This window comes from Malaya genurostris, chromosome 3 (assembly GCF_030247185.1).
Source record: "Malaya genurostris strain Urasoe2022 chromosome 3, Malgen_1.1, whole genome shotgun sequence".
NCBI lineage: Eukaryota > Metazoa > Arthropoda > Insecta > Diptera > Culicidae > Malaya > Malaya genurostris.
Window position 1 is genome coordinate 162,146,098 of NC_080572.1, and position 144,179 is coordinate 162,290,276.

Here is a 144,179-nt window from a genome sequence, read left to right on the forward strand (position 1 = left end):
CATGAACTCATTAACCACCTCGCTATTGTCACCGTCCGTATTTCTTCTATAGAGCCTCTTCCTCTCATGTATTTTGTTTTTCACGCATTTATAACCAGTGCGATACGCCTAGGCCTTCGGCTTTCAGTCCGATGTCCGATGATCCTATTATCTTAAGTTTTATAAGTTTTTATTTAGACGCAGTTTTAACCTAATTATGGTCTTATCGCTCCTATCATCTTCTCAAAGTCACATGTCACCATATCAACGTCGTCAGCGATGCCAAAAAACTGTACGGACTTTCGGAAGTTCATAACATTTGTCTCGATCCTCGCTCTTGAGAATGTAGATAGTTGATTTTCTTCGTATGTGTATTATCTTGCTGGGTCTTTGATATAATCCACCCTTCGTTTTATTTATACCATAGGAAATTAACAATTTTAACAATGGTTGAATATACACAGCGATTTCAAAAATTACAATTTTTGTTGTTTTGATGTGGACACATCTTTATTTTCTATATAAGGGTGCAAATTAGAAACTCAAGGAAAAATACACGTAGAAATGTGGTCTGGTTTTAAACACTCACAGTTCAGTATACTTTGTATAAATTATTATTACTATTTCATTATTCGATTGGAAATATTTCTACGATTTGATTTGAATGTATCAAGCCACGTATTTTCAATCATAAATGATTGAAATTTTGATTAGTAGCGAGCAGTGTCCTATTTTGTCTGCTAAAAATCTCCGGCATATCGGATTTCCCTACCATAGACGACGGTTTTGAAGGAGTAATCGATATATCTAGGGGGAAGCATCGCTCTGATTGGTCAATCGATGCAAAAGCGAAGCTGTTGGAAACACGCGAATCTATAAATAGAAGCAAAATTATAGCTAACGTTTCAGTCCTACGCGTAGCATGCTAGAGGTAGGTTGTTGCTAGACAGCAAGAATAAAAGTAACATAAAACGATTTGAAGCTTTAATTGGTAAGCTCTGATCTTGTGTCATGCAAGCTCGGATGAAATTCCATGTTATGTCGTTTCGCCTGAGAAATTGACATCTACCCCAGGGTAAATTTTGAGTGCTTAAGATTAATTTCTAATTTATATAAGATGAACTCGATTGATGATGAGAAAAAGTTTATCGCTTCAACCGAAATTGCAGAATGGCAGAGAAACAACGCTATGAAAATAACTTCTTGCATACAAAACTTGAACACAAGCTAGAAGAAGAGAAGCTTTAATATCAAAACCGTATCGCAGGTATGTACAAAAATAAAAATATGTCTGCGAGATCCCGTTCCCGGAAACTCTATATGAAGTTGGTCATTTAAACGTGTTGCCAAGTAACAGTTTTATGTTTCGGAGTATTTTTGTGGCAGTCTTGGACCATAGAGGGTCTAATGAGCTTTTTAAAGAAGGTCAATTCCTTGAGGTGGCATACTTCACTCGATCGAAAGTTTTATCTGAGTTCAAATTACGCATTACAAATTTCCTGCCTACACACGCTTATGAACTTTTCTGCTGCTATCAATATCGGCGGTCACCAATGAACCCAAATACATGAACTCATTAACCACCTCGCTATTGTCACCGTCCGTATTTCTTCTATAGAGCCTCTTCCTCTCATGTATTTTGTTTTTCACGCATTTATAACCAGTGCGATACGCCTAGGCCTTCGGCTTTCAGTCCGATGTCCGATGATCCTATTATCTTAAGTTTTATAAGTTTTTATTTAGACGCAGTTTTAACCTAATTATGGTCTTATCGCTCCTATCATCTTCTCAAAGTCACATGTCACCATATCAACGTCGTCAGCGATGCCAAAAAACTGTACGGACTTTCGGAAGTTCATAACATTTGTCTCGATCCTCGCTCTTGAGAATGTAGATAGTTGATTTTCTTCGTATGTGTATTATCTTGCTGGGTCTTTGATATAATCCACCCTTCGTTTTATTTATACCATAGGAAATTAACAATTTTAACAATGGTTGAATATACACAGCGATTTCAAAAATTACAATTTTTGTTGTTTTGATGTGGACACATCTTTATTTTCTATATAAGGGTGCAAATTAGAAACTCAAGGAAAAATACACGTAGAAATGTGGTCTGGTTTTAAACACTCACAGTTCAGTATACTTTGTATAAATTATTATTACTATTTCATTATTCGATTGGAAATATTTCTACGATTTGATTTGAATGTATCAAGCCACGTATTTTCAATCATAAATGATTGAAATTTTGATTAGTAGCGAGCAGTGTCCTATTTTGTCTGCTAAAAATCTCCGGCATATCGGATTTCCCTACCATAGACGACGGTTTTGAAGGAGTAATCGATATATCTAGGGGGAAGCATCGCTCTGATTGGTCAATCGATGCAAAAGCGAAGCTGTTGGAAACACGCGAATCTATAAATAGAAGCAAAATTATAGCTAACGTTTCAGTCCTACGCGTAGCATGCTAGAGGTAGGTTGTTGCTAGACAGCAAGAATAAAAGTAACATAAAACGATTTGAAGCTTTAATTGGTAAGCTCTGATCTTGTGTCATGCAAGCTCGGATGAAATTCCATGTTATGTCGTTTCGCCTGAGAAATTGACATCTACCCCAGGGTAAATTTTGAGTGCTTAAGATTAATTTCTAATTTATATAAGATGAACTCGATTGATGATGAGAAAAAGTTTATCGCTTCAACCGAAATTGCAGAATGGCAGAGAAACAACGCTATGAAAATAACTTCTTGCATACAAAACTTGAACACAAGCTAGAAGAAGAGAAGCTTTAATATCAAAACCGTATCGCAGGTATGTACAAAGATATAATTGCATACATTTGGGATATTAGTGTAATTTCGTCGGCAATAAAACAAACAATGTTCGGTGTTGGTTCCTAATCAAGATCAATCTAGGCAGACTATCATGCAATAGCGGATTCAAAAGCGTGACGATTGATTGAACTGTTTGAATGTAGAAATTTTGGTTACCTTGTTCCACATTAATGGTTCGAATAACCCCATGGGGCTGATCCTTGTAGTTTTGATTTGATTTTTTTAAATCGACTTCCTGGAACTGGAATTTTTCCAGAAAGTCGATTTTTATCAACAAAAATATATTTTAGAGATAACACTAAATCTCGACGTTTCATGCAATGGTGCTATGGTGCTTTTTAAAGATCGAAAATTTTCAAACTTCAACCGCTGGGCAGCACCCCTTACCCATGTCCGATTTAGCTCAAATTTTGCATGAGGACTTTTGTCGAGTTACCTAAACTTTTGAACAATAGCGCTTTACGAAACTAGAGGTGATCCCAAAAGATTGGCACCCTTATATACATTAGAGCGGTAAAAAACAACGTGTTTTGTCGGTTACGTCACTTATACCACTATATCTCCGGAACCAAAAGTCACAGCTATTTGATCTTCGAACTTGATCAATGGCCTAACAATATCTTTCAAACATGCCTAAGTTTGTTTAAATCGGTTCAGCCATCTCCGAGAAACTTGCGCGGTAAAAATACAACACGTTTTGTCGGTAAGTACACACACATACACACAGACATTTTCCTATCTCGTCGAACTGAGTCGAATGGTATATAACACTATGGGTCTCCGAGGCTACGTTCGAAAGTTGTTTTTTTCAGCAATTCTAATACCTTTCTATAGAGAAAGGCAAAAACGATTGCATTACTGCTTGTTTATTTACGCTGCAATCATTTGATTTTTGCCGTTCCGATTTTTGTCTCATCTAGATGGCGCCGCAACAGAGGGCCGGTTTCCACAAAATCTATTTTTCGTGTGTACCTGGCAAAGTTTCATGACATTGTGATATTTGGTCTACGAGTGGCAGTAATCTTAATATTCTCAATGTAATAAAAAACAAAAGTACATACAGTTCTTTCGAAAATAAAACTATTTAAAGGGTTCTTGCATTGAAAATAATAGGCTTCGGTGTCAGTAGATTCTATTTACTTTACTCTGTCTGTATAGTGCACTATATATATATATATATATATATATATATATATATATATATATATATATATATATATATATATATATATATATATATATATATATATATATATATATATATATATATATATATATATATATATATATATATATATATATATATATATATATATATATATATATATATATATATATATATATATATATATATATATATATATATATATATATATATATATATATATATATATATATTTCTGGGGTATTCTATTCAAAATGCTTCTCTTTGATTCTTGGGGGGATTGTCTGTGTATTAACTAGTATAACATTCAGAATGAAACCCTAGGAAAAGAATTGAGTTCCACTATTGTAAATACTTCCGGTACCGGAACCCGAGAACTGGTATAATCGATGTCGGTTCGTATGGCCATCAACAAACATGACGTACGAACTTTGCTAGTTTTTATTCAAATTTTGGTAGGACTATTGGGACCTAAGATTGGGAATATTTGTTTTACAATCTCTAAATATGAAGTGAGTAAGATCCACTTTTGGACATACGATTATTATTTCCCGTCGTTAATCAAAAACCGGGAACCAGGATAGCCGGAATCGGTTTGTTTAGCTTCCTACTGATGGCTATCGATTTTTGTAGTTTTTATTCCAGTTTAGAAAAAATTTAACGGTTTTGGTTTCTCCGCTTGAAGTGATGGCGTACAATATTTAAAACACTTTACACAATAACTCCGGAACCGGAAGTCGGATCCGGATAAAATTCAGGGATTACATATGAAAGAAAAGGAGTTTCGTGAGAAAGACAAACAAGAGAAAGAAACAGCAATGACCCTGTGCCATTTCGGACAAAAAACGTAAGAAGTCCTCAACACCTTAAAGGAACCTCAGTAAAAAACGCTAAGTGAATGTTTTGCATCAAGTGTAGAAACCGATATCGTTTCAAATATTTGTTTGTTATTTTTACTTGCATGATGCATGATACTTCATAATTTACGATATTACTACTAGTAAAAATATGCAGCTAGAAAAATTGTCAAGTGAAAAATGGATCAAGGCTGCCGAAATGCATGTATAACTGTATCTTGTGTCATAAGAATCTTCTAGGAGCATCTGAGTGCCTGAAGGAACGGGTAAAGGGAGTGGTCGAAAAAGTGTTCTAATGAACAGCAAAATGATCAGGAAAGTGACGTAAAAGCTCAAGCATCGTTCAAACATGTCAGTTCGAGATGTTGATAAGATGTTTAATGTGTGCTGAAAAACCATAGAGTGCGATGGTTTAATAAATAAAAATATGTCTGCGAGATCCCGTTCCCGGAAACTCTATATGAAGTTGGTCATTTAAACGTGTTGCCAAGTAACAGTTTTATGTTTCGGAGTATTTTTGTGGCAGTCTTGGACCATAGAGGGTGTAATGAGCTTTTTAAAGAAGGTCAATTCCTTGAGGTGGCATACTTCACTCGATCGAAAGTTTTATCTGAGTTCAAATTACGCATTACAAATTTCCTGCCTACACACGCTTATGAACTTTTCTGCTGCTATCAATATCGGCGGTCACCAATGAACCCAAATACATGAACTCATTAACCACCTCGCTATTGTCACCGTCCGTATTTCTTCTATAGAGCCTCTTCCTCTCATGTATTTTGTTTTTCACGCATTTATAACCAGTGCGATACGCCTAGGCCTTCGGCTTTCAGTCCGATGTCCGATGATCCTATTATCTTAAGTTTTATAAGTTTTTATTTAGACGCAGTTTTAACCTAATTATGGTCTTATCGCTCCTATCATCTTCTCAAAGTCACATGTCACCATATCAACGTCGTCAGCGATGCCAAAAAACTGTACGGACTTTCGGAAGTTCATAACATTTGTCTCGATCCTCGCTCTTGAGAATGTAGATAGTTGATTTTCTTCGTATGTGTATTATCTTGCTGGGTCTTTGATATAATCCACCCTTCGTTTTATTTATACCATAGGAAATTAACAATTTTAACAATGGTTGAATATACACAGCGATTTCAAAAATTACAATTTTTGTTGTTTTGATGTGGACACATCTTTATTTTCTATATAAGGGTGCAAATTAGAAACTCAAGGAAAAATACACGTAGAAATGTGGTCTGGTTTTAAACACTCACAGTTCAGTATACTTTGTATAAATTATTATTACTATTTCATTATTCGATTGGAAATATTTCTACGATTTGATTTGAATGTATCAAGCCACGTATTTTCAATCATAAATGATTGAAATTTTGATTAGTAGCGAGCAGTGTCCTATTTTGTCTGCTAAAAATCTCCGGCATATCGGATTTCCCTACCATAGACGACGGTTTTGAAGGAGTAATCGATATATCTAGGGGGAAGCATCGCTCTGATTGGTCAATCGATGCAAAAGCGAAGCTGTTGGAAACACGCGAATCTATAAATAGAAGCAAAATTATAGCTAACGTTTCAGTCCTACGCGTAGCATGCTAGAGGTAGGTTGTTGCTAGACAGCAAGAATAAAAGTAACATAAAACGATTTGAAGCTTTAATTGGTAAGCTCTGATCTTGTGTCATGCAAGCTCGGATGAAATTCCATGTTATGTCGTTTCGCCTGAGAAATTGACATCTACCCCAGGGTAAATTTTGAGTGCTTAAGATTAATTTCTAATTTATATAAGATGAACTCGATTGATGATGAGAAAAAGTTTATCGCTTCAACCGAAATTGCAGAATGGCAGAGAAACAACGCTATGAAAATAACTTCTTGCATACAAAACTTGAACACAAGCTAGAAGAAGAGAAGCTTTAATATCAAAACCGTATCGCAGGTATGTACAAAGATATAATTGCATACATTTGGGATATTAGTGTAATTTCGTCGGCAATAAAACAAACAATGTTCGGTGTTGGTTCCTAATCAAGATCAATCTAGGCAGACTATCATGCAATTGCGGATTCAAAAGCGTGACGATTGATTGAACTGTTTGAATGTAGAAATTTTGGTTACCTTGTTCCACATTAATGGTTCGAATAACCCCATGGGGCTGATCCTTGTAGTTTTGATTTGATTTTTTTAAATCGACTTCCTGGAACTGGAATTTTTCCAGAAAGTCGATTTTTATCAACAAAAATATATTTTAGAGATAACACTAAATCTCGACGTTTCATGCAATGGTGCTATGGTGCTTTTTAAAGATCGAAAATTTTCAAACTTCAACCGCTGGGCAGCACCCCTTACCCATGTCCGATTTAGCTCAAATTTTGCATGAGGACTTTTGTCGAGTTACCTAAACTTTTGAACAATAGCGCTTTACGAAACTAGAGGTGATCCCAAAAGATTGGCACCCTTATATACATTAGAGCGGTAAAAAACAACGTGTTTTGTCGGTTACGTCACTTATACCACTATATCTCCGGAACCAAAAGTCACAGCTATTTGATCTTCGAACTTGATCAATGGCCTAACAATATCTTTCAAACATGCCTAAGTTTGTTTAAATCGGTTCAGCCATCTCCGAGAAACTTGCGCGGTAAAAATACAACACGTTTTGTCGGTAAGTACACACACATACACACAGACATTTTCCTATCTCGTCGAACTGAGTCGAATGGTATATAACACTATGGGTCTCCGAGGCTACGTTCGAAAGTTGTTTTTTTCAGCAATTCTAATACCTTTCTATAGAGAAAGGCAAAAACGATTGCATTACTGCTTGTTTATTTACGCTGCAATCATTTGATTTTTGCCGTTCCGATTTTTGTCTCATCTAGATGGCGCCGCAACAGAGGGCCGGTTTCCACAAAATCTATTTTTCGTGTGTACCTGGCAAAGTTTCATGACATTGTGATATTTGGTCTACGAGTGGCAGTAATCTTAATATTCTCAATGTAATAAAAAACAAAAGTACATACAGTTCTTTCGAAAATAAAACTATTTAAAGGGTTCTTGCATTGAAAATAATAGGCTTCGGTGTCAGTAGATTCTATTTACTTTACTCTGTCTGTATAGTGCACTATATTAGCCCAACTGCCATTCTTAGGTTAACTTCGACAACTCCGTGATAAACAATTCGTTTTCAAAAAAACAACAAATTTTTTTTGCTGCAAGAGATTTAACTTCGGGCACCTGGTACCTGGTATATTTTCCAGCGGGAAAAATTATTTTTTTGAACAATGTGTTTTGAAAATGACTTGACCTTTAGTCACGAACACGAAAAATAGAATATTACTAGTATTCTATGGATTATTTTGGTTGGTCAATAGGTTTGAAGACAGCTAGTAAATCATAGACACTGCACGACATTACCCCGTACTACTATTTGCAAAAAATTTTCAAAATCCGACAAGATTTGCAGTCATATCGCTCATCACTATCATTGATGATATAACGAAGTGGTCTGACCACCCAGGATACGAGATGATCAATTTACAAATATTTACAAATATAGTCTATCGGCATTTTTCTAATACTACTAGCCTGGATTAGCACTTGAACGAAATCCTAACTCAAATCTGTTTGTAAACCATGGTTTTGATTTTGATGACTTTATCAAAAATCATTCGACAAATATTTAATAAACCTCCGTGGTACGGATCTCAGACACAGCTACGGAGTGTTCGTTTATGAAAGGCACTCAACGATTAGATATATTGATGAGCGGAGATCAAAGAAAAACATCCTTCGTTCGCGACTGGCTATCGTCAGAAACCCGCTTCGCCGTCATGTCGTCATTGGAGTGCTCGGAACTGTTTTTCCATGCGGTAGGTTGAACATCGATAGACATTGTATTTGTACACAGAGCGTAACAAAAGCAAACATAAGATGCTCGGACATTGAATCGCGCAAGGAATGAATTCAGTCTCAAGTTTAATGCAAACACACAATACCTACAACCGGCAAATAAAAATCGTTTTCGATTATTTAACTCTTGTTTTCCCCTTCGTCAGATTCCGGTCTTGTGACTGTAGGACTCTGTCTGATATATTTTTGCAGTGGCAGCAAAGCGAAAAGCCCACCATCATACTTAGCCGAGCTCAGCAGCAGCAGGCAACACTAAAGTAGTTAGATACTGGCACTGGTGGACGATGCTTTTTCCGGTGTCGTTTCAAATATATGTATACAAAACGTTCAAAGCTTGGCAACTGCAGGAAGATCCGTTCCCATATCCATTACCCTCATCCTTTAGCACGACTTTGCGATATATCGAGTTGCCAGCAGTTGGTAGCGTATAGTAGTCAATGGATTATCTTCCTTCCGATCAGCAAAAATTGAACGATGCTGATGTAAAGATAAGGATCACTTTTTCTCCCATTTCAATGGTGGCAAAGTCGTAAACGTCGTCGGTGATCGTGCCCGATTGAAAAGCAGATTTATTCCATTTTCATTTACGCGATAATTGGCAAATCAGTGGCGCCATGTTCCACGATCCGGCCTGGTAAACCATCGCGATCATCATTGAGATCAAATGGTTATGTATGTACGAAATGATGGTATTTTGTGGTTGGCCCTTATATTTTTGCAGCACAATGCGGGATAAAGTGAACTGGAAAAGTTGATCTCGCTACCACAGCAGCAGTGTCGTAAAATTCCGATCCCATTAGACTGAATGAGGGTCATCCATCAGGTTGTTTCCGAAGATAAGTGGTACGTCAATCCTTCCATCCGCCGCCGGTTCAATCAAATCTAACAATGGAATTGTTTATCTTTTAAGGTAGCAATAAAGTCGAAATAGTTTAAATTACATGCTTTGGATTTATGATCCTTTCCAAGTTATGAAAAAAGGTCGTTTACTCCCAGCAGCTTAGCCGTGTAAAAATCCAATTCACACTTTCATTAAAAACTCAAATATTTGGACTGCCTACCAAAAGGGAACGAGAAACAACAATGTCCAATGATGTTTGACCGAAAGTAACAACAATAAAAAAGGCTAAAAATTGATAATGAAACGGGAAGGTGCAATCGAGAATAGCAGAAGCGACACGATGGCTCCTTCCCTATCTCACGTCTAGAGAAATGACCAGGTTCACCGAAAGCTGGCTGGCTGGTAGATAATGATCCTAACCTAAATGACTGGCGCCATTGGGAGATACTCTCTTTATTGATTTACGATCGATTTCCTCCTGTTGTTATGCTTTCTTTGGGAAAATACTACATGTTCTCTTGACCAAGATCAAGTGTGACCAATGGTAATGGTTCAAGAAAAATCCCAGGATTTCGACTAGTAGACGAAACACGTATCTTTCCGAGAAGCGTGACATAAATAGTAAAATTAACAAGAAGGATATTTCGATCTTTGCATACTAAAGCTTTTTATTAGGACGCTCAATCGAGCAACATATTCGACCAATCAGTTTTCATTAGATTTTGGAATGGTTAAACTGATAGAATTTAATGTATGTTTGGTGTCTATGTCGCATTGATATAGTAAACTATCCCGATCAACAGAGCATAACAGGATTCTATCAAAATTACACGGAGAACTCTTCGATCATAAAATTGCGATATCGCAGTTTTTGATTTTTGCGATAGTTGATTTAACTAATTTCTTTTTGATTCAACCAAAATGGTTTTTGATTTGTATATATTCAAGTAGTTGAAAAATATGTTGTTTTGAATGCTGTCAAATGCCGGAGACAGTTGAAAGCAAAACAATAATCGCAATGCCAAATCAACAACTTTTTTAGTTGAAATCTGTTCGCGTCGCTTCAAAATGTCAATGAAAACAGCTTCGATGGTTAAAGCGTTTGGTGAAATTGTGTTCATTCGATTTGAGAATTTTATGATAACAAGTGTTTATCTAACAGCGGTGTTGTGATGAAGTTAACCTCGTTTGAGATGAAAAAGATTTGGTGACAAATTAGAAAATGTTAATGAATGATCATCTCGTAATCTTTCAGGTATGCGCAAAAATTTTATACTTCAAATTCGATCATTGATTTACTTCCAGCAGACTGTTTTACTTCCAACTATTTGATACCGATGATGATGTTCATGCATTAGCAATAAAACGCTTTTTGACATGAATTTAATTTACGAAAGTAACAGGAGCGAAGGGTTCCAAACACACAGAACGCGCTGCGATTGAATGGCGTGTTTGAATTGCTGTCGCAAAATTCCAATTCATAGCGGTTGATGCACCCAAGCTCATATAAATTGACTAAAATTTTCGCAAATCAATAACATTGTTCGAATTGATTCAACTATTTCTAAATGTCTAAAACAAATAAAACCGATTTATTTTTCAACTAACAGAATTTGGTTTCAATAACAACATCAGTTATTTCAACTAAAATATTTGTTGAAATTGAAAGGTATGTGTCCTCACTGATTGACAGCATTTTTTTTTCAAACAGTTAAATTAGTTGTTCCAACCATCGTTTCTGCTAATCGAAAAATAAAAATGACAGTTTAGTTAAAACAACAATCGATTAGTTGTACCAAATTTTAACCAATCGAATTCAGAAAATCAACTAATATTCTGATTGAAATGGGATCGCGGGTGGTTCCGTGTATATGTGATCTTAATATTTATATCTCATTATGTTATAAATATGATTCCAATTCAAAAGCAAATATTCAGATTTGATTAAGATTATAGCAAGTCCAGATATTATATTAAGGGCCGTTACATTTCAGGTAAAACTATACTAGAGAATTTAAAAAAAAAAGAGTTCAAACACTTTTGTCGATCAGGTTTTTGACTTTCAACCCGAAAAATGCAATGCTTCAATAAAGAGCAGTAACAAACATTTGATTAGAAATATTTCTACGTATTGATTTGAATGTTCATAGCAATGTATTTTCAATTGTATATCATTGAAATGTTGATTAATAGCTAGCAGTGTTCTATTTTGTCTGCAAAAAATCTCCGGCATACCAGATTTCCCTGCCATAGTTTTGTTTCCTTGCCACGGTTTTGAATGAGTAAGCGATATATCAAAGGGAAAGGTCAATCGATGCAAAAGCGAAACTGTTGGAATCACACGAATCTATAAATATAAGCAAAATTATAGCTAACATTTCAGTCCTACGCGTAGCATGCTAGAGGTAGGTTGTTGCTAGACAGCAAGACAAAAAGTGCCATAAAACGATTTGAAGCTTTAATTGCGGTATGCTTTGATCTTTGATCATGCAAGATCGGATGATTTTCCATGTTATGCCGTTCCGCCAGAGAAACTGACAACTACCCCAGGGAAAATTTTGAGTGCATATGATTAGTTTCTAATTTATATAAGATGAACTCGAATGATAATGAGAAAACGTTTATCGTTTCAATGAAATCGCAGAATGGTAGTAATGGTAGAGAAACGCTATAAAAATAACTGCTTGCATACAAAGTTTGAACTCAAGCTTGGCGAAGAGAAGCTTAAATATCGATATCTGATCCGCAAGCATGTACAAACATATAATTGCATACATTTGGGCTACAAAACAAATACAAATCACGACAAATATAGTCTATATTCTGGATTTCTAATAAAGATCAATTTAAGCAGACTCTCGTGTCTTTGCGGATTCAAAAGTGTGACGATTAATTGAAAATGTCGATCATTAGAAATTTTGGTTACCTTGTTCCACATCAATGGCTCGAACAACCCCATTGGGCTGATCCTTGTAGTTTTTTTGTACACATTCAAATCCATTAAGGGGTTATATTTTTCTCGGTATGAGAATATTTCGATTGATCTAGGAAATGTGAAAATGAATTAATATTCCAATTAATTGCAATGAATTGAATGGTACATGTTTTAGCACATCTGTGATTTTTTTTAGTGTAACGTTTGGAAAATTATAATAAATCCAAGCAGTGCGTTATGTTGCTGTCCTGTAATTTTGTGCTGATCGTGCAACTTATCAACTGAGTTTATGTTACACTGCTGGTAACGCTTGTTATGGAGAAAGCGCACTTTTTTCAACTTGTGCAACACGTAATTAAGCTCTTCAGTTGTTACAAATAACAATAGTACTTTACCTTACGCTCCCATCTGACTCGGTGGGTGCTCGTCGCCAGCCACTCAAGGCATGGATATTTTGTAGACCGCCCTCCACTTGATCAATCCACCTATCGCACAGTGGTTCGAATCAATAAAAACGTGGACATAAATTAGTAGCTGCCAAACAGTTCTTTTAATGCATATAGTTGCTTTTAGGATTTTTTTTACAATTATATACCGCGTAATTTGATTCTATCCCTAATTGTTCATGGCCTACTTTGACAAAAAACATAACCATAACTTTTTTTTCTGAAGAGATAGAATTTTTTTTCTTCTACAAAGTTTTAGAACTATTGAAAATAATTTACTTTGTGAAATATACCAAAAGCCTAGGTCGCACAAAATTTATTGGAAAAGATATGCTTAATACTAAGAAATAAAACCTAAGTGGAACTCGATGGAACTTTTTTAGACCTTTTCAAAGATAGTTTTAGTTATTGAATTATGACAACCCCTTTAAAACTAGTTTTCTAATCATAACTTGTTTCAAGTTAGTTTTTTATACATACTTTATTTGGAATAATAGAAAATATAATATCCCATAATTTTGTAGAAGGTAATGCATAGGTTTATTCTTTTCTGGAAAAGTTATACATCATTTTACCTATTTTTACATAGGAAACCTTGTACTGAAGCGAAATATGCCACTTAATGCAGCAAACTTTTACAATAATTTTAGGATAATATATTCCTAATCCAATTTATATTCCAATGGGAATATCCTCAGTATTATTCGTGTGACTCATTTTCACTATGTCCAAGCTGAAACCATGAATGGTTAAGAAACGGAGGGCGTCACGCGTCTGCTATGTCTGTAACTCACTTTTGCAGTGAGCGTAGAGATGTGAAATTCGCTCCTGAGCTATTCCAGTGAATCGAATCTTTAAAGTGAGCTGATAGCTCACAGCTCTTTTTAAAAGAACGGCAGCTCACCAGTTCACCGCACTGGTAAGCTGGGATGCCAGGTTCAGAGATTATTCTGTGTTTCACAGATTTTCAACCTATTGCACAGATTTTCACAGGTTTCTGAAAATGGTTACAGATTTACACAGATTCTGAAATCGATCACAGATTTTAAAAATTGATCACAATTTAGCATGAAAATTACAGAGCAGTAGAAAATAGTGAAACCTTTTTTTTGCTTACCAAAATGATTCCGATCAGCTATTATGGAAACGGGGAAACGTGCACAGATTTTGCACCGACAGGTTTTTGCCTTGATCACAGATTTTTGAAAAAATGACCTGGCATCCCTGCTGGTAAGGTGAAAACAAGCTACGAGCTGAACGGATCTTCGGCTCTTGAAGAGCGAGTTATAAATGAGAAGAAATGTGTGCATGAGCTTTTGTTCGTTCTTCCAAATGTGTATCTATCCTTCTTTACCAGATTGAATGAGCCATTGTCGATAAGAAATCTTACCTCTCACTCTGTAGGCTAAGGTACATTCAGGGATGCCACTTTTGCAGATATTCTCAAATGTGACATAACAATGATTCGCTGACAAGTTAGTTCGCATAGCATTGTTTTTTGTGCATCGATGATTTCGATCATGCATATGAAAGAAAAACGAAGTAAGAAAAACGGCTCAAAAAAAAACGGCGCTCGAAACAAACCTTCAGTTCAATCTTAATGAGCCGATGAGCTGATACATTGAATCAATTCCCTTTAGTGAGCTGATCGGTTCGGAGCTGCTCACCGGTATGAGCTGCTTCGCACATCTGTAAGTGAGCATTGCACGATCAACATATCGTCTTAAAAAACGTGTTGATTCTCGATAACTCAATTTATTTACATGTTTAAAAATGAAATCTCTTCGTAAAGGTTTGTACTTTTACAACACTTTTTCATATTTTGTTTGGAAAACATTTTTCCATTTTTTTAATATGTTGTACTTCTGATAATTTTTCGGATTTTCAATCTTCAACAAAAATACTTTAAATGTTTTTTTCTTCAAAATAAGATAGAAAAAACATTTTTTTTTTCGAAATTGGTAGTACTCTCTTAACAAAAATTTAGGTGCTACTTTCAAAAGAAGCGTAATATAATCTTGTAAAACTTCTTCGAAGACTTCGAAGCTCTTAAAAATCAGTGAAAGTCAGTACAGACTTTTGACCGTCTTTTTCCAGTTTTGGACCACTGTGTGTCGTCCGGCATCATAATGATAGCCTAGCCCATTGTAGCCGTCCGATTTTAGCTATCCATACGATGGGTGGTTCTCCTAGCAGCTGTTGCAATGCGTAGTTTATACGCTGTCTCCACGTTCAATCTTCCATTCGCACTCCGCTATAGATGATCCGCAGTACCGAATAAAAACAGAGCAACTTGTCTTAACAAATCTCGTATGTTCGACAAACAGTGATATTAACTTGAGAGAAATTGAATAAAACTCGCCATTTAAAATATGATTGTGCAACTGCAAAATAACGTAAAACAATTGAAGAGCTTATCGAAATGATTACCTTATATAAAATCGAATTTACATGATATTTACGAAATCACAATTTCATACGAGTCTAAGTTTATTAAAACTTGTTTAGTCTTCTCCGAGGAAATGGAGCGTATAGAAAAAGGACATTTTGTCGGTTAAGTCACTTATGCCATAAGATCCCCGGAACCAAAAATGACTTGGTTAACAACCTATAAGTATTTTACAAACGAGCCTAAGCTTGTCGGAATCGGTTCAGCCATCTCTGAGAAAATTGAGCGGTAAAAAATTCGTTGAATGTACGATTCCTCGTGCATCTGATAAGTTCGAACTTCATTATTGTTTTGCATCTGATCTAATAAATAGTTAGAGCCTATATTAGATCCAGCTGTTCTATGGTTTGGACAATGCTAACAATTAATTTTGGAATTGTTTGTCATTTGTCGTTAATGTCTCGAAAGTATCTCAATATTGAACATTTACTGAAAAACAACAGAGTTATTATCCTGTGAATTTTCAATTTTCATTCGGAAACTTATGGCCTAGTCCTACTGAAACTCCGTATTATTTTAAGCTGTTTTATCATACTGCTCAAGGACAATTTGCTGTCCTGCAACAAATATAAACTAAACAAATATAAACATTTAGAGTCAATTAGGATGATAGCAGTAATTATGAGAACTACTTTGCGAGGAGCAACATGACAATTAAAGAAAAATTTATGCTCAGCATCGCGGTAGACTATTGACGTTTTTTGTTACCAAAGCAAAACTGAAAAAATCTGCGGTTTGGTTGACAGAATTATGATCACAGTATAATTTATGATGACGAACCATCTTAGTCTCATCATGTCCGCATGACGGTTTCGACAAGGTTTCGTTATTGAGTTGCTCTCATTGGCGGTGCGCCCGGCGATACCAGAAGAATGAAAAAAGAGAGTTGTTTGGCGGTCAGGAAGTATGTCAAAGATGCTGTTGTCACTTTATGTGGAAAATGTTTAAGCAATAATTTCAAAATTTATTGCTGATTTACTCAACTGTGAGGTACACTCAAAATACATTCGTCAGTATCATGGAACTTGAGGGGAAACACAACTTTATAGAAACATGAAATAATTTTTCACTTTTGAATTCAATTGAAAAATTTCCATTGAAATAAATATATACATTTTATTTTATCGACGCAAAACTATTCATTTATCGGTGAGTTTGTCAAGTAATATTTATCAAGTGACTGCCCTCGAATGTAGATCGCAACTTTGCCTAACCGAAATCGATATCCCGAGTGTATCAGTTTGCAATGAGATGGAAACCGTTGACTTGCAACACTTGTTTATCCAGTCAGACTTTTTGTTTGTGGTCTTTGATGTCATCAGAACGTCGCTTGCGTGTACAATCAAGCAGATACCTACCAATAAAATCACCGTTTTTTCAGTGATAAAAATCATTGATCGGCTTCGCTTTACCACAGAATCAAGTAATAATGCATTGTAAAATAATGTAAATTGTGATTTTATTAGAGACAAACTTCAGCCGACGAGAGCCATTTCGACAGAAAGCCGTGCACATTCATTGTCCTACATGGAGAGACGACGACAAGATATTAATAACGTTGTTATGACGAAATTATGAATAAATGATCGCGGCAGAATATTGAATTCCATTAAAATATCGATTCCGTTGCTTGTCCAACCGATGAAGATTCTTCGTTTGTTCGTGAAAGGTAAAGTCAATTCACATAGGACGAGTGCAGATCGGCAGGATTGAATTCGGGACTGATTGAAAAATCAACCAAGTCGGGGACAAAAAAAATGATGACACAGAATCTACAGAAATGATATGATGAGAAAACATAAATTTCGAGTAGTTTTTTTCCTCGCAGTAGAATATCAATCAGATATTGAGTCGGGACGAAAAACATGACATATGTTATGTTGGATGGATGTTCCTTGATTGTACCGCTGACTGTCTTTAGTTTGTTTACAGAATTCGTTGTTGGGAGCTGGAAAAATTGAGATTTCAATATTCCATAATTTATTCATTGAATAACAATAACAATAACTAATGGAATTATTGAATGCATTCTTGTTGGTTGTTCACTGGAGACGGTTTAACCTGCAGAAGATTTATGAATTGAATTTATTTCTAACTTCCTCTCAGATGGCGACTGCCGGGACTTGTTTCAAGAAATGCAATGGAAACTTAATTTTATATGAGACAGTGAGTTTTTTTTTTTTCCATAAATACGTTTATTTCTTAAGGCAGTTTACATAAGTTTTTCTTCGCCGTAGCATCACTTTTACATAATATTCTTATCCTAATTTAATTCTAACATAGTCACAACGTTTTGCATTTATTAAAACATATTCTCTTATTACTTAAATATCATCTTAGGTAACTCGTCATTAATTATGAAATCTACTCGGAAATATTATTTGAACCAAACGATTAGCTTCTATAAATTATAAAATAAGCTGTTATTTTCAGACATTTTGTTAATAATTTCATAAACTGTTTCGAGTTTGTTTGTATCATTACATTATTTTTATTCTAATTTAGCTATTGGTTGAACTCATGGACGCAGCTGGGATCAGAACTAAGTCTTGAAAGGGGCCTTTATTAAATTGAAACTCCAGTTTTCTTTATGAAATGATAAATAAGTTTCATGTATGAAAGGTCACGACAAGCAAGAATGTCTCGAACTGGGATATTGGATAGTCTACCTTGGGTACGCAAAGAATTTATTAGTTGAGATCTGACATCACGATACTCCACGCATGTCCAAACGACATGATCAATATCTCGATAACCTTCGCCACAAGCACAATGATTAGTCTCGGAGAGCCCAATTCGAAGGAGATGTGCATCTAACGTGTAGTGATTGGACATGAGTCTGGACATCACACGAATGAAATCTCTACTCACATCCAGTCCCCTGAACCATGCCTTTGTCGATATTTTCGGAATAATTGAGTGCATCCACCGACCCAGATCATCTTTATCCCAAGAAGCTTGCCAGCTGGCAAGTGTTCTTTGGCGAGACGAGCTATAGAATTCGTTGAAAGCAATTGGTCTCTCATAAATTTCACCCTCAATAGCACCACGTTTGGCTAATAGTGATTAGATAATTATTGTTCAATATGTCGTTCAGGCACTGTTTTATTTTGCCCAGGAAAAACGGTTCAGTCTTGCCAGACATGTTTGAGCGAATGGCTTCAATTGCACTCAGACTATCTGTGAAGAGGAAATAATGGTTTGGAATTAATGTGACGATTACACTCAAACTATAATGAACTGCTGCTAGCTCTGCTATATAAACAGATGCAGGTTCTTGAAGCCTAAATGAGGCCGAAACATTATTGTTGAACATACCAAACCCTGTCGCTTCTTCAATTCGCGATCCGTCCGTGTAAAACATTTTCTCAGAGTCAATATGCCTGAACTTACTTGAAAATATTTTTGGGATTTCCGTCGAACGTAGATGATCCGGGATTCCACGCACTTCGCGCTGCATGGATGTATCGAAAAATAAAGTTGAGTCAGGGACATTTAGGAGGCTGACACGGATAGGAATATATCTTAAAGGGTTGATTTCCTGTGACATATGGTTAAAATATACTGTCATGAATTTTGTTTGAGATCGAAGCTCGACTAGTCGTTCGAAATTATGAATTACCATGGGATTCAGCACCTCACATCTTATTAGCAGGCGTGATGAAAGCTCCCAAAATCGATCTTTTAATGGAAAAACTCCCGCCAGAACTTCAAGACTCATTGTATGTGTCGAATGCATGCACCCTAAAGCAATTCGCAAACAACGATACTGAATTCGCTCCAGTTTGATAATATGAGAGTTTGCAGCGGAACGAAAGCAAACGCATCCATATTCCATCACTGAAAGTATCGTTGTCTGATACAATTTTATTAGATCTTCCGGATGAGCACCCCACCAAGATCCTGTTATTGTTCGAAGAAAATTTACTCTTTGTTGGCATTTTGTTATCAGAAACCTAATGTGTCCTCCCCACGTGCATTTGGAATCAAACCACACCCCAAGGTATTTGAAAGTCAAAACCTGTTGGATCATTCTTCCCATCGTATGAAGCTGAAGCTGCGCGGGATCATGCTTTCTTGAAAAGACGACCAGCTCTGTTTTTTCCGCAGAGAATTCGATACCAAGATGAACAGCCCAATCGGACAAGTTATCTAAGGTATCTTGCAATGGTTTATGCAGATCAATAGCTTTGGGTCCAGTAACTGAAACCACGCCATCATCTGCCAATTGTCTTAGTGTACATGGGGTTACTAGACAGCTGTCAATGTCATTTACGTAAAAATTATAGAGGAGCGGACTGAGGCATGAGCCTTGCGGGAGACCCATGTAACTATTTCTGAGTGTTGCCAAATCGCCATGTGAAAAATGCATGTGTTTCTCTGACAAAAGGTTGTGCAAATAATTATTTATAACCGCTGGGAGTCCATTTTGGTGAAGCTTGTCTGAAAGAACATCAATGGAAACTGAATCAAATGCTCCTTTAATGTCTAAAAATACAGATGCCATTTGTTGCTTTTGAGCGAAGGCAATTTGGATGTCAGACGAAAGTAATGCAAGGCAATCATTCGTCCCTTTATTTCTACGGAAGCCAAACTGAGTATCTGACAACAAACCGTTCGTCTCGACCCAAGTGTCGAGACGTCGTAGAATAATTTTTTCGAACAATTTTCTGATGCAGGACAACATTGCAATGGGTCTATATGAGTTGTGATTGGAAGCTGGTTTCCCCGGTTTTTGAATGGCGATAACTTTCACTTGTCTCCAGTCAGGTGGAACAATATTTTGCTCAAGAAACTTGTTGAACAATTCCAACAAACGTCTTTTTGCGAGGTTGGGCAGATTCTTCACCAAGTTGAATTTAATTCTGTCCAACCCTGGAGCGTTATTGTTACAAGACAAGAGTGCTATAGAAAATTCCATCATTGAAAATGGGTTATTAATAAAACCATTATTTGGAGGAGATTCCCGTATAATGCTCTGCGTAGGAACAGAATCTGGGCAAACTTTCCTAGCAAAGTCAAATATCCATCGGTTCGAGTATTCATCACTCTCATTGCCCACGTTACGATTCCTCATTCGTCTGGCCGTGTTCCAAAGAGTGCTCATTGAGGTATCTCTTGACAAACCTTCGACAAAATGTCTCCAATAGCTACATTTTTTGGCTCGAAGTATGCTCTTGTACTTGGTTTCTAAAACCATAAGTTTTTCAAAATTCTGAGGAGTTCCTCCTCCCCGTTTTAGAAACGTCTTGCAAGCATTTTGTTTTGCGAGTTTAGCCTCTGAGCACTCTTTGTCCCACCAGGGGTTGGGAGGCCTTCTGTTAGTCGTTGGCCCAGGAAAGCGTTTAGTTTGGGATTGTTCTGCTGCCTCCAGAATCGAACAAATGAGGAAGTCATATTCTTCAAGTGGAGGGAGCTCTTCCATTGAGTTCAAAATACTAGAGATACTACTTTGGTATTTAATCCAGTCGATATTTTTTGTCAAATCATATGGAATACTAGCGGAAGTAGCAATGCAATTGCTACTGCTAATTGAGATGATGATTGGTAAATGATCGCTACCGTGTAAATCAGGCAGTATTTTCCAGGTGCAATCTAGTCGAATTGATGTTGAGCAAAGAGATAGATCTAATGCACTTGGGCGTGCCGGAGGTCTTGGGATCCGTGTCATGCTACCCATATTTAATACCGTCATGCTAAAATTGTCACAAATGTTTTGTATTAAAAATGATCTGCTATCATTGTAAACGGAACCCCACATAATACCGTGCGAATTTAAATCCCCCAGAATCAATCGTGGTGCAGGAAGGGCTTCAACCATTTCATTAAGCTGTTGCTGTCCAACTTGTGCTTTTGGAGGAATATAAACCGAAGCTATGCAAATATCTTTGCCTTTAATGTTTATTTGGCAAGCAACAACTTTTATACTAGAAGTTGAAGGGATGTTTAATCTATAAAAGGAATAGCATTTCTTAATTCCCAAAAGCACTCCACCATACGGAGAGTCTCTATCGAGACGTATAATGTTAAAATCATTAAAATTTAAAGCTATGTTTGAAGTAAGCCATGTTTCGCATAAAGCAAATACATCACATTTTTGACTATGCAATAATATTTTAAATGAATCAAGTTTTGGCATGATGCTTCGACAATTCCACTGCAGGACAGTGATTGTATCATTTGCGACGGGTGATAAATTATCCATCAAAAGATACAAAACCTGAGACAATTGGCCATTGAGCTGATAACTGCTTCAAAAAGGTTCTAGCTATTGGAAGGAATGCCATTATGAGGGTCTTTAAGGGTTCAGATATATTGAATGCTGAGAAAATCCATTCAACAATTTCCGAAAACTTCAGTAATCCTGTTGGTGGCTGTGAAATGGAGCCCACTGGATTATTAACTTTTTCTGTACTAGATCCTGGATTGGTTTGTGAATTTGACAAACCAGGAGGCACAGTCTTTGGTTTTGACTTTTTTTGTTTAACACGGGGATCTTTTTTTGAAGATGAAATTTTAGGTGTCTTTTTTGGTAATTTGGAGGAAGACTTCTTTCTCTTAACTGACCCTTGGGTAGTGATAAACGAATTACCTTCACTATTTTCGTCAGAATCAGAGTCCTCTGGTTCCTCTAGATTTGAAAACCCGTTTTCGGTTTCCAAAGGGGGGACATCAATGACCGTTTTAAGCATTTCTGCATATGTGCGCTTAGACCGTGCTTTTAAAGAAAGCTTAATTTTGTCTTTGTGCACTTTAAATGCAGTGCATACTGAAATATCATCATGAGGACTATTCCCACAATAAATACATTTTTCAATTTCCTTGTTGCAATCATTATCTTTATGAGGCCCTTCACACTTAATACATTTTGGTTTATTACTACAGTAAGTAGCTGTGTGGCCGAATTTTTTGCAGTTCGTACAATTCATTACATTTGGAACAAAAAGCCGAACAGGGAGGCGAATTTTATCGACATAGACATGGGACGGCAACGCAGACCCGGCAAATGTCACTCGAAACGAGTCTGATGGGCGATAAACTTTTTTTTCCTCTTCATGAACTACTGAGTACAGTTGTTTGCACTCCAGTATTTTCACACCCTCAAGCATAGAGTTCTTGAAACGACCAACACCATGCTTGAGTAAATCATCTACCGAAAGACTCGCTTCGGTAACAACACCGTCAATTTCGACATCTTTGGAGGGTATGTAAACTTTATACTCTTTATTGAAATGTTCCGAAGAGACAATATCATTCGCGTGTTTCAAATTATTTACCACAACACGAATTTTATCGTTATTTACTTTTATGATCTCTTTGATTGAAGAGTATCGTGATGTCAAACCTTTATTAATTTGAAAAATGTTTAATGGCTTTGATATACGTCTAAAAAAGACTATCCAAGGCCCAGAAGAGCTCTCCTGATATTTTTTCGGTCGTGGGGGTATCGGATTCATGCTAGGATTTACGTCCATGGATTCATCCATTACATTAAAATTTTTAACTAAACTTTAAAATAAAATTTGAAACCAACACTACACAGTACTCAATCAAAAGGAAAAGAAAAAACTTCTACCTTGAAATTGTTGTCTATCTCCGTTGCACTGCCGTGTAGATCCTCGTTGCTCTAGATGTTCTTGTTGGATGCTGATTGTTGGATGTGATGCTACTGCTACCTGACATCCAGCACCACTCGAATTCCGATTTGCTTTCGTCTTCGCCAGCTGTAACCAGCGCAGGTCACCGGTGTATACCTGCGTGTTGTATGGCAGTGGAAAGACCGAGTTGTCTTGTCTCCTTCTTCCTAGTGCTCCGCACCGATATGCTTCTGCACCGAAGTGCCTTCGCACCGGTGTGCCTTTGCACTCTCCTGCTTCTATGTGCCTTTGCACTCTTCCTCTTCGATGTGCCTTTGCACTCTCCTGCTCAGCACTTGTGGCTGTATATTGCGGCCTGGGTAGAGTTTGGGAAACGCCCTTTGTTGTTTCCTTCACCAGCTTGGCCCAGCTCTAGGGCTCTCTTATGCAGCACGACTATACGTTTTAACGGCTGCTGCCAACAGGTCTCTACCTGTAGTTCAACCGTTGTCGTATTTAACGCGTGTAAACCAACCAGCGTTATTAAACTGTACGCTTCTATACACAACCTTCTCGGTTGAACGGCTATTACTGAATGAGACAGTGATTTGTTTTATCAATTTATTTGATTTTTTATCAGCATTCAACCAAAAACAGACAGAAAAGAGACTGATTAATGAAATAGCAGAGATGAAATTGCACTTAAAAAATAATCCGAAATGTAACCCGAACCCATAACTTTTGATGTGGAACACATCTTTATATTCTATATAGAGGTAAAAGACATCATATTAACAAGATATCCAGCTCTCACATTTCCCGAACAAATCTTTGGCAACAAACTTTTTTGCGACCATGGCGCCCTCAGGCGAGTCCGCATCGAATCACGTACACAGAAGTAGGGGAGAGAAATGTCAATTTCGTTCGCGCCAAAATAGCAGCACTGCGCACCCATACAATTGACATGACATGTTGAATGAGACGCCGTGCGATGGCGTTGCTGAACTGAAGATTGAGATCGCTCCAAGCTGACAGGGTCTGATAGAGGTGCAAACCAGAAATTCATGGAAAAATATGGAATCTTGTATTTTTAATTTTCTGAATAAATGAAAATTAAAAATACAAGATTATTCATCAAAACCGATATTGTCCCTTTTAAAGTACTCCCCATCGACTGCGACACACTTAGCGTTTGATCCAATCCTCGAAAAAATTTTTTATTCAGTTTTCGGTATGGCCATCAGAGTCATCTGCGATTTTTTCTTAATCTAATTTCGGGTGCTGAAACGCGTTCCATGGAGCGGTTTCTTGAGTCGACCAAATAGGAAAAAGTCACAGGGAGCCAAATCATGTGAATTCGGTGGTTGCTGAATGGTATTCGTTTTGTTTTTAGCCATATGTTTACGGATAACGATGACATTGTGTGATGGTGCGAGATCAATGAGTTGTTTGCCAACAAATCTGGTCTTTTTCGTCGAATTGCTGCACGCAAACGTCTCATAATTTCTCAGCCATCCCTCTAATAGTCAATTTGTGATTTTGTTGATGTTTTCGATGTCGATAGCCTACTGCTTCTCTCATCATCATTCACAGACTCACGGTCACTTCTGAGATGTTAGTGTCACTGATGAATGATTGTTTTCTTTAGAGTATCGCTGCCAAAACACTCTTCTAACATTTGCTATGTCGTTGCTCCATTGAAACCGGTTTTAAGGCAAAATTCAATGCAAATTCGTTGTTGCCAATTCAATTCTATTTTGAAAATTGTACAAAATCGAGGACAAGCACAATCGCAGATGTACTCAATATAGCGTAACTTTTATAAATGTCCAGGTATCAAACTGAAAATTTTAATGGAATATCAATGACAGATGCGGCAACCTATTTTTCAAGTGACCCCCTTGGACATATATATATGCTGAAAAAGCTGAAAATTTCTTAAAGAAAAAAAAATATGAGCGGTATTATGCCCTCCACAAGGTAAAAAATGAAAAAAAGTAAAAAAGGATTGGGAAGCATTCGACTACAAATTGTTAGATCTGGGAAGCTCAGTTTAACCACCGTCAGGTGATCTCTTGAAGTAACAAAATATCTCTTTCAATAGTGTGAGAGCGGCCTTCAAATGAGGTTCAAGTAAACATTCGAATTGGTTCAAGATAATAGATGAAAAGGCAAACCAGTCATGATAGCTGAAATATCAATTACAGAATAAACACAAAATTACTGTTTCCTCCTTCATTTTTCATTTCTATTACTTTGGAGCACATCTCATTACATTTCAAACAGTTGAAAAAATAAATGAATTTAAACCTGCTGGTGATAATCCGAAACTCACATGTGAACCACCAGCTATTTATAATTCTGGGCGGAGAGAATTTCTGATTTTGAGTTGATGTTCATGCCTATTCATTCGAACTTGCTCACTACCAACAGTGAAGACAATGAAGTAGATAGACTACTTGGCACTTGAAACTGAGAAAGGAAAACTGCAAATGACTAGGTGCGGTTATTCAATTGATGGTGAATTCTTGGAGCTTCACTTGAGTTTTGGAACACAAGTGAAATGAATGAGAAGGGATATGCTCAGTGTCCAAAAATTTCATTTTCATCTTATATTATTGGATTAAAAATAAAATTTTACCTCATTTGGACAAATATTACAGTTAGAAAACGCACAATAGATAATGTTCGGAAGCTCCGAAATAATACTATTGTTTTCTCAGTGTTGAGTCATTTTTTCACAAATACGGTTTTAAGTGGAAGGCATATCCTGTTTTGAAATTTTCCCTGGGTATAAGTGTGTGCAGTGACAGTGAAGACATAAATAGAACGTGCTTTACCCACCTAGCAGTGATATGATACCATTTTTTATTCAGTGATTTTGATTTTCATGAAATTGTTTTATTGAGCGTCGTTTCAAATGTCAGCTTGAAATTTCAATCACTCACTGACCATTTATTTTGGAACTGCAAGTCAGATCGAAAAGAGAAATTGTATGCAATCTTAAAATTATTCCTTTTACGATTTTTTGGCATCGTCACCTTCTATGACGGTTTCAATTTTAAAGGCTGATCACCCTTCAACTCTAGTATCGGATAAAATTCATCAATTTTGTATGGGACCATAAGACTTTTAATTTGAATTTTTGTTTATGAAATTCGTTTTGGCCTTCTTTGAGAAAACGATTGAGCTCTTCTTTTCCTAATACTTTCGGAACCGGAATTCGAAAATCGGTGTAGCCGAAGTTAGTTAAATTCACCTAAAAGAATGTAAACCATTGCATTTGATCCCAAATTTTCATAAATCAGTGTAGCCATCTTTGAAAAATATTTATTTGGAAACCTTCCGAATTGGATTCCGGTAAAACTGAAATAAGTTTACTTGGTCATCGACTATGGAAATCTGGTTTTTCTGGACCGAAGTCAAAGTTTTTTTGCTCGAAGGGACAAATGACCTTATTACCTTAATGTTAAAACCTCTATAATCGAAAAAAAAAAGAGTTGTGGAAAAATCGAAACGAGGCCAAATGTCATGAAAAAGCTGCTGTACACAGTCTATAACACAAGATATTAACTATAACCGTGTGAAATATTATTCTCAAAGCACATTATAAGGACAATTGTGACAGAAATTGTCAAAAAATTAAAAATTTCAACATAAAACTTCTTATAACTCGAAAAGTGAATATCCGATCTCAAACACATTCAATAGCGTTCAGCCCGTATAGGAAACTTTTCATTACTGATTTGACCAAAATCAGTTGAGTCATCTCTGAGATCTTTGTTAATAGCACACATACAGACACATACACATAACCACACACACAAACACACTCGGATATTTGCTCAGTTCATCGAGCTGAGTCGAATGCTATCCTCCAGGATTCGGATTTTTTTCTAAAGTTTGAGCGGATTATGCACCGGTTTTTACTATTTATAAAAAAAAATGTCGTTGAAATTTAATTTTTTTATCTTTATCAGCCTGTAATCCCGGAGATATATCCAAATCAAATTTGATGGGGTTCTTTGGAATTGTAAGATCTTTCATTTGAACCTGAAGCTTATAAAAATTGGTCGAGCGGTCCTTGAGAAAATTGGGTTTACTTTTTACATTATTTGCGCAAATTGCTCCTTTACTTCAGAACCGCAAGTCGGATCCGGATAAAATTCAATAGCAGCATATGGAATTCTTATTTGAATCTAATCGGTTAGGCTTTCTCTGAGAAAATTGAGAAGTTTGATGCAGGTGAAATTCGATAGCAGACTATTGCACCAAGAGATCTTCTATTTGAATCTAAAGTTGGGGAAATTCGTTGAGTCAACTCCGAAAAAGCAAATACATATTTTTTGTAACATACACACATATCTACAAACTGACATTTGTTAATCTTGAAGAACTGATTTGAATAGTATATTACTATCGACTCGAAAGTTGATTTTCTCAGTGATTGCATAACCTTTATATATAAGAGATAAAAAAGGATTTCATCTTACTGCACAAAACGTCATGAAAAGGAATGCTGTACAGAGTCTTTTAAATGCTGTACACCGTTTTCCAAGTGCATACGAAAAATCGTGTTTCACTTTGCTTCCAAACATCGCTTCATCATGAACCGTTCAAAATTCCTTTTACTTTAATTGAGAGGAAAAAACACTTTCACAAAAATGTCAACATATTTGTTAAAAATGGACGGATTGCAACAAACTATGGCTTGTTTGATAGGTATCAAATTTTTTGGAATGCATTTTTTTTAGATCAATCGAGGCAGATATTGTAAAACTTTGTATAACCCAAAAAGGAAACAACGGTTCAAAGAATGATTCAATAGTGTTATCACTGCCAGAAAGACCTCCTTTCATTTGCAACTAGTCCGATAAAAAACGACCCAGCCATATCTGAGTTCTACGGTTTCTTGTTATGCACACACATACATACACACATACGCAGATATTTGCTCATTTCATCGAGTAAAATAAATTGGTATATGACACCCGATCCTCCGGGCCTCGGAAAAATTTTCCAAAGTTTGAAAAAGTTCTATACCTAATTTTTATATTTGAAAAAAAAAATAGTAATAAAACATTGTAATTCCACTTATATGTAAAAAGTTTTAAATCAGTCACAACGACAGATTTGTATCTCATTTTCAAAAACCGAATTTATTGGGATCTCTGCAGATTAAGAATGGAAATTTCTTAATTAATTCTTACTTTCTTCTCTCGCTCTCTTGGATGATTGTCGGATTATTTCTTTCGTTAAATAAATTCTTTTAGGAAGTACAGAAATGATCAATGTATTTCATTGGGATTACTTACCGGTCAACCATAAATTTCGCCAAGACTGAGTTATTTTCTTTCACGGGAAATAATTTCAACAATTTTTTTTTCTATAATGTTGACTTTTTTCTGTCGTCATTCTCTTTATTGCAACTAGTAACATTACGATTGGTTTTCTGTTCTTGTTTCTTGCTTTTTTGTTCGGTATGATAATTTACAGTACAATTACTTTAATTCATTACCTCAATAATATATAAAGTTTAATTTTTATATATACGATTTACACTTTGTTTTAGTTAGTCAAATTCATTTAAATGTTCTCATTTTACAGGGTGTTGTAATTTTCCTGCACTTGAACACTCAACGCTTATTTCTTAATAAAAATAAATAGGATGGTTAAATAATTCACTAACGTTAATTTTATACAGCTTTACATAGGTTGTTGTTCTCAAACTTGCTTTTGTTTGTTTTTCTTCTGCTTTGAACTTGTTTAATTTTCACAAGTCTATTCAGTAGTCTACATCTTGAATGATTGTTAAATTATACAAAATACTTTACCTCTTCTCGTCACTTGGGCTTTCCACACTTTGCTACCACTTGAACCGTTTGGGCGCACTTTGCTTTCTCTATCAGTGTAAGCCTCGAGAAGATGCAAACGTTATTTTTGAACTAGTGAAATGGCTTTAAGTGAGTTCCCATGATATGTTCTCATTTTACACAGTTTCTCCGATACAAAAAAAAAACAAAAAAAACTGACCGCAACGGTTATCTACCAGAAAGTGAGGAAATTAAGTGATACCGTAAATTGACTAAGAGTAGAAGGAACGAATTCTCGAAAAAATGCGCCCAATAAAAAACGATACAAGATCGAAAAAAAGGAATAAAACCGTTAATTCCTTGCGCTGCGTGTTACTTCTTATCTATAATTATTTAATACATTTTAATATCACATACACTATTTCCTTTATCTATATTTCAATATTTACAACATTTATTCTTTGCATTTATACAAACATTGCATTAGAATGTACAAAAAATGTTTTCTTTCTATTGAAAAAAATCCAAGTTTATTGCATCCGAGCGCGTTTTATAGATACAATAAACTTAAATTTGGGCGATACATTTTCCAGCGTTCTCCTTTTCCAGCCAAAACTCATTATGCTTGAACGTCTCTTTTATCTCCTCCGATTTTTTATGACTAATTCGTTGCACTTCAGTATTTATTTTAGCCATTATTTAACTTTTTGTAACTTATCAAAAGCAAGAGGCATCCGCCTGCTTTGATCAACTCTCGCCGGCAGTGGCACGGTATATGTTTGTCTCACTCTCTATCAGCCAACTCCCCTTTGTTACTGGTCGAATTTGCCGTCGGCTTTTGGATTTTGCGCAGCTGCCCGCGGCAATCACAACTAAATGAGGTGTTAGAGCTAGAGAATGGTTTTGTTTTGCTAAACGCTCTTCTAAATTTGAGACACGAAAATTGTTGGACTTTAAGAACAACTTGTGTATATTGATTGCATTATAGTATATCCGATTACAAATCGGATGATGTTTTGCGCACTGAAAAAGAGGATTTTTCGTTTCATTGTCCATTGAAAAGCGGCAAAGATTTGCTGGTCGGTTACGACAGTTCAGAACGGTACAAAACTCATAATCACATTCATTATTATTGTCTGATTGTTTTTCTTTATTTGGGAATTTCAGAACTATGACTTTTACAGTTTCGCAATAGTTACGATTAGTTCTCTTATTTTATTTCTAAATGTCATGGCTTAGTTACTGATATTAGCTTTTCGGTATGAGGTGAGGAAGGGGTAAGGTTTTCTGGGCCAGAAGAGGTGCTCGAGGCAGGTGATGCTCCAGGTAAGGGAGCTGTGTTGGGATTGCTAGTAGTAGTAAGACTGAGTGGTGTAAAAGGAGGCCCACTACTGGACGCTTTGGTTATCAGAGGATTGATACCGACGGGGATTCCATTATGGGCTAGTGTTGCCCCAAACGTGCGTTGATAGGATTCCAACAGTGATACTTCCGGTGAGCCTGATGTCAGATGTGGGCCGTAAAGATTGCGGTAAAATTCTGGCCTCATATAGGGATGATGATGCAATGGATTCAGACCCCGGCCGGCCAACGGAGTTACTATCTTTCCCGGTGAATATCCGGTTGCTGTTGGTGATGACGAATCGGAGTCTTTGTTCTCCTTGCTGGCCATATCGGCTAAGGACCATATTCTTGGCTTGCTGGGATTTGTACTACCACTAGGTGTGTGATTGATCTCCGGGGGTGTTCCTATGGATGCTCGCAAGTGCGGTGGGAAATGAGAGGGATGAAGCAATGGGTGTCCGGGCATGGGCCTATCGTAAATATCTGGTGAGTTCGGCCCACTACCGTTACGAGACCCATTCCAATCACTGTTGCTTGGTCGATCCAGCATGTCCAATCGCGAAGGCCTGTCGCCATCTTCACTCGATCCAGTACCGGAATCTTTGGAATCTGTAATAATAACACAACGTATGCGAATTTACCCCATTGTCTCTATTGGAACACGCGGATTTGCGGCGAAAACTACATACCTAAAATCTCTTTATCGTCCTTCAAGCTCTTGTTGTCATCGTCGTCATCGTCCAGGTTAACATCGTCGTCTTCTACTCTATTCCGAGGCTCCCAGGTCATTTTGTTCTCCTTCTTCAGCCGCCGCCTCGCGTTTGCGAACCACGTGGACACTTGCGTGAGGGTCATTTTCGTGATTATCGCTAGCATAATCTTTTCGCCTTTGGTCGGATACGGATTCTTTTTGTGCTCGTTCAGCCACGCTTTCAGTGTACTCGTGGTCTCGCGGGTGGCGTTTTTCCTTCGCGCTCCATTCAGATCCATTCCGTAGCTGTATGTTCGAATAGTGTATAAAAAAGAAAGAAGAGGGCGGGGAATATGATTAATTTTCAAGCTAGAACCACTAATTGCACAGTATTATATTAGGGAAACGGTTCCGAAGGAGAGGCGAGCAGTGAAAAATTGAGAAATGACCATGTGGTACGAAAATTCATATTCAATTCCGTGGTCTGGTTGGATTCATGCCGATGGAGAGAAGAAGCGAGTGAAAAACTTTCTATAATTTCCAACAGCCGCTACCGGCAGTTTTCGGTCATTCTGTGGTGTTTCACCATCAGAGGAAACCGTAATATTGTGGTTTTGTTTATTCGTTCGGACTTTTCGACTTGCTGTCGGTATTAAAGTGGGCAAAATTTTGCTACACAAAAGCCAATAGAACACGGAGATCTCTATGTAAAACACGTAGATAGCCCATTCCGCGGAAACATAATTGTTCGAGGAAGGACGAGACGTGGTTTTATATCAGCAATAGATGATATGAACTCATCTATGTTTTCATCGTTGGAAAGATGGTCATCCGTGATGATAAAGCCAAGTTGTATAATCCAAGCATATGACAGTCGTATTCGTTTTTCATATCGGGCGACTGTCGGTTCACGGCTGAGATTTCAATCAAATTGACATTGGAAAATGTGATTACCTTCGTGGTAGGTCGAAAATTTTCGCTACCGGCTTTTTGACATCGTTCAGTGTTCAATTCATACGACCTGCTTCGAACGGCTGGTGAACTATGATGTGCTGTGGCGATGTCACGCCTCGGGCGCCATTCCGTTTTTTCTTGTGGTTTGTCGTGATATCCATGGCTTGATACGGAAAAACAACGAACTAAAAGAACATCATATTTTCTCCAGGCGTAACAAGCTTGTTTTCTGTTTTCACCGAGTTATCGCAAAAGTTTTATCAGTCTTCGTTTTTGCTTGCTAAGTTGGAGCATCGCAATTTGATTGTGACTGAAGTAAAGAGCAAAAATTCACACATTTTCATGGCAGCGGTCGGGAAGTGCCCTTTCAAATTGACTGCGTTTTCTTTTTCATTTTACCATCCTTAACAAATTCAAGGTAAGAAACATTCTGTTGGAGCCAAGACAAACAAGACAATCGAGATTTGGACCGCCACCACCACCGCACATAAGACGCCATGTTTAATGTTCCACTTCGACTGTTATCATCTTGATTGTATACTTACGACGAGGACAACAGCAGCGAGGTAAAACGGAACCGAATCCAAAGGATAGATGGAGAGAACCAGAGACTCGATTTGATTCCCAATTGAATAAACATTAAAGCAATTATCAAGCCAGGCATGAATCGGCTCTACGTGGTGTGGCAAAGAAAAACCACAAACATGAATAGAGTAAATGAAGAATTTGCTGCTCTGGTTTCAACAGAATACAAAGACAAATGAATGATGTATGGAAAATCTTTAAAATAATTCCTTTTTGAACTGTTTTCTCATGGTCGAAGTGTTTAGCACTTCAATTTTGTTATCTCCAACAATAGCTATAGAAATCTTGGAGCAACTATTTTAATTCACTGCAAAACTACAGTTTGAAGTACTAATATCTGATGACCATGGCATCATGTCTTGCCCCGTACGATACACATGCGAAGAAGCATTGGTAATAGAATAAAATTCCTTGCCCGAAGCATGACATTTACATACCAAATAATTAAATGTTTAAGGGTACTCAATTCGCCAAGCACTGTTGTAGTACGTCATCTCAAATGGTAATAATGAATGTTTTCCATATTATTTATATTTTCGAAAACCTCATTCATGTTTTCGATTCTGTTAAGATTATTTTTTTAAACTTGACTACCATTATGGTATAAACTACCATTATGGTATAAACTACCATAACCTTTTCAACTTGTAAACAGTTATGTCAAGTTAAAATATAGATTTAAATAAGGCAATGATGCAAGCTATACAATTTTGAACAAAGCACGCTGTGTGCTGGGCGGTGGTGTTTTATTCTTTATTTATTTATTAATTAATTTATTTATTTTTCTCTAATTTATCCAACAAGAGATGTTCAACAGTCCCAAATGTTCTGATACATGCTGTTATCGGTTCATAGAATCCAAACGTCGTTCGGTGGAATCTCGGTTGAAGTAAACTAGTAGAACGTAGCGACCCTTGTAATGCACGGAAATCAAGACTAGATAAAAGCTTCGAAGAATCAATATCGCCGTTTAATACTTTTGCAACAATAATTGCTTGCTGAATTTTTCTGCGCCGTTCCAGTGTGTCCAAACCAATCAGACGGCAGCGATCGCGATACGGTGGAAGATCTAGCGGATTTTGCCAGGGAAGATTCCTTAGAGCGAATCGAACAAATCGTTTCTGCACTCGTTCAATTCGTAAACTTAAAACTAGTTGATACGGACTGCAAACTATGCTAGCATTTTCAAGTATAAGCCAAACTAGCGAGCAGTATAATGCCTTCAAGCAACGTGGATGTATGTGCACGTCCAATTTTAGCAATAAAACCTAATTGTCGAGTCGCTTTTGTAATTAATGTGGAACGATGTAAATTTAAAGTGAGTTTTGAATCCAACATAACGCCAAGGTCATTAACACGATCAACTCTTTGAAGCGTTTGTCCGTCAATTTTATAGTAAAAAAGTAATGGGTTCAAAATTCGACGGAATGTTATGACCTGACATTTTGCTATGTTGACGATAAGCCAGTTCCTTCGACACCAGGCAACGAATTCATCCAGAAGCTGTTGAAGACGCACGCATTCATCAATAGAGCGTACCTCAAGGTAAAGTTTCAAATCGTAATCGGCGTAAACTAATTTGCAGCCACTATCGAGCAGCAAAATAACAACATTAAAAAACAGCGAGAACAGAAGTGGACCCATGTTGCTGCCTTGAGGAACCCCTGATATGTTCGATAACGAGCTTAACTCGTAAGACTCTACCACTTAAGTAAGAGCAAAGCCAGTCAATGAACTTTTGTGTTGCGCCCAGACGCGAAAAGAATTCGGTGATCAATTCGGTCGAACGCCGCCTTTAGATCAGTATATACGGCATCAATTTGTACTTTTTCCTCCAAACGCGAAATACAAGTCGAGGTAAAATCCAGACGATTAGTGCTGGATAAATCCGTGTTGATCCACTGAGATGTAGTGTTTTGTACGAGAGAACAACTCATTACTCACTATTATTTCGAAGAGTTTTGAAGCAGCAGACAAATTCGTTATACCACGATAGTTCCTTACATTGTTACGATCACCGGTTTTGTACACGGGAAACATATATGTTAAGACTGCTTCCAAATAATCGAGAAGATTCCTTCCTCAAATGATCTGTTGAATATCATGCAGAGAGGAACTGTTAAAACAGTTGCACAGTGGCTGTAGACTGCTGCTAATATACCATCTGGCCCGATCGAGAATGAACGTTTCAATTTATTTGCCGCTGCAACAACCAATTCAGGAGTAATATCGTAGGTGTCGATGTGCACTAAGTTCTCAGGAACATCCAACGCTGCAACCTTAGCTTCGATGTCTGAGGCAGTATTTCCAGCAAATACCGAAGCAAAGAACTTTGCAAAAAAGTCGCAAAACTCCAATGTTGATTTGGATACAACACCATCGTAGCAAACAGAATCGGAATTCATTTTTCGTCAGTGCATGAAATGTTCAATATAAGACCGTGCGATGGCGTTTGCTGAACTGAAAACTGATTTCGCTCTAAGCTGACAGGGTCAGGCTAGACTCAATTGGAAATAAATGAATCATTTCACTTCGGGTGTCAGTTAAAGCGCAAGAATTCAACCCCCACACCATTTTTACGGAGCCAATAGATCAAAGGCGCAACCCTAGCTCGTAGCGTGCTATTAATTTGTTAAACCAATAATGGTTAACATATGGCTGGTCACTTTCTACAAGCATATATTTACTTCATAATGAAGCCATAACATGCCCATTGTTCGCCTAATAGAATCACCTTCTTTTGTTTCCAACAATATCATGCAGACACGAAATTGTTAAAGTGCGACCGATTGACGTGCTGCGCACACCTTAAAAACGTTTCTTTAAAAAAAATTATAAATGGTCATCTTCCTGTCACACTACCACACTTATTACAACTAATCAATAATTTATTCCATTTCTGATGCGCGTTGGTGTTCGGTTTTCGCCTCGGTCTTAATCGGGCGGTGTTTTCCATAGTGTCTCAAATTTACTCCCGTTTGCTAGAAAGCGTCATATTTGGTAGAAAATCGAGCTAAAAATATATTCACGGGCGTGAACATTTATGTAGATGTAAACTTATTTGAGTGGAACAACGATACCGAAAAACGGAACACCAGAATCAAAGTTTGGTTAATGGTATGCAAAATCGATCGAAGCATTCTTTATGGTTATTCGATTTTTTATAGTTATAATAAGGTTTTATGAATGTTTTCCTATAGCCGTTCATGTTTTATTCCTTACGGTTGTGTGATTTACCGTTGGTAATGCAACGCTGATGGGAAGAAAAGTATTGTATGCACCTGTTCTTCTTGACCAGTTTGACGGTTGCCTGAACCTTTTAGGGAGCTTGAATTCCGCTCCTATATTTGATTTATGCCCTGTCCGGTCAAAGTGCTGTAGTTCTGTTACTGCGTGGCTTCATTAATATTCACAACCAATTTATGCGCCTATTTTCAGCTTGTTTCTTGTGGCAAATGACACAGACATGCTCGTTTTGGTCACTCTACGTCCGCAGTGAATATTGTCGGCTGTGTTGGCTTCGTTTTTATTGATACTTCGGAAGTTGTTCACTCTTCCAGTCTGGCATCGATTGGGAAGTGGTGTTACATTAGGCTAATTGTTAATCAAGTAAATTATTAGTCAAGTATGACGATCAGAGATCGTATTTGGATTATCCACTTAGTTGGCAACACTGGCAGAGGTGGCGACTGAGTCCATCGGAAGAATGTCTGTAGTCAACACCACCAGTAACAATTGAGTGTTGTTGGGTTACTAATTAGTTGTTACGCTTTATGGTGCTCCCGACGTATATCAGTATGTAGATATTATTTGAATCTGACATTCTTATTGACGAAGTCGCACCCAAACGTGGTCATCCGGTCGTTCGAGTTGTCGGCTTCAAAAGAGTCACATTCCATTCAAATGGGCGCCGTTTCTCCTACATTCGATTCTGGGATTTAACTGAAGAATAACAATCTACCAGAGGATTCGTGACTTTCCTAGAAATCAGATTGACTCACACGAGCCTGGTTTTTGTCGAATGAATGTCATACTTGTTAGTATACGGGTGCTACAAAAGTCATTCTTGCCTAATACGTACCGTCGGGTGGGGAGAAGCGGAAGCCACCTTTCTTGTCTTCGGATCTTTCACCGCATTGCACTTAGCTCCTTTTAGCTTTTTATTGCTTATGTAAATGAATCAAACGAGGAGGCAGTCTGGAGAAGAGCACAGAAACGAAAGGAAGCTCCCTGAACCAGGTCTAGCGGGAACATAAAACTCAAAGATAAAAGTATGATAATTTGATCATCATGGTCACTAAATTACTTGCTGGTTATTAGGTATTGTTCTGCGTTTAATTACCCCTTTAGACACCGTGTTTGTAGTCGGTAGGGTCAAGCGTCCAATTTCGAATTTAGAAAGGTAGTGTGTCTATTTTTCGGTGAGTTTTATAGCCATTGGCGCCTGCATGTAATGGGTAATAGCAGTGGAGGGTTTCTCGTCTGCATCGGCAAAGTTTCTCGCACATTTATATGGCTTCTTTGGTATTATAAACTGTAACTTGGGTTTTCTTTTAGTATAATAGATTGAGAAATTATTGCCAAGCGAAATATTTTCTCTTGAAATATATTTCAATTGTCTAAAATCGTTTCTCAATACCCAATACTGAGTTTACTTTCCATCAAAATCTAATTAATTAGCTTCCGGTCCTGTTCGAATTAGTATTCTAGCATGTAAATGCATATCGAAATACAAGCAAATAAAACATTTTCACGTTCTGCAGCCTACTATGGTAAACCAGTGGAAGACCAGTGCAGTAGTCTCACACCTGAGCGGATTTATCGAATGAGTGTGAGGTAACAAGTAGAAAGAATGGTCTGAAGTAGGAAGGGAAGAAGGGGAGTAAGTAGCTTGTCCACAATTGGCCTTAGTCACACGGGTGTAGCTTCGTTCAGTTTACACGTTCTGTTATACGACATGACTAGTTTCTCGTACGAACTTTTTTTCTACTAGTTTCTCGACCATCTAGGATGGTTTAAATTGGTGAAACGTGACCAGCTACCTCGACCCATACAGCTAAATTGAGGTTGCGTGGGTGGACGGGCGCCAACGACTTACTTGATTCATGCACGAAACACCGACCAAATGGTGTACTTTGACAAATATGTAAGATTTTTAAATTAATACATATTTGTTAATAAACATTACGAACTAATAGTTCTCTTCACACGGTCAGTTGTTCATTTCCTGGGTAGGTCCATGAACAAGCTTGTTTTATTGCACGCTATATAGGTTTTGCATATCTGCTTCAAGTAGCTTCTAATCTAATCTTCTTCTAATTCCAGTGCTTCCTGCTGGGTTGTGAATCGTTTAGCTCATCCTTATTCCAACTCTGGGTAATTTCAATTTTATTTCTTATACATGTATACAATCAACACAAAGAACGAGCTGTTCAAAATAATACACCCTATCCTGCTTGAATTGGACATCGCAGAAGGCCGTCATATATAAATACAATTAGAAATTTGCATGGCTATAGGGGATTGGACAGCAATGTGCTTGAAATTTATTTCGTTGTAAATTACACTTGATGAAGAGTCGTCAATTGCGTGCTCGATTTAGATGGATTTTCCAAGCGGTTTGATTTGTTGATTGGTGATAGACAGCGAATCTCCACGTCACTCTTGAGACACAACTCTGCCGGTGGTCGCCGTCATGGTCACCAGTCGGAAATCGTCCACCGAAGCGCGTATGTTCGCAATTGAATAGTGCATAAATAAATATCGAAACACATAAATGATAAATAATCCTTCGAAGCGATATCATCTTCATGATTTATCTGAATTTGATTTTCTCGATACGCGCTCCATCAGCGACAGACCGACCGACGATTCTGACTGACAGTTGGAGATTTTCGGCGACCAGTGAGTCGCGTTTGGTGCGAATACAAACTTGGGCCTGATTCTGTGTCGTTTGTCAGCCGTTCCGAAAGGACATCATTCAACTGAAAACGTAAAATGCAGAAAAGAAAAAGGCTTTGACATTTTTGTTCCAGGGCCGTAGTCACAAGCCGTCGGATGAAGTAAGCGTGAGAAGTATGGCACAATTATATTTATCATGGAAGTTTACCTTGGTCAATCTAGAAGTGTATTCAGTTAGTCGCTTGAGCCGTTCGTTCAATCGCAAATCTATCATCGCGATTGTGACTGTCATCATAGGCGGCGGCTTGCCTACGCGAAGCACGAGCTTTTGCGGTATTTGCATGCCGCATGGTCGGTAAACGGAGGAAGTTGATGAAAATGCCGGTGAACTTCTCGTTTGCTTCACGGCTTAACAAAGCGTTCGATAACTTCTAAACAGTGATAAATGATGGTTGATCGAAATCGAACAGTAAATTTCCAACATGACAAATTTTCTGTATTTTGATTGACTTTTGATGGTAAATAATGGTGAATTTGAGCTGTGGAAGGGGGCCTTCCGAAAGCTAGATCAATTTAGAATTTGAAATTGAGAAGAGAAATTAATTTAGAATAGAACGTACTAGTACTTGACAAATGGAGTTTGTGTCGTTTGCACACCAGTCTGGCAGAAAAAAAACGTAATGAAATATCAACCAGAGAGCAGAGGTTTAAATTATTTATCAAACACAGCAATGACATTATTCCCGCGGAAAAGACGACAAGCACTTTTCAGTTTCCAGTTTGTAGCATGAGTTTGTGCTTCTAGAGGATGCGGGAAATGTGTGTCGGGACAACGAAAAAACGTATACCAGCTCTGTAATTGCTGTGTAATGTTACATGGTGACTGTGATATAATGAAAAAAAAAACCGAATGAATCAATCTCAGTTTGAAGCATGAAAAAATCATCGCCTGCTGTGGATGGCCGACGAGAGAACACGGTAGATAAAAGGATTACTCTCGATGGATATGCGTTTAAAAATTCATGATAATGGGAAACAATTTCGCGTGCGGTGCGCGGCAACGATGAGAATAATGAACGAGACGAAACGCAACCCACCAAGCGATGTGATAAGGACAAACCCAATTTAAGGAAAAATAATCCCTAGATTAGTTCATATTTCGTATGGCATGAGTTGTTAATTATCGGAGGCCAATTATATAAGAGTTAATCTGTGTCATGACATAGACAAATAACATGATATTAGCATTAGATATTAGAAGGTCGTTTAGATGTTTGGTTTGCTAAGCAACTTTGATCATTTTGTGAGATTCGGGGAATGAACTTTGCGAGTGAGCTAGAATCAACATGATATTTAAAGAATAGAAAAGCATAAGCTTTTGCTCCAATAAGCAATAGGTAGGTGATGCAGAATGCGTGGCTTACTGGTATTGGAAACCCAAAATGTTTCTAAACATTTCGAAAGTGCTTCGGTTACATGATAACTATGCATGCTTTGATTCTTTGGAAACTAGAACAAGTGGTATGATAAAAATAAGCTCGTGCTTCTTATCTCACGAACACCAAAACACATTTTTGCCCACCTTATTTTCCTCTTTATTACTTCTGTTCTCTCTATCAATGATGATTTGCAAAGCACACAATTCAAACATCGTTAATAGAAAATCCAAAAGTTTTTTTTATTAAAATATGAAGAATATTTTTACTGACAGTCATATATTTTCGAAATTTCTTCATAATCTGGTATCTTCTTGAATAGTTTTTTTTCCTTCAATACAATAATTCATGTGAAACAGAATGCTCTCAAAATTGTTACTTAAACTCAATTTTCCAATAAAATTAGATAAAAAGATTCTGGTTCGAAAACTAAATCCGAAGAGAAACATTTTTCTTTTAAATATAAAGATAAATACTAAAAAATTTTAAGCTGTATCATTTCTGCTTTTTCCGAGATGTCCGGATTTATTTTCAAAAGGATAGACTCTTAAAAAATTACAACAGCATTGGTGTTAGAATTTGAATCCGAGCTTTGGTTAGGGAGTTATGGGATAAAGAAAGTGGTCAGCTTGAAAATATTGACTAAATGAGGGAAAATCTCTGAAATTTCACACCAAAGACCATTGTCATTAACAAGTACTGACGATTAATGGTGATCTTGATTTTGTTCCAATGAAAGCAATTCCTGTATCGTTTGGCGTTTGTTTCGATTCTTAAAAATTTAAGAACGGTTTCTACATTTCTAGTCCCCGGGTTGGTGGTTCAATGCGTAGGGCACTGGTCTTACAAGCTGGTTGTCATATGTTCGAGCCCCAACCTGGAAGGATATTTTGCATCAGTAGGATCGTAGCACCAGCCATGCAATGGTTCTGTACAATATGAATCAACTGCGAAGTGTGTTGAAACAGATGATCATGTTCTACAAAAGGAATGTAATACCAAGGCTTTGCTTTGCTTCTGCATTCCTGTGGTTAGAATACAACTTAGGTATATAAAGGGTGATTTTTTAAGAGCTTGAGAACTTTTTTAAACAATAAAACGCATAAAATTTGCAAAATCTCATCGGTTCTTTATTTTAAACGTTAGATTGGTACATGACATTTACTTTTTGAAGATAATTTCATTTAAATGTTGACCGCGGCTGCGTCTTAGGTGGTCCATTCGGAAAGTCCAATTTTGGGCAACTTTTTCGAGCATTTCGGCCGGAATAGCCCGAATTTCTTCGGAAATGTTGTCTTCCAAAGCTGGAATAGTTACTGGCTTATTTCTGTAGACTTTAGACTTGACGTAGCCCCACAAAAAATAGTCTAAAGGCGTCAAATCGCATGATCTTGGTGGCCAACTTACCGGTCCATTTCTTGAGATGAATTGTTCTCCGAAGTTTTCCCTCAAAATGGCCATATAATCGCGAGCTGTGTGGCATGTAGCACCATCTTGTTGAAACCACATGTCTACCAAGTTCAGTTCTTCCATTTTTGGCAACAAAAAGTTTGTTAGCATCGAACGATAGCGATCGCCATTCACTGTAACGTTGCGTCCAACAGCATCTTTGAAAAAATACGGTCCAATGATTCCACCAGCGTACAAACCACACCAAACAGTGCATTTTTCGGGATGCATGGGCAGTTCTTGAACGGCTTCTGGTTGCTCTTCACTCCAAATGCGGCAATTTTGCTTATTTACGTAGCCATTCAACCAGAAATGAGCCTCATCGCTGAACAAAATTTGTCGATAAAAAAGCGGATTTTCCGAATGGACCACCTAAGACGCAGCCGCGGTCAACATTTAAATGAAATTATCTTCAAAAAGTAAATGTCATGTACCAATCTAACGTTTAAAATAAAGAACCGATGAGATTTTGCAAATTTTATGCGTTTTATTGTTTAAAAAAGTTCTCAAGCTCTTAAAAAATCACCCTTTAGCTTAGACTTAAAATCAAGTATACTTTTCAATATTTTTAATTTACAACACATTATTCGTAAATTTATTACTAAAATCTTCTCCATTCAACGAGACAAACAAGATTAAAAACCGTATATACACAGAAAAAAATAATGAAATTTACACGACGTGTAAATCGATAGTGACTTGGAATAGACATGTGTTGAATCGAAAGTTTGATTGAAAACCATAAATGATGCAAAAATAAATTGGATTTGCATTGAATTTTCAATTAATACAAGTGTAACTTTAAATTAACGCTTATTTTTGCGATTAAATTGTGTTGCAATGTACAAAATTTGTAAGTAAATTTATGCCTAATTGGCTACTCCAAAAATGTGCATGAAAATAGATATAAATTCACAAAATATTTTTTTCTGTGTAAAGTCATGAGTAATCGTCCTATAATAGATCATTATATAGACTCCGATAAGGTAAACCAAATGCGACTGCAATATGTTTCAAATCTAAAAAATTCGTAAATAGAAAGTAAATTAAACGATATTTTTTTCTAATTTCACAATAACAAAATAAGTGATCAATTCATACTCGTGATTTGGTGGTACCAGAACTACAACCAAAAATGGGGTATTGACTGTAGTAGACTGATATAGCGAAACATTGTCCTTCGTGATGTCATCTAGCTATGAACAATGTGTCCCAGAATAATTTTTCATTTTCAAAATATAAATCTGTTCATGAAATCTCATGCAAATGGGAAATTGGGTATAATAAATGAAAGCAAAATTTTCATTTGATTCCAAGATAGTAAATGACCTTCACATATACTGCGATATGTTAACAAGCATAATGGACAATTTGAGAAATAATGTCATGTAAATGTGAATCCAGAAATAGAATCTCATCAAAAGCATCCAAGCAAAACGTACTGAAACAGGTTATGTGCAACGTTTAGCGACAGCATATATCGAGAGTGGGAACACTACCGGCCATATTTAGTCCATCGTTTTCTACTCTTTTCAAGCTCCCTAAACGTCATGTCTAGAATTAATTAGTTCAAAACTTTTGAAATGCAGGTGTGAAATATATAATGACTTCTCGGAACACTTCCTTCGGCATCAAACACCCTACCGGGCTGCCGCCATCAATCGCTGGGCCAAAGGTGTAGCAAGATCAAAAAGGCGCGATAAATTTACGTTTGTGACCTGGAATAAAAGCAACACTCGCCGGAGGCGGGGAGGAAAGATTGATTTATTTACCTTTCCACATCACAACAACATTGGCGCGGGAACGTTGCACGCTTCCGACGCTGAGGATATAACGGACGTGTCGTCGCCGGGGGAGTGATCATTAGCCCTGTCGCCTCACGGAGTTTGGGCTTGCTTGATTTATCAACACTCACGTCGATGGTCTCATTTAAAGAGTGGCTCAGCCTTACGGCGATCCTGTCTTCATTTCACGCCCTTATCGGAAGTGTCGGCTGACAGGTTCATGAAAAATTGAAAGATGTTGTTCCAATCATCCGATCGAGGAATGGATCGGGATTTACCTTCGCACGGGAGATTTTATCAGGTAGCTATTTTCAAACAAAAACCACCGTTTACAAAGACTTCCAAAGAGGAATGGTTACGTGTTAGAAACTCTATCATATGGTATAGTTGTGAATTGCTTAGTTGTCTGTCAGGTTTCTAATAGGACCTCACATTTCTACTAAAGTCGAAGTCGATCAGAGATGAGAAGCCTATGTTCATATTATTCCGCATGAAGTGAACTTATAGTGTCGATAAAGTCTTATTTACAAAACGACTACAATACCGACATGTCACGTTATTAACTTTACTGAAAAGATATTGTTCGTTTTCCCGGAACGTAATTGATAGCACCGGTTTCGAGCCGAACGATCATATAAGGAAACGTGCGATAAAGATCTTCTTCAAACATATTTTGATGGTGTGTTAGACATGCATACTTCATGGAACCGCACCGCAGTTCGCAAGTCGTGATTTCCAGTGAATTCCGTCGATAAATTTGGCTTAATTCATCGTAGCACTACATGTTAAATACTTGATGACATTCGATTGTTCTAGAGAACGTGCTAATGAATTGTACTGCCAGTGGACTCTTAAGTAGATGTCGTTGACTACTAGGATCGCTTTCAAGCGATAAGACTCGTAGATGGGTTTTGCGAAACACAGCAAGCGCCCGATAAGCAAACAATGTGTGCGGATCATCGAAGAAACAATGACTTATTCCATTTTAGTATCAAACTGATGCGTTTCTATCGGACCTAAAGTACGATTCGATATTACCTGGAAATGACACTGGAGTGAATATTAAACGGAATATCAATATCATCAATAATTCAACGATCTGTCCGTACGAGTTGAGCTGTTAACCAAATTCGTATGAATAAGTGTCGTTACATTAACTTTATAATTAAGACACATTTGATGTGCGCTTACACCCGATGTCACCTGAAGAGTTCATCGTCGGCCTGAAAAAGGTGAAAAGACACATGCATTGACGTTGTCAAATCATCCACAAACAAGGGAACAGACAAAACGTTGGGCGATGTAAAAGAGAGAGAAAAAAAACTAACATTTCCTGTCATTAGAATACACAAACCAGGCGCAAAGCGTGCAAGAATATTCCGCGTTTGTTTTGCTCGAAAAGGTACAACTAAAAGCGAATTAGCATACAACGAAACCTAACAAAGTACGCCATGCTCCGCGTGTACGGCTATCACGTAAGCCAAAAGCGAAGAAATATCATGACAAATCAGTAAATCACTCATCGCCTTCTTAGCTGCTGTAGCGCACTCTGTTGTTGCTCTTCTTGTAGGTGTGACCGGCTTGATCGCTGTCATCGGCACTGACTGAGGTGATTTCGTAGAGCAATTCAAGTAAGCATTTTGTTTGAACAAGTGTTTCCTCTTAACAACTTTGCCTCACGATTCACCAAACAGCTAAGACTCGTTGGAAGTCCACCAAGTTATCTGTGACAGCATAGAAACCATCACTCCGCGAACCAATGGGAAATCAATCATTACATACAGTAAGTTATCAATTCAATGTAAGCACAGGGAGGAAGTAATTGCGGATGGAACGGCGGGATGGAAGTTAATGACTGGATGGTGTTAGGTGATCAAAGGTAGTTAAGCAGTACGACTCGAAGCATGTGTGAAAACATTTAAATGTTCTGAGACTGGAGTCAAGCTACATCTTCAGTTGACCAACGCCACCGGTGTTGTTGGAAGCCGGTTCCCGGTGAATTCATCACAGAATAGTCATAAATTTGTCATCAGCTTGTTGGCGGACAGAAGAAACAACTCGGCAAAGATCACAGAGACTTTCGAAAGTCAAACATTCTTTACTGCCGTCAGATCATCGAGGTGACATATATTTGCAACCCACGAGAAAAATGAGGAGGTCAAATCAACATGTCGTTCTTTTTAACTCGGCTATTCCGTCAACTAGAAATTCATTAAACCCCGGAGAGGCTTTTAGCTCTCTCCGACAAGTGAAACATCTTCATAAATTTGTCGTAATTTTATAATGAGAAATCGTCTCACGTCTCTCTCGCACACTAATGAGACAACGACGAAAGGAAATTAATTAATCACAGTACATGAATTCGTGCGGAAGAAACATGTGTTCTCAGATCTATTTTTTTTTCAACGTTCCTGTTACTGCCGCAATTGTTGTTGTTGCTGCTGTTGTTGGGGCGACCAAACAAAGAAGCAACGTTGTCCCTTGAGGCGATACAACGAATTTCCATATCATCACGCCCACCCCGAGGCAGAAAAAGATTTACAATTAGGAAAGGGACATCCAGGACAACGAGGGTGATCATTGGCATGAAATATTGATAAATTTAATTAAAAACTTACGAGTTGAAGGGGTAGCCAAAGGCGGCATCGTACGGATGGTAAACGGAGGGATAAGGCCATGGTGCTCCGCCGGCTGCGAGGTTCTCCTTCAGGTCGATTCCAGCAGCCTAAAAAAATGCAAGAGATTGAGAGTACAATAATCTATAGTGCAATAGTGAAAGGATGCAAAATATCACTTAACGTCAGCGCTGTAATGTGTGTACAATTCAATATGTGTCTAATCAACACCGGACTAATTCTTAGTTCGAAGGTTACGGCCAATGTAGTGATAACCGCTATGGCTCGCTGTTTTATTTAATTGCTAGTGCTAAATAACATCTTACGTTATGATTTATAATTCGGAATGCTTAATCATAAATTGCTTCAAGCTCCATGTCAGTGTCATCAGTTGATAACCGGTACGTGCATTTGAATGTCTTGTTTCAAACCGAACCGAGTGTGTGAAAAAAGACGTAAATACGTAAGAGCTCTTGGTACGATCTCCAGCACACACTGTCATTATTGGACATGAGTTTAGCTTTATTCTATTCTGCTTACTTCGCGATACGGTTCGCGAAGCAGATCGGATATTATGTTACGAAATTATCAACTGAGTTTAAAATATTTATATGCATAAGACATAAGGCTAGTGTCTACAATTGAGTTTTTAGTGAAATGTGAAAGCCTTGGCCATGTTCAATGTTCATCTTAGATACCGGAACCGCCAATAGAGACATATACAGCAAAATACTAAGAAATTTACTTTTGATAATCCGACTTCCGGTTCCGGAAATACAGGGAGATTAGTATAAAAATTCCTATTTTAATTTACTTCCTCACTTTTTTACGAGATGGCGTGACCGATTCCAACAAACTTAGGTTTAAAATAAAAGTTTTATGGTACTATACAAAACTTCCAAATTTTATCTGGATCCAACTAAGAATTTGATACCGTCATTTAAAGTGGCGAAACAAAGAACTCTAAAAAATTCTAAGCAGGTTTCGAAACTACTCCAATCGGTAGCCATTATCAACAGACAACCAAACAAACCAATTTCGGCTATCCTGGTTCCCGGATTCCGACTCTGGAAGCACCGGTGGTCGTGCATTCCAAAACAAACTTAGGTTCAAACGAAAGGTCATATTGAATTCCTAAATTTCATCCGGTCCGCAATTATAGTTAAAATTGTTAAAAAAAATTATGCCGTCAATAACAGCAGCGAAATGAAAAACGTAAAATAATTTCCAAATTTGCCTCAAAACTACTCCAATCGGTAGTCATTGCAGTGAACGATCAAACAAATTCAGCTTTCTTGGTTCCCGGTTTTCGATTAACGACCGGAGATTGTACTCCAAAATGTCGAACCGACTTCGATTATACCGGTTCACGGCTTTCGGTTTCGGAATTTATTTTGATGAATACCACACCTTTATGTCTGAGAACATGAGATATATGAGAAAGGCATCATTACACCACTAGGTGGATTAAAACAAGTTTTTCCATTCGCGTTATAGTAGTGATGAAATGGGTAAATGTTCTGCAAAATTCGGCAATAAAGCATTTCCGAATTAAACAAATCTAGGAATTTGGATCTTTAAACCCAACTATCAAAATACTACCAAAATGTATAAATAAATTATCATAGAAAGTATTCTGGAAGCTACCTTGACTATGTCCAACAGTTTCAATTTAATTTATCGTTATCCAGAGGGTGTACTCGAGCAAAATGGCACACACATTTTTACTCATCAAAATTAAACCAATAATCGGATTGTTTTGAAATGTTCAGAGTATAAAAAACTACTAGTTTTAACAAAATTTGTTTAGCTCAATTTTGTCTCGTAATGTCCGAATCTTCGTTTTCATCCATTTGTTTCATCATTTTGTGCTTTCCAATTACCCAGCGTTTTGTTGTTTTTACCTAAATTTTCGTCAACTGCTGCTCTGTTCTATTAGTTTTTGGATGTTTGCGAAGCTCAGTTTTAAACATGATTCAACATTTTTCAACTAGGTGAAGTTCCGGTGAATTTGGTTCATATCATTTGGTACAAAACTGACTCCTTTGACTCGGTACCACTCCAACACGTTTCGAGCGTAGTACCTGGATGCAAGGTCAGACCAAAACTGATATGATCCTTATGAATGACAAGAGACGTCTCGTAAGGCATTCTTACGTATAGATCGAACCGTTGTTTGTTCTGAAAGCGATGAAGGGAGTGCGCCTGCCACATCCGAAACTTATTTGCAAATGTCAATAATGTTTTATTTCGAGCATCCTTCGGAACAACGAACTTTGACTTGGCAATACTTGACATACTTGACGAGAAAGTAAACGGAAATCGATTATCAGTTTAAGTAACTACACTCGAATATCGTTTAATTGTATTAGTCAAATTAAAAAAAAATTCCTATTGAAAACTTAAAGGTTTTCAAAATTATTATTCCTTCTACGTAAAACCACAGATAACAGGCATAAACATCTTTTTTTTGCCTTTCTCATACAGAAAGAATATGCAATCACTGTGAAAACCGACTTTTGAACCGAGGCCCGGAGGGCCGAGTGTCATATACCATTCGACTCAGTTCGTCGAGTACGCAAAATGTCTGTGTGTGTATGTGCGTATGTGTGTATGTAACGTTTTTTTGCACTAACTTTTCTCGGAGATGGCTGAACCGATTTTCACAAACTTAGATTCAAATGAAAGGTCTTGTGGTCCCATACAAAATTCCTGAATATTATTTGGATCCGACTTCCGGTTCCGGAATTATGGGGAAAAATATGCAAAAAATTGTGAAAATAAGTGCACTAACTTTTCTCAGAGATGGCTGAACCGATTTTCACAAACTTAAATTCAAATGAAAGGTCTTGAAGTCCCATAAAAAATTCCTGAATATTATTTGGATCCGACTTCCGGTTTGGGAGTTATGGGGTAAAATGTGCGAAAAAAAGAAAATATGTGTTCTAACTTTTCTCATAAATGACGCGACCGATTTTCACAAAATAAGATTCAAATGAAAGGTCTTGTGGTCCCATACAAAATTCCTGAATATTATTTGGATCCGACTTCCGGTTCCGAAATTATGGGGTAAAATGTGCAAAAAAATGTGAAAAAATGTGCACTAACTTTTCTCAGAGATTGCTGAACCGATTTTCACAAACTCAGGTTCAAATTAAAGGTCTTGAGGTCCCATAAAAAAATCCTAAATATTATTTGGATTCGACTTTCGGTTCGGCAGTTATGGGGAAAAATGTGCAAAATAAGAAAATATGTGTTCTAACTTTTCTCATAGATGGCGCGACCGATTTTCACAAACTTAGATTCAAATGAAAGGTCTTGTGGTCCCATACAAAATTCCTGAATATTATATGGATCCGACTTCCGGGTCCGGAAATATAGAGTAAAGTGGGTTAAAATTGTATACCATCACTGAAAATGGGGAAAAACCTTAAAAACTTTTCCAATTAATAGTTTTTATCAGTAGACGGTTAAACAAACCGATTTCGGTTATTCTTTCAAGAATCGCAGTATTATATATGATAGTATGATTAATATGAGAAAGGCATCATTACACCACTATGTGGATTAAAACAGTTTTTTAAACTTGCGTACAAGTGAAAATTGGTTGCAAATCACCGTTGCGTACGATTTTGCACGCATCAATTACTATTATATGAAAGCTCAAACGCAAGAGTCCATAAGCGATTTGCTAGTTGGTGATCACTTTTCTAAACAACCGTTAAATTTCTTACACACATAGATATCTCTACTTGGATGTATGTTCTCTGTGGTAAAACTAGAGTATGAGTTTTGGAATTTTCGGAAAAGGTTTAATTGAGAAAGTTATTGTTCTAGTCTATCGAATCATTAATCGCTAATGATTATTACAGTGACATTGCTGCGGAATGCCTCCATCGTCACAAGAAAAGTCATCAGGCGCCAATCATCAATGCTTCCAATGCAATGGTCGGCGCAGAGATTTCAACAGAAATAATGTGCAACGATTTGCTTTCCTTCAAATAATCAACCTCGAATCAGAAATCGCGCAAAGTGAAGAAAATATAATAAATAACACAGTCTTGTTTGTCAGTCGTGCTCGCAGAAACAGCCCGTCCAGCTGTCATTAATAGTAGGCAGTGATGAACGAGTTGTGTCGTACACAAAAAAATGTTTCCAATTTTTCATAGGGTACAAGTTCCCATTTGCAGTTCTCTCTTTAGCAGAGTATTAGAGTTATTATTTGGGAGAGGTAATTTTTACCACTGATAACCATGCCTTCAGGGGTCACGAATGGGGATCACGCGCGATTAATGATTTTGTCGGTTCAATATTGAGAATATTATTCCAGCTGGTTACCGGGCGCGACAGTCGGAAGAAGCACGGGCAAGATACAAGGCATTTACATTGATTCTGACACGTAATTAATTTTATTAAAACAAATTATTAACAAGCAACGTTCACCATCATCCGTGTTGCGAACTCGACTGTTTACGCGAGATGATAATGCGTTACTATTCATGAGTAATGTTCCGCGCACGAATAATGAACTTATGGCGGTGGTTCTCACATTACACGGGAATCACTACTTCTTCGAGTTAAATGCGTTGAAAGTCATTCTAACCCTAATTCAGCACCGGTAATCTGCAAGACACCTCAACTCAACTCTGTCCGTATTTCAAATAGGACTTATCGCAAAGCAAGCACATGTCAAAACATCGAGCACGAAGCCCCATAAATGATAGCTCAGCGAAGTGCGCATGCTTCGATTGGCTCGTGAATAGCATCCAACCAGTAACAAGTGTGGTGTTCCATGTCTTGAAGAGTGCGGTTTTTCAGCAAATACCACATTTCCTCACTAGAACGAAAACAAATGAATGGTTTGAATTCAGCTTGTTTGGGTTTATCGATGGCAGTGTACTGAACTCCATTTTAGTTCATAGGTAATTTCTAGATAGTTCCCATGATAACAAGGCCAACACTGATCAAGTCTGCTTCGATTTGTGACTTCAGTTGTGCTGATTTACAAGAAGCATAATCAGTCATTTTCCAGTGTTGCATGTCTGCGAATTTGTGTTTACGGCCTCTTGAATGTTTATCGTATGAAAGTTGATGTTTTTGTGTTTCATTCAACCACACGAGGTGATTATTGCTCAACGAAAATGTTTTCAAAGTAGCTGTGGTAGTCACATTTTTTTTGTGTTGATAGCTTGGCCATAAAAAAAGTTTCATTCATAAATTGAAAATAAAAACAGAAACATATCTAGGCAGCCACGCACAAAAGCAAACTGCACAATTAGTACGTGACTTTAGGTCCTAAATAGTCTGGTACATTGTATACAAAATTTGAAATGAGCTGTTGGAATGTGTGAAGCGCATAAGTGGCAAACGTTGTGTGCAAATATAGACGGTTAAATTTTTCGCGAAGAAGACATGTGCGGTGTACTACTTTCTAAGTCAGCTCATCGTACACATCACCATAAAATTCGACTCAGATAGTTTATGTTTACATCGATTTAAGCCGTGTTCGACAGACTTTATGATGTTAAGGGATTTGCACGCAGAGCTGACTGGTAAACAAACAACCGCTATCTAAGGCACTATCAGTACTCAGCATTTATTGGTGCCCCGAGAGGAGAGAACCGATCTAACCTTCCGTGCTATGCCGGTTGGTCCAGTGGAGAATGAGGACCTCACACGCGATTGTTTTGCAAATTAGTAAATCATTTAGATTGATATGTTGATTGTGTGCCTAGGATCTGTTGCGAAAACAAGTGTCAGTTTGACTCGAGCCCTACAGCGACGATTTCAGCGGGAACAGCGGAAGGGTTCCCGATTAGGCTTGCTCATTTTCAGAAACGGCTTCAATATCTTTTGTGAAGCAATTATAAACATCCGCGCTTTTGATTCCCAAATAAAGCTGTAAAACTTTGGCACCAACCATAAACAGGTTGTAAAAATGAGCTCTTATAAGTTTTTAACAGAAACATAAGAGTGGAGATACAACCGACCACCGTCCGGGGCCATCATTCACAGAAACGAATTTCGAACACTTGCACTTAAAATTAATAAATTATGCATGTACGCATTTCATGGCTGCGACTGTGTCTGAAACTAAGTTCTGTCGCAATACATACTCAACTGAGGTGAATCGGGGGAGAAGATCCTTGCTCGCGAACTGCCTTCAAGAAGGTAGTAGAAATAAATTATATGTACATAAAAGTAATTTTTATTTTTATTACCAACATATTTTTTATTTATTCCGTCTCATTCTGGCTGATACAAAGAAAACAGGCAGAAGCAAGTCACATTTGTTCAACAGGGTAAAGATACTAGCATATTGCTGGAAATCATTCATTGTTTCACAACGAAAAGAGCAGAGACGGCAATTGAAGAGGTAATTTGGCTAAATGAATTGGATATGGGAAAGTAAAAGAGGCATTAGCGCCCCGGAATTCAGTCGTTCCGGATAAAATGAAAGAGTCAGATAGAAGTGTGAGGAATATCTTGGTGGGCATTAAAAGGGGCACTCGAGATACGTATCTGATGGATCGAGAGAAATATTTAATCCACTCAGCTGTTTTTTGTTCCGTTTCTTAGAGGAGTCGCCCGAATGCAGGTGCAAGTGCAGTCACTTGAAAGCTTTTAAGGTGATTTACATACACGAATGAAAGGTGTAGGGATGACCGTCCAAACGTCGATGTTTTTGGAAATAACACAATGCAGTATTGACAAATTGGTCGTTTAACCAAAACAGGTGCTATGTCATTTGACTGGAGTAACAGGAGTTGGAAAGTAGATCCCAATAGATAGTCCTATGCCTGCTTCGTAACCAATTCCCGCGGTGACTATGTCGATTGCCGGTTAGTCTGCTTAACTTCGTTCGATTCCTATTCCTGCCCATAATCGTCAGAGAGTTTTCCTGTCCGAGAGGTGAATAATCATTGTTTCGAAACACCTTGGATGAGAGCAAAATATTGTTCCCGGAAATGTTGTGAGAAACGCACCTTAGTGAATGAAAGTAATCTTAAAGATCCAAAGTTTATATACTTCAACATGTCAGTGAAAGTTACATGTTCTGAAAAGACATTACCAGATACAAGAAAGAATAGTTCCACTGCAACAGAATGTGGAAGTAACTGGACTGAAAATGGTTGCCTTCTATGCTAACACTGTCACACATACTTGCTAACAATACAACCGTATGATTAGTAAAAAGATAATAAAATTGATAATGAAACAAAGCTCATCTTCAAAGTCGGAAAAACTTCGAACAGAAACGAAGCAAAAATGCCACTATCTGTATTAGCGTACATCGAATATTCTCTAAACGACACAATTAGATGGAATAAAAATAATTTTCATTAGGCCGCGACAATAAAAGTCATCGTAAATAATCGAAAAAGTGTAATTTCCCCATTGATTTGCTAATAAAAATATTATCATGTTTGGTCTGCTTCTAACTGCGGCCGAATGAAAGAGCCTGAATGAATTCGCTTGAATCACACTCATTGATCAAGACAGCAACCAAAAAGCGATCATTTTCGTAAATGTTCGGGTGATGATCCGGGGAACGGAACGAGAAAGGTAAACAAAACGTCAAATATTTATAGTAATCATGCATTTTATGAACAAGATATGAAATGATGATATTGTCCAGATTTTTTCGCTGCGTAAGTCCTCCACAGTGTGTGTGTGTATGTGTGAATTTGAATTTCAATACAGCAGGCAAGTTCGTAAAACGAGGGAGACTCCGAACAATAACAATCGAATCGAATCATCTGACCTGCTGAGCAGGCCCGGCTCTGTCCTGGCTGGCTGGCCAAGGTCTGCTGCGATTTATCGAGCCACTGGCAAACACAGCAGTCAAGGAAAAGTGTGAATGGAATGCAACCGCTTGGTGCGTTATGAAGAATTAAAGTGTTTAACCCGACTGAGGAAGAAGACAGAAATCATGTGAATGGCCTCAGTCGAAACCAGAATGACAAGCGAAACGATTTCCGTTAAACTGAAAATTGTCAATTCGACAACAACAATAAACAATCGAATGGATTGAGTTTTAACATGAACTTACGGACAGATATTCATAAATTTTGCTTCAGAACAGGCCCCCATAGGCGCACATCAGCCATATCTGGATGGGTGAGGGGTACAAGAGGAAGCTTACTCAGCATATCTAATAAACAAATAAACATCGTATTTTATTAAATTAAGACATTATTTATGCTAATAGATGATAATTTACTTTATTGATTCAATCACCGAATGATGATGGGATATTATATATGAGGCACGATTTTTGCTCGGACACAGTTTGGAACCGAAGTATTCAGCGATTGTAGAGAACACGATGGAGAACACAAATTCATAAATTTTTATTATAATATTTTTATTCTTCTGCTGTGTGCAGCACTTCGGTCCGATTCATACCGCTGCTTCCGTGGGAGGTTCGACTAAGTTTGAATGAAGAAAACGGAACCATTCTTGATGTTTTTATCAGGAGAGCCACCCTATCAAGCGTCTAGTAGCCATGGAAAGACAGCTTAAGCTGATGTTGGTTCATGTTCTTTTTGATTTTAATTTTAATTCACCGATCTCGATGTGCCTAACATTTTACGGTTCACTGTGATGATGTTTCTCCTTATAACAAAAAAATCCAATAATTTCAGAGAACACAAAAAATACCACGCACGGTTGGCACTGTAAAATTGTACTAAAAATAGCTCCCGACTGAATAGGAAATAGTATTTTAAAATTAAAGCTAACATTAACCAGAACTCTGCCCGACGAAAATATGCAAAAATTATCAGCAATGGTAAACGACGTCTGTGTAAAAATGTTTCGCGGGAATTGTCCTTTTCGGTCAATTTTTTGTCACGATCATCCACGCGTGAATATGAGTTTCACATGTTGTCAAGGTAGTAGTGGGACCGGTAGGGGCAACCGTAGGGACCAGACATGTGCTCTATTTTGGTTGAAAGTTTTCCGCAGTGCTTTCGTTTTTTTCCTGCATACTCCGACAGTGGAAATATTCGCACAGTGATGGTGTGTGGTTAATCCCTAGACCGAGTGAGATGTGGTCATTCCGATAGAAGTATGTTGAACCGATGTACATACAATGTTTTTTATCCTTGTCCCTCGCTGACGAAAGGGATACGAAAATGCGACAAGGATAGCCGACAGCTAGGTTTTGATTCATTTACTGTGTTTCCACAATGTTAACATCCCATGTGGTATGTTACATTTTTGATAACGCATATGTGACACAAAAACTAGAAAGGAACGACGATAATCGGGAACCGGGAGCGAAATATTCGCATCCAACCAAGCAACCGAATTGCGAAAAATGAAATCCCAGGGCGGCCCTGTCTTGGGTTCTCTTCCTGTGGTCGTGCATGGTTTCGGGATTCAGTGACGCATACTTTGACTGAAAAAGGACAGACAAGCTGTAACTATCTTTTGCAACGGCAAATCATTTTGAAACACACGAGAAATGGTGAACCCGCTGTAACTTAGATTAGATTTTATGCCTACAAGTCCGATGTACTGTACGACTCAATTAAGCAGCGGAATTGACAACGGTAGTATCATCCCAGTTTATAATCGGTACTTACGGCTGGATTTGCGTAGAATGGCGCTTGATCAGCTCCTATCGCTGGAAAGTACGCGGCCATCGTTTCAGGACTATACGGCGTACTGTACATGGATAGAGGAACCCCGCCGGGACCAGCGATACCAGCACTGGCTAGCCGTTGGTAGTTAATCAGATCATACTGACACGAACACACCGTTTGACCCGAAATGGGATCAGTGAAGATAGGTCGGCCAGTATCACAGCATCGTCCACTACCGGACGTTGGCGGACCAGAGGTTGCTGAGCAAGGAGACGTACTTCGGGCTCCTGGAGGCACAGTCGTCGTGACGGCCATCGCTATTGGTGCTGTAGGTGGTGATGATGGTGCTGACGGTGTTGTACTCTAAAAAAAAAGAAACAAAAACACACAGATAAAATCAGTTCTTCGATAGCGAACATCGTGCAATCTGCTGTCATCGAAACAATTGCACTGCCTTAATCCGGTACGTTTGATGTTGTACTGCTTGGCAGTTACAAGACAGGTGAATTAGAAGATTATGCACTTATTTTGTGACCAACAAAAAGTAAATTAAATACCAACCACTGATCTGGTTTTCGCTACTCATTGAACAGTTTATTAATAACGAGAAATGCATTTAAATGTCACTATCATCGTGTCGGATGACCGGGTTGTGGATTTACTTCACCTCATTCATACTGACACGATTCGCATTCTGTTATCGGACATATTTTCCGACTCAGCGAACGTGATGATGTACTGCTGAGTGGATTCCGTTCTACTCAAACTACGAAGAAGAAGAAAAAGACATTCTTGAGGAGAGAAACGTGTCAGCTCAGCAGCTAGACGTCAATCCAGACTTTTTTTTAATAGTATGACTTACTCTAGTGTCAAATCATGTTATCATCTGGGCCACCCTCTTGCCCTTTTTATAGTGAAATGGCTGTGATTTCTTCTGTACATAAATCGAAGCTTTGGGATTATTATCTGATATCGCTTTATCAGTTCGACTCCGCCGAAAGGCATTGAAATTTGCTTACTGATTGTTGTATCAACATCAGATATAATCGCAGGATTTTATAAATATTGGTTTTGGGAATCAAACGTGCGAAAGTGAATAAATGCAATGTAACTACAAATATAAAAAGGTATGATGAGAACATGAAACAAAACTATACAGCTTACTATTTTTGCTTGAAATCATATTCAGCATTTAATTCTATGGTTCAGTCTCAAACCGTCGTCGACACATGAGACAAAACCCAAAGCCTACTATCACGACTGGTCGAGAGAAGGTTTTTGTACTGTCGTCGTCAAGTGACCACGATCTGTCAAGTTTGTGATGGCAAAGTAAATTAACAGCATTCTTATTAATGCGGATTTACACATTGTGCTGTAGAATTGTCCTCGTCAGACGAGGATTATATTATATCTCAACAAAATTGAAACTGAATAGTTAAAAAGTTAAAGTGTTCTTCACAAAAGTGTTACTTTTATATCAGAGTTCGAATCTCCAACAAATCTCTGACTGATGTGTCTTGTGTGAGAAACGACACATGAAGTTAATTCCTGGGAGCATAATTTGAGCGACAAGATATAACGCATAGCTATAAAAATCCGCTTTGAAAAATCGATTCGAAACTTCAGCGTATATCCAAATTTACTAATTTTATCTTATTCGACGTGATATAGATAAAGTTCGATGATTCCTCGCTGAACACCCACGGATGGTAATGCTTGTGTGCATTTCAAATAGTTGTGAACAGTTCAATAAAGCCGCACAGTAATTCCTGGTGCGTACGCTCTACTACTGTTGGTGTGCGGTTGTGTTCGATAAGAGATTTTATCGTTTTATAAATTGTTTGCTTGTCTGGTGTCAATTCGCTTACTCTAAATGGGGCAATGGTGGAGCACGACTAACACCACTTCGCACGATTCCATCGTTCTGCAGTCATAGACACTTTTGAGTATGTTTTTAGTGCACTCTAGTCCGATACGCTGGGTTTGTTGGGCTTCACCATCGTCAGTCATCGGGGAACATGCATTTGGTGTATATTTACATGAACACTGTACTGCTTTTTATCAGTGATAATCAAATATTTGCTAAACCATCATCGAACCGTGCTACGGAACGACGAAATCAGTGCGCATCACATCAAACACTCGACTAACCACTGTTTCGATCTATCATTCCGACATGTTTCGACTATTCCGACAGCTATCTAATTTAAAGACAATTTACTGATAAAGAAATGCTCTTGTTCTTTTTAGCAAACGTTTTGAAAATCGAGAAGCCCACTGCTCCTTGTTGCTTTCGAGTGTGTTGTTTTGCGCTGCACCAACTCAGCCCACTTCGTCATACTCGTTTGGGAACGAGCGGTTCCTCTGCCTCGGCGACTTGTTTGGACAAGCTCCAGTAACATTGAACACCGTTGTGCCGTTGTGTAGCACTACAAATTCCTCGTACGCACGCTTGTCCACAATTGATGTTTTCGGTTACCCTGCCACTGATAAAAAATGATTGAACTGCATGCTCAGTGGCTTGGGAACTCTTACTTCGGACGACATTTCTCGATCATCAAAACGCTTGTCAAAACAATAGGTGAAACGTTTTTTTTTTATTTTTTCCCGAAATGAATTTAACACTAAAGAATTGAATAGCAACTGTAAAACAAGAGATAGAGTAATCGCGCCCTTTTTCATCTGAGCCTCAGCATTCTTCTCATAGGTTCAAATCGTCATTTGTGGTTATATACACTCTTAGAAAAAACGAAATTTACGCTTGGCGTAAATTCAAATGTGCCGTAATTTCTTCGGTGATGACACAATATTACATCTACTAACATGTAAATATAAATTTTGCGTCTGTATCGATGTAAACTTCAGTTAAATTGACTGTGAAGTTAATGATATGACTTATCTTTACATGCTTTGTATTATGAATGTAAGTGAATCGCGACGCTCCTTTTATGTGCATCTATGCAGATGTAACATTTTCTAAGTGTGTACGCTAAATCTCTTTGAATAAGAGCATGTGATTAAAAATTATACATTTTCTTTTTGTTGTAACAACAGTATGGTATAACTTCCACATCAATTTCACTGTTAGAATAAAATACAGACAAAGTGAAGTTATTGATTACATCGCAATAATGAACCTAACGTGGCGATTCGACTAATGATATGAGTATCGACATAATAATTCGTTGTGAAAAGTGCATTTTAGCTTGAAACCAAACATCGTTACTTTGAAACATTTCTAATGTAAAAGGTTCGTATTATAAACAGACGTCTACTAGGATTTACTGGTACGAATGTCCGAGCACCTAGCGAGCGAAAAAGAAGTCAACTGCCAGTAACATTCACGGTTTCATAGGTTCCGTCCACAAGCTTCCTCCGAAGGCAAAGGGAAATGCTACTAGTGAAACATAAAATGTAAAGCGTAATCCGATTATCATATTATTTCATGGTATAAACAAAATTTTTCAAATCCATACAAAACAACAGTGTTGAGTCAAAGGCACAGTGCTTTTGCCCGCCAGAGCGGGAAAAAGGTTGTACAGCGCGTTCTATATACAACATACAGGACCGTATGCGCAAATGTTCCTGTATTGGTGAATCAAGTTGCCCTTTTAAAACCCGGGTCTCCTCGTGAGCTTCGATGTTACCATTAGTCAGTCACATAGGATGCCATGGGTTCTATCCTATTTACGTGAGTGCACCACGGCATGGCAATAACAAAAAAAAAAAAACGGGATTGTCAGCGATGCACGCTTGCATCAGACGGTAGCCGCTTAACATGAAACGTGAAGGGCGTTTGGTGAAAATTGATAATTTTATGAAATGTGCAACTGTGATGGCTTTAGCCTGTCTGTTCCGGGCTGTATAAGCTGATTAGTATGTTTTGTTCAACAGACGACAAGGAAAATTCTCTACAGTACACGAAATACGATGCCAGAAGGGGATGATGATGTCGGTGGTTTTGGCGCTGAAAGGAGTCAATAGTTTTGTGCTTTTTAATCAATTTAACAGTTGTTACGGTGGATTCAAACAACATTTGAGCGGTTTGCCTTTAGCCAGTTCCTAAATTTGTGTTGTTTCTCGTTATCAGTTGCTCGCCAGTAGGAATAATTTATTTAGTCCATAAATAGTTTAAATTGGCTCTGATAGACAAGCAGCGGGCGACAATATGGCTGACACGAGCTGTCGATTATGACAGAGATCAACAGACAATGAGTAACTCACTTCACTTGATGATGGCTGTGACAGTTTCAAAGTGAGTCACGCATCGACATGACTTATTAATTTGAGCAGAAGAAAGATAGAACCGAAATCCTATTTCAATCCAATAAATTTTCAATTGCTTTTAAATTGACAGTCCATTTAAAATTAACCGGATGATTTTGGTTTCAACATCTTTGATAGTTAATTGATAGCTATCGGGGCTTTTGCAGTAGAGCAATTCCACATCGAACAAATAACTTGAAAATCCTACGCACCTACGGGATCAATTAACGGTTCTGTATGGTCAATAGCTTATCTGCTGTACTCCGACGATAGCTGCTTTTGAACATGCAAAGTAAATGGACCAAATGAAATCGACAACAGGCATTTTTTCAATCAATTCTTGCTCTTTTTTATTTATTCAAATCGTTTGATCGAAACGAGATCCACTGGACGTGACGCTAAAGGGAGAAAGAAAGAAGATCAAAAAGTTTTCGCCGCTATTGGAGGATCTTCGTCTCACGGTGAAAGTTGACACTAAAGCAAGCAACGAATGAGGCAAAAAGGTGTAAACAAATCTTGATACCTTGACCCCGTAAAAGGGTCTCTGATCGTAGGAGCAATTGGTTCCAAACGATAAAGCATATGGATGATTGCTGGTAGTGACAACAAACAGGAAAACATCGTCTTCGACAAGCAGGAGAAAATAACTCTAATACGTGTTGAAGCGAAAAACTTTAAGTTGATATGTAAACACGATCTATGCATATAATCAATATTTGTTTGATGGCAAAGCATTTGAGAAGAAAGGCGCCGACATCCCAAGTAACGGTGATGAAACAACGCAGATGATACTGTCTTCAGGTAGAGAAATAGAATGAGTGCTAAAATATGTTGACTTGCAACCATCTAAATCAACAGAAAAGGAAAGAAGACAGGGGACGAATCAAAGGCAGTAAAGCTAGCATTGAAACTGAATCCGAGACACTCAGAACTTATTTATCACGCCATGGAATGAATTGAAGTCACGCTATCACGATGAAATAATGTCATATCCTCTAAACAAACTCCGGAACATGGTGCTCTCAGTCCCCACAGTGTCAAATTTGACGAACAGTATCAATAGGCAGCATAATTTGTTTATTTAGCTTTTTATTTCACCACGTGAAGACACATAGTTGTATGAGCGTCCTGCCTACGTGATATATTCAGCCTTTTACAGTATGTATTGATCAAACAAAAAACGTAGATTGTGCAAACTTTCGTACCGCATTGCTTGTTTTCCTAATCCGTATGTGCGATTATTACGACCCATTAGAGTTAGCGTTTGTTACTCCCTCAGGGAACGGTTTCGGTTCGCCATCTGCACCAATAAACTTGTTTATGTACATAATATTTGCACTGATTTCCCGTGATTGTCCAATATTTCTAGTTTTTTTCTTCAATGAAAAAAAATCCCGTTGAGCCAGTTGTTCAACGACTGATTTCTCTGGGCCGCAATGAGTTACCCATTTTCTTCATGCAAGTTGTTCTGAAGCCAATGCCGACAAGGGCCGTAAAACGATAGCTTCTAGCAGAATAAAATATATTGTTTTATTGTTATGGCATTGAAGTGATTTTTATTCTGTTTACATTTGTCTTTTGTACTCCTCCACATTCTGTTCCTGACGATTTGTTAGTTTGTGACTGTTGTGATTTGATGCTATATTTACCTTTTTCGCGTACTTATGATAAAATTTGGTAGAGTGCGTGAGAGCGAGACCGACTGCCAATTGGATCGCGTTAACAAGCGCAGGCGTTTAGTGTGCAATAAATGTTCTTACGTTATCTAGTCAGTGTTTAACAAAACTACCGTACCTGACAGTAATTTGTGTCATAAAAGGTTAAGCCCAAGCAAATAACGTTTGGCGTGCAGCTCGTTGCGGGTACTCAAAAGTAGTTCGATGTATCAATGTATAACGAAATAACAAAGGTATTGAATTGTGTTAATTTTTTGTACACAACATATAACTAATCTACGAGATTTCATACACACTATTTTCCACTGTAGACCCCCGATGAGAAATCAGTAAAGACGATAGAAACGAAAATGGATGCTCATGTTAGGTTGACCACGCCTTCCATGCGAACAAGATATTTGTTAATAAAATGAGTAAGCAGACCAGAGCATCAAATACACAAAAAAAACAAGCTTAATGCTCAACGCGACTAGGCCGTAGCCTTCAATGTTCCATATTTTCGACAGTCGTTTGCCACTAAAATTTCCCCTCCCCTTAGGTTTAGACCGTGAAATGTGTAGATCGCGACGTAAAACACGGTGCTAGCGAAAAAGAGACGGAAAAGGCCAGTATCGAAGCGTATGATGATGTATACGGGCAAAGAGTGAAAAAATAACAAGAGTGCGTACCATAGTCATTCATCATCATCAGCGCGATGACTGAGCGCAATTTTTGATACATGTGTAACAAGCGAGGATTCAGAATAGAAGAATGGGTACACCGAACCCCGGTCGCTGGTCAGAATTCTGAAACACGAGAAAGGATCAAATTAGCATTTAGATGGTGTGGCCCAACAACTCGCTCGGTTCCTAAATACGCCGGGTCCCTCGTATTACAAGTCGCGACAACAGCGATTTTTTTACTCTTTTTCCATCTATAAGCTCAAACTTGCTATGACGAGGATACTTAAATATGGTCGACCATATTTATATTAATTCAGCGGACGCAGCCATGCATACATGATGGCTCTCGGTCTGCAACGGTGTGGAAGTAATTTGTGATAGCCAACTACCCGAACCCGAGGTCGTAGCTGAGGGTTGTTCTAGAACTGCAACGGACAGCCAGATGTACACAAGATGGAGTGTCGTGCTGGTATATTGTTCATAAGGTTATGAAGAAACGATTAATTTGACAGTCGAGAATATCATGAAGTGGATTGTGTTTTTTAGCATCGCTTTTAATTCCACGTGGATTGAACGGTAACATGAACATAACTTCATTAAATACTGTATTTTGTATCACAGAACATACGAAAGGTTCTTGTGGTGGTGTTGAACACAATTCGTCCGTGTCCCTTATCGTATTTTTTTATTAGGAGATTCGTGAGTAATCTTTAAAAATATCCCGATAAGTAATATACTAACTTAGGTTAAACTGTTTGAGTTCGCTCTTCTCTGTGAATTTACCTAAATGCTAGTATTACAACTGATGCAGATTAGAAAATTAATGTGACGGAAAAGTTGACGGTTATGGGCTTCCAAAATATGAAGGTGTGATTGCTTGTAGCTATCCATTATTTTCTGAATGATTACTTCGCTTCAAATTTCCTTAATTGCTTATTAAATTTATTAGAGTTGAATAGCTAAACCGATTTCCATGAACTAAAATTCGAAAACTTTGAACTCTGCTAAATAGATGGTTGAATAGATATGTAACAACAATCAAGAATGTGTTTTCGTTAGTTTTTTGCAAGTAGCATCAAATCTTACAAGTACTGAAACTGGATATGACAAGGAAACGTGTTCTGCGAGATAGTTGGTAATATATATGAACATCGTGCTACAAATTTATGCTTAGTGCAAATAAAATTTAAATTTGTCCACGTTTTTTAATGCAACAGCAACGCTTTTTTAAAGAAGATTACGATTTTTGTTAGTTTTTACAAGTTTGGTAATAATTGAACTAAACACTAAAAAGAAATCCATCATCTACATTGTGACGAAGTTCGGATATCCATTGACTCGGCTCATCTCACGAGTACCGTTAACATGTGTCTAAATTACAACCTAGCCATGTTATACGAGCCCGTCGTACTGGAAATATACAAAGTTTGAATACAAATCCCATTATGGCACAAAATGACAATATAATCCAATAAAAAATCATACATAACACATGTAGGAATGTCACTTGTTAGTGGCCTGAACACACGTTCTGAGGAGCAATCCCATGCAATCACGGTACAAAAACAGCCATTATCATACCGTAACAAACTAACCACACTTCTACCGAGGCAAATTTCAATTTAGTCATCCATTATCCACAAACAGCAGCAGACGTCGCTACTCAAACTACCGGCAATCAGCAGTACGTACAATAAAAAATAATAATAACGGTCGACGAGCATCGGGGCACTATTGGCATGTCATAAAATGAAAGTCTTGTAAATTCGATACATTACACAAACTCAACAACTGTTCATAGAACCCCTCCAACCCACTGGTCGACCAAAACCAATGGAAGCAGTAGGCCGCGATTCCCGACAAAACCTCAACCAATGTACCGGGCATAACGGTGCGGAAATTCGAAAACAACCCGTTCTCGTTCCGTTTGTTCCCTCAAATTGGATCGAGTTAATAAGTTGTCAGTCAAAATTTGCGTGCCGCTATAATACCGCACAGGGTAAAAATGTACGACCATGTACAAACAATCTATTGAACACATTTTTCTGATATGCATTTCAATCCACCTGGCTCTGTCCAGGACCTCCCATCCTTCGTATCCATTGGATCCGAACGGCACAGAATGGTAATAGTTTCGACGCTTTGATTATTTCCATTTATTTAATCGAACAGTTGAAGCTTTCCGGAAACGCTGTTCGCGGACCATCCTACCACAAACATATATGATGACTATAGGAACCAAAAATAACACACTCGATGTGAAAACATCACCAACAGAAACATGTGCGCGAATTTGGCCTACTATGCCATCGCGGATCGAACCGAGCTCGACAAGTGCAACATACGTAAAAAATGTGATTTGTTGTAAATAGTGCAATTTAATTTTCACTCTGTACTGTTATTACACCCAGAGAAAACGTCAGTTCCAGTCGATTCAACCAGAAAATTTTCATTGACTATCGAGGCATATTAAAACATCGTGTTAACAATTTTGCTGCATGTTCAGCAAACGTACGTTTATTGATAGACACTGTCTTGGTTTGTAGAAACGATTTACAGTTGGAGTCGACGTGATTGAAAACTAAATAAAATTTTTTTGATTCACAAAACAAATCATTTTTTTCGTCCAGTCACCAGCTTCGTTTCGGTCAATTTGACTTCTGCTAGAGAAATTTTCTCTAGGTAGGTACGAATTTTCTGTGTCAAGTCTGAAGTACAAAAGATTAGAAACGGATGATTGAGAAATCAATGAGCTTCTGCGCCCCTGGTTCTGGGAATAAGTGGCTGGTCCCATTTGTGTCACGCTGAAACAACATGTCAATTGGTGAAGTACCTTCACCAGAATTTGCACTTTGGATTGCTAATTTCGAATAATTGAAAGAAGAACAAATTTCATAAGTACAATGCCGATCCACACAAACACGTATAAGAATCGACAGATGACAGCGATTTGACAACTGTGCTGGTAAAGTATGCTTCATGCTGAGTAGGGTGCTGCTGCAGCTGTTCATATATCCGCCAGTTCAATCCTGTAACTCACATGGGCTTATGTTGACCATTTCCCGGCTTATAACTGATGAAAGGTGTCACAAGTTTGACTGCGCATTGTATTGGTGTTATGTGCTTATCTTGAATTGTAGGCATTGGATATTCCCGGTGCGTGAAGCATGCAACCTGATGTTTTGTATGTTTCGATTATTAAAAAATAACGACACAATGTTTGGATGATGATTACTCTAGTTTAAACTAGGTTCAACGGAAACGATAAGGTATGACCAATTTTTGAGGATAATACTAATACAAAGTGGACTTTTCAAACTAATAGAAACAAACAAATAAATAACTCTGGCTTGTAATAAGAAATTTCTGTTTCCGCAGAGTAGGGATTATTTCTAGCAAGACCACATTTTTTTTTAAACAATCATGTGTCTTGATTTTGTTCACTATTGATATGAAATCTGGAGGCGAATCCTTAAGGTCTGCTTTCTCGAAGCAATCTTCAAAGAATCAACATTTTTTCCTTAAATACTTTAGGGTATGGTATAGAATTAGTCCAGACCGAAAAAGTGGTAGACACATGGTAGGAAACCACGATAGTTTCAACTGGGTGGCACTCGTATTTCAAAACTATTACATTTATCAACATGAACCAGACAACATTTCAATCTTTAAAAGTTTTTTTTAGAATCCGTACTACAACCAAAAATATTAATTTCATTAAAAGTGCAAAAGTGAGTCGAAAATAAAATAATACCTATTCTTATTCTACGTAGTGGTGTGTTAATGCCGTTCTCTTAAATCGAAACAGTTTCATTGAAACATGTCACATATTCAGCACCATTTCTCAAACCAGGTGCTTCACATTTACGTTAAAAAACGCGTTTTGTTGATTACGTCACTTATACCATCATATCTCCGTTGTTCAATGACCCGATAGTGCCTTTCAGACGAACCTAAGTTTGTTAAAATCGGTTCAGCCATCTCTGAAAAAATTGTGCGGTAAGAAAACAACGCGTTTTGTCGATTACGTCACTTATACCATCATATCTCCACAAGCAACAGCTATTTTATCTTTGAATTTGATCAATGGCCCAATAGTAGCTTTCAAACGATCCTAAGCCTGTTAAAATCGATTGAGCCATCTCCGAGAAAATTGCGCGGTGAGAAACAACGCGTTCATTTGAACTTTATCAATGGTCAAACAATAGCTTTCAAACAAGCCTAAGTTTGTTAAAATCAGTTCAGCCTTCTCTGAGCCTTGAGCGGGAAAAAATTGTTAGAAGGTTCACACATGCACACACAGACATTTTCCGATCTCGTCGAGCTGAGTCGATTGGTATATAACACTACGGGTCTCCGAGGCTTCGTTCGAAAGTAGGTTTTTCCAGAAATTTTAGTCCACCATTTTTCTCTCGCTTTCACTGAAAATGTTTCATTGTAGTACTGACGAGAGCCAATTCGATACATATGAATTTTTGTTTGTAAAAAGTTTATTTTAAAAAATTTTGAACACATTTTTTTTAAGGGACCTGGTCTGCTCTTGCAATTTTTAGTTTAGACGCCATAATCACAGATTGTAAAAAAGTTAATTTTAATCAATTTCAAGTCAATGTGACATACAACTAATAAATAATCTTAGTTTACAGTTTTAATTGACCTGAAGATAAACAATTTTAATGTAATAAAAAATTTAAAAAAATTTGAAATACTCTTTATACGAATTAATTTTGAAACTTAGTGGATGATTTTTGAATGCTTATGTGAGTAAATTTTGAATTATAACATGCGATCGTTATTCTTATACTGACGATATGGAATAATGATTATTAATATGAAAGTTTTCAGTACTTAATACCCAAATATATTCAGTTTCACATTTCACTGTTTTTCACAGATTCCTATTGTAGAATTTTTCAAATGAATTTAGTTATCATATACATTTTTACGTAGTTTTTCATTTTGAGCAGATTGATGAGAATCAGCTTCAAGATAAATTCATCAAATGTTCTGGGAAGCCAGCTGCCCAGATCAATCAATATAACCAATCTAACAATATATTTTGTTTACGTTTTAAGTAGTATTAAGAATGTCGAAATAATAGAAAATCGCCACGCATGTGAAGTCTTTCAATTTTTGCTTGGTGCTCCTCTAAATGATTGAGTGATTTAACTAATTAATATACACTAACTTTATCTGTCAAATTGAGCTTTTCATATGTTTCAACCTGTTGTGTTGTATATTTTCATATGGAAGATTTTCTTGTCAAAATTCTAGAATGAAATTTATAACCGGTACGGTTTCCTTCAAACTTCAGTGTGTGGTATTTCGGTGGTCAATAATTTTGGTTAGAAAGTAGATTTCGGTACTGTTTACCGCGTTAGCCGTCTGTCCGGAGATTTACGAGTTTCGGAAAAAAATCGTTTCGTACACCAAGTTTTCAGTCAGAGTATATGTTGAAATAACACGATAAAATTTTTAAATGGTAAATAGTAATATGCATCGACCTAACAATGCTTTTCTTTCTAATCAGATGTGCATTCTGACATGGTCGGCGTTGGTATTGATCAGCATGCATGGTTCAATGCCAGTTTCTACAATGTATAAGAACGTGTTTTTTTTAATCACGTTGCTTCAACAGAACATTTGGCACCCTCTATTGGGCCTGATCAATAACGAAGTAGCAAGACACAGACGCTGTGTAATGCTAAAAGATAATGCGTTTTGTAAAATTACATAGTTTGAAGAGATATTCTATAATGAGTAACAAGCAACAGAATATAGAAAAATATGAAAAACTCTTTTTCCTTTGTTTAAAAGGGGACATGAAACTACCCTGCCAGGTTAGCTATAAGCCTCCAACAAACCACCGGATTTCACCAGGGTGTAAGATCTACTCAACAGTTAAACGGTCCTGGGGGGTGTAAAACGTTCGCTGTCGAAACTATTGCACTGAAATAAGACAACCATGTTTAAATCCAACAACAAAACTCTCCTCTTTCTATGCTGACAGCTGATTGAAATTTTTGTTTACTAAGATGTTCACGGAAGAAATTAAAACACGCAATGACGATAACAACAACAAAAAAGCGGTAGATCATTGCCTTCCGCGTCGCCTTGAGGATTAGTAAACATGCGGCTTCTACCAATCCATGTGACGGAACAACATGCAAGCCATGCTTAGTTTTAATTCTACATTTAATGATATTTTCATGTCAAAATCTTATCAGATTTGTTTGTGAAAATGGCGTCGTTTTCTGTTTACCCAGCTTAATTCTACCTAATCGTACGCTGCTTTTGTGTGAATAGGAATTTGAAGGGTGGCTTTTTACCTGACCAAAAAGGTAAACCAGGCATAAAGCATGCTAACAAAATTAATTATCATAAGACATAATTTGGTAACTCAGCAATGGCAACTAAACTCTACAAAAAGGGGAAAACATCCAGCCTTTCTAGTTGTAGAAGTGATTGGTTCTCAGCATAAAACATGCCTCATACAACCTCTGTTTAGTTTGTGTGTTTATGTTAGAGGGGCGTTTAACCATGATTAATAAATTTTCTCGTTGTTAATTAGGGTTTCTCCCATCTTTAATTTTAGTTTGTTTTTTTTCTCTGTCCTCTATGTGCTCTGGATATCAGTTCCAGCAGCGTATCGTTTTATTAGCAGCCAATTCAATTACAGCCATCTTGAATCTACTGACGCGTGTGTATGAAAAGCACTGACAGGGAACGAGGGAATTATAATACATTGTTGGACTAGATAGGGTTTGGGACGCTCCCGAAATTTCGTAGACCATCATGATATTTATGGAAAATGCTTAATTTATGAACTACGAATGGATGAAAAGATAGATAAAACAGCCAACGATACAAATGTTGCTGAAGCAAACCACCAACCGTCGGTCAACAGTCATAAATCTGTCGTTGTAAAATTGAGCTTCTAGGTCGTTTGCGCTTACGCACAAGCAACTAGCCAAACAAACCTATCCGATGGTGTGTGAGTCGCAGTGACTGTAATTACTAAACCATAAAATAACAACTGCCGCTAACAATAATAACGATGTTTGTTTATGGTTTTAAGTTAACCGTATTTATGTATAATAAAATATGATTATGTTTGCTCACTTGCGGGTAGATAAGCAAAGTCTTTTCTTGATTTATTCGAACTTTCCAAATCAAAGTGCCGTATGAGTACACATTCATTAGTATCTTCGACTATAGCCGAGGAATATAATCGATTCTAGTGATCAGGATCAAAATTGCAGAGTTTGCTTGTTTATCATCAAGTCGTAAATATCTATGGAAAGGTTTGGAGCATGGAACGGTGGCAGGATGGGAAGCGATTCAAGAAACGCTAGAATCATTTGATACCCCTTTGTAACTATACCATAACAAGTAAAGTATAACGACAAAAATGCTCACGTTTTCGCTTTCCAGCTTGTATAGATTTCTGTCGGAGATTTTTTGCACCTTCGCTTGTCGGTCGTGCCTTGGTTGGTTGCAATTTACCGACGTTTTGTTGTAAAAATATTAGATTTCACCAGTGCTAGCAGAATCGGCATGTAGAGTTTGATCATTCAAGAACAGACCAGGTCTTGGTTCTAATTTCCAGTGACTGACTTCGCACTAAAGTTACCGTATGTCAGTCGAGAGCGGGAGCACTTGTCATGATGTACTGTCATACTACTGTCAGTGTGGTTCGAATTGAATTATTTTTTGTAAGCTTCTATACGGCACTAATTAATTAGGGCTTCAACATCCCGTGTCATATACTCACCCGGGTTTATTGTTTGTGGTTGGCTAGTGACAACCCGGCGGTAACCAACGGTAAGTAGAAATCCGTGACAACTTGCCACCGATTGCCGTGTTTGTTACATGAGACTTATGGGGACAAATTTTACGACATTTCACTTTTTTACGACTCACGGCGAGTGTAATTGGAGGTGGTACCACGCCTTAACATTAAAATTTATTGGGGGCTGTTGTATAATTTGTTGAAGGGCAGAAGCTAATTACTTGCCTGTGTGTTGTGTATAATTTATAGCCCGCAAAAAAACACAAAATCTGCAAAAAAATTATGGTAGAACAAGTGCTGTCAAACAAGCGTTGCGAATAAAAACGTATTTTATGCATTACACACAATAAATTACCCGTGAATGATGCTACTGTTGTTTTATTGATTACAAATAGAAACAAAACCGAGTAACAAGATTAAAATTTTGTTTAACACTGTGAAGCAAAGTTGGCACTACCACATCCGTATACGTTTGCAGTAGAGTATGCCGGTTGAACTGTCGAAGTAACTTATTGTAGATAAATTACGCACGCCGTGGTCGGTTTGGAGGCACAGCAAGCGTGAAGTAATACCATGGACATCGATAAAATATCGGTATTAATAACAATAATCTGTTGCGCCGCTCGCTACGATGAGCTACTCTGAAAATGTGTTCATCGATGGAAAAAACAGGGTGCTCGCTAAGCTATTGGAAAAAGTAGTGTTTTATTAACACGAAGCTGTTTTGAATTTAATCTAATGCCACAGCGTGACTGAACGGGAGCCGAGGATTGGGAGTGTCACCAATGGAACCGGTTTTCGCGGTTGAAAGCTTCTTATAAATGCCGAATCGAATCGATTTATATTGACCGGTCCGGTCGTTAAACTAACAACACTGGAGGCACAAAACTTAACAGGCTTGTTAGCAATGATTCATTATTACATCGTATCGGTTTCTAACAAAAGGATTACCAGTTTTGTGTATATTTTCTCGATTTTTCTTGCAGCAAGACACATGTTTGATGCGTCGACACCAGAGTCCCAGAGTTTTTGGAAGTAAGCCATTAGCTGGAGTAGAAGGTTTAGAAAGCCATGGAAAACGCTACATCTCGGAAGATAAGATTGCAAGAGTTGAAACAGAATTTAAATATGACTACCCGTAAAAAAATAAACCATTGATTTTACAGCATAAACAATTGATTCACAATTAGATCTATGGGTTGCAATACATTTTATTGTATCTTGACAAGATTTTTTTCATTTCCAACGATTCAATATATTGTTTCTACGATTCTACAATTGAATTCATTGTACACGTGATCTTTCAAACAATATGCAAATTGTACATTTGATTGTTTTCCAAGAAAACATGTATGAGAAAATTTTATGATTAGAACTATTACGATACTTAACAACCTATACATTCTATTGTAAAAAGCATGTTCACAATTAATTGAATAGTGTATAACAATACATTTAAATATTTTTCAATGGTCAAAGCAAAATTGTGGAAGGTTTTGTAACAGTAAATCGTATTGTTTTTCTACAATATTTTTTATTCGGGTACTCGGTTACGTTCCCTATGTGGCTTCTTGTCGACGTTGTTTTGTTTTTAATTGAGCCGTGGCTCGCAATATTTGAATAAATTTTGTCACGATTGAAACTTTAGAATAGATCTAGTAAACATAATTGACAACACAACTTTTGCTAATCACAATTATACAAACATGCATTAGTAATCTGCGATCATTCATGTTCAATTAGGAAATTACTATCAGAAAGTATTTCAGGTAAGAAAAAAATATGATGAAATATGTATAGTATGTTCAAAAATTGAATGAGATTTGAAAACTTGACGTAAATTAGAAAGTTCAATGAAGAATTTTTTTTGAACGTAGTTTTGTTGTCGAATCTACTAGCCCAACAAAAGCAGCAATGGTACAGATTTACTACCGTAAGCTGTGAACAATGCGTGAATAAAAGTCAGACCTCCCGATCCGGACCAAATCCTTTTGACAAAAAGAGTGCCAAAAAAAAAGGTAAGACTGCTTTCGAACATTGTAACAATGTCGTTCGGCGATAAAAACCGTAAAAAATCAGATTATCTCCGAATGTGTGCGAGCGTAACAGGCAGACCTGAGCTTGATGAGGGTTACGTCGCATAAAAGACTCGAGCTATTCGAGAAACAGAGATTGTATACAACTTATGTTTCACACTACGACACTGGGCTAACAAGGGCCACTGGATACCTTTACAGGAGAACATTTATAATCGGAGGAAAAATGATGACGAATTCCTCCCACTCGGAGCCATTGGTCGTTCCAGTCCAATAATCACATTAGACGATGGCGATAGTATTAATAAACACATTAAACCGGAACGTAGGACGAAAACAGATTTTCCATAAATAAACAATAAAACTGTAACGATGAGTGCACCATGTGCGGGTGGGAGATAAAAATCAACAAAAGGATGACAATAATGACTGAACCCGCCTCTGATCAGAAGGGATTTTCTCGCTAAAGTTCGACTCCCTTCCGTAGTCTATTAGCATCAGGAGGGAAAGCGCCAAGCGAGATCTAGATCTGACAGCTTGCCGAGTATCGCTGTGTGAGGTTGTGAATGTCTCTATCATCACGCAATATATTTGACTGGTGTTGAAGATTGCCGGCTTAGATCGGACGATGTTTGGCCATACGCGTCAACGTCAATAAAACGTTTCATTTTTATTCCAAAGTCGTATAAAAATAGTATCACAAACATACAATGTGTTACCCTCTACCGCCGACTTGTGGATCGTCCCCTTCCGATTACCCAGTAAAGACGCATAAATTTTTGTATCGTAAAATGTAATATTTTATTAATATTAATATTTACACTGGAAATGAAACACATACAGAAGAACCGGGAAAAAGGCGAGAAAGATACTCGATGATAAGTTTTGGTCTTCCCCGTCGTTTAGTGTAAATAGTACATTAAATCATAATAAATGATCAAGCATTAGAAGGTATCCCAATGAGACCTGATTTCGTCCTTCGTTTTCCTGTCTCTGTTGTATCTCGTTTGGTTTTTCCGTTGGGAACCAACATCTCGGCATGAAACGCAAACGTCACCGTGGCGATAAAGCCGAGTATTATTCTAGGCGCTGGTAGCATGCCTTTTGAAACGTGAAATTGGATTTGAATCCTGTTGTGCAAAGCACAGTGAATCGAAGGGAGCAACTTCTGGGAGAGATAGACTATTGCGATGATGGGATGGTGTGTATTTGTGATGTAGAGACAAAAAGTTGAAATGCACGAGTGTGTGCTTTGATCCTAGCAAGCTGTGTTTATGTTTGCACTACGGATCAACTATCATCACTCAGGCATTAGGAGCTATTTAATTTTGAGGACATGGTTACCGAAGAATCTGCGTGTTTGTCGGTTTACTGGTTAGAGAACATTGGACAGAGCAAATAATTTTTTTTGTGCATTATATTTGAGGCAAAATTATTCGGTTGTGCTTACTATGATATTGGAATTACAACTGGAAGTCATCAAAGTGTGAAAACTACAATACTTTGAAATTGTTCGCATAAAAAATGTTTTTGTAGTTGCGGAAGCACCGTGACCAATGACCAAATTGTCCTGAATGAATGTCATATTGATTTTTTAGAGATACCCTTGCAGATTTTCACAAACTTATATTTTAATGAAAGGATTCTATGCTTACTTCTGCTGCTGTTTCATCCGATTCAGACTTCCGGTCTGAAATACAAGGTTATGAGTGTTAAGAATTTCAAATTTTTATGTTAATGACAGCGAAAAAAACAACAAAACTTTCCAAATGGTCCGAAAAATACACAGAAATAGAAATTACATTACATCTGTAATCACATATGAATCTGATTTTTTTACTCATTCTTTAAAATATTATTATAATCAATATTCTTAGAGTTGGAATCGATGTTTTTAAACTTGCTAGATCAGTCATATATGATATATCCGAAATTGATTTCTAGGCTAGTTGTCCTAGAAATTCATCAAACATCGAGATCTGGTGTTATATCTCACTCTCTGAAACTAAAGCTCAAAATAAAATATCATATATCAAATGTAAATCATGATTTGAGAGACGGTTAAATACTGTTGTGAAACAACTATTCAATAATTTCATTAAAAGCTGTCCGCGCATCTCAAACCAACCCAATGTCCCAAAAAGTCGATTTCACTACCTTTGGTGAATACGAGATATCATTTCGGTGTTTTTTAATGATCCATCAGACTATTTATTTTTGCTTTTTCCATAGGAAGAACATAGAATTGCTGGAAAACCAAACTATTGATCGGAGACCTTCAGTGTTAGATACCACTCGCCACAGTTCGACGAGAGCTGTGTCTGTGAGTATATACTTGACACTAATTGATTCAGTCCGGAAAGGATATGGATTAAAAATCAAGTTCAAATATATTATTACTGATACTTTCGCGTCAGGAAATGTTACTGAATAAGCAACGTAATGTACCGGAACCAATCTGAAAATTACTGGATCTGCTTAAATTTGTGTCGAAATCACTGAAACTGAGATGCCAGATATTTTCATAGAAAAATCGGTATCTATATGTATTCACGAGTAAATCCAAATTTGTACAATAAAAAATCCCAGCTTTCATAATGAATTCATGTTGAGAGAATGCTATTCCAACATTTAATTGTTTAAGAATGAGAAATTCAATGCGCGTTAAATATCCATATTTTCATATCTCACTCTACAACACCGAAATTAAATATTTGTAATTTTTCATCAACAATCGGTATCAACAAAACATAATTTCATTTACGTTTACACTCCACGCAAAATCAGCCACCCAATTTTTTTTTTTCATCTAACTATTTTTTTTTCAGTAAGGAAATTGAAAATATTCGACACGTATTTTTGTAATTCAATATGGTACGTGAAATTTTCGAGATATGATTTTTTGAAATTTTGCGTTTTCAAAAAAGAGCCTTTTTTCAACAGCCTATACTGTAAAAGATACAAAAATTCGTCCACGACATGAAATGTGCGTCTTTTCCTTAGCTTTCAAACAAGCGATTCCCTTAAACAACCTTTAAAGTTAATATAATGAAAAAAGTTAATAATTAAAAAACAAATAAAAAAATTTCAAACTTGGGCCTAATTTTTCTTCTTTTTTTTATTGAAAAAAGAAGCCTTAGGGGTTTAACTCAATCTTGGTAAAGTTTCAGAGTAGAAAGATCAATACTTTCGGAGCAGAGAATTTTTCAATTACGACCCGCACGCGCGGAGCATACAGCAGCGCAAAAAGAAAAGGCTATCCGCATTATGCAGGTCGGACCGATCCGAGCTCTCTGGCGTTGACTTTTTTTCTGTTTCGGTTATGGCTGAGCTGCATTCTTTCTTTCTTTCACTTCGTATTTTCAAAATATGAAAAAATTTGAAGAGTGACGAAAGTTTAATAATTTGCGATTTTGCGGAAAATTACGCCTTCGTTATTCAAAACGCCATAACTGGCTTTCATTGGATTTTTCTGATTGCCTGAAACATGACGCAATAATTGTGTATGTTCTTCTTAAAGCTCTTAATCAATGTTTTTCACAATACTATCCACATATACGCAAGTGCATCTATTTTTCTGACGGCGCTTCTCAACAATTCAAAAATGTAAAACACTTTCATCACGAGCATGATTTTAATTATTTTGCACAGTGGAATTTTCACGCGACAGCTCATGGAAAAGGGCCATGCGACGGTGCTGGAGGAACTATCAAAAGAATAGCCCGTCGCGCAAGTTTACAAATGATCAATGATTGTCAAATTTCGACCGCGAATGAATTGTACGAGTGGGTTGGGAAAGCATCTTCTCTACCCAATATTTCAGTCATATACAAATGTTCGGAAGATTATGTAAAAGCAGAGAAACTTCTTAAAAATCGTTACTAAAAATGTAAAACCATTTCTGGAACACGATCGTTTCACTATGTTGAGCCGCACGGAGACAAGGAATTAAAAATGAAAGTTTTCTCTTCCCAGGACACGTTTCAAGTATTGAGCTTTTGTAAACCAGAAAAATCAAATAATAGAAATATTGTAACTGTGCAAAAACTTTATGTCACCATTATTTTATTACTCACTTAAATCCTTTATCCCAATTAGACTCGCTTTTTGTCTAAAACGTTGCTAACAATAAACTGACAAAGTTAGGATCTGTGGCGCGACATGTGTCGACAAGTTAAGCCCGTATCCGAGCAAATTGCGCTGCGGTATTGATTTTTCCACTCTGAAACTTTGCCAAGATTGAGTTAAACCCCTAATCTTCTTTTTTCAACAAAAAAAAAAGAAAAAAGTTAGGTTCAAGTTTGAAACTTTTTTATTTGTTTATTAATTTTTAACTTTTTTCGTTATATTAACTTTAAAGATTGTTTTATGGAATCATGACATGACATCATTTGAAAGCTAAGGAAAAGACGCACATTTCATATCTAGGACGAAATTTTGTATCTTTATTAGATTTTACAGTATAGGCTGTTAAAAAGGCTATTTTTTGAAAACGCAAAATTTCAAAAAATCGTATCTCAAAAATTTCACGTATCATATAGGAATAAAAAAATACGTGTCGAATATTGTCGAGTTCTTTACCGAAAAAAATAGATAAAAAAATTTTTTTTTGATGGCTGATTTTACGTGGAATGCCCCATATACTTACTAAATACTGACTTCGTAAGTTGACGTTGGATTTTAGAGCATACCCGATCAGATGGTAATAACAGAATTATAACAACTGGAGTAATTTATTTCAGAAATATTTTGTAACAAATTTTGAAATATTTTTGGCTGGTAAGCTGTTAAAATGACAAAAAACATTACAAAAACAGACTCTAGCGGGAACAAAATCGTAACTTGATACACAATTATTATTAAATTTGATATAACTACAGAAGTTCGAAAGTAGAAATTTATAACAATAGTTGTGAAAAATTAGATAGCAAATTTAACACAGAAAAACTATATGTGCATCTGATCGGGTAACGTGCAACATTATGTCAGGTTATTCATCTCTTGGCTTGACAATAAAGTTTTATAATGTAAAACTCAAATGTATCTAAGTTTCAAATAATCAAATTGTTATAATTCAGTGATGGTCATAATAAATCTACACAATCATGATTCGTCCATTGATTACAAAACTTTTAGCTACCAAAGAGAGCTTAGACGAAAAAGTTTGATTTGTTCTTTTCTTTTCTTTGTGAAATCTGTATGCACATGTAAAAATCTGTATAATACAAATAGATCGGTACAAATGGCATCTCTGCAATGAAGAAACTTGGTATGACAAGGGAACGGCATTATTGCACTAAAAGATGAATTAGGAACCGTTTCATGACAATTTGTCAGGGAACTGTTGCATTCGAGTTTTAATGGGGCTAGAGATACTCAAAAATTTCTTCATCGATATCTATTTTAAAAACGAACTACTTTTTTCTCCCTCGTTCTCAACTGGTTTTCTTCTATAATAAATAGTTATTTATTAATGCAATGATGTGTGTTATTTTCACATTCATTCTTCTTTACTGTTTGTTTAAACAAAATCACAAAGGAATAGAAAGGTAGACATAGAGCGAGAAAGAAACATTCAATAATAATGCGCAAAGATAGCTGCGGCTGTTTCTAATATTGTTGGTTTTCGACCCTCCTCCTGTCGGTCGATTTTTGTGGTTTTCTATGTTTGGACAATCGACCCTGTGTTCCCGGTGTCGCATCCTGAAAACGAATATCCTTCTCGTTATTATTAATTCAGCCAGTGACAATGTTCTCCGGATTTTTAATGTGATTATAATTCATTGTGTATGGAAAATGTCACAACAAATTTTATTTATTGGTTTCAGACATTTTCCTAACAACGGTAAGCTTCCTGTCTAGCAAAGCACATTTATCTATAAATATTAATACTTCCGGTGTGATGTGGCAGAATTGATCGTTCCAGAAATTGATTATCGTAGTTATTCGACTTGAATCCAATCAATTGCGAATGGTTTTGTGCGCGTACGACGCTGGTCAGAACTGCTGTTGTTGATGTTGGTAATGACACTACTAATGTCACCGAAAACCAACTTAAGAAACTTGGTTCGACAGTGAGGTCAGCAGCAGGGGTCGCACTTCATAAAACGTTGCATTTTATGAAGAACAAACGAAATTGCTGTTTCAAATAATTCCGTGTGCCCGCAAAAGGAAGAACCAACCTCGAACGCAAAGCAAAGAAATAAAAACTTGAACATCAACCATAAATTATTCCACCCAACTCGGGTCGGCTGGCGGACGACAGCGGGTTCAATAGTGGACTGCGGCTGCAATTTTTTGGTGCAACATTTGACCTTTTTGCATTAAAAAGTATTATAGAAAGATAAGAAAAGACAATAAAAATAAAACTTGTAACATGAAACCTTCGAATAGAAATCGATGCCGGCATTGCCGAAACTGGTCAGTTGCGACGCGTTGTTATTCTGTTGGTACTGAGTGTTAATTTTGTCGAAAAAGGTTCGGTCGATTCAGTAAAAAAAACTAATGTATTTTATTACCGCGGAAGATATTAGACGTTTTGCTCCATCAACTATAATGCATTATTGAACTTTCGAGAGGTTTGGCTTTATACCACTTGTGATATATTGGCTCAATTTCACCACACTCGGTAGCTCCTGATGGTCAGTATGAGTAGGTGAGTAAAAAACTGTGGAAATTTCGTGGTTGAAAACACCGCGATTTGTCTTCATTGTCAAAGGTTATTTCATTAATTTACCATGAAACTCAAACACAGATTCAATTTCAATTTTTACATTATAGCTTGAAGGAAGCTTGAGGATTGAACTCCAGCTCAAGTAAATTGTCATCCTTCAAAAGAACCAGTCATAATTGGTATGGTAAAAACTCATTTCGTTCAATTAATTTCTGGAAGTATCATTTACATTAATAGCATTTTTAATGACGTTGTCTTTCTTTCTTTCGATTGTCTTGCGAAAATATTCACAAACACGAAAAACAGTTATTAAGTAACATTCTTAATTTAGCAGACAGAACTCCCTCAAGCATTTTAAACCCGTCATGGAGTTTTTTTCAACAAGCAAAGTGTGCTAATCAGAAAGAAACAGTAGCTTTACCACCTATGTATCGTCAAATTATTTCTGCTACTGTTGTTGCACCTTGCGGCGTCCGACTGATCACGTGCCTCCACAATCATCCAACCACCTGCCGATGTCCTAATTGTAACTGCAAGCGTTGAGTTCCGTAAATAAAAACAAAACTCAAGTAACCTTAAATTGGTAGGCATTTATTGATTTTTGTGCAGAACATATGCGTGAAACATTGAAATGACCGAAACAACTGGGTCGGTAGAATTTTGGTGCGATCTGTTCTCGCAATAGGGAATTTATGCGAGAAACGTAACGTATTATGGTAAGTTTTATTTATTCTGAGAGTTTTAGACAGGAAATCTTGACCATTGATTATTGATGAAGTATTGACATACCTCTAAAAAACGCATATATTCTCATCTAGCATTTTTTAGCTTACTACAATATGCGGATTTGAAATAATAAAAAAGGAGACACGTTCGCATGCGAATTTACGCAAAAATGCAGATTCTGTTCCTTAACGTTTTCCATTTTGTTTCGTTCTTTCCACAAATCGGGTACTTTGCTATAGTTAGCTGTTGAGAATATGAACGATCACATGCTTCAGATAAATGAACGGTTACCAAGAGTAGTTTGCCAACTGGATCGAGGCAGGCTAGCGGCTAAGCCCCCTTTTATCCGGGTCTGAAATCGGATATCAGCACTCTTGCCGCCTTTGATCGTTCATACATTCGAGGGCCGAATCAGTTATAAAGTGTTTTGCGTTTAATTTTTGCTCTATGATCCAAAAGACTTTCTTCTGTCTCGACCACTTACTGAAGGTTTGTTGAAGCTGCTGCGGGTTCACATGATAAGATAAGTCCAATCTAAAAGCTTTTAAGTGGCTAGCAGTTAACGTTTGAGCGAACACGAATTTCAAATGGTTGAAAAGTACTCAATTAGAATGCTACAAGGGAGCATTTTCCTGGTAACCATATTATCGTGTGTAATTATTTCAAGTTACTCCAAACATGAAAGCGTTATGAGTGGAAGAGTGTAGTACAAAAGGGTCGCAGAAGTAGTTTGTAAAAAACATTATTATTAATGAAGGGCGTTGGTCGAATAATGATTGAGCTGTTCCAATTCGATTTCAAAAGTGGGACGAACTTGCAGATCGGATTGAGTCGAACTAATTTCTTTCATTTGTTCGAAGAATCAATGATGACGATGGAATTGCCGACAAGTTAGTTGCCTGATGAGAAAGTTTTTCTTCCTTCTCCCGTGGGATGCACGAAAGCATAGTTGCACGAAACACGGATGGGAAATATCAACATAACGAATGGCACTTAGATATTCTTTTGACACGTTCACATGAACCGTGCCTTAACCTTCCCGGCTCAATAACATTGTTGAGATGCTCCAGTCGGGTGATTCAACCGGCAAAAACTCCAGAAGCCACAAAGAGTCGTGGTCGAAATGATTGATCACCTCGAAAAAGTTGGAACATAGAACACCGCTCGCAGTCTCTCACACTTATCGTTTTCACATTTATTAGTCAGACTTCTTGGCAAAAGAGGGATGCACAACATCACAAAATCTTGGAAGGAAGTGCATGAATGACGCCCATAATTCAAGGCCGACTTCAACATTTGAAAGTGTATAACGAAGGTCTCTCCGGAGACCACAAGGAGTGCGCGTACGTTTCGTACAATCGCGGAGCAACCAGTAGGCCTCGAAACTAGCTAACGCGTTCATGGTGCTCGAATGCACGGTGAACACATAACTTACTCAAAGGAAGGCATTATCATTACAAAGTTGTGATAGGGTTGTAAAGCACAAGTAAATTGATGTTACTTGCTCGACTTCGCATATATTACTCCATCAATTAATTAGCTAAACAAGATACACTTCCAGCTGTTTGCCACGGTTTGAAATGGGGAAGTATCGCAGAATGGATTGCGCGTGTGGCGTTTCTCCGTTTTGTATGCAGATTCTTGCCAGATAAGTAAGAGCGAAACAAAAGCATTGTAACGTTTGTACAATAAATTTGATTAGTGTGATAGACAAGAGAAAAAATGTATATGCACGTGTAAATAAACTAATCGACTCGAACTATCATGCTAATCCATGGCCATCCATGTTTCTATAATAAAAACCGTTGTCTACTCTGTTCGTCTAAGACTATTCAAAATTATTCAATTAAGCATTCCTATGCCAACCAGAAAAATTCAGATCTCCAGAACTACAAAGTCGTTGAGTGGTAAACTGAACAAGTTTATTGATGTTAATTATAATTTAATTATGCAAGTCAAACTTGGTGTGTAACCTACAGCGAAGAAAAAAACACCGGCGTATAATTGTACTCTTCCAAAACAAAACGGCAGTTGGCGTGTGATTGATTTTGCTTATTTTCGCGCTCGCTAAGTACTTGTTGGAATGAAATTCCCCCATGGTTTTGCTACGGCATGGTTTGTAGTAATATCGATTCAAACAAGCACCCCTAAGTGTGGGTATTAAAAACCTGTTTCTTGGCTATTGAGCCGCCGGTGGCAAAAGGCAAAAAGCGCGAGTTCGCACATCCAACTTAATGTGTCGAATACAGTAATAATTCTCCAAAGCGTAGTTCTCTTTGCTGTGAAGTTACTTGAGATACAATTTCTATGGAAATATGATCAATGTAGGAAATATATCCAAGAAGTGATGAGCCCTTAATGTACGTTAGTGTGTGTGTGAGTGTCTTTCCCGCTGATAATGCTCTGCAAAGAATGTTTTTCGCCATACGACGTTTGATTTTTTCTTATTGTCGTTATTCTCCGTTTTCGACGGCTTTTAATTCGGTTGTATTTTTGTTTATTTTACAATAAATCACCGTTTCTCGGCTTCGGGACGTTAACATACATTTGTATGCAATAATTTCTTTACTTATCGTTTTAAGTAGTACTGCACTACCATCGAGTAGTAATTGATCAAATGATTGGTATGAATTTAAGCAAGGACAAGCATCCAACGTGGATCGGTAAGCTACTCGAATTTGCCGCTTCGTTTTGCTGGCTGGGAATTGGTAACGACGACTTCACAGAAGTTAAGTATTTAATCACCTTGTTAGAATCATGTTGGTTCATTCGAATGTAAGAAGAATGGGGCGTGACAACTCCGGACTGGATCTTACGTTACATACCTGAAAGTAACAAAAAATCAACTTTTTAGTTCGTTTATTTGACCCCACCATCCTCAGCATTCCGACAAAAGCCGCCTGTTTGTCTCCCACAAAAAAAAACTGGTCATGGACTTATCGAAACCACAGTCTCTGTTTATTTCTTTCAAACAATAAAAATTTCCTGAACAAGCACATAAAACGCTGACGCTAAAAAAGATTAATCAGCCACAAAATTGGTGACGGCGGCGGTGGCCTGCCTCTGTACAAAAGCCCTGGTTGGCGGTTCTCTTTCACCACATTTGTTAGATCATCAATTATGGTACAGTCGGACAATGCCACCAGAGAAGGTCGGAGGAAATGGGGAGCTCAGGATCAGAAATTAAAAACCAATCCGCATATATTGGGTTCGAACGGGAAGGTAGACGACGACGACGATGATGATGACGATGATGATGATGGAAATGATGATAATGATGATGATGGCAGTAACTCTGGAGTCACACAACATCGCCTACTCGAATGGACTCGCGCGCCGCTTCGTAGTCCACCGCGCCGATTCCGATTACAACGTTAGATTGGAGATTATCATAAATTATCCGATGTTTTCCACTGCGGGTTATATTTCTTCATTTACCGTTGCACAGATGAAGGTAGCTGCTTATCGCCCGGTAGCAACTGAGTAAAGTCTCGCAAAGTGCACCCTTGAAAGCTTTGTGAGTCCATCCGCCAACTTATGCATTGCATGTTGTACTAATGTTTTAACTAGTAAACCAATAAACAATGAACCATTTTTATTTAACTTTAGCAACAAACTCCCGCTCTTCATGCTCGTCACACTTTTTTTCTGCACCGGTCACGCTAGTCACGCCACCCCATTACCTAATGAAATTTATCGCCCTACATTGTTCAGTTTTAACATTTTAATAGAATTAAAAATAAGTGTTAATTAATCCACAGCATTATTCCAGCTAGCAGATATTTTCTACATTTTATTTTACTTCTTGTCTGGTGCTGCCATGCGAGACTGGTTTACAACTTATTCAAAATAGGTAGATGAAAGACAAAAATCATAAAAAAACGTTACTTGTCTGGGAGGCAGTTTTGCACAGACGCACTTGCAGAGACGTAAGTTTTCCGGTTTCAAAACGCAAGAGGGCCTTTTTCTAATACCTTGTCCCTATTTTGGCTAGCACGCTAATTATCTGTAAAATACTTCATAATCTAGAGTTTTCAAAAAAAAAACCCTTGTAGTCGTTGACAGCACGTAAAATCATCAGTCTAATTTATTAGCACCATCCGAAACAGACAAACGGCACTGGCTCCGTTTCCAGCATAAGTAGATTCGAAGGAAAGCGACGAGGTGACCAAATTACTCATTCGGTCAAACCTCACACACACTGCCTTGCCGGGACTTTGGGCCAACCAATAACTCAAAGTCGGCGGCCTTAAAACAAAGGTGTAAACTGGAGGGAACCATCTGTTCTCCGGGTTTCACATCGCCTGATGAAACTCGCATCAGGCAGAAAAAGATAGAGAAAGGATAGTCAGAGAGCTGATAGTAAGAAAAACACTTAAATAAAAAACAAACAACAGAAGTAGTCAACATTTTTGGTCGTTTGAATTATTTTCAGACCGCGCGCTTCCCGATGGACGCTTGTTCTCCAGTTCGTCCCACTAATCTTGATCTCACACGATCAGGACAAGGTGTTAAGGGGTCTAACGAAAAAGCCGAAGGAATAACAGAAACCGACTGTTCATTACTGAAGCGCGACAAGAGTTATGAACCCTATAGACAATCAATTTGAGGAATTTGGATCGCCTTTCAACGCCTGCTGTAACTAGATACATCATAAATCGACCAAGCGGTGGTCTTCCCGCTAATCGAACTGCATTCATACCAGTTAGTAAATGTTTTTTGTTTCATTTTTTTTTTTTTTTTTTGAAAGAAAACCTGCTTCGCGTTTGAGTGCTGTATTTACAACGAAGCTGGTTCCGAAAAATAGTCACGAAACCAGATACGCGCCAACCAAACCAATGAAGTGAAGAAAAATGCTAAAATTAAACGTGTTAGAATCGCATCTAATGGACACTAATGTACGATACGGTTTAGAATTTATAAACTTGCCTCATCCAGATCTTGATGTTGGTCGCACTAAGTCTCGTTGACAATCGTGCCAAACGTTCTGAGCATGGGAATCGTAAGATATAAATTTTATTTCCACTTTGTACATGTTCTATTCTCATTGGATTTGAAGAAGGTCTTGTGTTTGTAAAGTATGCACAAAGAATTCAAATTAGCAAATAATTTACTCATAAAAACAATGCTTAATTTGACCAGATTCACACAATTCCACAGAAGTCACCGTGTGGACAAAATTGGTGTCCACGGTCGCCGAAGACCGAACAAGAACTGGTGTGAACATTTAACAACTTTCGATTGAATCTCATCATTCTTGTTTCGAGTTTTGTTTTTATTTTATCGTTCATGTGTCCCCTGATGAAAGAAACGATTCGAACGCAAGCAATACCGCGGTAGGCGCAACGACCCTAACATGTCCCTTTTCGGTCGTTTTCGCGTATGTCGTGTATTTTTCGCGATTTGGTGGCAAAAACAGGAAAAAATTATTGAATGGATCCCACCTGTAAAGTTGATTGTGTTTGGTGCTACAAGATTTTAGTCTAGACAAGAGAAAATAACTGCAAACAAATAAAAAATGAAGATCGATTTTTCAAGCTCGCGGTGAATTGCTGTGTGCATGCACAAAGAAGAAACTGATCCCACTAGAATCGGTGTGAAATTCGGCTCACGTCATTTATAACTTGAAGTCTTTTGTTAAATCACTGAACCGACAAAATAATGAAATTTACACGACGTGTACATCAATCGTACCATGAAATAGACATCAGTTGAATCGAAAATCGGATTTAAAACCATGATCGAAAAAAGCAATCCGTTTGCTTTCATACCTCGTCCGAGATGAAAGAAATCGATTATGGCTGAGGCAATAGAAACAAAGTTCAATACAGTGTGTGAACAACAGAACGAATTTGAAATGACTGAATATGACATAAGATACTTCCGCCGATACGAAAAAGAACGCCGTTATGGCTAGCTTTCGAACTTCGGTACGAGAAATCGAAACCTTGACTAAGGAGCAAATGCTCGATTCAAAGCTGGTACATTTGCTTCAACGGAATGAAACCAATAGTGTTATATACATTTAATTTTATATGGACAGCAAATTGAATTTGCTAGATACAACTACAGTATGTACAGTAAAGACAACTACAGTAATACCAATATTGCCAAAACCATGTAAAGAAACTGTGAAACAACGAATAAGAAGTCATCTACACCCAAAGCAAAGGTACTTATCACAGTATTGCCCGGTTAGCGAACTAATTATTTTGTGATATTGCTTCTTTGAGCCGAAGCAAAGATATTCAATCCAATACTATCACATTCTGTTTAATGGAAGTCGCATAATCCGTATAATTATTTGGGTGGCTCGACAAATGAGTTAACTATTAATACTATAATCCTAGTCATATTTAATTGTTTTTTATCTGAGTTCAATTCCTGACCTGAAAAGTTTTGCTGATCTGGTCTCTGATTGAAACATGCATTTCACATGCATAAAAATAATTTAAAAAATCTCAACATCTTTATTTGAAAAATAATGTACATATTTAAACTGTCGTTTTGTTATATTGCTATGATTTGGTAATTTATACTATTTTATCTCGAATAGCACTACAACGCTCAGATAGAATACACGAAATATGAATATTTCGAATGGTTCAAATAATGTTTGGCTTACATGATGTTACAAATTAGAGTGGCCTCCTCGTAATAGTAAATAATATACGACACTTTACACTCGGTTGAGATTCTGACACTGACCGACGACTAAAGACATTTATAGTGAAATAAACTTTATGCAGTCTTTCTTATCTTTGAAGTTTTTTTTATATCGTTTATTTTACCCCGGCTTTAACCATTTTTTTCGTTCACAGGGGAATCTTTGAAGTCTTTCTTATCTCTCTCATCAAATCAAATTGAAATCTTGCTGAAGCAACAAATGCACTTAAACGTAAAGAACGTTTTAGAGTCACAACTTGACAAAGCTTGAAGCTCAGTATGTATTCAATTTTAACGTGAAAATAATGCAATAACACAATGATTTGTACAGTGTCAAAATCCATTCGCACGTAAAAGACGTAGCATTAAATTCACGAAGGCAAAATTTCTTTCCCCAAATCCGGAATGGTATGCCCTGCGTGCGACAGTAAACCCTGCATCAAAACTACGGAGAAGTCAAAGGACAACAATTCTGCTCCAACACGGTTCAACCAATCCAAATTAAGGCAGCATACAAAAATACAAATAGTTAAATAAACTCTATGTAACTCTGGTCGTATTGTATTAACGAGTCGATTTTATGTAGTAGATTAAAATTTTCACACGATGACTAGAAGTTCAAACTCATCAATGCTTGGCAATTGTGTGTCACGGTTACTCTATAAATAAATATATATATATTGCTATTTCCTCGTATGTTGATTGTATTATTAGTCATCTCACGGGTAGCGCCTCCTAGTTACTTTACTGATTAGCCGAGTAATCAGCAAAGTAACTAGGAGTAACTATTATCAACGGACTGCGGCGTAAACCATGTCAATATCTCCAATGCTTTCTTATGAAGCTATGTCACAGAAAAAATTAGAGTGAAACTTTTCTTTACTTCTAAAAGAGCAACATCAAAAATTGAAAGCGAATGCATCAATTTTGATCTGATTTTCTTAGCCAATACATTGAATAGAGATAAAAGATAGATCTTCCTTTAGAAAAAAGTTTTTATATACGCACGGAGCACAAATCAATAATAAAATTGCAATTATTTCATTTGTTGTTTCTTGCTTTTGCTGTTTCAACTTATAGTTATTGATTCATCTAAAACTCCTATTGATTTTCTAATAATCATCGTCTCAGAATAAACAGTCAAAACAGAAAATCTCTTCGATCGAATCAGTAACGTTCCAAGTCAATTTTTTTTTAAATCGTTGTCTAACTTTTCTCGGAGATGGCTGGATCGATTTTCACAAACTAAGATTCAAATGAAAGGTTTTGTGATCCCATATATAAATCCTCAATTTTGTTTGGATTTTACTTCCGGTTCCGGAGACACCGGAAATAATGGTCATATTTTCTCAAATAGATCTCACTATTTTTTCTCAATGATGGTTTGACCGATTTTCAAAAATTTAGGTTCAAATGAATGGTTTGGTTCAAATTGTCTTAAATGGAATTCCGGTTTCGGAATTATAGAAAAAAGTGTGTTAAATTTTATGCCATTTCGAATTACAACCTAGCACATTTCAATCTGTAGATAATTTTAATAAATAGCAACTTTGAACTTTAAAGAAGCGCTCAGTTTGATTTTTGTAAATAACATTCAACGCATCACCTAACGCTTTTAACAATGTTTTTTTTTGTTTTAGAAGTGTTTTTTTTTATTTTAGCATCAACATCTACATTAACTTTTTTGACCCAGTTAAATATTGATTTAATGGACGTTTTTCATCGCAAAACTGCCGGTACTAAAAATTAAACTAGATTGTTTGTTTTGACAAACATTTTTGTTTAACAAATACCCCTCGAATTCAGAAAAACAATCAATATTTTGATTGTATTAAGTTCGGGGATGGTTCCGTGTATGAAACAAAGCTGAGATGATTAAGGGTACGGTTACAGTCACACTTAAAAAAATCCCTGTGATTTTACATCTTATTAGATGCACATAAATGGAGCGTCGTAGTTCACGTAAATTTACGTCGAAGAACATTTAATATTGTGTCTAAGACTCCATGACATAAAATTCATAGAAAAAAAAAAGAAAACAGATAGCAACCGCCGCGACTAGAACCGAGAGTCATTGGATCGTAAGTACGTCTGTTAATCGACTGAGCCACAGAAGCATGCATCTGCTTGGCTGGTAAAAGGTGCATTCAAATTTATACAGTCGAAACTGCTAGCAGAACGCAAGTTACAGTCGATACCAGTAAAATTCAAGCACATCTAACATTACGTCATTACAAATGAGATTTTTCGTCATTTGACAAATTAGGTCTTTATAAATTACATCGTATGAGGGATTAAATCACCTGTAAAATTCAAAAATTTTTAGAGTGGTAGATTGAAATCATATAGTGATATCATCTGAAAATATAAAAATTATAACTTAGTCTTGTTTGCGATAAAATCTGGCCAGATTAAATTTTAAAAATAAAACTAAATTTCTGTTAGTTTAATCCAAGCATTTTTGTGCATTATTAGTCATCTTTAAACTTATTACAACTGGGAGTAACTGTCTGAATAAACTACAAATTTTTGTGTTTACTCCAGCCAGTAGGCTGTCTACCGACTTCTTTGCAAGCGATTTAGCTGCTTTGTCCAAGATTTTCGATTTTTTTTCGATAGTTGTAGCTTGTTGTTTATATTGAGGGCAGGCGCGTACACAGGGGGGGGTTTTAGGGGTTCAAACCCCCCCCGGAACAAAAAATTATAACCCATGGGAAACATTGTGATATAAATTGTACATGTGTTGATTTATAACCATGTCCTAAACCCCCCCCCCCCCCCCGAAAATTTTCTCTGGCTACGCGCCTGATTGAGGGAATTCTCTCTTCACAAGATACTAATACCGCGAATGGATACAACATGGAATTCATTCGCTTTATACCATTCCAAAACATCTTTGGCGTAATGCCCAGCATAGCGAGGGAGCGCCATGGCTGCGTAGGAATGGTAGCAATAGCTTCTTTAGACATTATTCGCGGTATATTTCCTTGTTTACTGTTCCGATAGCGATGAAGCTTTGACTTGCTGGACCGCAGCTGCGTATTGCCTGCCAAACTGAATATTTTTTTGGGATGCTTCGCCCCTTGCCTTCTTCTGGAATGCTACGTCATTTTGTTGCATGGCAGTAAAAAAACACATTCCGGGAAGCTTAAAGTTTCCATCACATAAGTTTCATCGTCCATCCTGTTTATCATTACGGTTTGGTACAGTTTTCACCTTGAACGACTTCATACCTTGCCGGTGCTTGAGAGTATGCACGAAAGTTGGAGACATTTTTATTTTTCTAGCCGAAAGATCTGTTCTCTTCTGCAATATTCGCTTCACCTTCGTGTCCTTCTGGTGATTCCTGAGATTCGTTTTTGTTCCGCTACCAGCCTTCCGAGCTGTTGTCAAACGTGTATCGAAAGCTTTAAGAACATGATCGACAGTGCTTGCAGGAAAACCAAACTTTTTTGCAAGTTTTTTTACTGACAGATCCGGATTTTCATTGCGACCGAACACAATTGCTTTCAGCACTTGCTTTTCTCTTGACGCCATCTTCGATCTAAAAGCTTGTTGTATCACCAAAAATTGATTTTACGCAATGAACAGTACGTTCATCTGTCTGTGAAATATTTCACGCGTTGATTAAGTATTTCCGGAGATGTACGTATTTGGTGGTTTACAGATTTTTTCGCGCATAAGCATTAGCTAACTACTAAATACTAGAGGTTCGAGTCTGGACCATTTGGTAACTGGCTTGCGAAAGCATCTGCTTAGCCATCAATTACAATATAATAGCATCAGTTGGCAATTTAATCAGCGAGACGGATCAATTTTCATTTGTTTGATTAAACACGACTCTCGAATGGTCTTACTACCATTCCGAGAGAGTATGGAGACTTACTTCGCTAATCGCAATTTTTTCCATTGATTCGACGCCGCTGTAACATAGTTGTTAATTCATTGTTGTTGTCGTAAGCGTCGTTATATGAATATCATTGAAAAACAAATTGGAATCATTAGAGAAACAAAAACTCGAACATTACGCATGCTATTCTTTGAGCATAGTCAACACTCGAAATAAGTTTAAATGTTTTCAGAAAATTCATGCCAGTGACACGAACAGTCAAAACTGACACCAATAAACCATCCACGTTTTTTTTTTCGTAGAGGATGTTTGGTCTAGTCCGGGCTCTGTGCAACCATATTTTACCAACCTTGCTTGTAGGGTCTATAGGAGACAAAAACATGGGCTCAAGCAAATGCAGTGCTGCACGAAACGTAGCATGCGTTGGATTTCGCCCCACGTAATTAATTATATCGTCTTTTTGCCATTGTACTTCACTGCTGCCGGTTCTTCTTCACACTCATTCGCCTACTGTTGATAAGTTGGACGGTGTTTTTTTTTAAAACACACACATTTTTGAACCAAACCCAACCACCCGGTTTATGCTGTCTTTGTCCCTTTTTCATTCATTAAACAGTTTAAACAATCGAGACACATATTGGTAGGCAGGAAATTATTTGGCAATTTATCGTAATTTATGAGCAATCAATTTTTTCGCTGTCCGCGTTTGTCCAAGGCTTGTACTTGTTTCCGCTACTTCCATTACTGTCCATTCCACCACCAGCAGCTTGCGTTTGATTGTTCCAAAAATTGTCCTATGACAAAATGTCCCTTATATTACGGAACATGAGTTTTTGGTAGCACACACAAACTCAAACGAATATTTGCCGACTAGCTAGTAAATGTTTCTATTGATGGTAAATATAACATCGATATCCGGTCAACAAAAAAACACACATGTCATAAAAGTGGAACGGAAATCGATTCAAGATACCGACAAGTTTCATTTTTGCCTTTGAGAAAACGTCGCTTTGACCCCGTAGCAAACAGCGTTACAAACTTGCTACCATTATTTTAATGAAATAGCTTACAGTCATTTTTTTTGCTGAAGTCTCTACTAAACTAACCGATTATAGAAACAAATTTAGTACAAGTTTTTTTCCTGTACACTTCGATTAACAGCTCACATTTCCATTTTCCAATAATTGATGAATGCGTGCGTGCTGTGAACGCGCCATCCAGTGGTCATTGGCTCGGAGGGGTGTTGTGTGCCGATCGGGCGTACAGAAATGTGTAGTTGCAATAATGCGGATAGACAGAAACCTGACAAATGGTGAAATCTTGCAACGATTCGTCCTCCCTCCAGCACCTGTCGAGTGTTGAGTGCAAACTGCATAAAACAGAACGTTTGGAACGGCTTGTAGAGAAAAAAAATTATCATGCCTTGCATATTACATGCAATGGCTAAGCGAGACTCGGTAGCCGATGGCGACATGGAGGTTTTACATGGCTTGGGGTGCAAAAAAAAAACATCGAATACAATCTGGTTCCTTATTTGAATGTTACATTTGGTACTGTCGTAAATTTCTGACTGATGATTGAATTTTTTCCCTGACATTGTATGGTATGGTCACTTTGCGAAAGAGAGATTTGAATTATATTTTGCTAAATCGTTTGATTAACATATTGACTGCCACGGAACACTTAAAAAGAATCCAATTTACGAGTTCTTTCATATTTAGCAGTTTGCGTGTTAAATACGATCCTTTTTTTCTGATCACGTTATTTGTTAATAATATTATAAAGAATAGAATACCCTCCAGCTAAATATGGTCGGCCGTCATTATTGTTATCTTCATTCGATCGAATCTTTAGCAGCTTCCGTTATTACTAATTGTAATTGGAACTGCAATTGCAATATTAAATGAGATTACACATTTGAAATACCATTGAATTACAATAATATTACACACTATATGATCACTATATGATGTATAACGGACGAAACAACACAGATACTTATTTCGGATGTTAATTACAACGTAATGTATGTAATATTATTGGGATTCCAATAAATACTCAATCTTCCGTTATTAGTTTAGTCATGAAATACAATCCAAAACGTATTGTGATACACTGCTTGAATATTCTTCCGTTGAATTTGCTGTGATGTTTGGAAACAAGTTTTAATGTTCAATAAGGGCTGAGGACAGTACATTTCAAGACGTAAGTTTTTTAATATTTTTTCAAATTAAAATGTCTTTGGAACGGCGTTCTAAACAGCAACCTGACAATGTCTTTGAAATTTAGTTGAGAATATTCTGTGAAATTTTCAGAATGCTCGAGTTGTATTTTTTTCTGACAGAAGAACTGCTTAAAACTGCAACACTTGGAATGGCATACCTCTACTTGTTCATTGAATATCTCGACTTTGAAGACTTATATCATACGAAGACTAGATAATTTAGTTTAGATACGATTAGCACATAGAAACATGTATGTAAATCAAATCTTATATTTTTCTGCGAGACACAGTCAGTTTCATTGCGTCCGCCATTGTATCAGTTTTAATTCCCTGATAGCGTTCGGAAAACGAAGAGGAGAGGAGAGAATTAAAGTCGACTCAAAAAGGTTCCTAAACACACCTACGCAAAGGGAATTAAGGGAGCAACGTGGTCGATTCAAAATATATACGCGACACACTGTCCTCAGGCCTAAACTGTCTCAATAGAAATTGGCTCTCAATACCAACCCGATCACCAAACTGTAACAAGCTCATTACAAAAAGCAGTTTTCGTAACATGTGCTGATATAAGTGTGGTATCGATAGTAATGAAAATAACAAAAACAAAAAACAAAAAGAGAAATAGTTTAGATGTGGTATGCTAAAAACTCCCCGATTAAAGTTATTTAAAAACAATAAAACGTTCATTCGTTGTACAAGCCAGACTGTTCGGAAAATGTAAAATACCTGTGTTTTGAATAGATTTGGCAATCTGCTACTACAACGAAGATTTATGAAGGAACAAGGAGAATTAGATCGAAATTGAAACCTACGGGTCTTTCGTGAATTTTCTCCGTCAAGGGCATCGAGTATGGTCAGTTAATCAGCCTTTTCATTGCCTGCTGTTCCTCATAAAAAATTCACGCAACCATGAGTTTCTTTCCAGTCAGTTGAAAAAATACGCGCGTTGCGTCTGGTCGGTAAAATTTGTCAACACCCGAAATTTTTTCAACTAACCAACACGAAACATTGTCTGGGTCCTTCGCAGATATGCTTCCTGTTTTACCGTCTGGTTGACGAATGTATACTCATAAAAAACGTTTGTCTTACGCAGTCACTAAAAAAACAACAAATATTTTGCTGTTCCGTTGTGCTCCATTAGACAAGGTTTAAGTCAACACTCCTATGAAAAAAACCAAACTATTTTAAACAATATTTTAAGAAAAGTGAAAAACAAACTTTCAAACTTTAGCTATTCAATGAACGTAACCAGACACTGCTGACATATTCCTACACGACCCAAACCCAAACTAGCCTCTGTAGCACAGTCTAAACACTCTGCAGGCTTGTTATTCAATTTTTGTTCCTGTCAGTCAACCAGTGACTGCCCTTTTTTGCTAGCCGTGTGTTGAGTCTTGATCGCGTTGTTGTTTTGTTATTCAATGTACTTTTGTGCAGGGTTGCACTTTGCACTCTTGCCGCTTCAGCATTTGGTTGCAGTTCCTTGGGCCTGTTTTAATTCAATTAGAACATTGCGATGTTCGTCTCGCTCGATAATTGCATTACGGTTGTTACCTGCTTATTCGCGATTCTACGTGTACAAACATTCAAACAGCCAAAGGGTTTTACCATTCAAAGTCATGTTTGACGATGGCGAAGTTATCGATTACTACTGAGTTAGAGGTGTCATAGAGAGCTGAACTGGTGCTAGACCGTGACAGCCCAGGACATAATTTTTGTAAGCCGTGACACATTTATAGATTTCAGTGGGTCAGACCATATGCACAAGTACAAGTGTCACTTATCTTATCTATCAGAAAAAATGAAACATTGGAATCCTGTTCCAATAGTAGAACAAATTTTTCATCAGAACATGAGTTCCAAAAGGGAAAGAAATGACAAGTTTAACTGCCGCAGAAAACCTCTTGACAACAGAAGTAACCGACATCCTTCATGCAACTCGAGACAACCGTAGAAAATTTCGGTTATCATTGTAAATTTCACAAAACTGTACGACATAATTAAACAAGGGAAAATGTTTCCCCAGCGCACTTCAAGGCTGTATTAATCATAAAGAACTCGTAAGCGAGAAGTAGCAGAATCTCAAAATGCTCGTTCATTAATGCAGAAGTTGGGGGAGCTCGGTAAAACTTTTCCTATTCAACAACGTAAACACTTGTTGTGTAGTTTCCAGAGGAGGATTCAGTTTTGTTTTTGAAATAGAGACAAACAAGCAGAACCAGTACAGTCTGAAAGAAGCTGCATCGTACTAGGTCAGACCGCCAATAAGTTCCTGAGAAAACACCATTTAGTTGAAATGGAGCATTACATGCTAGAAGTGTATATCGATAGTTATGTCCTGCTGCGGTAGGGCCCAGAAACACTGTTTTACATTTGCACAACTATCAACAGTGTTAGCTTTCGCGTCGTTGTTTGCCGGCCGAATAGAATGAACGATAAATGTGGAATTGGTTAGTGGCAGTTCTGAAAAATGAATCTGGCTCGAGTGCTGAAATCTGATTCCGCTTTGGCAACAACGGATGCTCTGGGCGCTAGCACTCTGGTGGACTAATGAAAATAAAATACCTATAGTTGATTGTTTCTCCATGTTCTACGCTAGAAAACAATTCGAGTGCATCTTTTTCGCAGGAAAGATGCAAAATATGAGAGTTTCCACGTAGTCGGCGATAAAATGTGACCATATTATGAAGAATCTAGTCAGCTACTGAGAAAAGAGTTTGCACCAGTTACTGCACGGAACCGGTATAGGCACATACATTGTGTGAAACCGATGCATGCACTGACAGCATAGCACATTCAATATAATCATCGGAAGTGGAGTTGAAATCGAAATACCGATTTAACTCCACTTGTCTGTCTGCTTGCAACTATTCCGAGTTGAATCGGGTATGTTCCAACGTTACCACATTCTATTGAATAAAAAAAAACCTGATCTACCGTATGATGTAGCGATGGAAGGCTGAATCGAATCGGAGACTCGCCGATATCCGCATTGCTCTATTTTAATTGAGCAATGCCGTTGCGGCAATAAACGCTTTTTTTGCTTACCGTCTTGTTCGCGATCTTTCGAGCCATGTTTTAAAAACATCTTTCAAAATTACATAGCCTGCGTGGTCCAATCTCAGCAGCCCAGCCATTACCAGACAGAAAAAGACTGCCTCTTGGTCCGACCAACGAACGTACGCTGGGTAAAGCGACTGTTGAAATACATAATCGATTTTTAAAGAAAATTTCAAGTGTCAATGAAACTCAATTCTCACTCATTAAAACCATGGTAACAGACGCTTTTTCCACTCTCCATTACTACTCAAAAATACAGCCAAACATATATCGACTCGGGCTCACTTCAAATAAGAACTCGTTTAACTTAACTAGACACATATTATGATAACTAAATTTACGAGCCATGATGATCCATCGCCCAACGAGCTGTGAGGATGGCGGCCTCTCAAGTGCCGGAGCCGGAGGTTTTCCATAATGTACTACGGGGAGAGGGTTTCGTTGAATGATTTTTGTAAATGGTCCAGAAAATAGAGCCACACAGCGAAAATCCGAGTTGTTTTGTTGTTAGCTGTGAAGAGAGTTATAAAAAGTGTATTCGAAACATTGAACGTCTAGTTGGCCTGTGAGAAGACCTTCCGTTTGCAGCCACTTGAGCAAAAGATCAACGGCAAGAGGGAACCAGTTAACCACAGAAGACTAGCTGCGTCGGATTGTAGAGTACGGTGTGGTGATGAAAGCAAAAAAAATGAACCGAACGTTGGATAAGAAGCGGGAGGATTATGTCAGAAGGAAAAAATGGTTCTTGTACAACTTTCTCATGTTTCTTTGTGGGTATCAAAAGTGCGCAGCCCGGATCGATACTCGCCACCGATGTGGTCAGGGATGAAGTTGTTTTGCGGTACTGTAAGATACTGCAATTTTTTCTGAGTTGAGTTTCTCATGAAGTTGAAGACCAGGAGGAACCAAAATAATATTAGAAATAATTAAATTCAAAATTATCTCGGAATAATATAGAGTGAAAACGAGTTGATGCACAGAACATTTGTAGATTTTATTCTCAAGTAAGTCATTTAAGGAAACTGGCTACTCACAAAAAAAACATTAGGAAAGGAAAATGTTTAAGTATTTTATTTAATGTATATAGTATTATTGTAGAACAATGCGTTAATCGCTCAATTGAAAATTATGATCCATCAATGATAATGTACAGTAACAATTATATAGACCAATCAATCGAATCCACTTCTAAAAGGAGTGGATGGACTACATCCCCGCTTGATCTTATTCTGCCAATATGAATTCGAACAACAGGCGCGCAGCAGAAAACCAACAATCGAATCTTATGTGCGGAGAAAAATACTCATGTTTCAACCTACGACTAACCAACCAAGACAGAGAGTTGAGTGTAGTGAACTTTTGTGTTTTCGAACAAAAGTGTACATCTTTATTATCCGTTCGTACGTACTTGAATATGAATTTAATTATTATGATTGTTATTGTTCAGGGGGCCGGTTTCTCAATATACCAAGTGGCCAACACTTCAGCAGCGGTACATTTCTATCTGCACCGCACAATTCGAACCGGACTCAAACGGAATATGGATACACTCGTTTCTTAAACTGTTTCGCTGTTCAAAATTTATGTAAATTGTTGCTCCAACATCAACAACAGCATCGACGGCAGCAGCGCCTAAAGCCAAAGTTGTTGGCTTAACCACTTGCCGGTACAACACACCACCATACACAATATCATCGCCGTCATCATCATCATCGTCGTCATCTCCGCACCAGCCCTCGTAGTAAGCATTGAGGTAAGCTGGGTTTGGTTTGGTAGCGATTTTAACGATCCTGTTTTGGTGCAAAGCTCCCTCTCAGCTGTCAGCTCTCGACCGCCTGCTTCGTGAGTGTGTACGCGTACTTGAAAATTATGGCTCAATTTCAGAGATAGGCGAGTAGCAGCAGTTCACTTGAAAGCCACCCAACAACGGCATGTACAGTGCGTAGTTACATTTATCTAATTTGTTAGCGAAAACTAGCCTCGCTGGCAAAGTGATTGGTGATATGCTGTAAAACTATCATATACAGCGAGCTAGCGAGTAATTTTGAGCAATGAGTTCCGCGATTGGAGACAAAAACCACAAAAACCGCCTACCAGGCTAATTTTATCACGTACGGTATGTGCTTTGATGGAAGCCATGTTGAAACCCGTCAAATAACACTGTGTCATTAGAATATGGTTGCCAGCCGAATCTGCTCGTATAATTGAGTCGTAAATGGAAGCGCTGATTTGTGCCATGAATGACTTATTGAGGTGTGGACTGATTAGTGTTCAACACCGTGGGTGAACACGGTTTGGTCTTTGCGTAACATCTGCGGCCAACTGTTTTGACTACGCTACGCTATCCCTTCGACTATTTGTGTCTGCGCTGTATTTTCACTCGTCTAACTTTGTGAAGATGACAGGCCACCCGGAAGCACCGGAACTGGCAGTACTCAGTAATGCGTTTGTATCTCTTAGATTTAAACCAAAAGCATCAAAAAGTAATAAATTATCAATCGAAAACCTACACAATGTTCGCTTCCTTTCAGTATCAAAGTGGAAACAGAGAAACTGTTTACCGCCGTGTTAAATTGGACACAAAAGTGAGAAAATAAGACAGAAAATTATAGGTATTTACCCAAACGTTAAACCTCCAAAGAAAACAAAATAAAGGAACCGTACCGAAAGAAAGAAGAAAAAAAAGGGCAGCGATCAAGGAACTACTAGGAGGATCATCAATCTTTTCCAAAAACGGCTGAACTTTTTTTTGTAGAGCGCACTTTGTTGATGTAGCCAATGCTGTTGCTCTTTTTGTCATCCGAGAGAATCAAACAACTGAATATTTAATGAATGAATTCGAAATGAATGAGAAACATAAACACCAGCGAGGTACGGCAATCCCAGAATCACCAAGGCGAGCAGGGATCAAGCAGAAAGGTGGAAAAACAAACAAAAACAGCAAGCGTGGTGGAAAATAAAACATAAATCATCGAAAGAAGGAAAGAATGAAGCAAGCAACAACTGAAAAAAAGGATCAACACGAAGGAAGAGAAACCGAACCGATAAGTTAATGAAAAGCGTCTCAATTCAATTGTCTGAAATTGAATTTTAATGTTTTCATTACAATTTAATTACCGCATCTTGAGGGAAGCTGGTATAACGCTGTCACAGACAGGGAAGGGTCACAAACATCTGCCCAGTCAAAGAGGGTCACCCGGGGACGGACTCCCGGCCATTAATTACTGTAGCTAGCATAAATCAATAAGGGTAATGAAGCGGTGGCGTTCGTTCCGGTTGTCGGTCTCTTATTTACTTGCTTAGTAAACCGTAACATTAATGTGCAATGCTGGTGTGGTTACCAAAAAAATATATTCGTATAATAGCTGCAAATAGTCATAATCGATGTATGTCATAAATATTTAGTAATGATTAAGAAAAGTTTCACAATCATGAGTAATAATGAATTATTATAAAAATATACACTCTAAAATAGACAGTAAATTACGTTGTGATAAAATTCACACCGCACCGATAACTCTTCGTTTGTTCGTATACTTTTAAGTATTAGTTCATTCTTCTGAAAGAAAAAAATGTATACTGTAAACATTGTTTGAATTAACTCGAAGACTTGTTTTGCATCATAAACCAAGTAGCAGCTAACTTATTTAGGCACACATCCTACTTATTAACTTAATACTATTGCATCATTTATGTTGAACCCTTAAATATGTCCATTTTAAATAATCTGATATACAAAAAAATAATAAATTTAAATATAATCATATTCTCTAATTAGCTACTGAAAACAGAATGTTAATTTTTCAGTAGATTGAGTGCATGATAAATCGAATGATAATATTTTCAGTCATCTTAATTTTATTAATATTATGTGCTCACCACCAATTTTCCCAATGTTTAAAATATAAACATGAATATATCAAAACGTACACAGGTGCCAAGATGTGTACGCATACAAGTACGGATAAATACATGAAAAAGGATAAAAATCGTGAGCGCTCTCGCGAGATGTGCAAGTCTGCCTTGATGACCGGTCCAAGTACATTTCAAAAAAAAAACTTTTTTTTCGATAATTAGCTTGGCTTTGCGATGCCAGTGTTCATATGAGTAACGTAGCCTTCCCATTCGGCCAGAGTTATCTAAAAAGTGACATCAAAAATAAGATTCTGAATTATATATCTATTTTCTAAAATTTTGATTTTGAATAATAATTTGGTTTATTATTTAAAAAAAATCAATCAATGTAGCCCCAAACAACCTCCTCATATTTGATTAGCACACATCTAGGAAAAATTCTTGTAAATTTACTACTTAACGACACATTCGAGCGTTGGAAACGATTCATTTTTACAGTTGATCGAACACACATTTGATGCATGATTTAAATCACGATTGACAAATTCAATCAATTTACAAACAAATTTCTCCTGAATTGTGTCATATGTGGATTGGCGTTACCGTGAATTTAATATTTTGTTACAATGCAGTACTTAGCTTTTGTTACGTCTAACTTTACTATTTTCTTAAATATCAGCAAAGCTTGAATCATTTGTCTTCTACTTCCCTTTGAAAAAAATGGCACATTTGATAAATGTAGATTTGTAACCTTTGTAGGGTTTATTCCAGAAAGTAATTTTCGATGTGAGGCCATTTTAAAGAAAACAAGCAAAGTCTTGGTATTACATTCCTGTAGTGGAATTTGACCTTCTGTTTCAACAGATTTCGCAGTCGATTCAGAGAGTACAGAAACATTGCATGGCTGGTGCTACGATCCTACTGACACTACGAATTCTTCCAGGTCGGGGCTCGAACATACGACAACTGGTTTGTAAGACCAGTGTCCTATGCATTGAACCAGCAACCCGGGGCTTGTTCTAAAGAAACTATCTCAAATGAAGTCATTAAAATAACTATTTAGGAAAGTTTTTTCAAATCAGAATTATTGATTATTTTAGGGAATTACATCTGGTAGCTATAGTCCACTAAATTATGTGTTCTTATTTATTGCTCTAACTGGTAGATATATATCTGAGAACAAAACTAAAACTTTTCAGAGTTCGAATACTTTCAAAGATACAGTTCGTTGAATTCACTCGCGTTCAGCATTTCATTAGAAATTTTTTAACTTGCTTCAACATTTTCTCGAAAACAACGTTTTTGGATTCCGTTCCAACGACAAAAAACTACTTAACAAATCGACACCATGAACATATAATTCGCGATATTCTTACTTGTCGTGACCTTCCTTACATGAAACTTCTTTATCATTTCATTAAGTGCATTGGAGTTCCAATTTAATTTTATTTTATGTTAGACTGTTTTCTCTTCCATGAGTTCAACCAATTGCCAGCTATATTATATGAATAAAAGTGATGAACTGATACAAGCAAACCTGAAATAGTTATACGATCATGTACAAAATAAATGTATTTTTTTAATGTAATTAATAGCAACTCGCTCGATGAGTGTTTAGGTTAACTAATGAATACCAACATACTAATATGATATTCGAAATGTATTAGGTTTAAAGTACTATGTATTGTGGATGCCACGTCGAAGAAAAACTTATGTATATTGCCTATGAAATAAACGTATTTAAGAAAAAAAAAAATCAAAAATCTTGTTTTGCATGTTTATGTGTTGCTAATCAGTAAAAAACAGTTTAGGAGGACGGGTAATGGCCTGATGGGTTAGTCGATGCTTTTCATGCAGCCCTCCTGGGTTCGATTCCCAGCCCTGAACATAGGGTCAGAAAGTGTTTCTGGCCCGAAGAAGCGAATGACCTTAAGGTTAAAACTTCTATACTCGTGTTAGGCGCATATGTCCACAAGATGGTTCAACCGGAAATAGATATCTGCATGCGTTATCGTACAGGTGGCTGTCCAGAGTATTTATATTACCCTACCAATAGTATGATTAAACTTCAAAGCATTCTCGGTAGCCAGCTACCTAGACCAATAAGTACATGACGTTATTGTTTTAACATATGCATTACCCCTTCCTTTGGTGCAAGCACAAATGCAGAGGATTTCTCGATTTTTAGTAGCAACAACCCTTTCCTTTCCAAGTAAATATGCATTTGAATTCAGCCCATGTCGGAAGCGTGCACAGTTTAAAGTTCATTTTCATCACACTATGCAAAGTTAAAGTTTTTTTTAAAGTTCGTTTCCCATCATTTTATTTTCTACACACAATTTAGACCAAATAATGGACCTTATTATTGCATTCCTGGAACCTTGATGTTTGTTTATCACTCATTTGTGATGTTTTTATGTACAAAATCGTCCTTTAGTGACTAGTTCAGATTATGGTATGGTTTCATTTGTACTAAATAGCATTTTAGTGACCATCAGTACACCATTATAACATGTTCGGAATAAGTTTTTTCGTGATGTTCAGGAAAACAAGAACAAATTAAGTCAAGTGTCACGTTCCTTTAATAATCATAGTATTACCACAACAAAGAACTTCAGGGTCAGTTGCTTTTTGAGGCAAGTAAAGTTTAATGATTATTTCTCATAACGCATTTTCGAGTCTTAAGTATAACAAGTATTAGATCGCTTAGTCTTGCAATTCCGATCAGTAAGCCATAACAGAACCATATCAAAAATATATCTCTTTTAGGAATTTATTGGAATTTTTCGTTATTTCAACTAGCTACATAATTGGTTTGTGTTGTAAACTTGCTATTGTGTGTTGATCGGAATGGCAGCTTATTCGCTTTTAAAAGAAAATATTGAAATTACAAGTTTGCAAAAACATTTTTATTCACACTTATATTTTATATAACTGTTACCTTAGGCTCTTTTGTAGTAATGTTCTTCTAATCAATAAATAAGTTCTAGAATTTATCATCTTTTTAATATTCATATTTTAAGTCACGAATCTCATAACCCATTTATCACGCCATGATTTTCAATTTTTTTCTCTTGACTTGTCAATTCTTTTTAAAAATTCACATGTTTTAACATGGCATAAACTTTCAAGCTCTAATTTCGATCAGTCATTTATTATAATCACGTGTTATATTCGATTATGTAATGGAAAGAATATCTATATGAAACTGAAGTTTTGAAAGTTTTGAAGTTGTAAAAATCGCTATCAACAAAAAAGAATGCAGAATATCGATTCCAAACGGGTGTTCTCTAACGACGCACCTTATTTCAATGCAGAATAGTAATGTTATACGAGCCACAGGAAGAATAACACTCATGCCAAAATAAGACCTCCATACGCTTCCTTCGTTCGATGTGTGCTATATATCGACACGTGTACTGGGAAAGCATAAAATACGCACGCATTCTGCTTGGCCTCTTAACGCATACTCACAAAATACAGTAGCGAAAGCGATCGAGTGGAAAGAGTAAAGGGCACCTCTTTTCCCTGAAAATCCCTGAAAGGATACAATTTTGCGCCGGAAAGCCAGACGCCAGGAAAATTGAAAACATTTGAAAATTTCACACTTTGAGCGGAAACGTTACACACGCGCTAACTCACCCTCCCACTCGGGAGTGTGCGTGTGTGAAGAGAAAGTTGACTCTTTCATATCCAGTCGAGTTGTTTCCTTTTATACGAATTGTCGTGATGGTGGAGTATACAAAATTCTCTATTGAAAAGTAGCATTTCAACGCCAAAGTGCTGGCCGGGTGAAAGCGAAAAAAGTGCCCCCCGGAGGGCAGCAGAACGAGTGTCAAAAGTATCGATTTTTCCGACTGCTCACGTCACTTTAAAGAACGCAGTAGGCAGTTAAAAACGGGCTGCTCCCTTTTTGATAGCAGTGCCAGCGGCAACGGTGGTATTGTCATTGCCTCCGGGGTAAAATAAAAATCTGTTGAGGGGCTGGTCGAATCTTTTTTTCTCTGTGTTTTCCTCTTGCGACAGGGGGGCTGACAGGATGGACCCGACGGTATTCTGCATAGAACTGCGAACTTCGATGCTGTGTTTCTGTTTTTTTTCGCAAAATAAATAAAGAATAGATTTTTCCTTCATTCTGTCCATTGGGGCTTTGCGCCTTGTAGAGGTGATGAAATTTCTATGCTGGTACGTGACTTGAATGGGCGGTTTTTCTTTGGACTGAAATACAGGAGGGACAGTGAGTAAAAGGAAGAGGGCTTTCCCCGAGGGGATTCTGATACTATTGAGTGAAATTCGGCAAAGATTGTTGACAAATAGAAAATGCGATCTTGGTTTGTTGTTTGGATCAGTGTTTGTGTGACTTTTTGGACAGATTGCGGTGACACACATTGTGCGAGTTGTCGCCGGGATACCGGAAAAATTGGCGTTCATTTTGGTGGGTTCTTCTTTTACTCTGAATAATACCATACAGATACTGAGTGGTGAGTAAAATTTGCAGTGCTTTTTTGGGTTACATGAAAGTATACATACATAACACAACATTGATAATAACATATGAGGTAAATCTTTTACCTATATTTGAGAATATAAGTTTCGGAAGGTCTCCCATACATTTCTGTACTTGTTGTTCAAAAACAGTTATTGCATTTTTCAAACCCGCTTAAAATGACAATTACTACAACTTATATATCGATTAACGATCATCGCAGGAGCACTTGAAAAATATTCTTATAATCTTTTTATTTTGTATTTTGAGCTCAGTATTTTGGAAACAAAAAACGTGAAATATATTCGGTTTAAAACTGAATTTAACTGAAAGCTTTATAATTGCATTTAGCATACAAACGAGTCGTGAACCAAAATTTGATAAAAGTTTTCGGAACACTTCGTCAACAGATTTATATATTTTGTTACAACCAGCAATGAAATCCCAACATTAAACATCAAATATCCATGGTTAAGGCAATAATACAAATTTTCAGTCTCATAATTGAGAAATTCACTTATTCCAATTCGGGTTCACATCGCTAACGGGTTTCAAGTGAGTTGCATATTAAAAGAAGCGTCAAATTCTTGCAGTGTATTTTCTCATCTTCTGGATTTTAATACCCGATTTCCAAGGTTGGATATCGATCGATTCTTAAACGGAAGAAGAAAGCTTCTTTACACTATTTCCAGCAGAAGTTACAGCATTGTTATCCATCCTGGACAGCAGAACAGTTTAACAATTTCGGATATTTTAAGAACAATGAAACGAAAAGAATTATTATTTTCCATTGAGCCTTGTTTTCGACAAATGTCAGTAAGACTACCAGTTGGAAGATTTTCTATGCGGCATTCACACTGAAATAACGTATAGTTCGATAAATTTTCGTTTAAATGATACTTTAACTTCAGATTACAGCTTAATAAAAATACCAATAATCTTTCCTGAAAAATAAACCCGATTTAAACACTTTTCAAATGTTTCGTACATTTTTCCGCGTACAAGTTTTTCTACAAGAATCTTTGGGAGCATAAGGTTTTTCGTTTCAATCTTAGTTTTTGAAAATCGGTCCAAAAATATCTACGTGAGTTTCGTTTAGGAGTTTTTGGCCACTACTTCCAGAACCGGAGTAGCTGAATGTAGTTTGTATGGCCATCAAGTAACAAAACCTACTGATTGAAACAGTTTTGAGCCAAGTTTAGGAATTATTCTACGTTTCTGACGTCGCCACTAAGGTATGAAATCACCAGGTTTTACTGGAACAAAGAATTGGATTCAAATGAAATTCAATGAAATCATAAGACCTTTTATTTTGATCTAAAATTGTGAAATTTTATCCAATCATCTCTGAGAAATCGATGCTAGTGCCGTTTTGGAGTTTTCGACCGCAACTTCCGGGCCTCCAGAACCAGAAGTTGTATGGCCATCAACTAACAAGACTAGAACAGAGTACAAGAATAGTTGTGAGTCAGGCTCAGAAGACTTTATCCTTTTTTTGCTTCGACTTATTCAATGACGATTTGAAACTTTCAACACTTGTCATCCTGTATTTTCAAGACCAACAATCCAATCCGGTTGAAATTTTAATTACATAAACTCTCTCACCCTTGCCCATCCTTTTCTCCATTCAACAGTCAGTTTCAAAGTGATTGTATAGCCCTTCTAATTACGAAAGGCAAAAATTGATTAGGATGGAGCTATTTTATTTATAGTATTACGACGATTTGGATTTGTTTGAACAGCAGCATTGAATCTCAAATTTGAAAATTCAAAATGATATGATTCTATCGGATTTTCAAAAAGATTCGAAACCTATGAAGTGTAACTCGAGGATGTTATTTTCAGCGAGCATCCTGTTATTGTATGATTGTAAATCTAGTACTAACATTATGGTCTCTTTTGTGAAGAAACACATTTTCATACAACTTAATACATTTGTTTTATCAATATAGTAGTAAAATTACAGTAATTTGACATGTTTTTTTTTGCATTCTTAATTTTATTATGTAGAAATGATATATTAACTCAAAATATCGAGTGTTGAAAATTTAGTTGCATCCTCTTAGTTTAGTAAAAACAAACTCATATCTTGTAAAGTAATAGGCAAACGGACTACCAATCGCAAGTCTTACTGATCAGATAATCAAATACCTCAGGCGAACTTCAGAGCTTGCGATAACAAAAATAAAAAATATTTCCCTTCTACTCAATCATCAAAACACATGTCGTTTCAAAATATCGACTATGTCACTGCAAATTCTCACAAGTCGATATGAAACATTGTGTGACAATCGATGACCGATGATTATTTAATATTCATCGCAACAGACAGTATGGTGAAAAGCCAAAAAAAACACCGGCGATAAGTTGCGATATTTGGTTATCGAATGGGATCGGACTGAACCGAACGCAAGGCGACAATAATTCTTCAAATAGATCTAATCGAACAACTCTTTTGACCATACTACTGAACCCCACCTCTGTGATCACAACATCACCGAAATACAAGAGAAGCAGTGACTGTTCGCCAACCGCAACTCGGCCACTCCGTCGACCAAACAGTTGATAAACCGATGTGATGGATCACCGTGAAATTGGACTAATTAGAGTGCCTTGTTATCACCTCCCAACAGCACACTTTCGACCTTCGAGACAGTGCGACTATCATCGATGTACACACTCAAAATTTGAGCTCCCAATTCGTTCGCCACTCACCTGGGTTGTGGGCGATCCTCGGAAAGGGAAATGTGACATGGTTTTCTCTCCGCTTGGTATGCTGGACCGCCGTTCGCTGCCTATCACTGTTTCGATCATTCACTCTGTGCTTGTTTTCTCCGATGCCAAGGTTGAACTAGAAATTTATTTGCATATTACACAGCACATCAGAAACACAAGTTAACTGCTATTTGGGTGGTTTGTTGTTTGTTTCGTCGACCAAAGCTGTTGCTTTTATTCGATGTGAACACTGCAAATGCTGCAACTATCGGTCACTAGCAGCATGAAGCTTCAAACATGCACTTATCAATAACTCAACATGATTGAACATTGTGGCCATTCCTTAAAATTCGAATTTTCTTTCAAGTAGCACATTCCATAATCCGTTATGTTTTTTTCCTCTTCTTAATTGCCTAACATAAGGGTACTCTGATCTTGCTGAATCATTGCACTTCTGGACAAACTATTGTTTACGAACAGATCATGGCAACCGGCGCCGCTAATGGTAACTCGCAGCTTAAAATCACAATCAAAAATCACGCACGTCGAACGCAATCTAATGGCAGTCAGTGCAACACGGTTCTGCAAAAGTGCCGTGATACCGTCCCGTGATACGGTAGCCGTAACTTTACTACCAATAGCTTGTAATGTCACCTGGTTGATAATTGCCACTACACAAACCCCGACGAAATCGAACGAAACGACGGCTGCCTCTACTCTTGCTCACTGTCGAATTGCTGCTACTGGCTGCACTCGTTCTCCCGCACGACATACATAACAACACAACAAAACACACTACAATCAGCATTACAACTGTCGCTACACAAAGGCCGAAGACCCGTTCCGAGCTCAACCGGCTGCCGTCAAAAAGAGGAGGTAATGGTTGACACCTCCTCCTATTTTTCTCGTATCGTTTACTTTTCATTCTACTTCTTTTCCGCTCTCTCACTCACTCGCGCGAAAAGTTTCGCGTCGTTCATTTCGATCGCACATAAACAAACACACACAGCCGACCATGAACAACCATTCATACCGGAGATGTTGAAATAAAAGTCGAGAACCCTAATTATATTCGCTTCGGTCAAAGCGAGAGAAAAAATGATGCACTTCTCACACTTGCCATGCTTACAACCAATGCACAGAGAAACAAAACTTATGCGCGTGTATTTCGAGTTTTTTTCTCTCGCTCGTTTTCTTTTTTCGCGCAATATTTTTCTCGCGCTTCCACGTTGGTACACAAACGAACACCAGTGTGAACAGCTAGCAGCAGAGAATGAAAAAAAAACATCGCGTGAGAAAATTCATCGAATGGATGAGAGAGCTTTTGGTGGAGCGCATTTTCATTCTTTCGATGGTTCCTTCTCTCGCGCCAGTGGATTTGATTTGTGCGATCGCTCTAGGGAAAAATTCTCTGTTTAGTTTTCCTACTGGACTGGCTGCTTAAGCACTTTGTTATGTGTTGGTTAGTGGTATTGTTGGTGCCAATCGCACTGTACTCTATCCACAAAAGTGAGCTTTACGTAAACAGTTTTGTTTTGCTGACCATGGAAGCAAACAGTGTTGCTGGATTGGTAGACAGTTTCAAATATGGTTTTGGTTAAAAGCCGCGTATTACAACAGGCGTTATCATATAAGAACTTAACATATTGAGCACAAATTTTCCATTTCAGTCTGTTCAGGATGTTATATGTGTTCATTATATCAGCTGGATAATATGATGACCTCATTGATTTGGTCTGCATTAAGACAAAATCCAAACTTCATGTTCGAAAATTACGTACCCTTTGAGTACGCAGCTTTTGTTGAATTTATTGTTTTGGTTGTTATCAAAATTAGAATTTTCAACTATATCCGCATCAACAAAACTTCACGCGGGCTAAAGTTCTAATAAGAATTTTGACATTAATTTATAATGAATGAAAATGATTGAATCGCAACACCCTTTTTTACTGATTGATTAAAGCATGCGAAGAAATTTTGAGAAGATTTGATGCTAAAAACCGGCTCAAATTAGGTAGTCAAACTTGAAGGACTTTTCTTAGGTTTAATAGCATAAATGGCACCACTTTGTTCATGTTAACATCGAAGGCACCCGATTTGAAATCTCCTGCAAGCGCAAATTGAACAGAGAGTTCCAGACAAAGCTGCGAGTTGGTAAGAGAGAAAGAGCGAGAAGGTGAAATTCTGTGGTTAATATTTGTCAGTTGTTGGTACATCAGTGTGTACGTGACGAACATAAGAGATTAGGTGTGCAGATTCCCGCTGGGGAGTGATGACGCCTATGCTGCCGTGACTGCAATACAAGAATCGTGGCCGCGGGGTGTCAGATCTCTCAAGGTTTGCTGTGTCTGGTTCGATAGTACTACACTCGATGTCTCTGTCACGCTATCCTATTCTCTTGCAACCTCACACGTTCTTGGCAAAGAAACAACCACAGCAGAGCTTGCTGCGGAAAAAACTCCAATCAAAAATTCAGATGCACACACGAAAAAAACTTCTTTTGTGCTGCGAGAAAGAGAAGTACACACATAATACATACTACACCCAAGTGTACTAATCATTCTTGTGTAGTGGAGAAGATTAATGTAAATATGTGTAATATAAAAATTACAGTGGGTTCATGCTTTTTAACTGCTACTTCTGTTTGCGCAGCATTGTGTGGTAAGGATCTTTTATTCTATGTCGAAAAAGCTTTTTCAAATACCTACATACAGCTCCTTTCAAGAAAACAGAGCTCCTGAACTAACCAGCAAGGACTTACTTATAATTTAATCCCTCTGCAACATTCCACATTAGCTCGCTACCTCATTCCCAGTCTTTTGCATTGCAGTGTTTACTAGATATTTTTAATGGAAGCTTTGTCGATTTTAATGATGGGAGATTATGTACGAACAATTTTATCGTGTATTGTGTGTATTTACACCGAACCCAACGCGTAGTGTTTGTATGCGGCTCTAGTATAATTCGCGACTCAATTTCCACGACAAAAACACATGAGCGAAAGAGAACACGGTAGACGAGCGAATATAATTATTTTTTGATTTATTATTTTCAGCTTTTAACGATTTTTCTGTTCCATGGCAATGGTAAACGCGAGTCTTTTCCGGTCCCTTCGACAGAAAAGGAACTCGCAGTAGTGACATTCTTATTGTTGTTATATTTCATATCCAATTGAAATCATATTCAGAGCATGCCACCAAATTAGGAAAAGAAAAAAAAGCATAAAGAAATAGTAACAATGGCGTTTGGCGCTGGTGCTTTTAAACGCTTACAACTGTCACCTTTGAAGGTTGAGGGAGGTGTCGGGGAAGCTCTGGACACGAGGAGCTGCAGATGATACTGCTTTGCTACCGTTTGCCGTCGGCAACGCCTGGATATAGACAATAGAGCCAACCCATCGGGTTTGTCTGCGAAAAGGAGAAGAGTTGAAACAGATTTGTAGAGTGCGAATCAATCTTCTTTTGTAATTTAAGTTGTTCATTCATAGACCTCTGTACTCTACAAAGCATCGTTTGATCAACATTAATTATCTATTGTGACTGCCCTCGGCATCTAAGAGCTAAGGCAGTGTGCCTAATTAAATATATTGTCAAATAAAAAAAATCTATTATGAGTTCAAAGCAGTTGAAGAATTGTATCTATTCGGCTGGATTAATTATTTCGCACACTTCTCCCTAGAAACTTAGTTGCTATTGACAGAGAATGAAAACGAAATTCGTCATTAGAAGAGTTATGCCTATATTAATGTCGTTTTCGCTTGATACCAAACCTAACCCAGTTTGCACCCTAACTGCTGTCAAACCGTTTGTATGAAGCTAGTTTCGAATCTAGTTTTAACATCGTTGAACTGTGAATCGAATCAGTTTCGAACCTGGTTTTTATAGCAGGTTTGCTCAAACCCCCAGTTTTGTGAAAAGCGTTTTTTTTATGAAACTACCCTCGATCAGTTTCATTTTTCTCAAGCGAAAACGACATAAATATTGTTTTGAAGTGTGATTTTTATTATCTCTTACATCGACATGGTGATTGTTGGAATTGCACAAAGATTACTTAGCTAATAATTATGAAATTGACAGGTTACGTAAATCCACATATGACTCATTTAATTAAAACTATGGCTAACACGTAAACTATATCAAAATTAATGAATTTGTAAAAATTTGTCCTTTTAGACGCTCAAATATGTCAGTTTCAGAAGACGTAAATTACGACAACATGTGAAACGTGTCAACCTCTTCGGGAATGAAAATAATGATGTCAAAACTCAAACTTATTTCTTTTGATTTTATTCAATTACGCCTTTATTTGAACAACTCTCCAACTTTTTGATTCTATCCGAAAAAAAGTTATCCGTTGCGATGATGATATTATCGAGTACTACTAAATACTACACTAAATCTTGTACGGTTTAGGAATAAATAATAGTCCGAGAAAGTCAAACGGGGAAGCAGTTGAAACCCCGTATCTTTGATTTTAGCCACGATTACGATGCTTTTGAGTGCTGACGAATTGTATTGTGAGCACTTCATTTTGTTTCGTTACATTCACAGCTTCAATCGCTCCAATAATACATAAAAACACTCACTGATTATGTGTTTGCCTTTCGTGGTTTACACGAATAAAATGCATAATAGTTTTCGTAGTTTGATGATTAGGAAATTCAAAAGAATTATTTGATTTGACTTTCAAAATGCGAATTGCAGGAATATCAGTTCAACGTTATCCATTGTGCTTTGCTCCGAATTGGACGTTGTTGGTGGTAACACATTGCTCAATGAGTCGTGTGATTAACTTAATAAACTTTTTATTCAAATATTACTTCGGACGTGGATCACCGACTGCATTCCACTCAGATGACGATCGTTTTGATTCCGGATTGAAGTAACGGATCCATGTTTCATCCATTGTCTCATATTGACGAATGAAATCTGATTTATTGCTTGGAAACATGGCTAAAACTGCTCTAAACCATAATCACGTTTTTGTTTTTGATCGACTGTGAGTAAACGCAGAACCCAATTTGAAAAGAGCGTTCTCAAGGTCAAATGTTCATGCATAATTGAAAACACACTGCCTTCTGATATGTTTACAGCTTCAGTTATTTCACGTAATTTCAGTTCACGATTAGTGTAACCTGGACTTTTTCATGTTTTCTGGAGTTACTACCACAATTAGACGTTCCAGGATATGACCGAATGCTGTATGATGAACTTCAAACCTTGTTGGACGGCACAGAAAGAGTGATTAAGCGGGCATTAAGCGGCTACCTTCTATCAGAGCTGGGCATTGGGCAAGATGCGCCAGCTCGTGATTGGGTGGTAACCAATAAGTGACTTGATGTGCGTATTAAAGATCAAGGATCGCTTCATCAATTACAGCATCATCAATGTTCACTGTCCACATGAACCGAGACCCGATGAAGAGAAGGAAGCATTTTATGCGCTGCTGGAGCGAACCTTCGATAACTGCCCACGGCGGGATGTAAAATTATTCATCGGCAAGATGAACGCTCAAGTAGGCCTGGAGGTAATTAACAGGCCTGTGATCGGGCTGGATAACCTGAATGTGGCGATAAATTACAACGGTCAACGATGCGAGATCTTTGCAGCCTTCCGAAGAATTGTAGTCCTAGGCATTTTCTTCCCCCGCAAAGCCACCAGGAGATCACCTGATCAACAAACGGAAAACCAAACCGAACACGTTCCCATTGACGGCGATTTTTCTCCGACGTCATCAATGTCCGCATCTATCGCAAATAAACAAATATATAAAAAAATACAATGGTTTGTACGCACTCAAAACTATCGACGGTGCACAATATTTGTCGCACACGAATTCTGAGACTCAATCTCGGGTAGCTAGGTAGCGTTCGTACTGCCGAGGAATACGCGCATCAACTGGAGTTTGTGCTACCAGCAGAAGAGAAGCTTGGCGCGGCGGCTCTTAAAGATGGCTTGAGGGATATGAGGTCGGCCATAAGTAGCTCTGCAGCAACCGTACTAGGTACGAGGTTATCGAATCTATTAAATGACTGGTTTGACAGCGAATGCCAGCAGTTGGTCTAAGAGAAGAACGCAGCAAGGGCTAGGATGCTGCAACATCGCACGAACTAACGAGCGAACGAGAAATGATATAGACAGGCGTGGAACAGAAAGAACTCGGATTTTCGGAAGAAAAAGCGCCACCTGGAAGACCAAGATCACGAAGCGATGGAACAGATGTACCGCGTAAATGATACACGGAAGTTCTAAAAGAAGCTGAGCCGCTCACGTACAGGGCACTCGCCACAGGCCGAAATGTGCAGAGACACCACCTTCTCACGAACAAATGTGAGTCTCCCACCACGAATATTTATAGACGGTGACGATATCGAGGTGGTTGGCGAGTTCGTGTATTTGGGCTCACTAGTGACCGCCGACCAGCAGAGAAATTCAGAGGCGTATTTGGTAAGGAAATCGTGCGTACTCAGAAAAACCCTTCGATCGAGAAAAGTACGCCATCGCACGAAATTGACCATCTACAAAACACTCATTAGACCGGTTGTTTTCTAAGACCAGGAGACCGGGACTAAGTTGATAGAGGATTAACGCGTCCTTTGTGTTTTCGAAAGAAAGATATTGCAGACGATCTATGGCGGAGTGCAGATGGAAGATGGAACGTGGAGATTCATGCTTAAAAGCAACGGTGAAATTGAATGATTTTGCAGTACGGATTGGTCCACCATCCCAAGTATTCAAAGCGACTGTTATTTATTTCCTAACCTGATTTCTCCAAGGAGAGAAATTTTCGTCGAATGCTGAAATCATTGCAGAAACGGAAGCCTATTTTAAAGGACTTGACAAATCAAAATGTTGGAGGACCGTTGAGTCAAGTGTATCGCTCTAGATGAAAATTATACTGAAGAATAAAAATGTTTTCACAGTAAAAAATCGATTTTTTGTTAGGCCTACGACTCATTCCATGTAGTAGCTTTTGGATAAGGTAAGTCACCCGAAGTAATTGGTTTAAAAGAATAGCTCGCGTAGTTTATTTTATTTTATTTTATTTTTATTTTATTTGGGAGCAGGGAAAAGTCCGCTGGAGCTGAAATTTACAATCTCTCTTTCCAGCAGGCATAAAACCTCATAAACCTCATCTTTTTATATCAACAGATTACAAAGATCCAACAGATATACTGCTTTATACTAAGGGCTTAAAGTAAAATTACTCCCGGCGAGGGTGAAGAGTGACTGGACGGTGACGTTGAAGGCCGCATCCTGCTGTCCGTGAGGGTCTGCGGGAAAACCCCCAAGTCACAAACACTCGGCGGCTGTGGCCCTCGGAGAGCGGTGAATAATAGCAATGCAGGAAAAACAGGAGAGAAAAAGAGAGAAGTGAATATTGTAGTAAATTGAATTACGAAGGAGTTCGACGGGGTGAAAAAGGGGGAGGGGGGGTTCGTTTCGAAAGAAGTTGGAAGCGGCAAAAGATCAAGTTAATTGTCTCAAAAGATGGTGAAAAGATGAAGAAGGGGGGAAGCAAAAAGTATTAGTAACATCATAAAGATCTAGTTAGTTCCGAAGAAGATGGTGGACAGCCGGGGGATTGAGAGAGACGAGCGGATGTTAGAAACAAACCTAATGGTGAATATTATTCTTGGTTGCATAATCGATAGAGAATGGAAGCAGACTTACTAAGGGAGCACTAAACTAAACTTGTGGATTAGAGACTAAGCTAACCCTAAAGCTAAATCTAGAATTTAAGTATTGTTTGAGATTGTGTTTAAAAAAAATTGTTTTATGGTACTGGTTCAAATCGTTCAGATAAAGTAAGAACAAAAAGGGTCAAAGATAACTGCCTTGAGGTACACCCGAGTTAGCTCGAAAAGGTGCAGCTGTACAGTCTCCTTGACGGACTGACTAAAATCATCGTCAACTGTAATCGGTACGGTCAAAGTGTCTGTCAAATGAGATACTCGATAGTTCAATGACCAAGTTGAAGTATACTCAGTCAAAGACAGGTGACGCGTTTTGTTCTCTCTCTCATTCTCTTATTCCCTGTTGAAGTAAAAAAAAATTCCATGAGAGTACTAACATAAACATAAATTGAAAAAGTTCATTGTTGCTTGTAAAAAGTCATCGGATTTGGGAGTTTATAGGTGTACATGAATTTAATTCAATGTTTATGCTGCTTGATTAATATTTAGTCACATCGTAAACAAGCAGTGACAGGAGAAATGCAGATAATATCTATCGCATCGCAATCAATGAGCGTCCTGGTGAGTATAATATCAAGAGAATTTAAGTTATGACAGATCGGCTCTCAGACACTCAATATGTGATGATTGGTAGAGACTGGTTGGCAGCAGTCCAGTGACATAAACTTTCCAATCTTCGTCGTGTAAAGTAGCTAGTTGATAGTGACATTTAGCTAGTTGATAGTGACATGACTACGACCAATCAGGTACGAATGCAAATAATTCAAAAATGATCCATTGAATCCTAGTCTGTCAAGTTTAGCAATAGCTATTTGGTGATTTATTTTATCAAAAGCAGCGGAGAAGTCTGTATAAATGGCGTCAACCTGCTGTTGCGCCTGTAGCGACTGAATTACGTAGGATGTATAACATACCAGGTTTGTAGATGTGGATCGTTTTGGCTTAAAACTGTGTTGAGTTGAAGATATGTAGCTAGAGCAGTTGTGGGTAATGAAGTCCAAAACGATTATTTTAAAAAGCTTAGATACACGTAATGCAGCAATTCCGCGGTAATTTGATATATTACTTTTATCACCTTTTTTAAATACAGGAAAGATGAACGCTTTCTTCCATGAATTAGGAAAAATCCCTGAGCGCAAGGAAATATTGAATAATATCATCAAAGGAACCTGTAGACTTTCCGAGCAATTCTAAAGAATAATGGAGGGTATTCCATCAGGTCCAGCGCTTGATGATCTTTTCAGTTTAGTTAAGGAAGCTTTCACCATATCTATGGTAATAATGGGATGGGGACCAACGGGGGGCGTAAAGGAACATTGTTGGCAGCTTCGAAGATGTTATTACTAGCCAGATTTTCTTCACAGAAAACGCTGCTGTAGTGTTTGCCAAAGAGATCACAGATATCACGCGGGGTCGATGCTTGCAGAGTGCCGAGCGACATATGATTAGGTAACCCTGATTCCCTTCTTTGTTCATTAACGTGATTCCAAAAATTTGACCGACTCCGGGTATTTTTCGGACGCAGTATCATTTCAAATATGAATATATTTCCTTTAGTTTACCGGTAAATCCACCATATTGTGAATCGATTTGCTAAAGAAAATCATTCAATGCGTGATTAATAGGAGCGCGCACAAAAAACGTGTTGAAGAAGAACCAAAGGATATTAGCCCTTGACCAATACCATCAACAACAGAAGCAGATACGAGAATTCCAATATCAATAGGTAGCAAGAATAAGGTTGGATGAAATATTGCAGTATATAGGTTCAGCCACTCGTATGATTGTAATATATGAACACAAAATCACATAGAAAATGATTTTGGTATGTCAAATATTTTTCACGAGCGGAAAATAAAAAAAAATCGATGCGTTTTGACAATATAGGGACACACAGGTAAGATTTATATAACTCTATAAATATACAATACAACTACAGAGCAATTCCAGAAATTAACAACAGAAAAAGAGGCAAACTCAACATCGATTTTTTTCAGTTTGATCGAAACGCACGTTTTTGGAATGGCAAATAATTTGTTTGGCATGGATGGAGAGACCAATTCAACTCAAGACTAATTTTTAAAAGTGCGTGTATGTATTTTGACATGTACTTTCTTCAAACCCCGGTGAACGATCGTGATAAATGGTTTCGGAAAATATTTCTTTTCAAATTTTCTTGTAGTTTAACATTTCAAAAATAGTGTGTACTTTATAGACCTGGGATCGATGATTCAGTGTTACCAAGCAAACTTTTTCAGAAAAAAATTTAAACGCGTTTTTCTGAAAACCAATTTCTCGAAGTCCGTGAACACGATCCTGCAAAATCTACTAAACCGATTTTTTTCAAACTTGAAACATACTTTCTTGGTATGAAATGTCTCTCTAACGTTTTTGAAATTGGTCCATTTTCATATTATGGTAGTTTTTCACCTCAAAATTCTCGTAAAATTTAGCGTAAGATCGCGTTTTTTGTTAAATAAACCAAATGTTAAAAAATTTCAAAATAAATATTCAAAAATTTAACTAAATATATAATATAATCCAAAAAAAGTTTTAATAAACCTACTTAAGCTGTAGCTACGTAAAAAATACAAAAAATTTGGTTCTTGATTCAAATTATCCCTTACTCCCCCCTTAAAACAACCCAAAAACTACCAAATAATCATAAAAATGCAATATCAAGGTACTACACTCCGAGGCAGTAATTGACTTTCTGTATCAAAAGACTTCGCAACCGATTTAAAACATACAGGATCATTGCATAGCTTGGAGCTACGATTCTACTACCACTAATAATAAATACAATTTTTTTAATAACTGACAGTATGACATAAAATTGTATATTTCATCTAGAATAACTGTTTCCATATGTTCAGAATTTAACTTGTCTTGTTTAAATAGCACAAATCAACAAAAAGTCGACTTTCATGTTAAAATATCTCGAGGACGGCTGCTTCTAGAAGAAAGATCATTATGAGCAAATTTGTTTCTTTTTCTCTGTTTAAGTATAATCTGGTATCTAAATAGTTTTTTTTGTATCAAAAACTTGTTGTTGGGTAAATGATGGTAAATAATTCTAGCTATGACTTCACTAGTTTTCGATTCACACTAACCAAATTTGCACCAAAATGTGGGCTTTAAGCTTAGGTTAAAAAATTAATTTGAAAAATATTAGACACGGTCAATTGGTTTTCTAATTTTTGAAAAAGTGTCTAACTTTTTTTCACAGTCTGTTTATTTTAAAATGCCCAATTGATTTCTTACTACTTTTTCTTGGACACCATTTTTGTACAATTTACAGTTTCTGAGTTATCACGATTTGAAAAAATAATGCTAAAATACATACCCTTTTTTTAAAAATCAGTCTGCTGTCGGATTTGCCTGGATGATAAGTTCAAATGTTTCATGAAATGTCAAGACTAATAAACTGGTATAACGCGCAATTCAGTAACGGCCGTTGTTAGCCCTTTTCAAATTAGAACACGCTTTTGAAGTCATAAGTAATTTTCCTTTCAACTCTCTCATTGCAAGCTAGTTAAGTAACACACATTATTCGGTGTTAATGATTTAGAATTCCATTTCCCAAAAATTTTTGAGATCAATTAGCTTTTGTTTCGTCTTTGTTTGAATATTGTACGGTAACGTGTTTCATTTAATGATTTGCAAAATGTATCACGCTATATCTATTGGCAAAATCAACCTCGATAACCTGCATTGTCGAAACCTGCATTGTCTCTCGATTGATAATAGTTATTGTCGTGAAATGTCTATTGTAGGTGAGTTTTAGCATCAAAAACAGTTGACGAAAGTTGTGAATCGTTTACTTGAAAATTGAGGGTTACATAACCCAAAGTGAATTTTGATAGTGACTTTTTTTCGCTGCCCTTTTATTTAACCGGTAGAGCACATTTTGCCAACGTATTTCACTAACAATAAGTTTCTAATAATATAATGGAACTCTATCTATATATTTTTACGCATAATTACACATAATTTTGTGTATGTGTGAGGTAATTTATCACCCGAAAAATAAAATAAATGCCGAACCTTTACCGTTTTGTTCCAGTCTCCCCTACATACACTAAATAAGTAAAGCTATTATCATATCGACCTATGTGTATAAATTACATTAACCCAACAAGTGAAACAATTCGTAGAAGCAGACACACACACACACATTTCTAAGCGTGTAGATTATAGTTTATCTCGAATGCAACGGTATGTTGGTACCAATAGTCATTCCACATTTTTATCCATTCTCGTAAAATTGCCATCAAATGTTGATTGCAGTCTACATAATTACTCACCCCACCGATCCATACACCTCCTTCTCATTCTTCGATCATTTAATACACATATGTTACATAGTTCTACCAACTCGATGTTTTCAATGAAGTCAATGGAGCAAACCAATATCACACGTAAAACCGCTTATAGAAACAAGAAAACAAATTTCAATTTCTAATTCCTATTCATTTCATCCCTACCACGCTCTCGTTGTCACTTTGAAATAAGTTTGAACATTTTATTTAGCAACACTCAACTGCCCGTCTTTCCTTCCTGTTGCCGCGTACCCCAACCCGGAGTAGTCAAGTGTGTATGTTTGCGAAAGGGGGCAATAACATTCACATTTTATTCTAAAACGTGTGATGTTGACTCGTTCCGAGAGTTTGTGCTTTGTGCCTGCTACAAGACAGTCTAGCTGTCTGCCAAACTTGCTTCATCGGTGGCATTACAACCCTACCGACAGGGACAATTTATGGCTTACTTGATGGATCAGTGGTGGTCCATTGCGAGAGGGGATCATCCGGTGACATGGCTAAACTATATATTTATAAATGGAGACAATCAACATTTCTGGCAAGAGAACATTAATAATCCAAACATTTCGCTTTACCCCAAACAACTCCTGAATGGTGTTAGCGGAAAACAGCATTACTATACAGTGGTGGAACCGGCAGAGACTTTCTCAGGCGAAGTGATACAAGGATAAAATGTAAATGATAATATTTTATAAGCATATAGTGGAAATGCATGAATTTCAATTGAGCGTGCATTGTTCTGGTCACGATATTTGTGTCGAAATGGCAGTTTGACGTTCCTGCTACAAGGCACAATGGTGCCGTAGAATGTTGCTCCAACGAAGAATGCCTAAATTAGACGAGAAAATTTTCAACCTGCTAATCAAACAGAGTTGCTACGAATTTACAGACATCATCACTTGATGTGAAAAAGAGAAACGGTAGCAAAAGTGGCCGAACTCATAGAAAAATTATGGCACTAAAATCCATTAAAACTTCCAAACCCGCACTGACCCATTCATCCCATACCCGGTCGTCTGTTTCAGAAGCAAGAATTCCGTTTAGGCGTCTTTTTTTTTTGGGAGGGAAAATTAACAACATGACCCAAAGTGTCATCAATTTATTTTTAACGATTATTTTATTCACTTTTATGATGCGGCCGCAGCTCTTTGAGCTCTCAAACAACCGTGTCTTGTCCGAAATGAGAAACATTCCATTAAAATCTTTCTTCTACTTCTTCATGGTGAATGAGTTTCTGTTGTTGTTTTCTACCGAACAAGATCGTTGGGTCCCTTGCGCACGCCTACTGGTTGGGCGAGCCTGCTGTACCCGCGGGACGGAAAAAGGAGTTCCGAACAAGGCGGTTTACTTGGATCGACCGATTCGATGGATGGTTGTGTTATTTGAAACTTTGATGAACGCGAGGCAGCTCACAGCAGCTCGTTCTAAATGCGATTTATCGAAGCATCTAGTCATCAGTGGAATTACAACTCCGCTCGACCATGCTCACCCGAGTTGCGGTCACTTCAAAGTCCAACGTGACCGACCAACCGGTCGCCATGATTGGTACAGATGAGGCCAAGTGAGCCGCTCCTTCTGTTGATGATGTTGATGCGACGAATGCGACAATGAAACCGGTCGACCGGAGAAGATCGAACGACGGCGGAAACACTGAAAAGAAAGATGGATGATTTGCGCCAGATTTTGCTGCGGATGATTATGATGATGGAAATATTATTGCTTAGAGGGATTGGCGTCGCTGGGGCATTCTATAAAATCAGAACGATGATTTCAAAAAGTGCATTCAGCGCTATAGTAACTTAAAATTGACTTAATTATCAGTAGAAATAATTTAAATGTTTTGTCTTCAATGGTCAATAGTTTTATATTTAAATTTTCAATTCGTCAGTGGAAATTTTGATCTAATCATTTTCCTGATGGGAAGGGTAGAGTAAAGGAAACCTGGAAGGGAATTATGAAGTGGACGAGGTGGAAAAACAGCACAAAACAGAAAGAAACAAATCGTTCTGCATTCCCTAAAGGATGCTGAATGATCTGCAAGTGCCAAGATGCACATTCAATAAAACCTCCAACCATCGAAAGGATTTGGAGATTTTACAAAAGCGAAACCATTCTGCATTTCGGGTAGAATGCAGAACGATTTGCAATATGTATGAGCAGAAGTAAATTCGACACCCCCTAAGGGTTGCCAAACAATATGCTAATATATTTAAGGATACAAAGAAGGGATTCATTCACTCCAGCAAGAACGATTAACCCCTCTGACTATAGCTCCTTACCACATTGGGTGAGAATCGATAGAGTATTCCTCAGTTTTAGCTCACCAAACACAGATTCAATCATGTGTGGAAAACCAAAAACCCAGATACGTAGTTGCGTCAACGGGGGACAGTTACATATCAGATGATGTGAAGTATTCATTTCCTGTAATACCAGAATGGCCAGGTACCCATAAGAAGTAAACATAACTCATTCTGTCATAACTTTGAACGCTTATAAATCAGTCAATTGTTGATATATTTATACAATTTAACTACCAATCGATTAGCGAGGGGATGACGAAACTGAAAGTTACATACATTCACTCGAAGGATAGTCGCTTCTAAATTGTGTGTAGATATCATTTTTTGTCTGTTCCACACCGTGTTCGATTGAGTATTTGAGTATGAATTAGCTGTTGATGTTGATTCTCCGGTAACTAACAGTTAATATAGAACGTTCGGTGATAATTTTTCGGACATAACTTGAAGCGCTTCAAACTCGGTGATTTATTGATGGATTCACCACATTCAACTTGATTCGAAAGCATTACTGTAATATTGTACGTATAAAAATGGATTGATTTGTCGAAAGGGTCGTGAGCATGCTGGAATTTCCATTTAAGAGCGAAATGGATTCTGTTCAAAGTTGTGTTATGAAGATAACCATAGATATCATAGAACTAGCTTTCAGTGTAAGCTCTTAGCTACTATTATCGAACCAAACAATAATCATGTAACCTAATTGAATGGTTAGAAATTAATATAGTCTTATGGAGCATAATATTAGCAATAAATTGATTGAAATTCGTCCCGCCATTCACGCGACGAGTAATCATCTAGTCGCAGCGCAGGGTGGCGCTGTATCCGGGTGTACCAAATATGCCATGCATGTTTTTGTGTTTTTTTGTAGGGACGTGAACTAAACTGCACGTAAACGATAGAGTTGCAGACAACACTGTACAAACGGAGTAGACTCAGAATTGCCATTATTTCAATCACATCTTCTGTATTTATATTATTTCCCGATGAGCATTAGATTAGGTTCTAAGTGGAAATAACATTCTGGTTGTTCACTTTCTTTTTCGATTGTTATGGTGCTCCTTGAAATCCATCTCTAAAACTATTTGCAGAGAATAATAACTATCATCTTTAAATCTGCATTAAAGAAATTATCGACAAATACAGGAATATTTCGTAATAATTGAAAGAAAAAGCAAACAAAAAGAAACTGTCATTTACACTTAGGAACTAATCTAATGGTCAACGAGATTTAACCATCGTGAGGGTCGAAAACAATAAATTTAAGCCTACCAAAAGCATGTGCTATTTATAATAAGTACTTATAATAAATTGGATTAAATTGACTGATGTTTGCACGTGTCAATCAGAACACGTCAAACAGCTTGATGAGTGGATGTCTATGATTATCGTTGTCTATACAGTTTCAAATCTCTAAATATCTATTTTTATGGGTATTTTGAAATGTGTCGAGGTTATTGCAAGTTCTCACAATATTATTACTTTTGGAACGGGTATGGCGAATTGATGTCAAAAAGTGTTGTTTTGAGCTATTTTCAAATCTAGGATGGCGACTGGGTTTTCAAGTAGGGTTTGAAAATGGACGTTTTATGGTTCTTTAAAAATCAAGGTGTCGATTTTCGGCTTGTCGATATTCAAAAATTTCGCGTTAGGTTTGGCTCAAATATTGGTAGTGTGTTATATACATATATTTAATTAAGTTTATTTAACTATAATGCAGAAAATAATCTGCATCTCCATCTTCCATTAGCATATGCTAGAAGGCAATACTATATACAAGCCATCGTTATAGCTACCAACCAGAGTAGCTTAAACATCACTCTGTACTTCGAATATCGTACAGCATCAGTGATTGCATTTTTTCCTGATATATTTTTTCCCTGTATTGAACCGGAACCCGGAAAATACAGTATAAGAAAATGATTCGTCATGTATTACTTATTTCTAAGGGATGAATCCAGTTTATCAAAAAGTAGTACATCAATTGGATTTATGATAAGGAAAACCGGGGAGGAAAAGTTTTCTTCATTATAGCATTTAAAAATTATGTGATTATAATTGAATAATGTTCAATTCGATTTAATCATTAATCATTTACATAAGTCCTAAGAAGTAAATCCGTAAAGATAGCAGAAATCCATAGATATACGTCAGCGTTGGAAATTTTCATATAGGCTTATCGGAAACACCGATCTGATTTCACGTACGACCATTATTCAACGTTATCCAATAACATGCATCAAGCACAACAAACAAATCATCGGTGATGCTTGCCGTATGTCTATTTACGAGCGAAAGCGGAAGTTTGCAAATAAACTTTCATCATGAATATTATTGTAAATACTTCTTGAACGCACTGGACAATGATGTATTAGTAACTAACGGTTTTTACTCCCTAAAATCCTAACATTAGTTTTAAAATGCTAGATAATGTTTCACAATTCTTTCCATATTCCTCAAATTTAAATTTGTTGATAAGAGATTTTGAAAATTGCATTTTTAATGTCATCTCGATTGGTTGTGTCTCGTACATAACCTTTAAATCGTACATAATCGAGTTTAAAATGAACCGCACCGATTTGTTGCTGTTTTCCAGGTTTGTCGTTCAATGTAGAAGCATAGCTCATGGTGGTGGTGAGCTCAATTCGTCCGCGTCCCTTGTTGCAATTTTGTTCAAATTTTCTTTTCGCCAGCAATGCTATCATATTATTTTTCACCTGTTCATATATCATTTCATACTTAAATTGTGTTGTAATTAAATCATCAGCTGCAAATTTTATGTCATACTACCTTGATCAAAAAGTTCCCGGAATTTATTCCGAAGATCAAAAATACAAGATTATTCATTAAAATAGATATTGTCCTATTCGCTTGATCCAATCCTTGGATGATAAGTAAGGCATGCTTTAAATTAAAAAGCTCTACAAACGCAGGACCTGATGGTATTCCTTCAATAGTACTAAAAAAGTGCTTGGATAGCCTCATCTCACCACTGACAATGCTGTTCAACATGTTCCTCCAGTTGGGAACATTTCCTGACCTCTGGAAAAAATCTTACATTTTCCCGGTTTATAAGAAAGGCAACAAATCAGATATTTCAAATTACCGTGGAATAGCCTCCCTATGTGCTGTTTCCAAGTTATTAGAAATCATGGTTCTCGACTTCATGACTCATAAGTGCAATGACTATATCTCTGAAAACCAACACGGATTTATGCCTAAACGATCAACATCTACTAACCTAGTAACTTACACATCTTTTATCATTCAATCCATGCAATCTCGTCTACAGGTGGACGCTATCTACACTGATTTTTCAGCGGCATTTGATAAAATAAACCATCAAATAACAATTGCTAAACTTGAAAGACTTGGCTTTGGTGGTTCTTTACTGAAAAAGTGGATGCATTCATATCTTACTGGTCGTGAGATGTCGGTAAAAATAGGAAACTGTACAACATCACCGTTTGCTGTGAGTTCTGGAGTACCTCAAGGAAGTCACTTAGGACCGTATATATTCTTACTCTACCTTAATGATCTGCACTTCTTACTGAAATGTTTCAAACTATCATTTGCGGATGACTTCAAACTCTACCATCAGATCAAAGAACAAGAAGATGCACACTTTTTGCAAGCTCAATTGAATACATTCGTTGAATGGTGTCACTCCAACAAAATGGTATTAAACGCCTCTAAATGCTCCGTCATATCATTTTCCCGCAGGCACTCAGTAATAAGATATGACTACAATCTTTCGCAAAATGTTCTTAAGCGTGAATCGTTCGTGAATGATTTAGGAGTTATTCTTGATGATAAACTTAATTTTAAGAATTACATTGACTACGTGATTTCGAAGGCATCGAAACTCTTAGGCTTCATATTTTGAATTACCAAAAATTTCGCTAACATACACTGCTTGAAAACTCTTTATTGTGCACAAGTTCGATCATCGCTTGAATATGCTGCTGTAGTTTGGTCACCTCATTATCAAACTGATATTGATCGTATTGAAGCTGTTCAACGCAAATTCATTAGGTTTGCTCCCCGAAATCTACCATGGAGAGACCCATTAAACCTTCCAAGTTAAAATGATCGTTGCCGACTGATCGAATTGGATCCGCTGTGTGTTCGTAGAAACGTCTACAAGGCTGTTTTCATCGCTGATTTAATACAATCACATATTGATTGCCCTGATCTCCTACGTTTGGTCAACTTTGACATCCATCGTCGCAATCTTCGTTCACATTCACATGTGTCGTTTATTTAACAGTTGCTCGCAGGTCTTTGATTTTCATCTCTCGCGTAATGCGATAGAACGCTTATTCAACGATTCCTTAACTATCCAGTAAATAAACGTTCACCATCTTCATTGGAAACTAATCAGATTCGCCGAAACTAACCTGTTCGTCCTCCCTCTCATTTTCTCCGTCTTCCACCATCTTTTTGATCACTAACTAGATTAACATGCCGGTTCTAACCCCGTCGTTCTCCACGCTCACTCACTGCTCCCTCAACTAACCTTCTTCTTCCATCTTTATATCCACTTTTCTCTTCTATCTCGTCTTTCAAGGAAGCTGCTCTGTAATGCTGTAATATTGTGTCATCAACTAGTTATAGGGTTAGTGGTTAAGCTTTAACTGTTAGTTTTAATTGTTAGTTTTAAACGTAAATGTATCTGTTGGATCATTGTAATCTGTTGATACAAAAGATAAGGAGGTTTTATGCCTGCTGGAGAGAGAGATTGCTATATTTCATCTCCATCGGGCTTTTCCCTGCTCCCCAAAATAAATAAATAAATCCTCGAAACATTCTTTATATTCAGTTTTCGGGATGGCCATCAGAGCCACTGCGATTTTTCCATAATCTAATCTCGGGTGCTGAAACGCGTTCCACGGAGCGGTTTCTTGAGTCGACCGAATAGGAAAAAAATCGCAGGGAGCCAAATCAGCTGAATTCGGTAGTTGCGAAATGGTATTGGTTCCGGTTTTAGAGAAATGTTCACGGATAACGATGGCATTGTGTGACGGTGAGTTATCGTGGCGCAAGATCCACGAGTTGTTTGCTCACAAATCTGGTCTTTTTCGGTGAATTGCTCCTAAATAATACTCCTTGTTGACGGTCTAGCCTTGTGGAAGGAATTCATGATACACAATACCCTTGTAATCGATGTCGATATTCTACCGCTTCTCTCATCATCATTCACAGACTCACGGCCACTTCTAAAACGTTCGTGCCACTGATAAACGACTGTTTTCTTCAGAGTATTGTTTCCGAAACAATCTTCTAAAATTTGCAATATCGTCGCATTTTGGAAACCGTTTTTACGGCAAAATTCAATACAAATTCGTTACTGAAAAATTAATTCCATTTTGAAAATTGTTCAAAATCGAGGACACGCACAATCGCAGATGTACTCAATAGAGCGTAACTTTTACAAATGTCTAGGTATCAAACTGAAAATTTGATAGAATATCAATGACAGATGCAACCTAAAAAAATCTAATCGGGTGATTGAGAGCGCCACACGGTGGCGATTCCGAGAACTTTTTGATCAAGATAGTACGTGAAAATTGTGTCATTGTAAGAGAACACGTCCACCGGGTCACGCCAATCGAGCACACACATTTTCTTACTAAAAAAGCTGTTGCTTTAGTATACATAACATATATGACCAACTAGGGTTTTTCCAATGGATTGAATAGTATACGTATAATAAGTTGTACCATATATACGACTATATGCATTATACATTGGGTGATAATTTTAAAAGACTGAATCAATTAGAGTGAGAGCATCAGGACACCAGGGCATCTTACGAACTTATTAGATTGTGTATATTGCATTGTAATCAATTATGTCATATTTATTATATTATATTATATTATATTATATTATATTATATTATATTATATTATATTATATTATATTATATTATATTATATTATATTATATTATATTATATTATATTATATTATATTATATTATATTATATTATATTATATTATGTTATATGAAGCACCCTTCTGGGGGGCGGGTATAGCGTGATGGGTAAGTCGATGCCTTTCACGCAGCCCACCTGGGTTCGATTCCCAACCCCGCACATAGGGTTAGAAAATTTTTCTCACCCGAAGAGGCGAATGACCTTAAGGTTATAACCTCTATAATCGAATAAAAAAAGCACCCTTCTCAAAACAAACCGTCATATATTGTTGTTCATATTGACCATATATAGCGTATTGGATATTTAGCAACGAAACATCATCGGAGACTCTTCGTCCTTTTGATTATCTCCTTAGCGATATTTCTGTGGATGGAAATTTGTCATCAAGTTTCGCTGACACAAAAAATCACTTGTGAGCTTCGAGGTTCAGAGTTTTGTGAATACTTGTTTCATGAATGAAAATCTGGGAAGTGTTTTTTCAAGTAACTGACTTTCTTTTAGAATATCTCATGAACTGAGTGGTAATTAAATGAACTTATTCTGATCATGATTTGCCCAACACTGACTATGAGCAGTTTAAAAATAACTTATCAAATCTTGCCAGTGATGTAAAAGTGCAACATTCGTAATCAAGGTTTCTTCGGCTGTTCGCGGCTAAATTATCTTAGTTTTGCTAATCTTACACATACACATTACCTGGATTATTTGGTTTCTTGAATTAGAAGTTTGTAGGAGTACAGAAAAAATGTGTATCGCTTTTTTACGAGTCTTACTTGGAGAGCTCTGCACGTAGAGGTAGAAACCAAGAGAATAATTAACAGCTATCATATTCTCATTCACCGTTGCATGCTGAAGAAAACGAAACTCTAACTATGTGACATTATCTATTTGGTTGTTTCTTAGCGTCCGTCAATCGGCAGTCTAGGGGATCGAACGGCTCCAATTGCAGTTGATCTGTTTTGGCAGATATGAATGCGCGAATATTTGCCGACTCTAACAAAAATATCTAAGTGACTAGAAGTGAAACCGTTGACCAAAGTTGACCTGGACTCATTGCCAATGACTCGAAGCGCTTTAATTATTAAGTCAGGTATTCGAAATGAATTCCAAGTAGCAAATGTAACTTATTGAAATTTAAAGATGTTCCACAATTGTTTTGACTCCTGAAAATGAAATGTTTATACTTATCAACCTGCAATTCCGGAACCGGAAGTCGTATCCGGATGAAAATCAGTAGGGTTATATGGGATTGTAATACCTTGCATTTGAACTTAAGCTTGTGAAAATAGGATTAACTATCCAGTAAATAAACGTTCACCATCTTCATTGGAAACTAATCAGATTCGCCGAAACTAACCTGTTCGTCCTCCCTCTCATTTTCTCCGTCTTCCACCATCTTTTGTCGTGAATACGACTTACTTTACTATGGGGCGCCTTTTCAAAATTTACCCTCTGAGAGAGTGATAAGTTTTTGATCGTGAATATCTCCTGTTATATCTAACGAATCAACATAATTCTTGCTACATGCCATCGGAAATATGATCACAATTTTATGCTAAAACTTTCAGTTGTGTGACATATTCTTAAATAGTTCACAATTAAACTTTTCTGAAATGTTTGGTATAAACGAGTATCAAAGAGGATAATTCATATGGCGCGTTTGCCTTTCTCGTATTTTGAAAGCTCATAGCTCAGTGATCTGTAGAAGGATTTATATAATCTAACTACCAATAGAATCGAAAATATTCAACTTGAACGTGTATTACAACAATATTGAAGTTTTTCAATAGTACACTATTGAAAAACCTGTTTGATTTAACCCATGACAGCACCAGCCAATCAGAACGCGAGATGTCTGTATCTATACAAGAGCATCCATATAAAAGTTGAATGGTTCACTTTTCCTATCATTTGCTGAGCAACTCTCCCCGAAACAAGACACACGACAGCAACATCGAGGACCTGTCGTCTCATTGTTTCCCGATATGAATGCACGAGACACCGTCAGCACAATGAAACCGAAAAAGGCAGCCAAAAAGTCCAGCAAGGCCCATTGCCGAAACAAGACACACACGAGAACCATCTCAGATCTCAATATTTCCTACCAAAAGATTCATCAAGATGGGAGTTAAAATAATTTGCACCGTCACTAACACATTCAATTACGAACGGCAATGCGAAAGCGAAAGTGATGATTTTGAACACATCTTTATACTAGTTTACAAATATGCCGTGTGAAACAGAGTTGCCACAGATCAATATGTATTTTTGTCGCGAGTACTTTAGTATGCGGCCGAAAACAAAAATTGTTAGAACAAATGTTTCCACTTGATTTGCGCATTCTACTTTCCAGGCGTATCAGAACTGGCTAAACTTAAAGCAATTCTAAATATTTCTTTATCACAGTGATGTGGTCATCCTGAAAAGGACGGGGTTTTCAACGGATGGCCAGCTGCAGATGACGAGGGAAGATTTTCGTTTTCGTTGTCATGGGCAGCGTTACCGGCCAATTCCAACACTTCGGCAACCAAGTACTCCATCACTGCCGCCAGATAGACCGATGCACCAGCACTGACACGCTCGGCGTAGTTCCCCTTCCGAGGCAAACGATGGATTCTGCCGCCAACTGGGCACTTCAGACCAGCACGGTTTGAGCGGGACTTTGCCTTGCCCTTAATTGTTCCTCCACAGCTCGACGACCCATTCAGAATCAGTATTACTGGCTGCCGCTCTGCTAACACTCTCTTTTATATCGTTTCACTGTTTCCCGTTCTGCGTATAGGAAAGGAATTCTAACAAAGGGGACGTCCTACCGTGCTACCACTAGCACGTATAAAAGGAAATGTGATGTGAGAAATAGCGTCATTTAAGTTAAAGCAGCTACTCTGTACGTACGAGACACCGTCAGAACGATGGCTCCGAAGACAGGTAGAAAAACAGATTTGTACCGTCACTAACACATTCAATTACGAACGGCAATGCGAAAGCGAAAATGATGATGTTGAACACATCTTTATACTAGTATGGGGTCGTGTGAAAATATGCCTTGCGAAACAGGGTTGCCATATATACAGATTAATCTGTATTATCATTATTATTATTATTATTATCATTATTATTATTATTATTAGAATCACTCTTGCATACCGAAGATCGTAGATACATTTCAGACCAGGCCATTGCAATTGTCTCGTACTGAAATTTCGAGAAGAATCAGATATCTTCGAACTTCATAGCTTCAATAAAAATAAACTACAAATTTGTCGTACCTAGCTTCCTATATTAGCAAATTAAAAAGGAATTGTTTCAAGTTTGGAATATATAGTTGTAGAATAGTAGCTGTTTAATGTAACTAAACTGTACTTTAATGTAGGTGTATCGCTTCAAATTCTATTAGTGAAAAAGAGGAAAGCTTGCACAATTCATACAATCAATCAACTAACTGATATTCGGAAAAGTGATGGGAGCGTGTCAGTTTTTTCGTATTCACGACATCCAGTTATGTCTCTGACATTACTCACCCGCCTTTTTTGATCACTAACTAGATTAACATGCCGGTTCTAACCCCGTCGTTCTCCACGCTCACTCACTGCTCCCTCAACTAACCTTCTTCTTCCATCTTTATATCCACTTTTCTCTTCTATCTCGTCTTTCAAGGAAGCTGCTCTGTAATGCTGTAATATTGTGTCATCAACTAGTTATAGGGTTAGTGGTTAAGCTTTAACTGTTAGTTTTAATTGTTAGTTTTAAACGTAAATGTATCTGTTGGATCATTGTAATCTGTTGATACAAAAGATAAGGAGGTTTTATGCCTGCTGGAGAGAGAGATTGCTATATTTCATCTCCATCGGGCTTTTCCCTGCTCCCCAAAATAAATAAATAAATCCTCGAAACATTCTTTATATTCAGTTTTCGGGATGGCCATCAGAGCCACTGCGATTTTTCCATAATCTAATCTCGGGTGCTGAAACGCGTTCCACGGAGCGGTTTCTTGAGTCGACCGAATAGGAAAAAAATCGCAGGGAGCCAAATCAGCTGAATTCGGTAGTTGCGAAATGGTATTGGTTTCGGTTTTAGAGAAATGTTCACGGATAACGATGGCATTGTGTGACGGTGAGTTATCGTGGCGCAAGATCCACGAGTTGTTTGCTCACAAATCTGGTCTTTTTCGGTGAATTGCTCCTAAATAATACTCCTTGTTGACGGTCTAGCCTTGTGGAAGGAATTCATGATACACAATACCCTTGTAATCGATGTCGATATTCTACCGCTTCTCTCATCATCATTCACAGACTCACGGCCACTTCTAAAACGTTCGTGCCACTGATAAACGACTGTTTTCTTCAGAGTATTGTTTCCGAAACAATCTTCTAAAATTTGCAATATCGTCGCATTTTGGAAACCGTTTTTACGGCAAAATTCAATACAAATTCGTTACTGAAAAATTAATTCCATTTTGAAAATTGTTCAAAATCGAGGACACGCACAATCGCAGATGTACTCAATAGAGCGTAACTTTTACAAATGTCTAGGTATCAAACTGAAAATTTGATAGAATATCAATGACAGATGCAACCTAAAAAAATCTAATCGGGTGATTGAGAGCGCCACACGGTGGCGATTCCGAGAACTTTTTGATCAAGATAGTACGTGAAAATTGTGTCATTGTAAGAGAACACGTCCACCGGGTCACGCCAATCGAGCACACACATTTTCTTACTAAAAAAGCTGTTGCTTTAGTATACATAACATATATGACCAACTAGGGTTTTTCCAATGGATTGAATAGTATACGTATAATAATTTGTACCATATATACGACTATATGCATTATACATTGGGTGATAATTTTAAAAGACTGAATCAATTAGAGTGAGAGCATCAGGACACCAGGGCATCTTACGAACTTATTAGATTGTGTATATTGCATTGTATTCAATTATGTCATATTTATTATATTATATTATATTATATTATATTATATTATATTATATTATATTATATTATATTATATTATATTATATTATATTATATTATATTATATTATATTATATTATATTATATTATATTATAAAGGGTGATTTTTTAAGAGCTTGAGAACTTTTTTAAACAATAAAACGCATAAAATTTGCAAAATCTCATCGGTTCTTTATTTTAAACGTTAGATTGGTACATGACATTTACTTTTTGAAGATAATTTCATTTAAATGTTGACCGCGGCTGCGTCTTAGGTGGTCCATTCGGAAAGTCCAATTTTGGGCAACTTTTTCGAGCATTTCGGCCGGAATAGCCCGAATTTCTTCGGAAATGTTGTCTTCCAAAGCTGGAATAGTTACTGGCTTATTTCTGTAGACTTTAGACTTGACGTAGCCCCACAAAAAATAGTCTAAAGGCGTCAAATCGCATGATCTTGGTGGCCAACTTACCGGTCCATTTCTTGAGATGAATTGTTCTCCGAAGTTTTCCCTCAAAATGGCCATAGAATCGCGAGCTGTGTGGCATGTAGCGCCATCTTGTTGAAACCACATGTCTACCAAGTTCAGTTCTTCCATTTTTGGCAACAAAAAGTTTGTTAGCATCGAACGATAGCGATCGCCATTCTCTGTAACGTTGCGTCCAACAGCATCTTTGAAAAAATACGGTCCAATGATTCCACCAGCGTACAAACCACACCAAACAGTGCATTTTTCGGGATGCATGGGCAGTTCTTGAACGGCTTCTGGTTGCTCTTCACTCCAAATGCGGCAATTTTGCTTATTTACGTAGCCATTCAACCAGAAATGAGCCTCATCGCTGAACAAAATTTGTCGATAAAAAAGCGGATTTTCCGAATGGACCACCTAAGACGCAGCCGCGGTCAACATTTAAATGAAATTATCTTCAAAAAGTAAATGTCATGTACCAATCTAACGTTTAAAATAAAGAACCGATGAGATTTTGCAAATTTTACGCGTTTTATTGTTTAAAAAAGTTCTCAAGCTCTTAAAAAATCACCCTTTACTATGTTATATGAAGCACCCTTCTGGGGGGCGGGTATAGCGTGATGGGTAAGTCGATGCCTTTCACGCAGCCCACCTGGGTTCGATTCCCAACCCCGCACATAGGGTTAGAAAATTTTTCTCACCCGAAGAGGCGAATGACCTTAAGGTTATAACCTCTATAATCGAATAAAAAAAGCACCCTTCTCAAAACAAACCGTCATATATTGTTGTTCATATTGACCATATATAGCGTATTGGATATTTAGCAACGAAACATCATCGGAGACTCTTCGTCCTTTTGATTATCTCCTTAGCGATATTTCTGTGGATGGAAATTTGTCATCAAGTTTCGCTGACACAAAAAATCACTTGTGAGCTTCGAGGTTCAGAGTTTTGTGAATACTTGTTTCATGAATGAAAATCTGGGAAGTGTTTTTTCAAGTAACTGACTTTCTTTTAGAATATCTCATGAACTGAGTGGTAATTAAATGAACTTATTCTGATCATGATTTGCCCAACACTGACTATGAGCAGTTTAAAAATAACTTATCAAATCTTGCCAGTGATGTAAAAGTGCAACATTCGTAATCAAGGTTTCTTCGGCTGTTCGCGGCTAAATTATCTTAGTTTTGCTAATCTTACACATACACATTACCTGGATTATTTGGTTTCTTGAATTAGAAGTTTGTAGGAGTATAGAAAAAATGTGTATCGCTTTTTTACGAGTCTTACTTGGAGAGCTCTGCACGTAGAGGTAGAAACCAAGAGAATAATTAACAGCTATCATATTCTCATTCACCGTTGCATGCTGAAGAAAACGAAACTCTAACTATGTGACATTATCTATTTGGTTGTTTCTTAGCGTCCGTCAATCGGCAGTCTAGGGGATCGAACGGCTCCAATTGCAGTTGATCTGTTTTGGCAGATATGAATGCGCGAATATTTGCCGACTCTAACAAAAATATCTAAGTGACTAGAAGTGAAACCGTTGACCAAAGTTGACCTGGACTCATTGCCAATGACTCGAAGCGCTTTAATTATTAAGTCAGGTATTCGAAATGAATTCCAAGTAGCAAATGTAACTTATTGAAATTTAAAGATGTTCCACAATTGTTTTGACTCCTGAAAATGAAATGTTTATACTTATCAACCTGCAATTCCGGAACCGGAAGTCGTATCCGGATGAAAATCAGTAGGGTTATATGGGATTGTAATACCTTTCATTTGAACTTAAGCTTGTGAAAATAGGATGCGCGGTCTCGGGGAAAAAACCAAGTGAATTTTTTCCGTTCAATTTTCACATTTTACTCCGTATCTCCCGAACCGGAAGTACGATCCCGGAAAAATTCAATAACCCATCGGACCAAGCGACCTTTTTTTATGAATCTAAGTTTGTGAAAATCGGTCCAGCCATCTTCGAGAAAAACGAGTGCACATTTTTGTTACATATCCACATACAGAAACACATACATACACACATACAAACATTTTGTGTACTCTACGAACTAAGTCGAATGGTATACGACACACGGAACTCTGGGTCTCGGATCAAAAGTCAGTTTTCACAGTGATTGCAGAGCATTTCTATATGAGACGTTTCCTTTTAAGATACTATAAATCCTTACGTTGCGTGAACCATTTTCTGTTCATCACACTGTTACCATCGGTGCCATATTGAAAAAGTTTTGTTATAGATTTTACAGATTCATTAAAATACCAATTGATTGATTGTAAGTAAATTATCTAAAGCAAATTTTTAAACACCATTCTAATGATTCTCAAAAAAAGTAGATTATAGAAACACATACATTTGAAAATTGCAGGCGAGTAAATATATTCATTCAGGGGTTTTGATACTTCATGTTTGTGCTTAAGCGCACATGACTAATTTAATTTTCTTTACGTATCGCATTCCGCTCATTAGTGCATTAGCAGATTATGTTGAACTGCTAATGCCACCTCACGGAGGTGCAAAATATTTATTTCGTCATAAAAATTCAGTTCGTTGTCGATTTTTTATTCACAAAACGATCAATTCTACAACATGTAACATGTAACATGATCCATGTTTGTGTTACGAGTAATTGCATTGAAAATCAAATATGAAACTTATTTATTAGAAACTATGTTTAGTATGTTTTTTGTAAACATCAATTTAATTTTTGTTTACATTACGTAGTAGTTATTATTTTAGTTGGTGTTGCTATATATTTTCCAAGTTCATATGCACGTTCGTATAATATATATATATATATATATATATATATATATATATATATATATATATATATATATATATATATATATATATATATATATATATATATATATATATATATATATATATATATATATATATATATATATATATATATATATATATATATTTTAAAATTATGTCGCAAAACACAGAAAAAGTGCGCCCTTCTATAACACAACAGTTACCAGAATTGTAATATAAACTGCACAATCAGTGGAAAAATACTGGACAGCAACTTAACAACAGTTGTACTTCGGATGAAAACCGATCGTACAATTTCAAATTTGTTTCCAAGACATCTTTTAAATGTATGGAAGTTAGTGAAGCTTTGTTTAATAAAATTAGATGCGTATTAGTAAGATTATAGAAATGTTAGTACTATACTCTTGCTTTGGGGTTAACAAAGTTGTAACTTATATTTTCTACTTATGTGGCTTTGGATCATATCAATACTATAATTTACTTCTTCACCGACCTTCCATTGTCTGCATAAATAATGTGATGTATAAATTGAATAATTTGGGAAATACAATAATGTTTAATATGTAATTTAATGATAGCTTTCGAAAAATTATATTTTACATCTGATTACTTATGTCGAAATATTATAATCTTTCGTTTCCAAATTACTCGACACTTGAAAAGTTTTTAATGGATTCTACACCAGCTGTAAAATCTATCCAATAGTCGGATGAAATCTAACTGGACGAACATAATAAAAACAGACATTCACTGCTACTGATCGGAGCCTATTGTGAAGCTAGAGGATTGATGCGGTTTGAAACACAATTACCCATAATAGTAAGTTGCGTTTCATCCTATTATTTGTCCAGATAGGGCTGTTGTCGGCGACGGAAGAGGAAAATCCTTTTTCAGACATGGTGGATATTCTTTTTTATTATCACTGGTGACACTTATTTCTGCTTTGGCTAGCTGGTTCAGCAAATTTTTCCTATGCTTTTTCATGCGACACGCGGGGTTTTATTTGGTGTACAGAGATTGAGTAGAGAAAAACGAACTGAATTATATGGTCGGTGGGTTATATAAATGTTGCGAGACGAGATTCGTGAAAAGTATCCATTGTGTTGTAGCCCTACTCTCCCTATTCCGATGCTATGTAACTTCTTTTGGAGAGCCACGGGAGAAGTGGGTCCCGTGTTACATTTCTACTGGACGTTTTTGCTGGGTTGGCTTTTCAGACGAGAAGGCACAAAATCGTGGATCAGTGGGATAGATGGAACGCTAAGGACAAGTGCTAACGTTGTTATTATAAGCCACTGAACCGTGAGGCCAGCTTTAGAGAACAGAGTACAGGGCTGGGCTCGACAGTGGTTTGTAGGATGTTCGTTCACTGGGGAGCGTTTAACACGAAGCAGCATGCTTGACGAAACACTCATAATTTAAAACAAAAAAAAATAAGGAACAATTCAGAAGAAGTGTTACAATTTAGAATAGGATATTGTAATGAATAAAAGAGATAAGACACGGCAACACACACAAAAACAGAAAAAAAATTCTCAAGAAAGTGTAACATTTAGTCTGTTGCAAGTAATTTTGTTTATTATTGTATTTATGCATGCGAAAGAAAATGCAGCAATTTTTAAACAAATTCACGATAAATCCGCAGAACAAATATTTTAAAACCATAAAAACATGAATAACTTTTTTACCAAAGTATCGCTGATATCCTCGATTGAGCCCTGGCTATCAGAACAGTTCCGGCCAACTTCTTGTACGTTATTATGTTTCCTGGTGTTGTATAAAAATGTTTTTATTTCTCAATATTGTGGCTCCGTATACATCCATGAAACGTGCGGATTATATTTTCCACACAGAATGCGAGCATTATACAAAACGTCCTGCGGAATCTTCTGTCGTCGGAAACAGTAAAACCTCGTGTTCTACGCTAGATCGTATTGAACGAAACAACTTCGTGAGCGAGATAAGCCTCTTTTTCAGCGTTTGCGCGATGTTACCGCTACACCCTTTCTACGTAGACGCAAGTCATCCCAGCGGTTCTTTTACCAATTTATACTAAACAACGCTTTTTACATGCCATGGCCAGCTAGGATCGTGTCCCCATTGTAGAAAACGGCGAAAAATCCCTCACATAAATTTCCCTGACGGCCTGCTTATGTAATTAGTGTGCCCTCGTTGACTTTTCACCGCAGCGAATCAGAACGAACGACCGAGGAGTTAATTAATTCCCAGTCCCAGCTCCGCTTAAGACAATCATAATCTGTAAGTCAACAAAATTTATGCCCGTCTTGTATAGAATATCCGTGGAATGAAACGAGGTCAGGTGACATTGCGTGCCTAAAACCTGAGCTCACCATAGCTGGCAATAATACAAAAATTTACATCGCATTATAATACTGTTATACAAATTTTCGCTCCTGAAATAATGTTACACACTAGTTTGAACATAATTGCCTTTGCTGATGGCCGGCACTAGTAGCGGATTATTCCGCTCCAAGATAGCAGCATATAAGAAACTCTTTTTCAGATTCACTTGCCCTGAACTCTATTAATATGAACATTTGTCGAACAAATACAGATGTAGTTTCGGGCTCTACCGTATGGTGAAGTCCGGTGGCTGTCTCTTTTCACTATATGAAAGTACAACATGGTATGTGCATGGAGCTTTGCTGTCCTATTTACAGAACACCGTTCACCATCCATTGGATCCTAGGCAGGACTAGCACAAGTGGTCGCCTTTAGCACGAAAGTTCGTGGCACTCTATTAGTTTCCCCTCCTTCGGGAAAGCATAGCTTGTTTTGACCCTTCCTCATTCTACCCCAGCAACATTATTGCCAAGGAGGTTGGCATTGAGTGAAGAGAAGAGGAACACAAGTAAAAGAGATCTTTAAAAAGTATCTTTTCTTTGTTTGATAGCAAGGTTGGCGTATCCGACAACTTAACCAACTTAGTGTCCCTAACATTTTTAAATAAAAATAAAATATATCAAACAAGCAATGATAATGGTTCGAAAAATTGAACGTTTCAAAGCATAAGTATATTCTGTTCGGTGAAGTTCTATTATATAAAAAATACGGGTGGATAATGTCAGAGATATAGCCGCATTGACGGGAAAATGGAATATCATTGACTCGCTGAAAATGAAACTGTGGCGTTATTAAGCACGACATCAACTCCGGCGAACGACAAATACAGGTTTAAATTGGGGGAGATGCCACTCTGGGAGAGTTGCCGCATTTTCGAGTTTGTAGTTAGAGAAGCGCTCTAAAGTTGTGATCGTCATTCACCTCGTGAAACGTGAGATGGCGACAGAAAGTAAAGCAAAAGTATTATATTTTACCTGTAAATGTTTATAATCGATAGTATATTGTAATTTATTTCGCGCCCCGCTAAAGAATGGTATTTAGTTCGAAATTCATCTTAAAATAACGTCATAACTTATTTTCGTGACAGATAGAACGTTGTCGAAGATATTTTTTCAATCACAAACAAAATTTTTTTTCATCGTCATTCGGAATTGAGCGGTTTCTATACCTACAAATCAGTAAAGAGGCCGCACAAAAATACCAAATCTATGGTCACCCGAAAATTTGGAAGTAGCCATGAAATCCATCGAAGAAGGACAGTAGATACTTTCAATTTTTCTTTTTCCTAAATTTAGATCCTACATTCTATGAAAATGGTTAACGAACAAAAATGCATTCACAACCATCTTTTTAAATTAAGTCCAAGTACTTCCTTTTTGTCTTACCCACCTTTAACTAATTCAAAACATGTGGCGCCTCACCCTGCAAAGCGACATCTCACCTAAATCTCTTGTTTTGAAACTGGAATTGATTTTCAACATAGTTGAAATATTCTGTGAAAAGTATAATTCCTTGTATCCTGAATCATGACCTCTACTTTTTATTTTATATAGTGTCGCGCTTGTTATTAATGGTAATCAAACTGGAATTTGAAGATGCAGATTATTTTAGCAATTTACCAAAAACATCAAAGGGTGATATACAACATTAACAAATATTCGGGTCAATCCTAATGTAAGATCTCTCTCTCTCTCTGTGCGTGTGTGTGTTTGTGTATGTGTGTATGTGTGTATGTAACAAAACAGTTCACTCGATTTTCTCAGAGATGGCTGGACCGATTTTCACAAACTCAAAATCAAATGAAAGGTGCCATAGTGTGCTATTGAATTTTACCCGGATCGGACTTCCAGTTCGGGAGTAACAGGGTAAAATGTGAAAAAAAGAAATAAAAAAAAAAGGTGCACTCGATTTTCACAAACATAGATTCAAATGAAAGGTCTTATAACCCCTTGTAATCCTACCAAATTTCATCCGGATACGACTTCTGGTTCCGGAATTACAGACCGATAGGTATAAATATTTCATTTTCAGGGACGTGTTTTTATATATAACACGGAAAACTCAATCAAATACAGTTTCCGATCAGATGGTAATAACAGAATTATAACAACTGGAGTAACTTATTTCAGAAATATTTTGTAACAAATTTTGAAATATTTTTGGCTGGTAAGCTGTTAAAATAACAAAAATCATAACAAAAATGACTCTAGCGGGAACAAAATCGTAACAGATTTTGAAACGTTTGTATCACAATCATTATTGAATTTGATTTAACTAAAGAAGTCTGAAAGCAGAAATTTAACACAAATTTAACACAGAAAAACTATATCACAGTCAACTTTTAACATCGTTTTAATAAAAAAATGTCGAATGATTCTTTAATTAAATAAATAATTTATTTAGTGATCTAGTTTCTTCTTTTAGTTCTTTGAAATTCTGATCTTTATATTTCGATATAAAGTAACGGAGGAACTCATTTTTTCAATTAATGAACTTTATCATGAGTCTTGCAAATTAAGATAAAACATCATAAATGATTTTGTTATTATATTGTTATCATAAGTTTTCAATTTCAACTGTTTCAAATTGTTAAATATCTCAAAAAATAACACAAATTGTTATACATACAAACTGTGGATATACACGTGTTATGATTTTGTTATGTGCATCTGATCGGGTTATGGGGTAAAATATGCAAATTAATGAAAATATGTGTATTATTTCTTTTCAAATATAGCGTGATCGATTTTCACAAACTAAAAATTTAAATACCTCTTATTTATTTATTTAGAAGCAAGAGAAAAGCCCGCTGGAGCTGGAATTTTTGTTCTCCTTTTCCAGTAGGCATAAAACCTTCTCATTTTTTATATCAACAGATAACATTTGTCCAAATGATACATAACCAAATCTTAAATAACCCTTATTTAAACTACAAAGCTAACTAACAACTATTCATATCGACTAATTATCTTAATAAATCTATTGGGAAAAGATTCGGAGAGGACGGTTAAATACATAAATAAATAAATAAATGAATAAATTGATTAAGTTCAAAAATCGAATAGCTGACACTTTCGGCTTCGGGAATATAACGGCATGGGTGACGTAACCGACAAAACGCTTACTCTGAACTTTCTCGGATGTGGCTTAAAAACTACTATGAGGTCATCGATCTAGTTCAGAAGAGTTATGACGAGCATTTTCTGGTTTGTAGACGTAATAGCAGTTATTCCTTTCTCATACAGAAAGACATTGCAATCACTTTGAAAACCGACTTTAAAACCGAGGGCCGCAGAATTTCCAATTTTAGAACAATAGGGTCGAATTTCACATTGTCATTTAGTGCGAAAATGCAAAATAAGAAAAAATTGTTATTAATTTGATATAACTTATTATAAATTGAAAATGTCATATTATTTTATACCCAAAGAAAGTTTATAATTTTATTCAAGTTAAAAAAAAGACAGAATTTTTTGGCGATATTTTTGAGAATATAAGTATATAAGGTACCATTACACCACTAGATGGATTAAGAATATAAGAGAATATAAGGTATCATTACACCACTAGATGAATTAAGACAGGTTTTTTCAATACACTATACTTTCTCGAAAATGCCTTAAACGATTTAGAAAATATTAGATGCGTTTGAAAGCTACTGTTAGATTTTTTGATAGGCTCACAAAGCTCACGGTGAAAACTTTTTGTTCTTAAGATATGATAGTGTAATGTTTCAATGAGGCTATTTTAATGGCAAGAGATAGGCATTATCACATTACTAGATGGATGAAGAAGAGGTTAATTTTTGTGATAAGGTTAATAGACACGATACGTTTTATTAGCTCTAAGATGCCGAAGACAATATTCAAATATATTTAAAACTTAAAGAGTATTATGTTAAGAAATTTTTTGACTAACTATATGACATAGAAATTTGTTTTTCCCTGAAAACTACATTTATTTTAGCTTTAATTTACACTGAAATAGAATAGATGGTACACAAACGTTATGCCACAATTCTTAGAGTTTTCTTGTGCCCTTGTTAAAATATTTAGACTAAATATAATCTTAATGCAATCTGGATATATGTTTTTGATTGTTTTTTTCATTATAGAGGTTTTAACATCTTAAGGTCATTCGCCTTTTCGGACCAGAAAATCTCTCTGACCCTATGTGCGGGGTTGGGAATCGAACCCAGGTGGGTTGCGTGAAAGGCATCGACTATCCCGTTACACTACACCCGTCCCCTGCGTCTGATTTGGAATTAAATTAATGACAACTTATAAAACATATAAATAAACACTTAAATAGAAAATTACCATCGCCATCTGGAATCATCTCATCCTAAACTCAATTCACCGGCCACTACCGATCGCCAGATACTATATTACATAATGATACTACTCTAGTTTTAAGTTAGACGATAATTAAGATTAGTAAATACCCTTGGCATCTTAGAGCTTAAGCAGTGTGCCTTAATATTATATTATATTATTGAATAAAAAAAAAAATATAAATAAAAACCTCTTTTGAAGATTTCGTATGCATTTTGCGTCGTTATTCCAAAGGGCGGTTTGAAATTTTCAACATTCATTCGGAAGTGAACGTTGAGTCCTACCTAAAACTAAGAGACCAAAAAATCTTTTATTTGGATCTTAGATTGTAAAAATCGGTTCAGTCATCACAGCGAATACGAAGAGAAGTTCCGGTACTTCCGGAACTATTTCCGAAGTAAGTTTGTATGGTCATCAACTATCAAGAGCAATGAACTAGAAGAATTTACTAACAATTTGTGAAGAATTAGATCATCTCTACAAATTCTTGTGTAAGAACAAAGTCTTAAATTTGCATTCGTGATTATCACTCATAATCTGAAAATATTGAAATCGTAAGTGTGATCTAGTTGAACATGAAAACTTTCCCATGGACTCATACGAACTTTCTTTGAATCTAAGTTTGTGAAAATCGGCTCAGCCTTTGTGAAAAAACGAGGGTTCACATTTTTGTCATACACGCAGTTTGCGATCTCGACAAACAGAATCGAATGGTGTATGACAATCGACCTCCTGGCCTCGGCTAGTCGACATTCATAGTGGTTGCAAAAATTTTTATTAGGAAATTAGAATGGAGTTCAGGATAATGCAAGACTGAAAAGTTGAATTCTGATGTTGCGATTAGATTAGTTCACACTCAGCACAATACATCACACATTGAAACTCCACTTACACTCAAGGTTGTCAATAATTCCCTACTGTAACGTCGGACACTTTTGCGACACATCGATTAACCCATCTTGTTCAGTTCACCATACTTTGCAAACTCAACATGACTTGTTTTCTTCCCTACCCTACCGCCAGTCAGGCTCCATCGATTGCCACTGCAGCACTTTTTTCTCACTTAAAGGCGGACCACAAACACATGTTGGAAAAGTGTTTCGCTGTTATTGCTCCGATCTTTCGTGTCTGTAAGAGTGCATCTCCGCACTACTCCCGTTGCATGTCCGTCCCTGGTTCTGCCTCCCAATGGATCTATCAGTTCGGTTTCGTATATAACATAAAAAATCTCCAGAAATGGAAAATGCACCGGCTAGAGTGCGCCAACGGGAAGACTACGACAACCAAAAGCGCGGAAGTTCTTAAACATTTTTCCACGAGTATTTCTTATCTCTTCACTCTCCACTTGCTCCAAAAAACCGCCGTTCGTTACTAATGAAATGAGTATAAATGTAAATGTATAAATGTGTTAGGAAACTAACACACAGAGGATAGGTTGTCTCTTTCCCCACCAAGCCCACACAACTAAAGCAATCGTAGTGTGCATGGAAGAATATCGCGCTCGCAAAGCGAAGAAAACGGTTCTCCGACACGCCTCGCAGTGGGTTTGAACGAAAGGATCTGCTCGTTCCAAAAATATGGTATCCAATCCAATCGCGTTCGCCGTCGTAGCCGTTCAGCAGCTGATGTTTTTCCTCGGTATGACAAGCACCCACCGACGGCATCTCGCAAGTGAGCAGTTTCTGGCTTCGAACGAAAGAGTTGAGCTTTTCGATATGATGAATGATGGTTCCTCGTCTAAGCCGCCCTCGTTGCCCAGACTCCCACCATGCCCTGGTTGTTTATTGAGATTGTGGTGTGTTTTTTATTCTCCCAATCTCGTGTACCATTTATGCTGTGTGTTATTTTTATGTCTGAATTCATCATCAACAATGCGGACTGGTTGCTACTGGTCTGGTACACTGGTAGTAATACATGTTCGATGCTCATCACACTCAGCGAGTTTGTTGTGAGTGAGAAGGAAGATAGATGCTACCAGCCATCCACCCTGGCGGGTGATCAATGCAATATGCTTACTGGAGGGTGGGTCCACACTCGGTTGCTTCAGTGTTCAGCGAAGGAGCATCCAGACTCTGAAGCTGTGGGTTCAAGTGGTGGTAATAAAAAAGAAAAGCTTCTTGAAACATATTACAATATTTGTTTAGCCATGTACACCCATACGTACGCTCTGGCCATTGCTCGGTTGGTGGGTGTATTTGGCTATAGTGAAGTATCGTTCCGTTTCGTGTACTATCTAATGCTTTTTCTAATGCACACAAGAAAAGTTCTTTTTTATATTTAAAGCGATGTGATAATTTATTGGTTCTCGGAATTATCGCCATCACCATTTCAACATTTTTTTCATTCACAGAAAAATTATGGTTTCGCAGAATAATAAGCGTTTTGTATAAGCTACATTAAATACGCAAACTTGTTCAAGCAAAATTCATGTGATTCATGGAAATTTCATGCAAGCTTCAATTTTAATATATAATCTCCGTAAAACGATGACAAAATATACACCACCGTGTCGGCAACAGTAGAAAAATTCATCTCTTATGCCACAAATTATGCTTTTCACGATATATTGCGAGTAATGATACTTTTGGCGATGATTTTGATTAAGTTTGTTAATTTGCAAAACAAGGTCTGAATGACGCGTAATTGATTGAAAATCCAGATTTCGACTTAAATAATATCCGATTACTATACTAATGATGGTGACTCTAGTAATCGATTAATATTTAATCGATTAGTTTGAATATTATTTCGATTTAGTCGATTAGTTAGAACATTATTTTATTAATAAAAACGGGTTTTTTCTTGAAGCTTTCCAAACACATTATATATGTTTTGAATACGACCTACTTTACTAAGTGGCGCCTTTTTAAAATTTACCCTCTGAGAGAGTGATAAGTTTTTGATCGTGAATATCTCTTGTTGTATCTAACGAATCAACATAATTTTTGCTACATGCCATCGGAAATATGTTCACAATTTTATGATAAAATTTTCAGTTGTGTGACATAATCTCAAATAACTCAAAACTAAACTTTTCTGAAATGTTTGGTATAAACGAGTGTCGAAGAGGAAAATTCACGTGTATAGCAACAGTATTGAAGTATTTCAATAGTACACTATTGAAAAACCTAATTTGAC

At 37.2% G+C, this 144,179-nt stretch overlaps 1 protein-coding gene across 1 annotated transcript; it reads right to left on the bottom strand.

Annotated features, from left to right (window-relative positions):
• Positions 1–28,394: 28,394 nt before the first annotated feature.
• On the bottom strand, positions 28,395–106,673 carry LOC131435114 (homeobox protein caupolican). The gene is made up of 5 exons (XM_058602651.1): positions 105,862–106,673; positions 55,175–55,537; positions 45,585–45,691; positions 30,856–31,163; positions 28,395–30,775 (listed from the first exon to the last, which is right to left on the bottom strand). The coding sequence occupies exons 1-5, from the start codon at positions 105,958–105,960 to the stop codon at positions 30,051–30,053; spliced, it is 1,602 nt and encodes a 533-aa protein (XP_058458634.1). The 5' UTR covers positions 105,961–106,673; the 3' UTR covers positions 28,395–30,050.
• Between the last annotated feature and the right edge of the window lie 37,506 nt (positions 106,674–144,179).

What these genes read in the sequence shown, in the direction of transcription:
- LOC131435114 (XM_058602651.1), bottom strand. Translation starts at nt 105,960, where the DNA reads ATGATCGAAACAGTGATAGGCAGCGAACGGCGGTCCAGCATACCAAGC. An exon ending in TTTGGCTACCCCTTCAACTC is followed by an intron (nt 31,164 to 45,584) that starts GTAAGTTTTTAA and finishes TCGAACATACAG; the next exon opens with CTACGGAATGGATCTGAATG. An exon ending in GGACGATAAAGAGATTTTAG is followed by an intron (nt 30,776 to 30,855) that starts GTATGTAGTTTT and finishes TTATTATTACAG; the next exon opens with ATTCCAAAGATTCCGGTACT.